Below are 126,888 nucleotides of genomic sequence, written 5' to 3' on the forward strand. Positions count from 1 at the left end.
GCAACTGGCATTAGAAATTGTGGCCAATTTTGGAAGGTGGGATTTACAAGTGATGTTTCTTTACTTCTTCATGCTGTTTTCTAGGTGAATTAATATGAATTCGGTTATCAGAAAGGAAAACACTAAAGGGAACAAAGATAACAGCAGCAGAGGCTTGGGAGACACAAGCCCCCAGGGCCCACCTCTTGTTCTCTCAGTGCTGCTGCAGGACTGACGCTCCTCACACGAACACAATAAACCACAGGACACTGGGTGCCCAGGAAAAGACACCAGAGACCCCCCCAATCCTGCCTTCCCGGGTGAGGGATGCCACCCGGCAGGACCCTGGGTAGGGGCAGCCTGGGTTATGTCCCTAGATTCACCGAGGCCAGTTCTGATCTGCCTGCAATGCCTCTCACCCTCCTTCCCCTATCCTCCCGCCCCCGTTCTCAGGCTCTTTGCTGGTTCTGGAGCCCCCAGCTGAAGCTGCTGGACCCCTGAGAACATCTCAGTACCCAGTTCCCTGGAGCCCGCTGAACCGAGGGGAAGAAGGCCATATCCAAAGCCCCTAAATGTGCCTGTTCACAAAAACAGAGCCTGAAGGAGTTGTAAACTCAGAGGCTGTTTGATGGAGAAGCAGGACAGGTGTAGTCATTTGGAAAGCAACCAACATACCTTCCATCCACACCCCCAGCCCAGCCCTCCCAGATCCAGGGAAACGGCTCTTTACACGGGCTTGGGGACTCAGGGAGAAATGTAACTTGAAAACCTGTTATGTTAGGAGATGATCTTGGAAAGGAGGACAAATCCCCAGCGACCCAGAGGATTTTCAGGGGCTGCTCTGGAGCGGAAGGAGGTTTCACTTCTCCGGGGCCTGAATTCCTTGACCCCCCGCAGGGGTGCGGGCTACAGCTTTCAACGGCGCCCTGTCCCAGCTCTCCAGGAGAGGACCAAAACCAGAGACAGTGTCCTCCCCTCCTGCGAGAAGGAGAAATGTGTGTGTGTGTGTGTATATACACACACACACACACATAATTTTTTTTTTTTTTTTTTTTTTTAAGACAGAGTCTCGTTCTGTCGCCCAGGCTAGAGTGCAGAGACGTGACTTCGGCTCACTGCAACCTCTGCCTCCCGGCTTCCAGCGATTCTCCTGCCTCAGCATCCCAAGTAGCTGGGACTATAGGCATGCACCACCACACTCTGCTCATTTGTGCATTTTTTAGTAGAGATGGGGCTTCATCATATTGGCTAGGCTGGTCTCAAACTCCTGACCTCATGATCCGCCCGCCTTGGCCTCCCAAAATGCTAGGATTACAGGCGTGAACCACTGTGCCCAGCCTAGAAATATTAGTAATAAATATGAAATTTCACCAGTGTGTACTTACAAAAACCTAGATGGTACATATATTCCTATTTGTGTATATATTTTTTCATATGGAAAACCAAATGTCCCAGCACCATTACTGAATGTCAACCCTACTTGATCTGCAATGCCAGTATCAACTGCAATATATCAGGTTTCTAGATTTGCTCCTTTATGGCCTTAAGGGCACCACCATCCTATATGCTATCCCTTGTTCACTGAATTGTGTGCCACATGACTGTGACAAAATATACAATATTCTTTATTACAAATTCCATATAGCTGATTCTCACAGAATGCTTTCAGTTTTTGCTGAACTCTTGTATTCACAGCCAACCTATGGTTCCAATTGACAAGTTTAGTTTGGACACTAATGCTGGTTATTTGCTTTTAACAAGTAAAAGTGAAACAACAAAGACTTACATAGGAACTGCACTTGTCTGGCAGTGACCCGAGGGACTTCTTTGTTGAACTGGGTAAGTTTCTGAACATTGGAAGAATTTTCCTCCATTTGCTTTGTGCTCATCACAATGGAATGGCTGTGGACATGGTTGTGACTTTTTTTTTTTTTTTTGAGACAGAGTCTCGCTCTGTCACCAGGGTGGAGTGCAGTGGCGTGATCTTGGCTCACTGCACCCTCTGCCTCCTGGGTTCAAGCAATTCTCCTGCCTCAGCCTCCTGAGTAGCTAGGATTACAGGTGCCCGCCACTATGCCCGGCTAATTTTTTGGTATTTTTAGTAGAGACAGGCTTTCACCATGATGGCCAGGCTGGTCTCAAACTCGTGACCTCAGGTGATCTACCTGCCTCGGCCTCCCAAAGTGCTGGGATTACAGGTGTGAGCTACCGTGCCCAGCCAGATGTGACATTTACTTCATGTTTACCAAGCAGTCCTTCCACTCACTTTCACGCTATCACCCTCTTAAAATTAGATAAACAACAAAACAACAAGTCAAGCCCTGACTTGCAGCATCTGTCGATTTCCATGGTGTAAACACTCTCACCTTGGGCAATGTGATTTCACCCGACTTGGAGTCATAAGAGATGCACAATTGCACACACACAAAATAATTAAGTTTTCGGTATTCCTTACCTTTGTATTTTAATGTAATGGCTTGTAACATTCCTGAACGTCTAACTCTCACTGTACAGCCAGTCCCAGCCCACAAGTGCCCCTTGCGTCCTGTTCCTGGTGCCTAGGCCCTTGCCATGCCAGCCAGTAGCAGAAGGCTTTGGGAATTGGAGAGGAGAGTGGGTAAGCATGGCCTGGAGGCCACCCCGCAGCCGTGGATGTGCCCCATTGGTTGCATCCTGCCAGGCTCATCTTGGAGGTTACAGGGACCTTAACTCAGCCCAACTCACCCCAGAGGCCACTCTGCTCTTTATATAAATCACAGCCTTTTTCATTTCACTGCTAGGGAGTCCAAGTATTTTACCACCACAAATGGATGTTTTGGCAGGTGTAAAAATAGGGAAAATATAGAAATAAATGGGTGTGCAGTTTTACAGGCAATGGGAGAGAGCCCTTGTGGAGGAATAAAGGCCTGGCTCACAAGTTCACAAGCCTCGCCCATGTGACTATGCTCTGAACTGGGGCTAAAAACAACCACAGCTCAAGAGGCGTCTGAGAAGAGAACTTCCCTGCACAGCATCGCGGGCTGCAAGATCCAGGTCGACGTGCTGACGGAAGGTTTTGATTTTGCAACTATCGAACGAGTTTAATGCTTAAAATCCATGGTTTAAGAGATTTTATTTGAAAGTTCTATTTTTAAAAGCATCATGGTGTTTGTATTGAAACTGTCCCAAAGACGCTTTTCTTTAGAGCCATAATCCCTGGAAATGGAAAACCCACCAGAAGAACAGGAGCTTGCTCCTCTCCCTGGGCGCACGCTGGGCTGGAGAGTAGAATGAGGTCAGCTTTGCGGTGGGTCCAAGCCACACGGGGGATGGCTGCGAGTCCAAGCAACCAGCCAAGGCTCAGGGCTGCATTATGACTTTCAGGAGCCCTTCCTCCATAAAAAATATTAAAAATTCTATTTTATGATGGCATTGATATAAAGATGAATATATTAATATTGTATATTAAAATATTTATTTTGACCTAAAAGTTCATTTTTCTCTTCTGATTATGAAAGAAATGAAAACACTTCCGAGGGCTGTGAAAGCGCCGTGGGGGCTGGCGCCACGCCTGCTGAGCTTAATGGGTCTGGCCACGCGATGTGGCGGACACTCCCACACTGAGCGGCTGCAGGCTCAGGGCAGGATGGGCCAAGTAGCAAGGTCTTGGTTCAGGTGCATGGTTTGGGGTGAGCGGAGGCCATGCAGCCCAGTGGAATTGTTTAGGGCAGGAACGCCTGTCTGATTCTGCCCTCTCAAGTGTCCTCACTCATCCACAGCCCTTGCTGTGACACCCGTCAAAAAAGTGGTCACGCTGATCTCAAGTCACCAACCTGCCCTTTCTCAGCTGTGTGCTCATGCAGATGACAGAACACTCAAGCAGAAAAACCTCAGGGACAGGCAGCTGTCGCCCAGGCTGGAGTGCAGTGGCCGGATCTCAGCTCACTGCAAGCTCCGCCTCCCGGGTTTACGTCATTCTCCTGCCTCAGCCTCCCGAGTAGCTGGGACTACAGGCGCCCATCACCTCGCCCGGCTAGTTTTTGTATTTTTTAGTAGAGACGGGGTTTCACCATGTTAGCCAAGATGGTCTCGATCTCCTGACCTCGTGATCCGCCCATCTCGGCCTCCCAAAGTGCTGGGATTACAGGCTTGAACCACCGCGCCCGGCCCTCCATGAGGCTTTTCTTTCTTCCCTGTGGCTCCAACAAAACAGCAGAGGGACTTCCCCGACAGAGCAAATGTCAAGTCCTGACCCAGGTGCCAAGCCCTGGAACACTGCAGGCAGCTGCGGCCAACACAGGCGGCCAGTGTCAGGCACATGGTCACAGAGGGCAACTTTGCCCAGGGTTTGAAAAACATTTTTGGAAGACCCCCAATTCTGAAGGGGTCTTAAATAGGTTCCTTGAAAGTGAAGTAGGAAAACTGGCAAATGCAATCTATTCTTAAAGAGGCGCAGGCCACTGAAGGCTGCCTGCAAGGTGGTCCCATGTCCTCGCACCATGGGGAACCTCCCCAAAAGGTGGCTTCTATTCAAAAAGGAATGATGATATTCATTCCCCAGCTTGAAGAAGGACAAGTTAGGGGCCGGACAGGACTCCCCGGGCTAACGCTGAGCAGTGAGGCGGAGGACTGGAGACTTCAGAGGCCTTCCAGGGGTTGGGGAATAGGAGCAGGCAGGAACTGCAGCCCAGGCTCCCTCTGCCTGGGGGCTCCTAAAGGTCATGTCTGCCAAGGTCTGAAGCCTACCTGGGGGCTGACATGTTGATGCAGTTGGTAGAAAGTGCAATGGGGGCGTGGAGATCTGGCCAGCTTGCATGCCTCCTGTGACGAGGAGCTCACCATCTACCAGATGAGGGGCTGTCCTGTCATCTTTGAACCCTGTTGGAATGGAGACTCCCTCCTTACACAGAGCCAAAGTCAGTCTCCCTTTGTCTCCCACCCATGGGTTCCAGCGCCACAAAGAACAGCCTCAACCCTCCCTCCACCCCAGATCTGTTATTTCAAGACAGGGGGCCATGTCCCTGCTCCAGCTTTTTCTTGTGCCAGCAAAATATTTCTAAATTTGAGAAGTACTTCCAAAACGCCCTCCAGAAGTCTCGCACAGTTTACACCCCCACATCTTCAACCACTCCAAATACTATCAATTTTTAAATTTTTGGCAATCGAAAGATGTGTGCCACTGTGATAGTAACCTACACTACATAGATCACAAATCAGAGCCAGGGTCCACCTGGAGCGCACTGCGTGCTGTGTGCTGAGGGCTGCCCTTCACGCTTTCCACCTGGTGCTGCGCATATGCTCTGATAACAAGGTGAGGCCAGCACTCTTGGATCCAACCAAGCAGGTGGGAGAGGGAGGCCAGAGTCAGGCTACCTGCCTGAGCCAACAGCCAAGGCCAAGGGCGTGGCAGTGCCTGTCCTGCTGGGAAGCGCAGGTAACTCCTCTTCCAGTCTGGATTCCCACATCTCTGCCACCTTCTCTCTTGACAGCAAAGTGAAACATTGGTTTCTCATGCTTTGTGATTATTTGATTGCCTATTTATTCTTTTCCTCTATCGTTCAATTAGACTGTTTTTCTTATTTAAAAGTCTGTCTTTAAACAGAGTTTAAAATATATTGCAAGTTTATCCCAATGTGTTGTTTGTTTTTTACTTTTGCTTGGAATACAGAAAGTTTCACTTTTTAATGGAGCAAAGTGTCCATTTTTGGTTTTTTTTTTTTTTTTGCATTTATGGATTCTGGAAATTGTGTCTTTTTAAGGAAGTATTTAGCCCAGAAAGTATTTAGCACTAGCATCCTAGGCTGGGCTGCAGGATGGCGGGGTCCCTCTCACCCCAGGTCCCCTGGTCAGGGAGACAGAAGGGTCTGGGAGTTTCATGACTGCACGTCCACACCACAGGGTCCCCACATCAGAATTGGACACAGACACTGCCCAGTCCTCTCGGGAGTCTAGTCCTGTTGAGGGTCCCTCACTGCCTCACCTGAAGCCTCTCCCGCCTCCTCCTCCTTGGGCTAGCCCTCTGCCCACGGTGCAGGGGAAGTTGGCCCTAGGCACCCTCTCCCCACAGCCATCGGCCCCGCCTGTCCTCACCGGTTGGTCTGGCAGACGGTGGGCGGCTTGGGGAAGCATCTGCAGCAGCACCGCCAATTTCTTGCTGCTCAAGTCAGAAGGATTTTATGCACATTATGAAAATAAAACAAATGCTTCCCAGAACTGTCAGGGCCCATTAGCTCTAAAGAGTCACATGCCCAGCTTTGAAACCACAAATTTCTAGCAGGCGCCTCTCTCATCCCAATGCCACTACCTAGGAGGCCCAAACCCCTCCCAAGAGGCCAAGCCCCCGACCCACAGGCCTGAGCCCCCCACCCCACCAGAGGCTGAGGCCGAGACAAACTTGCCCATCCCTGAGGTTCGTCAGTCCTCAGGGGTGGGGCCTGGGCTCTGCTTTCCTCATGTGACCTCAGCTTAGACTGCTGTTTCCGTCCCTCACAGGAACATGCTAATAGCAAGCTATTCAAACGTGGCAGAGGCGTTTCTGAACATCACTGTGTCTTTATGGCACATTTCAGCCATTGGCTTCTCTGCCTAGGAGATGAGATGTGAGACGATCCACCAAGAGGGGGCCACGGGCAACTGGTCCTGAAGGGTCAGAGCTGAGCAGGAGAACCGAGGCCCTGCCAGCCAACCGCTGAGACGAGGGACAGTACACGCCGCCAGCACACCACACACCAACACTCACGAGGCACCCATGAGCCACATGTGCTCCCCGTGGCTAAGATGACCCATCAGCGGACAACAACCAAGGCTCAAAGGAGACATAAAAAGGAGCACCCCAAATCACACATCCACACCTGACAGGAAGGGGGTCCTGATCCCACACTCCGTGTTCTTCCACACCACCTCAAGAAGGGGCAAAATTTACCCTGCAGAGGTGTGGTTTGGCAGGGGAGAGGAATGAAGTCCAAAAGGTGAAAGAAGGCCTGAAGCTATGCCCACCACCCACAAAACTGGGCAGGGGAGGAGGGGTCTAGCCATAACCCCCAGAAGGCCGGTGGTGGGACGGGCGGCCTGACGGTCAGGGCCTGTGCTGTGGGCTCCACGGGGCACTCACTGTGGTTCTTGCCTCAGGTACTTCCTGTTCAAGCTTGAACCCCACGTAGATCTGCCACTTACCGTTGATAGTAAACCTCCTTTGTGCTTCAGAAACAATGCACATGACCCATGAACGAGACACAGAGGCCGGGGTGAAGGTGAGGCGCCGCTTCGGGCCAGGCTTTCCCAGTCAGTCTGTGTGAAGCGCCTCTCAACCCAGTTTGGGTTAAGACCTAGGAAACACCTTCAGAAGTAGTAAGCAGAGGCTTCAGAATTTCCACTCTGGATTTTCTTTTATCTTTTTTTTTTTTTTTTTTGAGACAGTGTCATGATCTCGGCTCACTGTAACCTCCGCCTCCTGGGTTCAAGCGATTCTCCTTCCTCAGCCTCCCAAGTAGCTGGGATTACAGGCGCGTGCCAAACACACCTGGCTAATTTTTGTATTTTTACTAGAGACGGGGTTACACCATGTTGGTCAGGCTGGTCTTGAACTCCTGATCTCAGGTGATCCGCCCACCTCAGCCTCCCAAAGTGCTGGCATTAGAGGTGTGAGCCACCGTGCCTGGCTAGAATTTCTTCAGATGAAAAACAGCTGGACAAACCTAAGGACAGATAGCCAGGGGCCAGAGGAGGGTGGGGAGTGCAGGCCAGCCTGGGGAGCAGAGCTGAGTGGGGTGGCTGCAGGACACGTATGCTCCAGGAGAGGGAATGCAAAGCCCCTGGGGCCTCAACAGGGGTCAGCTGCCTCCCCACGGCTGTTTCCACAAAACCTCTCAGGAAAGACTGGAGAAAGTTTGAAGTGTCCCTTGCCGTGCGTGCGCACCTGAGAAAGACCCCTCTTCCCTATGGGCTCTGTCTCCTACTCCCTTCCCAGCTCCAGCGGATGTCACCATGCCCTAAGGCTGACAGGCTTCTCACCTGCCCCTGAAAGGTGTCTTCTGTCCCATAGGGGAGAAGGTTCCAACAGGAGTCATTGCTGGAGGACACAGAACTCCTGCTGGAATCTTCTCCCCTATGGGACAGAAGACACGGTGCAGGGGCAGGTGAGAAGCCTGTCAGCCTTAGGGCACCGGGGGAACCCTGTAGCTGGGAAGGAATAGGAGACCCCGACTCCTGGGGAGGGGCAGGAATGCAAGCTGGTTCCAGAGCTACAGCGAAGACCCAGGGACATGGTCTTCCCCACCTAAGACTGGGGTTAATCAAGCAACAGAGTATGCCCCCAACCCCCTCACCGGCTGACAAGCACTGGGCAGCAAGAAACACTGGACTCACGCATGTGCGGCAGAACTACTCAGCACGACGGAGGAACAGCCTGCCTGAGCACACAGGACTTCATCTATGAACGCAGGATATTTTCATGTTGTGTAATCAAGGATAGCACATTACTAAGCCAAAGGAGAGAAAATGCGATCACCTTAATAGACAAGAACAATTCAACATCCATTCCTGCTAGAGGTTCTCTGTAACCAGGATCAGAAGAGTCTGTTTTCAACATGAGAAAAGAGCTGTCGCCATCATTCCTGGCAGCATCGGGCCAATTGTAAAATCACAAGGACTGTCCGTATTTGTCCAGCATCGCACTGGGGGAAGGAAGCTATAGCACAGTCAAAAGGCAAACTGGGAATAATATGAACTCAAAACACGAAGTGCTTCTAGAAATCCAGGAGGGAAAACCAAGAGTCCAACAGAGTAAAGGGCAAATGAGCTGCTGACCAGTCAGCTCACAGAACAGAAAAGCAAACAAGCAAATGGTCCTTAAACATATCAAGAGAGGCTACAACTCAGTCAAAATGCGAAAGCGCAAATGAAAACCACGCCGAGATCCTCATTCTCGCCTGAGTAGCGGAAATCTCTACGTGTGACCGTCTGCTGCTGGAAGGCTGCGGGGAAAAGGCCCTTCCACATATTTTCTGGTGCAGGAACATGGAACCATCCCACAAACAGCATCTGGCAACACCCACCAATATGGTGACACACTGTGCTTTGACCCCGCAGTCTCACTTCTGGGTATCTCTCCACACATAAGAAATGATGGGGGAACAAAGCTATTCACGGCGGCATTGCTTTTAATGGCGGAAGATTAGAAACCATGCAACCGAGCACCAGGGAGCCAGCGGCAGAAGCCAGGCAGTCACAGGGGGAGATCCACGCAGCCTGGAGAGAAGTGAGGACGGTGTCTAGGGTGGACACTCTGAGGTCCCCACAGACTGCATAAACCCGAAAAGCCAACGTTCAGAACAAGGTTCAGAACGATGACCTTTTGTGAAACTGTATGTTGGGGGGTTATAAAAGTAAATATTCACATCTGCTTGTACAAGAGTCTAATGCAAATGGCTGCCTACAGGGCAAGGAGAAGCAAAGGCAGACAGGGGCCGCAGGAGAGGCTTCTAAGTGAGGAGCCTTCAGCTAACCGTGATTGTGGGTCCAAGCTACTATATCACCTTTTCCATTAAAAGCCCTTTACATAAGAAGAAATGAATACGTTAGGAATATGAATTAGTTATGCCAACATGAATACCAGGCACAACTAAGGGTGATATTGATACATGATTGACAGTAAGGATAATTTTCTTTAAAAACTTACGCATAGCACTATCCGCAGGGTGTCATGCCTGGCTGCTGGAGAACATAAATCAGACCCTAGCATCTGTGTGCACAGTGGGGCAGGGCCAGCCCACCCTCCTTCCACAAGCATCTCCTAGAATCACATGGCTCTGGGTGCCCGGCTTCATCAGAAGACACCCAGAGGTTTCCATGGTGCTTTGGCCAACACCACATGCCCACCAATCTGGACACACACATTTGACTACAGTCATTGACATGGATGTGATCCTGCCCTGGCTGACCAGAACACAACCTTCTTGTAACATGTGTACTTTAACTTTCTTTTGACTCCATTTTCTTACCAGAAAGACCAATTTGCTTGGTTTAAGAAACTGATAACCGATTTGGAACTCAGCTCTATGTATGGATTTAAAAACAAGTTTTATGTATTACTATTAATATTTTAGAGTGGATTTTGCTCTGTCACCCAGCCTGGCATGCAGTGGCATGACTGTGACTCACCGCAGCCTCAACCTGCTGGGCTCAAGTGATCCTCCCACCTCAGCCTCCTGAGTAACCGGGACTACAGGCGCGGACCACCACACCCGGCTTTTTTGTTTTGATGGGGCCTCACTCACTATGTTGCCAGGGCTGGTCACGAACTCCTGGGCTCAAGTGAGTCTCACGTCTCGGCCTCCGAAAATACTGGGATTGCAGGTATGAGCCACCACGGCTGGCCAAAAGAAGTTTTATAGTTTTTTGTTTGTTTGTTTTAGACAGAGTCTCACTCTTTCACACAGGCTGGAGTACAGTGGCACAATCTCGGCTCACTGCAACCTCCGCCTCCCTGGTTCAAGCAATTCTTCTGCCTCAGCCTCCCAAGTAGCTAGGATTACAGGCACCCACCACCATGCCCGGCTAATTTTTTTTTTTTAATTTTTAGTAGAGACAGGGTTTCACTATGTTGGCCAGGCTGGTCTTGAACTCCTGACCTGAGGTGATCTGCCCACCTTGGCCTCCCAAAGTGCTGGGATTACAGGTGTGAGCCACCATGCCCGGCCAAGTTCTATAGCTTTAAAAGCCATTTAAATTTCTCTTGCTGAATTTAAAAGAAACCAAAGTCCCTCCCAATCTCCCTTTCTGAAAATACACATAATAATCAAAAAGGGGTTCCGACTAGGGGGCTTTACTAATGCCCCAATGTAAAGCTTGCATAAACCATACTTATTGAAACACCTTTTAGAAAAATATAAAATGTTTTTATCAATAAAGTGTATCCTAGGATAGAGTTAAACTCAGAGCCCAAATGTAGCAAGTAGTTACATCTGAGAATCGCTGAGAATAGCTATTCCTTCCCCTCTGACTTAGGCTGGCTCATGCTTGACTTAGAATTTTTCTTACTTCTACTTTGCTATGTTAGTCTTTGCTGGAGAGCCCCTCAGAGGAACCCACAGTGGTAGAGGTGCCATGAACAAGGTTATTTACTGTCTGCACTTTTGGGTGTGGAAAGAAGAGTCCAGAAGGGGGAGCCAAGTCCAGGTCTGGGTGTTCAGTGTCTACCCTGATGCTGACATGCTGAGCCTTGATCCTGCTTGGGCGTTGGCCTCCTTCTGAAGCAGGTTCCTGCAGAAGCTCAAACAGGCTGCTCATCCTGCTTGCTGCTGCCTCACACTGGCTACTGATCCAAAAGCTGCTCAAACGCCCTGGCCATCTTTTCTCTTATTCGTGTGCCATGACACTATACACATCGACCAATAGAAGATAAACCCTATGAGTCCAGGGCAGCTCAGAAGAGCAGCACCGGAATAGTTCAGGGGCACTCGCCAATACACTGACTAGAATTCCATATCACCCAAATCCTAAGTAGCACTTCATATCACCAAATGACATCATTTTTCTTCATTGACTTCAGTTTTTAAAAGTTGATTATTAAAAAGAAAGATAAGGATGAAATATCAAAGTAGAAAGCTGCATTTTAGTCTTGAACTATTTCTTCCAAAGGTTTATTATGCATTTCCTTTGAATATCAATTATCATCAGCTCAACTTTTAAATTCAAATTCTGGAAGTATGACTCCGGTACTCCCTGAAAACTTATACACCAAAGTATAGAAAAATACTTAATAATCCCATTTGTGTATTTTCTCAAAATAAGAGAAAATTAAATTTCTCAAATAAGATCAGGATCTGGTGTCTAGGATAAGATACAGTAACAATCACATGTAGAGGCCTTCTAAAACTTCACAAATGATCTTACAAATTCTAGTAAATGCTTACCTATCTTATAAAACTTCATTTTATACTGAAAAGAGGTACGTGTCATAATATGAATGAAAAGATATATTTCCCTGAACTTTCCTCATGAGAAAAACAAAATGCACACATTTGAAAATAAAAAATCTAAATGCTTATGATTTTTCCATGTGTAAATTGAACTGCACAATCCATACACTTATGGAAAAAAATATGTGATTATTTTTAATGATTTACGTATAAAAGAAAAATAAACTTTATGATACAATTTGACAGACTACATAAAAAATTTTACTTACATACAATGTATGCAATTTTTTGCAATCCCCAAGTTCTATTCATATATACAAATTCATAAAAGGCAGACATCTTAACTTGAAGTGAAACAAGGTCCATTCAGGGTCACGTCTAAGTCATTTGATTCAGTAGAAAAGAGATGATAAATACACAAAGGACTACTTAACTAATGTCCCTCCACTCCCCCAAAATGTATTCGGTATAATCTGATCAAACAGAATTTTATGGTGCACTATAGGAAGGAGAAAAAGACCAACGTTTCAGAATGGCAGATCTTAACAATCTGCTCCTGAACTTATTCAGCTCAGAAAGTCATATAACAACCTTAGTACAGAATTTATTTTGGAAATTGTATGAAGAAAAACCCAACAGTGCCATTTGTGCTAATCCTTAAAGAAACAAAACCTGGCAGGGTGCTGTGGCTCATGCCTGGAATCCCAGCACTTTGGGAGGCTGAGGCGGGCGGATCACGAGGTCAGGAGATCAAGACCATCCTGGCCAACATGGTGAAACCCCATCTCTACTAAAAATACAAAAATTAGCCGGGCGTGGTGGCGTGCGCCTGTGGTCCTGGTTACTCAGGAGGTTGAGGCAAGAGAATCACTTGAACTTGGGAGGCTGAGATTGCAGTGAGCCGAGATCGCGCCACTGCACTCCAGCCTGGGTGACAGAGTAAGACTCCATCTCAAAAAAAAAAAAGAAACAAAACCTTTTCAGGCAATCCTCACATTTTAAATGGCACTCCTTAGTTTACATAATAAACACACTATTTAAAAATAAAAGTATTAGGACCCAGACCTTAAGACCCATAAGTATGTCTTCAAACACAATGAAATGTTGTATACAATAACTTAAGACTCTGCTACGTATTTACAATAGTATATGTAAGTGAAAAATTATAAACTATGTTTTTTAAAAAACTTTTGCTTTAAAAAACAATTTCCAAAAAAATGGCTAACATCAAAAAACATCGTAAATCAGTGCAGCCTTGTAAGTCTTCCTTATGTCATTTTTCCTAAGCTACCTGTCTCTCAGGTGTGCACACCCATGCAAAGGAAAAGGCACGATGCCAGTGCCTCGCAGAGCAAGACCCTCTTAAGGAGAACAAGGACTCAAGGGTAGCTGTGCTAGCCTCTGCCTGAGGAAAACCAGGGCAAAATGCTGAAGAAAGTGAGGATGTAGCCCAAGACAATTTCATATCCAATGTCCGTGAAGGCCATCCTGAAATCTCCTTTTTAAATTTATGAACTTTAAGGACTAGAAACACAAGCAAAAGATAGTAGAGATCAAGAAGAAAATTACAGGCCGGGCGCGGTGGCTCAAGCCTGTAATCCCAGCACTTTGGGAGGCCGAGACGGGCGGATCACGAGGTCAGAAGATCGAGACCATCCTGGCTAATACGGTGAAACCCCGTCTCTACTTAAAAATACAAAAAAAACTAGCCGGGCGACGAGGTGGGCGCCTGTGGTCCCAGCTACTCGGGAGGCTGAGGCAGGAGAATGGCGTAAACCCGGGAGGCGGAGCTTGCAGTGAGCTGAGATCCAGCCACTTCACTCCAGCCTGGGTGGCAGAGCGAGACTCCGTCTCAAAAAAAAAAAAAGAAGAAAATTACATAGCGAAGTACATGCAATTACAAAGAGGTCAAAAAACAAAAACGAAAACAATCCAGTAGATCAGTACCTTATATGGAGACAGGCTGAGATTAGCCCTTTCAAATGGAAATTAACTAAAAATATAATGTATTCATTTTCAGGCCTCATTCTACTTATCAAGTGCCTATCAAAACATATACAGTCATCCTTCATTCTGCATTGACCTCTGAAAGTCTTTCCACTAAACCAAAATAAAGGACTACTGTTCCCTTGGTATGCCCACACCACTTACCTGCTAGAGAGTTCTGGTACAGAACTAAACAGGTTACAGCAGAAACACAAAGAACAGGCTTTCAAAAAAACTTTTCACAGAGGTGTTTGGAAGCGCTATTTATAACTAGCCAGTATTCCATCTGGAAGGAGGTAAGAAAACATGGTTTTTTTAATACACTTAACATGCTTACAGTTTTAAAGCTCTGAAAATTAGCTGGATAGTAACATTGTAAACTGTTCATTTTCTTAGCAAACTGGAACTTAAAAGAGTAATGATTTTCTATCTTCCTTTATGCTTTTAAACTGAGGTGACTTTTCATCTCTGAAACTTTTGAGTGTTCACCTTCTCGAAGTCAAATTGATACTATACACCATTTTCTGGATTTTTTCTTCATTCTTGAGGATGTTGGCCTTCACAGCGCAGATCTTGTCTTGCTGGTCTTTGATCAGCTGCTCCAGCTCCGCAAGCTCAGCCTTTAAGGGCTCCACAGCAGAATCTGTGATACTGAGGGAGAATAAAACCAGCAGCTCATCACTCTCTCATCTCATTGTGTGTTGGCTTCTTAATTAAGACATTGAAAGACAACAGAAGTAAATTATTCATTTCATCCAAAGAAAAGGATAAAATTTATTTCTTATTTTCACAACCCCTGCCACAACCAAAAGTGAAGTCAAACATGAGATTTATAAAAGCAGCAGTTAATATTTCTTCAATGATAAGTTTGAAGCCCTTAAATTATATACAGAACAGCCTCTGGGACAAGGAGGTATGCTGCAAAGTCCCCACTGACTTTGGGGACCTCCCCTCTACTACCCCCTACCTGTGTTCCTGCTGCAGGGCCCCCTCCCCATTACTCCCCCCTCCGCTACCCCCCACCTCTGCTCCTGCTGCAGGGCCTCCCCATTACTACCCACCTGCTACCCCCCAACCTGTTCCTGCTGCAGGACCCCCTCCCCATTACTCCCCCGACTCTGCTACCCCCTACCTGTGCTCCTGCTGCAGCGCCCCCTCCCCATTACCCTCCTCCTACCCCTCAACCTGCTCCTGCTGCAGGGCCCCCTCCCCATTACTCCCTGACTCTGCTACTCCCCACCCCTGCTCCTGCTGCAGGGCCCCCTCCCCATTACTCCCTGACTCTGCTACTCCCCACCCCCGCTCCTGCTGCAGGGCCCCCTCCCCAGTACCCTCCTCCTACCCCTCAACCTGCTCCTGCTGCAGGGCTCCCTCCCCATTACTCCCTGACTCTGCTACTCCCCACCCCTGCTCCTGCTGCAGGGCCCCCTCCCCATTACCCTCCTGCTCCCCCCCACCCCCGCTCCTGCTGCAGGCCCCCTCCCCATTACCCTCCTCCTACCCTCCAACCTGTTCCTGCTGCAGGGCCCCCTCCCCATTACTCCCTGTCTCTGCTACCCCCTACCCCTGCTCCTGCTGCAGGGCCCCCTCCTCATTACCCTCCTGCTCCCCACCACCCCTGCTCCTGCTGCAGGGCCCCCTCCCCATTACCCTCCTGCTCCCCCCCACCCCTGCTCCTGCTGCAGGCCCCCCTCCCCATTACCCTCCTGCTATCCCCCAACCTCTGCTCCTGCTGCAGGGCCCCCCCCATTACTCCCCCGACTCTGCTACTCCCTACCTGAGCTCCTGCTACAGTGCCCCCTCCCCATTACTCCCTGCCTCTGCTAACCCCACCCCTGCTCCTGCTGCAAGGCCCCCTCCCCATTACCCTCTCGCTACCCCCAACCCATGCTCCTGCTGCAGGGCACTCCCTCATACTACCCCCCACCTCCGCTCCTGCTGCAAGGCCCCCTCCCCATTACCCTCCTGCTGCCCCCCACCTCTGCTCCTGTTGCAGGGCACCCTTCCCATTACTACCCCCCACCTCTCCTCCTGCTGCAGGACACCCCCCCCATTACTACCCCCCTGCTACCCCCCACCTCTGCTCCTGCTGCAGGGCCTCGGCGTGCTGCCTGTTCTCGCTGTGCCACAGCTGCAGCTCATTGTGCATGGCATCCACGTCTTCCTGGATGTAGTCCATGATCTTCCCCAGGGGAAGCGCACTCTTGCACAGGGTCTGGATGGACGCACGGAGCTTCTCTATCTCCTTGGAAACGATGTCCTTCTCCTTCTTCCATGCCGACTCAAAGAGAGATCGCTCCTACAGACAGGGAGACATGGAAGAGGAACACGCCTCCTCAGTCCGAAGGCAGAACAGGGCTGGAGCACTCAGCACATGGCCATGGGGCTGGGAGGAAAGGTGCAGGCAGGGACAGTGCTGGCTGTGGGACACTCACTCCCGTGCAAAGGGAGGCCATGCCACCTGACAGAGTAACCCTGAAGTGCTGCGTGCCATCAGAGGACACAGCACTGCCAGGGAGGGACCGCTCCTTCCCTGCTCAATGGGGACGGGGATCTGTCTTTACCTGGAAATCCATCTGAGGGCAAATCTCTATACAGGCAGATTTCAGTTCCCAACTAACAAGCAACTTTTGTAGCTATTGTTACAAGAGCTTAGTGACATGGAGGATTTTTCCCAAATGGACTGGCAGAGAGGGGGCCTGACCCTACAGCTCCTCAAATGGCCCACCTTCCATCCCAAATGACTCCAAAACCCAGCTTGCCAGGAGGAAGGGGGAAAGAAACCCAAAGGAGAGGCAGAAACTGGTGCCATGGAAAGGAAGGCATGGAGAATGTGCAGGGGGGCCAGCGCCAGCAGCACCCAGCAGCATCCAGCAGGCAGACGGTCAGGTCGACTTAGGCGTGACTGTGCTGGCCGCTTGGGGAGGCCACAGAGTCCAGGGCTCAGGGGCCGGATGGAAGGGTCCAGGTTGAGACAGCAGCAGGTGAAGGAGGTGAGGAGGACACAGAGACGAGAGGAGAGCTGCATTCGATTTGGGCCAGGAGTTCTTGGGTTCTTTGGCAAGCAACATTTAGAATTCTCTTCATATAAGCTTTGATCACAGACATCTCTGAATGTCAAAAATTGAAGTGAGTTAAGAATCAATAAGCTTGGGAAAATTAACATGGGTTCTTTCTCCTTCTTTCTTTTCTTTCTTCTCTCTCTCTTTCTTTCTTTACAGCCAGGGTCTCACTATGTTGCCCAGGCTGCTCTCAAACTCCTGGGCTCAAGTGATCCTCCTGCCTTTGCCTCCCAAAGTGCTGGGATTACAGGCGTGAGCCAGCGTGCCCTGCAACACTGTTTCTTTAGGAAGTCCTCTCTGGGCACCCCCACCCCACTCCAGACCAGCTAAGGTGCCCTTCCTGGCCTCACCCACTTACAGAATGAGCTAGTAAATGCATTCAGTTGTAATAAATCTACTTATTTAGTTTGAACATATCATAGCTACATCATCACTTGCATTACTTCTACCAGTTTCAGACTGTGGGCTCAGGAGGGCAGGATCTTGGTCTAGATTCATTGTGGTTCAAATAAGTTCTGCTTAAGAATTTGTGAAATGAACTAATGAAGTGGATAAATGATTTATGTATCAATATCCTAATTCCACCACTTACTGGCTTGGACAAATATAAGACAGCTTTAGCATAATGCCTGGCACACAGAAAGTGTTAAATAATTGGAACTTTAAATAAAACGTAAAACTCATACAACTAATAAGTGAGTTCAGCAAGGTTGTAGTACACAAGATGAGCATATGAAAATCAACTATATTTCTATATATGAACAATGAACACATGGACACTGAAATTAAAAATACAATGCCATTGACAATTGTTCAACAGAAGACAATGTTTAGTTGTAAATCTAACAAAACATGTATAGGACTTGGAAACGGAAAACGAAATGCAGATGAAAGAAATCAAAGGAATTTAAATAAATGAGAAGACACACATCTGTCTCTGTCCACAGATTGGAAGACTCAACACAGTAAAGACATCAATCTTCCCCAAATCGATATGCATATTTAACACAAATCCTACCAAATGTCCAGTCAATTTTTTGTATAGACAAGATCATCCTAAAATTTATGTGGAAAGGCAAAGGAACTACAACAGCTAAAACATTTTCGGAAAAAACAATCAAGACAGAACTAACCAGTCTACCCAATGTCAAGGCGTTTTTTTTGAAATGAAGTCTCACTCTGTCACCCAGGCTGGAGTGCAGTGGCGTGATCTTGGCTCACTGCAACTTCTGCCTCCCGGATTAAAGCCACTCTCCTGCCTCAGCCTTCCAAGTAGCTGGGGTCACAGGCGCACACCAGTACGCCCGGCTAATTTTTGTATTTTTAGTAGAGACGGGATTTCACCATGTTGGCCGAGCTAGTGTCGAAGTCCTGACCTCAGGTGATCCTCCCATCTCGGCCTCCCAAAGTGGTAGGATGACAGGCATGAGCCACTGCGCAGGCTTCAAGTCTTTTTAAACAATTACAGTAATCAAGACAGTGCAGTGTTGACAGAGGGACATAGATCAAATGAACAGAACAGAGAATCCAAAAGTACATCTATACAAATATGTCCACATGCCCAAGCAATCTTTGACAGAAGTACAAAAACAATTTAGTGGCAGAGAGAGTTTTGCACCATTTGGCACTGGGGTAAGTGGACCTCCATAAGCCGAACAAACAAACACCACCTTGCCCTAATCTCATAACTTAAACAAAAATTAACTCAAAATGAACTATGGATTTAAATATAATCTATGAAACTTTAAGATAAAAAAACACAAGAGGAAAAAGTCTTTGGGATCTAGGACTAGGCAAAGAGTTCGAAGACTTGACACCAAAAGCATGATTTCAAACGTTTGCTCCGCAAAAGACCCTGTGAAGAAGCTGCAAAGATAAGTCACAGAATGAGCGAAACAACTGCAAATGACACATCCAATAAAGACAGACAGCTAGAACAGGCAAAGAACTCCTAAAACACAACAGCAAGAAAGCAAATAATTCAATTAGAAAACGGGCAAAAGACAGACATTTCACTGAAGAGGATATAAGGATGGCCAACAAACAGATGAAAATACGTTTGAAATCATTAAGTATTAGGGAAATGCGAATTCAAACCACAATAAGCCATCACCACACAACAGTCAGAATGGCTGAAATAAAAAACAGTGACAACACCAAATGCTGCTTGGGGAAACTGGATCACATACTGCTGATGGGAACGTAGAAAGATAAGGCCACTCTGGAAAACAGTGTGGCCGTTTCCTATAAAACTAAACATGCGGCCGGGCACGGTGGCTCACACTTGTAATCCCAGCACTTGGGGAGGCTGAGGTGGATGGATCACAAGGTCAGGAGATCGAGACCATCTTGGCTAACACAGTGAAACCCCATCTCTACTAAAAATACAAAAAATTAGCCGGGCGAGGTGGCGGGCGCCTGTAGTCCCAGCTACTAGGGAGGCTGAGGCAGGAGAATGGTGTGAACCCGGGAGGCAGAGCTTGCAGTGAGCTGAGATGGTACCACTGCACTCCAGTCTGGGCAACAGTGCAAGACTCCATCTCAAAAAAAAAAAAAAAAAATGCTCATCATGACTGGCCATCAGAGAAATGCAAATCAAAACCACAATGAGATACTATCTCACACCAGTTAGAATGGTGATCATTAAAAAGCCAGGAAACAACAGGTGCTGGAGAGAATGTGGAGACATAAGAACGCTTTTACACTGTTGGTGAGACTGTGAACTAGTTCAACAATTGTGGAAGACAGTGTGGTGACTTCTCAAGGATCTAGAACTAGAAATACCATTTGACCCAGCCATCCCATTACTGGGTATATACCCAAAGGATTATAAATCATGCTGCTATAAAGACACATGCACACGTATGTTTACTGCGGTACTATTCAAAGACTTGGAACCAACCCAAATGTCAATGATAGACTGGATTAAGAAAATGTGGCACATATATACCATGGAATACTATGCAGCCATAAAAAACAATGAGCTCGTGTCCTTTGTAGGGACATGGATGAAGCTGGAAACCATCATTCTCAGCAAACTATCGCAAGGACAGAAAACCAAACACTGCATGTTCTCACTCATAGGTGGGAATTGAACGATGAGAACACCTGGACACAGGGCGGAGAACATCACACATGGGGGCCTGTTGTGGGGTGGGGGGAAGTGGGGAGGGACAGCATTAGGAGATATAACTAATGTAAATGATGAGTTAATGGGTGCAGCACACCAACATGGCACATGTATACATATGTAACAAACCTGCATGTTGTGCACATGTACCCTAAAACTTAAAAGTATAATAATAATAAAAAAATACTAAACATGCAACTACAGCATCACCCAGCAACTGTACTCCTGGGCACTTATCCAAACAAATGAAAATTCATGTTCATAGAAAAACCTGTATACAAATATATATAGAAAAGTAGCCACAAACTGGAAACAACTCCCGTGTCCTTCAACAGGTAATTGGTTAACTAAACTGTGGTGCATCCATACCAGGGAAAACTATCTACCAATAAAAAGGAACAGACTGGCCAGGCACGGTGGCTCATGCTTGTAACCCCAGCACTTTGGGAGGCTGAGGTAGGCAGATCACCTGAGGTCAGGAGTTCGAGACCAGCTTGACCAACGTGGAGAAACCCCATCTCTACTAAAAATACAAAATTAGCCGGGCATGGTGGCGCATGCCTGTAATCCCAGCTATTTGGGAGGCTGAGGCAGGAGAATCCCTTGAACCCGGGGTGGGGGGCGGAGGGGTTGCAGTGAGCTGAGATCACGCCATTGCACTCCAGCCTGGGCAACAAGAGCAAAACTCCGTCTCAAAAACAAAAAAAAAGGAACAGACTGCTAATGCATGGGACAACCTGGATGGCCCTCAGAGGATGATGAATGAGAAAAGTGAATCCCAAGAGGTTACATGCTGTAGGATTCCTTTACACGAGATTCTTGAAAGACAAACTTATAGAAATGGAGAGCTGAGGGTGGTAGCCGGCGGTGAAGGAAGAGTTCGAGGAGGTGGGGAACGAGGGCGTGGCTACAAAAAGGCAGCAAGAGGGATCTGTGAGGTGATAAAAATGTTCTGGGTCCTGTTTCATTGTCAATATCCTGGTTGACAATGTACTATAGTTCTGCAAGATGTTATCACTGGGGGAAAATGGGCAAAAGGCATACAGTATATCTTTATTATTTCTTTTTCTACTATTTTTTCTTTACAGGGTTTCATTGTGTTGCTCAGGCTGAACGCAAACTCCTGGGCTCAAGCGATTCTCCTGCCTCAGCCTCCCAAAGTAGCTGGGGCTACAGGCATGTGCCACCACACCTGGGCGTCTATTATTTCTAATAATTGCATATAAATCTATGGTTATATCAAAAGGTTTAATTTTTTTTAAAAGGCTATATAAAAATGCCTTTAAATTAAGATGCTAAAAGACTGAAATGAATTCAATAAAATAATAAACTACTTCCCAAGAGAAAAATGTATTTCTTTATTATACACAAATAAGCAAATGTCTCATTGACTTAGTTAACAATTTAAACTTCTATTAAAACCCACTCATAATGACTATCAAGTAATTCCTGTGCATTTGGCATCGTGTTAACTCTAATATAAAAATGTTTAGGGTATAGAACTTAGGGTAGGAGACTAATACAAACAAATATCTTACAAAATTGGAGAGTTACAATGTAGAAAAAGACACTAAGAGGTAATCTGGCCAAACTCCTCATATTTCTATTGCACAGGATCAGGCAGAGTTTGGAACACTCATCTTAAAGCTTATAATTTTATTTTTAAGAGATTAAGACTTTAAAATAAATACACTTGGACTTTAATTGTGATAGTCAGGACAAACTTCTACTATTATCATAAAGGCACTGGAATACATTGCTGCAAAACACCAAAATTCTGGCAATTTTCAAGCTTTCATTTAACACAGCAGGGGCAAGGTGAATGCATCAAGCAGTGATTATGTGCTTTAAAAAGCACACCTCTCTGATGATAGACCTCGAGTTATATGCTGCTCATGTAGATATATCAACAATTTTCCAGATGAAAGCAATCTTATTTTTAAAGACTTTTAATCCAGTAGTAGTTTGAGGATCTACTACCCCCACACAGGAATTAGTCATATACAATATGCTTAATTTTTGGAAACAGAAAGAAAAAAATATTGAAAATCTGTCATGGCTGGGCGTGTTGGCTCATGACAGTAATCCCAGCACTTTGGGAGGCTGAGGGGGGCAGATCATTTGAGGCCAGAAATTTGAGACCAGCCTGGCCAACATGGTGAAACCCTGCCTCTACAAAAAATGCAAAAATTGGCCGGGCGCGGTGGCTCAAGCCTGTAATCCCAGCACTTTGGGAGGCCGAGACGGGCGGATCACGAGGTCAGGAGATCGAGACCATCCTGGCTAACACGGTGAAACCCCGTCTCTACTAAAAATACAAAAAACTAGCCGGGCGAGGTGGCGGGCGCCTGTAGTCCCAGCTACTCCGGAGGCTGAGGCGGGAGAATGGCGTAAAACCCGGGAGGCGGAGCTTGCAGTGAGCTGAGATCCGGCCACTGCACTCCAGCCCGGGCGAAAGAGCAAGACTCCGTCTCAAAAAAAAAAACAACAACAAAAAAAAAAAAAATGCAAAAATTACCCAGGCATGGTGGCGCATACCTGTAGTCCCAGCTACTCAGGACGCTAAGCAGGGAGGATTGCCTGAGCCCAGGAGGAGGAGGTTGCAGTAAGCCAAGACTGTGCCACTGTATTCCAGCCTAGGCAACAAAGTGAAACCCTTTTCTCTCAAAAAAGAAAAGAAAAAAAAAAAATCTGTCATTACACAAAATATGACCTAAAACCACCTAGACCATAGGAGGACTCAGGGGCAACAGGACCCGCAGTCAGTGCCTTGTGGTTCCAGGGCCTAGTGCCAACCCAGCCTCACCACCTCCTAACTTTAGGACCTTGGAATGACCTCTCTGTACCTCAGCTTCCTCACAATAAAATGGAAATAATAATATTTATCCTTCAGGTAAGATTAAATGGGATAATATAAAGTAAGCAGTTCAGTGCCTCACACATAGTAAACCCTCAAATAGATGTTAACCGTTATCGTAAATTTATTCCGCAGAAAGAAGCAAGTCACAAGTCCCCCGGGACGAAGCATGGGTGCTTTTTCCTGTGCACTGATATAGTTATTTTAGCTCCTGTCAACTTGTAGGTTATGAAAGATTCTTAGCCAGGCATGTTTGGAATACTTTAGTGCACAATGGAAAAAGTATTTATAGATATTATCAGCACCACCTAACAAGCTGTCATGTCCAGGCAAGTTCTTTCATTGAAACGTAATTTACCTTCCTCATTGACACACTTCCTTCTCCATCTCCATTTTAAGGATATAGATAACCCACAGCTATGAAATTCATCTCAAAGCTCTTTTCTCTGCTGAAAGACTGATGATCTTGAGCGCAGAGAAGTCTGCCGTGAACACTGCAGAACCACCCACAGCACCTTTTTGTGGCACCCTTGCCGTGGATCCAGTGTCTAAAGGTAGTTTCTCCAGGTTAGGCAAACAGAGAGGTGGCAGCCCATGTGTGTTTCAAGGGGACACGAAGTCACCCCTCTTGTCCCCTCCTGCCTCCTACCTGGCTGGCCTCCCTTTTCCTGCAGGCTGGAGACTGTTTTCTCAGCTGCCTTCTGGCAGGAAGGCCTCTGGCAAAGGCATCTCAGCCTTGGGCCACTTCAGGTGCTCACACAGGCACACACTTTTCAGAAAATGCTTCCAAGATTTCTCAGGGGAACGTTACTTCTGGGACTTTCTATTTTATTTACATTTTACCACACACACACTTGTACCCAGAAACACGGGCATTTGCACTTCTGGTAATTTTTAAATTTATAGTTATTGATTATAAGGCATACAAATACAAATTATTGACCTTAGCGATTTATTTGAATTTCAACTGCAATCCTCCAATTATTATTATTATTATTATTACTATTATTATTTGAGACAGAGTCTCACTCTGTCACACAGGCTGGAGTGTAGGGGCACAATCTCAGCTCATTATAACCTCCACCTCCCAGGTTCAAGAGATTCTTCTGCCTCAGCCTCCCAAGTAGCTGAGATTACAGGTGTGCACCACCACATCCAGCTAATTTCTGTATTTTTAGTAGAGATGGGGTTTCACCATGTTGGTCATGCTGGTCTCAAACTCCTGACCTCAAGTGATCCACCCACCTTGGCCCCCCAGAGTGCTGGGATTACAGGTGTGAGTCATCACGCCCGGCCAAAAGTATTATTTTTAAAATATCTTAAAATTTTTAAAAAATGAGATGGAGGCCGGGCGCGGTGGCTCAAGCCTGTAATCCCAGCACTTTGGGAGGCCGAGACGGGCGGATCACGAGGTCAGGAGATCGAGACCATCCTGGCTAATACGGCGAAACCCCGTCTCTACTAAAAAAAATACAAAAAACTAGCCGGGCGACGAGGCGGGCGCCTGTAGTCCCAGCTACTCGGGAGGCTGAGACAGGAGAATGGCGTGAACCCGGAGGCGGAGCTTGCAGTGAGCTGAGAGCTGGCCACTGCACTCCAGCCTGGGCGGCAGAGCAAGACTCCGTCTCAAAAAAAAAAAAAAAAAAAAAAAAATGAGATGGAAATAATAGACACTGAATACTCCCAAATGGGGGAGGGTTGGGAGGGAGAGGGCTGAAAAATTACCCACTGGGTGCAGTATTCACCACTGCATGATGGGTACACCACAAGCCAAATCCCTACCCATTAACAAGCATGCCCATGGACCCCCAAATCTAAAATAAAATAAAATGTAAAAAAAAAAGAATGTCTTAAAAGTGTGGTCTTTAGATGCTGCCAGAAGTCCCTCTCGGAAGCAGGATCCAGGGCACGTGGGGGTGGAGGCCTCCAACCCCTGCCCTGCCCCGCTGCTGGATGTGACTGGTCAGCCACACTCCTGAGCAGCGCTCTAGCTGACATTAAGCAAACCCAATAAACAAAAGCCTGATTAATTGTAGGGTAGTGGGTGGGCAATAAATCAAAAGAGTATGTATTTGCTTCAAATAACATAATCTCTCATGACCTCAGGAATTGACTTATATGCAACCTGTCAAAAGTTTGTTGTCTAGCTCGGGCGCAGTGGCTCACGCTGTAATGCCAGCACTTTGGGAAGCCAAGGCAGGCAGATGACTTGAGCCCAGGAGTTTGAAACCAGCCTGGGCAACATGGTGAAACTCTGTCTCTACAAAAAATGAGCCAGGCATAGTGGTGCATGTTCATGGTCCCAGCTACCTAGGAGGCTAAGGTGGGAAGATTGCTTGAGCCCGGGACGCCAAGGTTACAGTGAGCCAAGAGCCCTTGAGCCCAGGAGGTCGAGGATGTCGTGAGCTGAGATCATGCCACTGCACTTCAGCCTGGGCAACAGAGCAGGACTCTGTCTCAAAAAAAAAAAAAAAAAAAGGTTGTGTTCTTCATAAATGGAGGAATACCTGCATTCAATTTACAAAAGAAAAGCACAGAATGACAGAATAATTATTCTTTTTTTTTTTTTTTTTTTTTTTGACGGAGTCTGGCTGTGTCGCCCAGGCTGGAGTGCAGTGGCACAATCTCGGCTCACTGCAAGCTCCGCCTCCCGGGTTCATGCCATTCTCCCGCCTCAGCCTCCAAGTAGCTGGGACTGCAGGCGCCCTCCACCACGCCCGGCTAATTTTTTGTATTTTTAGTAGAGACGGGGTTTCACATGTTAGCCAAGATGGTCTCGATCTCCTGACCTCGTGATCCGCCCGCCTCGGCCTCCCAAAGTGCTGTGATTACAGGCTTGAGCCACCGCGCCCGGCGACAGAATAATTATTCTAAGTGTCCTGTTCTTCCAGAAATATTCCATCACCAAACTTCTTCATAAACCATATGCTCATCTCGAATGCAGGTCAAGTTGGATCCCTTGAACACACAAGCAAAACAACCTGCAAACACATTTTTTTTTTTTTTTCAGATGGAGTCTCCCTCTGTCCCTCAGGCTGGAGTGCCAAGGGTGGAGTGGAGTGGTGCAATCTCAGCTCACTGCAACCTCCACCTCCCCAGTTCAAGTGATTCTCCTGCCTCAGCCTCTCGAGTAGCTGGCATAACAGGCATGTGTCATCACGCCAGCCTAATTTTGTATTTTTTGTAGAGACGTGGTTTCACCATGTTGGCCAGGCTAGTCTTGAACTCCTGACCTCAAGTGATCCACCCACCTCATCCCCCAAAGTGCTGGGATTACAAGCATGAGCCACCGGACCCGACCAATTTTTTGAGACAGAGTCTTGTTCTGTCACCCAGGCTGGAGTGCAGTGGTACAATCACAGCTCACTGCAGCCTTGAACTTCTAAGCTTAATAATCCTTCCATCTCAGCCTCCCAAGTAGCTGGGATACAGGTGTGCACCACCATGCCTGGCTAATTTTTTTTAATTTTTTACTTTTGCAGAGACAAGGTTTTGCTATGTTGCCCAGGCTGGTCTTGAACTCCCGGCCTCAAGTGATCCTCCTCTTTAGATCTCAAAGCATTGGGATTACAGGCATGAGCCATCATGCCCAGCCTCAAAATTATGTTTAAGAATCAACCATGTTACATGTATTTTGTTCATTTGTGTTTCTGAATAGCGTTTTATTATATGAATGAAATACCACTATTCATCCATTTTGCCGCTGATGGACAACATTTGGGTTATTATTTATTTATTTATTTCGTCTAGGGCTATTACAAAAAAATACAACTCTGAATAATCTTATATATGTCCCAATAGAGATGAGCACACGACTGTCTCTGGTATGCAACAAGAAGCGCATTACTGGGTCAAAGGGAGTGTGTGTTCTCAACTTTATGATATAATGCCAAACCATTTTCATATAGTTTTAGAAATTTACATCAACTATTTTTCATTAATCAATATCTTATTTCTAGGCATATAAAGGAAGCTTTAGCTCTACTCCTATGCCATTTCTACGATCTGACAACTGAAGGTAATAACTACTGAACTGTTGTTACCTGGCAGCAGCTAGAAGACTGCTACTCCACGTCAGGAACAGGCTGTTAAAAGGAGCCTTCCAAATGACAGACAGTTGCTCATTAGATGAACTGCTTACAACTACTTACACATGGGTGGCAAGCTTTTAGCATGGATGTATGAGAAGCTGGACAGCATGAGGGCTAACTGGCCAGACTAGGCCCAACAGATCTGGGGTACCTCCTACCTCTAGGACTTACTGTCTATATCATCTTGGACAAGGTAACTTTTGTGCCTCATTTTTCTAACCTAGGAAATGGGTATAACGCCTATGTCATCTGTAGATGACTGTATTAAATACAATATGCAATTCCTTAGTCATGGTAAGTGCTCTATAAATGTTAGCTGTTAGAATCATTACATTGTCTACAATGAATAATGATTAATGGTAAATGTCTATAGGAGAAAAAAATGTATACAGAGCAAAATATCATTAAATATTAGCTACTTTTACAGATAAACATGAATGTCCTTGGAAGATGAATGAGAAACCCTCTTAGAATTATGTGTTAAGCCAGGGTGAGTGAGCCTGGCATGAGCCCCAATGGGTCACTGTGGTCAAGCCAAAAGATCAGAGCACAAAACAGAGAAATCTTCAGACTGGCCTTTCTGACGGACCTTAAAATGGTCTGAAAGTTGATTTTATGAGTTGGGTTATTCTTGTAATACCCAACTAAACCAGAGATAGGGTTGAGGGGAAAAAGCACTCAGGGCACCTGCTTCAAGAGTTAAATTTTGGCTGGGCTCAGTGGCTCACGCCTGTAATCCCAGCACTTTAGGAGGCCAAGGTGGGCAGATCACCTGAGGTCAGGAGTTCGAGACCAGCCTGGCCAACATGGTGAAACCCCATCTCTACTAAAAATACAAAAATTAGCCAGGCGTGGTGACACACACCTGTAGTCCCAGCTACTTGGGAGGCTGAGGCAGGAGAATCTCTTGAACCTGGGAGGTGGAGGTTGCAGTGAGCCAAGATCGCACCACTGCACACTAGCCTGGGTGACAGAGTGAGACTCTGTTTCACAAAAAAAAAAAAAAATTAAAAAGAGTTAAAATTTTCAGAAGCCCAGCTGCTGAAACAGCTGCTGTAACCCTAAAACAAGTTTTACCTAGGAGCCACTGAATCAACCCTCTTGACGCTAAGGCCAGTTTTACCCACCACTGTCACGCACCAATCCCAGCTTGCCAGCTCCCCAAAGCTTCTCTAGTGCCAATGAGCTTTCTTCCAAGACAATATGAAACCGTTCTCTTTCTGGTAAAACTCCCAACCTACTCTGTTCTGCAGACATACTGAAGACCACCTGGTCTGTGTGTATACCCCAAACTGCAATTCTTGCTTCCTGAATAAAACGTTTTAAATTTCAAGATGTGTCAGTATATTTTATTTGACTTTGACAATGGAAATATTTATTAAAATCTCCTGTTCACTGACGGGTGGCAGACTATCCCACCCAAAAATATGCTACTTTGGCAGGAGGATTATTTTGAGCTAAAGGCACTTAAAAAACAATGGTGCAAGAAGGTCAGTCTGACTTCCCCCTTTCTTCTTAAAAGCAGGCGATGAAACTCCCATGTAGCAGATGCTCTCCTTGCACCAAAAGGAAAAACATTCTCACCACCAGAGGTGGGTTCGAGGCCAAAAGAATTCTGTACAAACAGACCTAGCAGTCCATGGAAAAACTGGCTTTCATGAAACCAGTCCCCGGTAGCAAAAAGGTTGGGGACCACTGTTGTAGAATATCTGAACAGGGTCATGGTACTCACCCTTGTTTCTGACTGTAGTGGATGTATCTCCAGCCACTCACTATTACATACGATGTTGACTGTTTGACACAGGTGTTTTCTCTCATGAAAAAGAAGCATTTTCTATTCCTAGTTCACTACAGGTTTTTAGTCATAATGGACATTGGATTTTACATGAGTCATTTATTTTTAAGAGAAAGTACACTGACTAGTGATTTTATCTGGTTCAGGAATAATTTCTTGGTTAAATGTAAGGTAAGTAGTCCACACTTAAAAGATGCTACAGGCCAGGCGCAGTGGCTCACGCCTGTAATCTCAGCACTTTGGGAGGCCAAGGCAGGCAGATCACGAGGTCAGGAGCTCGAGACCATCCTGGCTAACACGGTGAAACCCCATCTCTACTAAAAATACAAAAAATTAGCCGGGCATGGTGACAGGCACCTGTAGTCCCAGCTACTTGGGAGGCTGAGGCAGGAGAATGGCATGACCCGGGAGGCGGAGCTTGCAGCGAGCTGAGATCGCACCACTGCACTCCAGCCTGGGCGACAGAGCGAAACTCCATCTCAAAAAAAAAAAAAAGGCTACAACAACTGACTTGAATTTCTCAAACTGAAATGACTGACTCTTCCCTGGACATGGCTACACGAAGAAGGAAAAAATACTGAAGAAACTACTAAAGGGACTAGACACAAATATATTTATCTAATAGGAAACAGAGTTTCGATCCTAGAATATATTCTATCTCACTTTTGATTATATAATAAAATACATGCTTTAGGAAAAAATTACTAGTAATTCTTAACTTTAACTTTTGTTCAAATTTCTTCATCTTTGCTGAAATGAAATCTCTAAAGTCCATTCTAGCCATAAAGTTTTAGGATTCTGTAATCCTTTTTAAAGGATATCAGGCCAGGCATCGTGGCTCACGCCTGTAATCCCAGCACTTTGGGAGGCTAAGGCAGGCAGATCACAAGGTCAGGAGTTCTAGATCAGCCTGGCCAACAAGGTAAAAATTTTTTTTCTTTTAAATAAAATTAAAAAAATTAGCCGGGTAGGGTGGCATGCGTCTGTAATCCCAGCTACTCCAGAGGCTGAGGCAGGAGAATTGCTTAAACCCAGGAGGCGGAGGTCGCAGTAAGCCAAGATCATGCCACTGCACCCTAGCCTGGGAAACAGAGCAAGAATACATATATAGATCTATATATGTACACATATATATCTATGTGTACATATATATATACACACACACACACACATGTATCAGGTTGATTCTGGACAGATTAGAAAAGGGGAGACCAGACTAGCAAACAAGTGTAAAACAGAACGAAAGATCAGAGGCAACTGTTGTCAGCAGTAGGTGGAGGCAGCATACAAGTGAGAGCCTTGAAACAAGGGACACCCAGGAGGCCAGCCCACCAGTGCCCCAGCTCTTGTGTGGGGATGACAGCCTGATCAGGGCACAGAGCTGAGTCTACATGGAGCATGAGGGTGCCACTGAGCCAAGGAGGATGCATCCAGATAGGAGGCCCTGCAAGACTACAGCTGAATCAGAGAACAAGCCAGTGGACAAAATGTAGTAGAAAACTAACAAATAGTCAACGCCAAAGATGGCAGGAAATGAGCAAAAGAGGAACAAAAATCATAAGGGGAGATAAACAAAGAGCAAGATGACAGACTTAAGCCTACCTATATCAACAACTGCACTAAATGTAAACGAACTAAATTAGAACACCATGCAAAGAACAACAACAGGAATTCACAAAAAGAGAGATGCAACTAGCACAAACAAAAAGTTATTCACCTTAATTTGCAGCATGAAAAGTAATAAAACGGTTTTTGCTCCTAGCAAGGAATCTAAAAACAAGATGTCCAGTGTTTGCTAGAATATGAGGAAATGAACACATTCAGGTATGAGACAGAAAGATGTTGACAATCTAGACGACCCAAGATTCTACTTCTGAGATTTACCCTTAGGAGATGTTCGAGAGGTGCCCAAAAATACGTAGGCAAGATTTTTCATCTCAGCATTTCTAATTATAGCAAAAGCCTGTACCCACACCAGCAGCGCAGTCAGCAGGGACCCAGGGAAATGCCATGGTGTATCCGTGCAGTGGGACAGTGAGCATTCACCTGTTGGATGGTGACTGACAGACTCAATGCAGATTGTTCATTCATAGGTAGCTTCCAAAGGCCTATGCTGGACAGCACCACTATGTGCAGCCGCACACTCACAGGCACGTACTGGGCACCACTATGTGCAGCCGCACACTCACAGGCATGTACTGAGCACCATCGCCCTGGGGCTCTCACAGTCTAGTCAGAAGAGAGAACAGCAAGTTTGATTCCAGTTGCCAACGAGACACCAAGGAGGTGGGGGAATGGAAGAGAAGCCCCACACAGCCTGGGTGGCAGGAGACTGCCTGGAGGGCAGGTGGGCCTATAGTGGGTGAGTATTCCAGAGAAAGGGCAGAGCTGGCTGCAGACTTCCTCAGAGGTGAAAACCACCAGGAGGTTCCAGAAGCCAAGAGGCTGGAGGCAGTGTGCAGAGACAGGCAGGGAGGAGGCTGGAGCCTGAGAGTGGTGAGGATTTCAGACTTGACCCCATGGGCAATAAAAAGTCAGCAAAGGGATTTCAGCAGCACAGAAACCTAATGAGATCAGAGTTTTAATAAAAACACTTGCTTCCAACTTGGGAGAGAGAGAGAGGAGGCAAGGAGGCTCTTGTGACCAACTGTCCAGGGAACCGAGGGAGGCAGGAGAAGGAGGCAGCAGGATTGGAGAGAAGCATGCAGGCTTCTTGCTTTATGAGACGTAGAGGGGCAGGGAAAGAGGGCTGGGACTCTCTTGAGCAACTTGGGGGACAGTGATGCCCTATGCTGAGCCAGCAAAGGAGGTCTCTCTGGGAGGAAGCTGGTGACACTGGACTGTAAGCTGCTGAGCCTCAGACATCCATGCGGTGTCAAGGGAAGATGTGAGGCTCCCAGGAAAAGGCCTGCCTGGAGGCAGACATGCACATGTCCTCCACCCCCACTCATCCTCCCCGACCTGCTGATCTGAACACACCATGTCACCACCTCTAGATGCAAATGACAACTTGAGCAGGTATATAAAGTTCCTGTGTTGCAATGTTTCCTTTACAACCATGAATTTTTTCTGGATTCTTTCAACATTTAATGTTGCAAAAGTTTGTGGTCAATCTGATTTTTGTCCTTTTATCAGCTTTTTTGGCTGGGTCCTTTGTAGCACTCTTTTCTTATCCTTGACAGCCAACGATTCCACCAGGATGTGTCTCAGTATCATGATGGTACTTTTTAGCTGACACTCAGGGAGTGCCTTCCTGTCTGCATACTTAGGTCTTCCATGCAGGAGAACCGCCATGGCATCTGTTTCGCCTGTTCTCGTATCCTCCTTATGAATGCCATCCGTCACACCCAGGCGCTCTGTCCCCTTTCTGTCATCTCCTCTCTCACATGTCCCCACGGCTTTGGGGCTTCCTCCTGCACATCTTGGGGGGCTTCTCAGGCTCGCCCCAAACATCCCTGGTTGCTTATTCTGTTGTGTCGATTCTGCTTCTCTATGGCTTCAGGTAAATACTTTGTTCCTATGATCACATCCGTGTGCCTCTGTGACAATCCCGCCTTGACTCAGCGTGCTCCTCTTGCCCATCTGTGGCTTCCTACCTGCCAGCCCCTTTCCTTCTCAGCCTGTCTTCATGTCATTTTTTTGTTTTTTGCTTAATCATTGGCGTTTTTTAAATTTGTAGAGCATGACGCACATATTTACAGAAGTATGACACCCCATGCCCACAGGGAGCTTTCCTCAAAGGTCCCCGTCAGTCCTGCTTATAGACGGCAGGAGGGGCACCCACACGTGGGGTCCTCAAAGGTCCCCGTCAGTCCTGCTTATAGACGGCAGGAGGCACCCACACATGAAGTCCTCAAAGGTCCCCGTCAGTCCTGCTTATAGACGGCAGGAGGGCACCCACACACGAGGTCCTCAAAGGTCCCCGTCAGTCCTGCTTATAGATGGCAGGAGGGCACCCACACGTGGGGTGCTCAAAGGTCCCTGTCAGTCCTGCTTAGAGACGGCAGGAGGGCACCCACACGTGGGGTGCTCAAAGGTCCCCGTCAGTCCTGCTTAGAGACGGCAGGAGGGCACCCACACGTGAGTGCTTCATGAATCCCCTCTCTGCTCACAACCTGGAACAGGGGTGCAGATGAACGCTTATACCCATATTTGAGGATCCCATTAGGGACAAGTGCAGGGTGGTGGCTCATTAGGGTGGTGTCTACGAGGGAACTTCCGTCCATCTCTCTTCAGTGACTGGAGGAGCCCCTGGCCAGCATCCTTCCACACAGTGCTGCTCGCAGGCACAGGAATGGCCCCCACCTTCCCGGCTTCCAGCGTGGTACCCAGCCTGCCTGAACCTGGGAGCTCCTCAGGGCCCACTTTCAAATGCCACTGAGCGACAGCAGGGAAAAAGAATGAAAGAGCACCCCACCCCTACCCATGCCTATGGCCTTCCAAGGGTGTCAGTGGGATTCAGGGGGCCCTACAGGCCTTCTCCATCCAGCCCCATCTGCAAGTCCCAAAGAAACTTTTTAAAGTTTCTGGAATGTGGGTGCAGCCCTCGCTGGTTTTGCCCCATTTTTATGTCCCATTCATTTCACTGGGATTCTGAGGGGGGAAGATAAACTTGGGTTCAAGCTACCCTAGCTGACCCAGGAGTTCCATGGAAACAGAATTCTGAAAAAACAAACAAACAAACAAACAAACAAACAAAAAAACCCCAAGCATCCTACCCAAGTCCCATCACTGTGGCAAGAAAAATAGTTGCTATTCTGTAAACAGCACAGATGAAGCCTTTGGAGAGTATCCTCAGGAAACCAAAACAAATGAGTCAGACTCAACAGAGATCTGGAAAAACTGGTTTCAAGCACTCAAAAGAACTTCAGTCTCTATGGAAGACATTCCCAGGAAGGATCCTTGCTCTCCTTGTTTTGTGGCTACAGCACTCACATTTAAACATCGACTCACGCACCTTCATGGAAATGAAGGTTATTGACATGCTTTTACCTCATTTTCTTGCATTCTTCTAACCTCTTTACAACAGTGTTTCTGTTATTTTGATTTTTCAGGAGTTCAAAGACTAAAAGGAGTGATGCAGGCATTTCCTTTAAAATATTGTTGGGATCATCTCACCTTGGGGCTGGGGGTGAATCATGGGTAACTGAGGCTGCTCAGGGTGAGGCTGGGCTCAGGAAGAACAGGATCTGCTTCTTCCACAACAGCCTGGAAACAAGCCCCCAAGTCCATCCACATGCTCGAGAAAAAGATGCTGTGAGTGGCCAGGCCAGGCCACTGGGCCAGGCAGCAGTGCGTGTTTCCTATCGGTTAGGGGGATACTGCAAGATTTGCTTCAGTTGCAGAGCTTCCTGTTCAAATTAGCCAAATCCAAGAAGACACTCCCACCATTCCCTTCTTGTGCATGAAGACACCATATTTTCTGGATCAGCCGTTGTGCATAGGAACCAAAGGGCCCACCCAGGTAAGCAGCTTCTCCACCTGGTTCCTGCAGGGCTCGGAGAGGCCCTCTGAGAAGCTGGAAGGCACCATAGGGATCCAGCTGCACACAAAGTAACCTGGGGAGCAATTTTACCCAGTGCCAGCACCTGCCCAGAGACAGACTCTAATTGAGAGGGGAGGGGCCTGGGCACCAGCATTTCAGAAACACTCTCTGGATGGTTCTAATATACATCTCTGAGCAGATGAACCTCTAAGCAAATTTCAAAGGACATAAGGTTGTAAAGTTCACTTTCTCTACATTTTAGAATCCTTTTCCATGTCATAGGCAACAGCAGCAAAAGAATCTAAGTTCAAAAATAGACTTTAGGCCGGGCGCGGTGGCTCAAGCCTGTAATCCCAGCACTTGGGAGGCCGAGGCGGGCGGATCACGAGTCAGGAGATCGAGACCATCCTGGCTAACATGGTGAAACCTCGTCTCTACTAAAAATACAAAAACTAGCCGGGCGCGTTGGCAGGCGCCTGTAGTCCCAGCTACTTGGGAGGCTGAGGCAGGAGAATGGCGTGAACCCGGGAGGCAGAGCTTGCAGTGAGCTGAGATCCGCCACTGCACTCCAGCCTGGGTGACAGAGCGAGACTCCGTCTCAAAAAAAAAAAAAAAAAAAAATAGACTTTAAAATTGTCTTTCACCATCAATGCTGGAAATGGCCAGTGAGGGGATTATTCAATTACTTTGTTTTTTATTTCCATCTCTGTGCTAACTAATTGGATTTGCTATTTTAAATGTCTTACTAAAATATTAATCATTTTCTACTGAGCCTATTGCTACAGTATTTCCCTATCATTCTGGCTCCAGTGTTATTATTATATATTTTGCCTTCTAAATTATTAACATATTTAATCACTCCAAAAATACCAACTATAAAAGGCAGTTACTGGGCAACATGAGACCCACTGAACTGAATGGCTGGCATGTGAGTTGGGAAGGAAACCATCGTCTAAACCTGCAGCAGGAAGTGGCCACGAAGTCAGAGGTCCTCAGCAGAAAACAAGTGTCACAGAATTAATTATGAATAGAGGAAGTGAGTCTAAGGACTGCATGACCAAAAGAAAATTCACATACAGGAAGCTCAGGTTCCAAATACCCAAGCAATGGCACCACGCTGCCACGTTCACTCGAGCAGGTGTCTGTGGCTGCCAAGTAGACAGAATGAGGAGTTCTGCTGAAGCTGGCACTCCTCACTCTTCCCTCCACCAGCATCCTGACAGCCAGTCGCACAGTCTCAGTCAGTCGCACGGTCTCAGTCAGTGACCAATGCCCTGAGGATAGCAGAGCAGGGGTCAGAGATGGTGAGGGTGCAGCTGAGGCCCCACGCAGCTGGGTGGACAGGAAAGGCCTCTCTGAAGAGGAGACTCACAGGCAGGGACTTGAATGTGGTGGGGGCTGCTGGGCCCGAGAGACCGGCAACCTCCAGGTAACTCTGGACTGCGAGAAAACAGGCCCCCAGTGATGCACGGACGACCAAAGAGTAAGTGGACAGGAAACAAGGAGAACAAGCCTGGGGTTCTGCTGAGCACCTGCCACAGGGCAGCTGCATCAGCATCGATGCCAGGCTGCCTGAGGTGGGGACCGAAGGCTGAGTCACACGGACAGCACCAAAGAAGGACCAGACCCTCCAGGGCCTTTCTCCTCCTGACCTACCTCCCCCGAAGGCAAGAGCAGAAGCAATCTGGTACTAGTCAGCGATGACCAACTACAAAATTGCTTGAGTGCCTCACGGTACTGGGTTTGCAAGTGTCTGGTGAGTAAGGAGCTTCCGACCCAGCAGCCTGGGGTCTGTGGGGGTCCCAGCTTCAGACCAGACTGGGGAGAAAGTGCCCATCCTCAAGGTTTCCCTGACCCAGATCACCCATCAGACCTAAACCGTTCTAGGGTCCAGGAAAAAACACAGGGTCCCTAATTAATTTTATAAAATGGACATAACCTTGATTCTAAAACCTAAACACACACACACACACACACGCTCGCTCTCTCTCTCTCTCTCTCTCTCTAACTCCAGGCCAATTCCACTTTAATATACAGATGAAGTTCTATTTTTTAATGTCAGCAAATTAGATATAGTTTTATATTGGGTAAATAATAGATGATGGCCAGGCAAAGGTTACTTGAGGAGTGTAAGAACTGTTCAACATTAGGAATTCTATTAATATAGGAACATCTCAACAGCTGCCAAAAAGACAGTGGTCAACCTTGTCACTCGTTTCTGACTGAATGCCGAGAACAGTGCTAGTGCCAGATGGCTGCTGGATGAACGAATGCTAACTTCTAAAACACGGTAATTTATAGTCATAAAACAAGTTTCTATTAGATTCTTAAAAGGCTAAATAAAAACTAGCAACTTAGGTGTCCAACTTAATAAATTTAAAAAGAAAAATAGTAGAGAAGGAAGAAAATTAAATAAAACTGGAGATATCAATGAAAAGAAAAAGATTAAAAAAAGAACAACAAAGCCAAAAGCCAGTGGTTTAGACAAACAGACAAACTTCTGGAAAAAAAAAATTTTTTTTTAAATGCGTAAGTAATATTGGTTAAAAAAAAAAACACTAAACTATATCCAGAGCAAATATTAATGAGTTCTAGCAAGAGCTTTTTTCCAATAAGCTTGAAAATTTGCAAAAAACTGATAGTCAAAATGGACTCAAAAACACATTTTTAAAATCCTGAATACTCCCATAATTAATACAAAAATGAAAACAATGGTTTATGTATTTCCCACAAAGAAACACCAAGCTCAGGTGGTTTTACATGTGAAACTGTCAAACTGTCAAGAAATATATTCCAATCACATACAATCTCTTCCAGAACAGATAAAAGCAAAAAACATTCTCAATTCATTCTTGACCTTGGTACTAAAAAAAATAAGGCTCATACAAGAAAAACAAAATTATGGGTCCATTTCATTCATGAATATAAATGGAAAAATACTAGTTAGCAACAGTGGATTAAAAATAATAATCATATGCCATAACAATGCTGAATTTATCCCAGGAATGGAAGGACTGCTTCATATTAGAAAAGCTACAAATGTTGTACAGTGAATTAAGGAATATGATAGAATCATCTCAATCGACCCAGAAAAAGCATTTAGTAAAATTTAACACTCATTAATAACCAAGCCCCACAGTGGAGGGAAAATCCACAAAAACTTAGCCAGGCACAGTGGTACTCGCCTGCAGTCCCAGCTACTTGGGAGGTAGAAGGATCACCTGAGCCTAGGAAGGCAAGGCAGCAGTGAGCCGTGATTGCACCACTGTACTCTAGCCTGGGTGACAGGGAGACCCTGTCTCAAAAAAAAAAATCAGGAAGGAAGGAAACAAGGTTACCCACAATGACCATTACTATTCCTATTCTAGCAGAGAGACTAGCCACAGAAATGCAACAGTAAGAGGGAATAAATGCCTAAGACTGGAAAGAAGGAAATGAAGCCATCAGGACTTTCAGATGACACAGACAATGGTGTGGAGCTCGGGCTAAAGGCATGGACTCTGGGTGCAACTGCCTGGGCTAGAATCCCGCCTCTGCCACTCACCACTCATATGGCCCGACACGTTCCTTAACCTCCGGATGTTCGTTTCAAAACGGGTAACAACAGTGCCCTAATCTCACTATGACCTATCTTATTAGCTACCTTAGAACACAGCCCGCACACCAGGCGCTATTAGGTGTCTGCTGCTATTACAGCAAAGAAAACACAAAAGACCCAACAGACATATGGTTAAAGCAAACAGTTTTAAATGAAGCTGGTTATAAGTCAACAGCACTACTATCTACCAGCAACCAACAACTAGAAAACAATTTTAAATAAATATTCAGTACTTATAACAGCAGATAAACTATAAATACCCACATATAAATCTAACAAAAGATATGAAAAACCTTAACAAATAAAATTATAAACATTCACTAAAAGACTTTAAAGCAAGTCTAACTAAATGGAGAGAGAGTTTTGTTCATAAATACTCCAAATGAAATCCCAGGAGGGTTTTTCACGGCACTCAATAAGCAGGTTACAATACGTAGATGGAAGTGGACAGGATCAATAATTGCCAAAACATAGCTGAAGAGGAATAAGAAGGCAGGGGCTTTGTTACCAGACACGAGGCCTTGTTACGGAGCTACAGTCGTTACAGCAGGGTGGTATCAGCGCAGGCCAGCGGAACAGTATAAACTAGAGCCTGTGGGCCGGCCCACCACCTGGATTTCTGTACAGCCCATGAGCTAAGAATGATTTTTATATTTGTAAATAGTGGAAAAACCCTGTTAAAGGATAATATTTTGTGGCACATGAAAGTTAAACAAAACTCACGTTTCAGTGTCCATAAACAAATAAAGCCCTACTGGAAACCAGCCACATTCATTCATTTAGATATTGTCTGTGGTTGCTTTTACACTACAATAACAAAGTTGAGTAGTGGCAACAGAGATTACATGGTTCTCACGGCTGAAAATATTTACTGCCTGACCTTTTACAGAAAAAGTTTGCTAACCTCTGAGGCAGAGAACACAGACAGAATCCCACGCATATGGAACTTCCATATTCAGTAGAGAGAGCATTGCAGATCAGTGTGGAAAGGAGGAAAAAATGGTTATTCATATGAGGAAAGAAAAAAGAAACTACATTTCTGTCCCACAGAATACAGGAAAATCAGCTCCAGGTGGATTAAGCATGTACATGTCAAAAGAAAGCTTTACTTTTTCAAAAAGAATAAATATCTTTCTGACCTTGGAATAGAGAAGGATTTCTTAATCGACTCGTAAAAAGCATTAACCATAAGAGAAAAGATTGAGAAATTTGATTAAAATTAAAAATGCCTTTAAAATGTCATTGAAAGACACCATAAAGAAAGTGAAGATGAACTCAGCTCTGAACCAAGCGGACCTAACAGACATCTACAGAATTCTACACCCCAAATCAACAGAATATACATTCTTCTCAGTACCACATCCTATTTATTCTAAAATTGACCACATAATTGGTAGTAAAACACTCCTCAGCAAATGTAAAAGAACAGAAATCACAACAAGCTGTCTCTCAAACCACAGTGCAATCAAATTAGAACTCAGGATTAAGAAACTCCCTAAAAACCGCACAACTACATGGAAACCGAACAACCTGCTCCTGAATGACTGGTGGGTAAATAACGAAATGAAAGCAGAAATAAAGATGTTCTTTGAAACCAACGAGAACAAAGACACAACGTACCAGAATCTCTGGGACACATTTAAAGCAGTGTGTAGAGCGAAATTTATGGCACTAAGTGCCCACAAAAGAAAGCAGGAAAGATCTAAAATCAACACCCTAACATCACAATTAAAAGAACGAGAGAAGCAAGAGCAAACAAATTCAAAAGCTAGAAGAAGGCAAGAAATAATCAAGACCAGAGCAGAACTGAAGGAGATAGAGACACAAAAAAACTTTCAAAAAAATCAACGAATCCAGGAGCTGGTTTTTTGAAAAGATCAACAAAATTGATAGATGGCTAGCAAGACTAATAAAGAAAAAAAGAGAGAAGAATCAAATAGACGCAATAAAAAATGATAAAGGAGGTATCACCACCAATCCCACAGAAATACAAACTACCATCAGAGAATACTATAAACACCTCTGTGCAAATAAACTAGAAAATCTAGAAGAAATAGATAAATTCCTGGACACATACACCCTCCCAAGACTAAACCAGGAAGAAGTTGAATCCCTGAATAGACCAATAACAGGCTCTGAAATTGAGGCAATAATTAATAGCCTACCAATCAAAAGAAGTCCAGGACCAGACAGATTCACAGCCAAATTCTACCAGAGGTACAAAGAGGAGCTGGTACCATTCCTTCTGAAACTATTCCAATCAGCAGAAAAAGGCAGAATCCTCCCTAACTCATTTTATGAGGCCAACATCATCCTGATACCAAAGCCTGGTAGAGATACAACAAAAAAAGAGACCTTTAGACCAATATCACTGATGAACATCGATGCAAAAATCCTCAATAAAATACTGGCAAACCGAATCCAGCAGCACATCAAAAAGCTTATCCACCACGATCAAGTGGGCTTCATCCCTGGGATGCAAGGCTGCTTCAACATATGCAAATCAATAAACGTAATCCAGCAGATAAACAGAGCCAAAGACAAAAACCACATGATTATCTCAATAGATGCAGAAAAGACCTTCGACAAAATTCAACAGCCCTTCATGCTAAAAACTCTCAGTAAACTAGGTATTGATGGAACGTATTTCAAAATAATAAGAGCTATTTATGACAAACCCACAGCCAATATCTGAATGGGCAAAAACTGGAAGCATTCCCTTTGAAAACCAGCACAAGACAAGGATGCCTTCTCTCACCATTCCTATTCAACATAGTGTTGGAAGTTCTGGCTAGGGCAATCAGGCAAGAGAAAGAAATAAAGGGTATTCAATTAGGAAATGAGGAAGTCAAATTGTCCCTGTTTGCAGATGACATGATGGTATATTTAGAAAACCCCATCGTCTCAGCCCAAAATCTCCTTAAGCTGATAAGCAAGTTCAGCAAAGTGTCAGGATACAAAATCAATGTGAAAAAATCAGAAGAATTCCTATACACCATTAACAGACAAACAGCCAAATCATGAGTGAATTTCCACTCACAATTGCTACAAAGAGAATAAAATACCTAGGAATCCAACTTACAAGGGATGTGAAGGACCTCTTCAAGGAGAACTACAAACCACTGCTCAACTAAATAAAAGAAGACACAAACAAATGGAAGAATATTCCACGCTCATGGGTAGGAATAATCAACTTCATGAAAATGGCCATACTGCCAAAAGTAATTTATAGATTCAATGCCATCCCCATCAAGCTACCAATGAGTTTCTTCACAGAATTGGAAAAACTAAAGTTCATATGGAACCAAAAAAGAGCCTACACTGCCAAGACAATCCTAAGCAAGAAGAACAAAGCTGGAGGCATCACGCTACCTGACTTCAAACTATACTACAAGGCTACAGTAACCAAAACAGCATGGTACTCGTACCAAAACAGACATGTAGACCAATGGAACAGAACAGAGACCTCAGAAATAACACCACACATCTACAACCATCTGATCTTTGACAAACTTGACAAAGACAAGAAATGGGGAAAGGATTCCCTATTTAGTAAATGGTGCTGGGAAAACTGGCTAGCCATATGTAGAAAGCTGAAACTGGATCCCTTCCTTATACCATATACAAAAATTAATTCAAGATGGATTAAAGACTTAAATGTTAGACCTAAAACCCTAAAACCCTAGAAGAAAACCTAGGCAATACCATTCAGGACATAGGCATGGGCAAAGACTTCATGACTAAAACACCAAAAGCAATGGCAACAAAAGCCAAAATAGACAAATGGGATCTAATTAAACTAACGAGCTTCTGCACAGCAAAAGAAACTACCATCAGAGTGAACAGGCAACCTACAGAATGGGAGAAAATTTTTGCAATCTACATATCAGACAAAGGGCTAATACTCAGAATCTACAAAGAACTCAAACAAATTCACAAGAAAAAAACAAACAACCCCATCAAAAGTGGGCAAAGGATATGAACAGACACTTCTCAAAAGAAGACATCAATGCAGCCAACAGACACGTGAAAAAATGCTCATCATCACTGGTCATCAGAGAAATGCAAACCAAAACCACAATGAGATACCATCTCATGTCAGTTAGAATGGCAATCATTAAAAAGTCAGGAAACAACAGATGCTGGAGAGGATGTGGAGAAATAGTAACGCTTTTACACTGTTGGTGGGAATGTAAATTAGTTCAACCATTGTGGAAGACAGTGTGGCAATTCCTCAAGGATCTAGAACTAGAATTACCATTTGACCCAGCAATCTCATTACTGGGTATATACCCAAAGGATTGTAAATCATTCTACGGTAAAGACACATGCACACGTATGTTTACTGTGGCACTATTCACAATAGCAAAGGCTTGGAACCAACCCAAATATCCATCAATGATAGACTGGATTAAGAAAATGTGGAATATATACACCATGGAATACTATGCAGCCATAAAAAAGGATGAGTTTGTGTCCTTTGTAGGGACATAGACGAAGCTGGAAACCATCATTCTAAGCAAACTATCACAAGGACACAAAACCAAACACCACACGTTCTCACTTATAAGTGGGAGTTGAACAATGGGAACACATGGACACAGGATGGGGAACATCACACACCAGGGCCTGTCAGGGGGTAGGAGGGAGGGGGAGGGATGGCATTAGGAGAAATACCTAATGTAAATGACGAGTTGATGGGTGCAGCAAACCAATATGGCACATGTATACATATGTAACAAACCTGCATGTTGTGCACATGTACCCTAGAACTTAAAATATAATAAAAAAGAAAAATGGAGAAAAAAACTTTTAAATGAATGTGATTTTAATGTGATTTTACTTCCCTTGACTCCCTCAACCCTACCATCTATTATTATTATATTATTCTTCCACAAAACTATTTTTTCAAGAACTAGTTTAGGGATTTTGCATTCAATTCTGTAGTTATACTCAATTCTATATGCTTAATCAGTTTCAATAATCAATTTTAATTCATTTCACCTATACCAATGCTGCCCAATAGAAATATACAAGTCATATATGTAATTTAACATTTTCTACTAGTTTTACTTTAAAAGTAAAAAGAAACAGGTGAAATTAGTTTCAATAAATTTTATTTAATGTGATATATACAAAATCGTTTCAACATGCAATCAATATAAAAATTTCTAAAGCGATAGTTTGTATTCTTCTTTTCCAACATCATATTTGAAATCTGGTGTGTGTGTGTGTGGTTTTTTTTTTTTTTTTTTTTTTTTTTTGAGACAGAGTCTCCCTGTGTCGCCCAGGCTGGAGTGCAGTGGCGCAATCTCGGCTCACTGCAAGCTCCGCCTCCCGGGTTCATGCCATTCTCCCGCCTCAGCCTCCGAGTGGCTGGGACTACAGGCGCCCGCCACCTCGCCCGGCTAGTTTTTTGTATTTTTAGTAGAGACGGGGTTTCACCATGTTAGCCAGGATGGTCTCGATCTCCTGACCTCGTGACCCACCCGCCTCGGCCTCCCAAAGTGCTAGGATTACAGGCTTGAGCCACCGCACCCAGCCAGTGTGTGTTTTATACTTGGAATACATTTCAGTTGGGATTTATCAGTTTTCCAGTACCCCCACCACATGGGCGAGTGGTCACTGTGCTGGTCACCCCAGACCCACACTCGGCCTTTCCTTAGGCTTGGGTTTGGGGCTTCATTTTGATGTTTGCTTGTCGATTTCTTAGTTATCTAGATATCTCTATTTTCTAAGCAATTTTTCCCCAAGAAGAATACAAGAACAATCTTTTTTTGAGCTCTTGCATTATCTGGATGTGTCTTCCACTGTTTTTCCGTATGAAATGACAGTCTAGCTAAATAGTAAGAATCTTGGGTCAGTTTCTTTCTCTCCAAATGTTGAAGTAACTGTTCCTTTTTCTTCTGGCATTTAGGGCCACAGAGAAGTCTACAGCAAATCTGACTATGGTTCTTTTCAAAAGAACCTATTTTTTCTTGATGTACAACATACTTGTAGGATTGTTTTTGGTTGTTGCCAAAGGAAAAAAAAAAACCACCTGATCTCAAGCATACTGCTAATATTGTGAGTTCCCTTTTTATTTGGCACATGAAAGCCCTTTTCCAGTGCAGACTTATAGAAGGTCAAGCTTCATGCTCCTTACGAAAAGTACCAAAGCACCTCTAAAAAACATACTTTCAAAGTTGCATTAACTGAGATCAGAAAGCTAGTTAACTTCATTCTTATCACACTTTACTTAGAAATCTATATTACTGTCCAAATGACAAATGTCCCAATTGTGGCAGAAAACCACATGACAAGGGAACCATGCCCGCTCCCTAGCTCGAGCCTCATGACGGGCTTAAAGCACCCCCTGGTGTTAGCATGGGGCTTACCGGAGGTTACAGCAGGAAAAATGTCCATAATTCCCCTAAATGCAAATAGCTTCGTTTTTCACCTCTGGCAAGTGCTTCCCCACATTTTATCATTCATTCCCTTCCACTTCCTCCTTTCTCTTCTAACTTCTGTTCAACAGGCAATGAAACTCATCTCTTCAACAGCTGATGACATGCACTTACGTCCACTGCTTTGCTAGCCACGAGAGGGAGGTGACAGGCACTGATCTTCACCTTATGAGATGCCCATTCCAGGGGGAAGTCAGTAACTGATCTTCCCTCCTGAGCCATTTGGTCCTGAAGCCACGAAATGGGCAATGCCAGGGAAGCATGTACACTAGGCTGGGGGTGGGAGGGCCCGGGGTAGGGAGAATGGAGGCAGCAGCCCAGCGCAGGAGGAAGAGGGCACCCACAGGGCCAAGGAGGCCAGGTCGGGAGGCACAGACATGTGCACATACACATGTGTACACACATACATAGACATGCACAGACACATATATCACAGACACAGGCATGCACATACGCACATGCACACATGCATGCACACATATACATGTATACACTCAGACACGCACACATACGCATACACACAGACATGCACAATACAGACATATACATACATGCACACACACACATAGACATTCACATACATAGACACATGCACACATACACATGTATACACATGCACACTTACACACATACACATTCACGTATATACACACAGACAGACACGCACACACGCATATATACACAAAGATAGACATGTACATTCTTCCCCTCTAGCTCTGCTGAGACAACCTGAGAGCTGAACCTCCAAAAGCGCAAACACTCCATTCTCCTGGGGAAATGACTGATTCTGGGGCTGGAGCAGGGAAAGAACAGGATGAGCCCTAAAGCAAGGAACAGCTCAAAGAATGCTGGGCACAGGCTGAAAGGACACAAAGCCAGCTTGAAGGAGCTCTCCAGAGCCAAATCTGAGGCCACCTGCACACGAAAATCATGACAGTAAGAGATTACCGCCCACAGAGTCCAAATGGAAGGCACGAGCCCATAATGATACAAACGAATGATTAAATTTAGTGAAGCACAGGGTACTTAGATTGTACAAAGTACTTCCTCCAAGATGCTAGTAATTACAAAGAGATAAGGAGCAGCTTGACAGCAGAGAAGCTGGCAGACCGCATCCTCATTGAGAAGCCACAGAGAGTGTCTGCAGTCAGGAACAATCTGAAACCCCGAACCACTCAGCAGAACAGAGGAAGGGCAGCTCAGCCTCGTTTCTGGAAGGTTTCGGCCCAGAATGCAAAGTCTGACTCTGATCACAAGGAAACATCACACAAATCCAAACAGAGGGCCAGTCGGGAAAATAGCTGTATGTTCAAAACTATCAAGGCCAAACCAAGGGAAGAGCACAGACTGTTTGAGACTGAAAGAAACTTACAAAACACCTAACTCATTCTGGACTGGATGCTTCTGCAACAAAAAGAAGCAAAGCCAAAAAGCTCCCGCATGGAAGACAGTGGAACACACTCCACTTGTAATATCACTATAATTAATCTCTGAAGGATCTGAAGTTCCCAAAAGTGTCTTTCACAACTGAATGTTTTGCCTGCTTCTAAACCCGGTTTTCTTAGAAAGCTGATTTTAAAATTGTTACAAAATATATTTAATTGCTTGGTTTGGTTATTACTATTAAAATAACACCATTATTTTCTATCATTTTTTACTGTAAATGAACTTTACTTGTAGTACAATAAAAGCTTTGTTAAGCTACCTAGAAACCTAGTCAGAACCAAAATTACTAATAAACAGAAATTACTCCCAAGTTTTAAAAACTAACATGGTGTGTCATATAAGAGTATAGATACAGTGTATTTTATTTACAAAGTATTTATTAATGGCCAGGCACAGTGGCTCACACTTATAATTCCAGCACTCTGAGAGGCCGAGGCAGGTGGATCACCTGAGGTCAGGAGCTTGAGACCAGCCTGGCCAACATGGTGAAACTCTGTCTCTACTAAAAATACAAAAAAAAAAAAAAATTAGCTGGACATGGTGGCAGGCGCCTGTAATCTCAGCTACTGGGGAGGTTGAGGCAGGAGAATCACTTGAACCTGGGAGGCAGAGGTTGCAGTGAGCCGAGATCACACCATTGCACTCCAGCCTGGGTAACAAGAGTGAAACTCTGTCTCAAAAAAAAAAAAAAAAAATATATATATATATATATATATATATATGTCTAAAACACATGTATTTCTACTTTATTTTCATTTTTTTCTTTGAGGATTTAAGAATATTCCTGAAAATATAAAACTTAACATAGAGCAAAGCCTGATATAACACAAGTCCTTCACTAAGTGAGTGCCAGTCCTGCTCTGTGACAAGTATTATAAGTATTATCAAGAGGCTTTATTAGTCTAAAAGGGGTCACATCTGGGGATGGAGGAAGTCTACTGGCCAGAAGAAACCGTATGGAGATTTCAATCAGAAAAACCTGAATAATACTCCAATATGAAAAATTATATATGCATCACTGCTATAAATAGGAAATCGAAGCATTTTAATGCCAAGAATTTTAGTTTTTCTTTATTCTAAAATATCCCCTATAATCCATGCCCTGGAGAAAAGTAATAAAGTTGTGCCATTGTTTCGTCCATTTCAACCCTCCTGAGCCTGCTTTACCCATATTAAATTAAAAACTCAATAAAACCTAATTCATTCAGCCAAGTCCTGTTCCTCTAGTGATAGCTCTTCACTAGAAGCTGCTTTTCAGGTCAGAAACAGACAGCAAGGAATAATAGATGGGAACTAGAAAAATACACGTGTTTCTCACAACAGTTAGCACAAGTGAATATGTTTTGGAAAAGACAAAAATAGTAACTAAGACTTTTTAAAAACATAAATTTCTTTTTTTTTCCAAAGGGAAGCTGAAGAAATATGGAATTTAAGGATTAAAATAATCCTAGAAATAAGTCGCTCCAAATAAAGCCAAAAGAAGCTCAACCCACCCACCCCGCACTCAGACAGAGAGGCACACACTCCAGGCCTGGGGCGTGCTGGAGCCACGCGTGCTGCTCCCTCCTGTGGTCAGAACTTGTGCTTTGGGGCTGGATAAGAGTTGGATCCAGGCTCTGGAGTGCAAGGCCTTGGGCAAGGGACTCAGACTCTCCTAAGCCTCAATTTCCTCAGCAGTGAGTTGTGGTGCGGGTGCAGGAGGCCATGCGTGGGAAGCCCTGCACAGAGAGGGCTCGGTAGTGCAGGCTGTCGGTCCCACTGCGGTCTCTCCCGTGTCCCACGGTCTGAGAAAGCTCAGTCCCACGAGAAGCAAGAGCTGTCACAGCCACCGCCACATGCTAAGGGGACCCCAGCCCATGCCAACGCACACCAAAGGCCCAGGCCCACTCGCTCAGCTAGGTCGTTTCTAAACCATTTCTTTCAAGGCCTAATGGCTAACAGATTTTAATAATTTCATGATGTCTCACTGGGCACCTTCTAAAGTCTTCACACCTCTTCAAACTAGTAAGATCCGCATCCTCAGTCTTCTGTTGCAGGGCGCTGAGGCTTCCCGAACTTGTGCCGCAGCCCCTTTGATTTCTCTACTTACTGCTCTCCAGATACCTCCTACACTTCTCTCTGCTGAGCTGGGGCATTGTTTAGTATTTAATTCTAATCCTTACCCACTAATTTTCTTTTTTCTTTTTTCTTTTTTTTTTTTTTTTTGAGACAGAGTCTTGCTTTGTCGCCCAGGCTGGAGTGCAGTGGTGACATCTTGGCTCACTGCAACCTCTGCCTCCCAGGTTCAAGAGATTCTCCTGCCTCAGCCTCCTGAGTAGCTGGGACTACAGACACGTGCCACCACGCCCGGCTAATTTTTTTGTATATTTAGTAGAGACGGGGTTTCACCTTGTTAGCCAGGATGATGGTCTCGATCTCCTAACCTCGTCATCTGCCCACCTCGGCCTCCCAAAGCGCTGGGATTACAGGCGTGAGCCACCGCGCCCGGTCTCCACTAATTTTCATCCTGGGGCTAACATAACATCATTCCCTTATATATCCATCAACGTGTCACAGTGAATGTATTTAAACACCAGGGTCTATACTCCTTAGAAACTGAATTGACATCCAAAGCAGGCTGTCAAAACCAATCAAACTAAAGATTTTTTTAATGCAAAGCACAGAAAAGGGTACTGGTGAAATTAAGACCAGAAATAACCTATCGAGCCACAACTGACGAAAATCTAAAAAACCGAGGACATAATATGAATTTCAGTGACATTTTGAGTAAAAATAAAATCTTTATTGATTATATTATTCGCTGAATAATCATGAACCAGAAGATAATGGGCATATCAATTTGGAAATGTTTGTGACAATACAGCTAAACACATTTTTATAATATAATTTTCTTAGGTCATTTATATGTGTATCTGTTTTTTTTTTTTTTTTCAGGAAAAGAACTCATATTGTATTCTTCTCATGAACTTTGTCTATAAAGGCCTATCTCCTCCTAATCATCTTTATAAAGTTCATATACATATAATATTTTAATGGCTCCCAAACCATTTTTGTGGTCTATAATACATCCATGGCATATGTTTATAAATATTTTAAGTGAGATAGTTGGTGTCTATGATTTTTTTTTTTTTTTTTGAGACGGAGTCTTGCTCTGTTGCCCAGGCTGGAGTGCAGTGGCACGATCTCTGCTCACTGCAAGTTTCACCTCCCAGCTTCACGCCATTCTCCTGCCTCAGCCTCCCGAGTAGCTGGGACTACAGGCGCCCGCCACCACTTTGTATTTTCAGTAGAGACGGGATTTCACCATATTAGCCAGGATGGTCTCGATCTCCTGACCTCGTGATCCACCCACCTCGGCCTCCCAAAGTACTAGGATTACAGGTGTGAGCCACCGCGCCCAGCCAATGCCTGATTTTTTATAAGATAATGGGGTGGTAACAAATTTTATATCCAAAACTTTAAATCCCCAGCCTGCATATTGGAAGATACTGCATTCAGAGATTTCATTTGGGATCATAAAACTATCACCTTATTTCTTTAAAAACAAAAACAAAACCCCTAAGACACGAACAAAAAAACCCACCATAACCCTTCATGATTAGAATCAATTTCAGTAGTTCCCAATTTAACTATTAAAGTCTTACCAACAGAGTATGTCCCTTTTTATTTTTATTTATTTATTTATTTTTCTTTTATTTTTTTGAGACAGGTCTCACACTATCACCCAGGCGGGAGGGCTGTGGCGTGAGCTTGGCTCACTGTAGCCTCAAACTTGTGGGCTCAAGCCATCCTTCTGCCTCAGCCTCCCAAGAGGCTGGAAACACAGGTATGCGCCACCATGTCTGATTGTTTTTAATTTTTGTAGAGATGGTGTCTCACTATGTTGCCCAGGCTGGTCTCTAACTCCTAAACTCAAGTGATCTGCTTGACTTGGCCTCCCAAGTGCTAAGATTACAGACGTGAGCCACTGCGCCTGGCCCATTTTTATTTCTTTAACAACAATTTCAATGGAAACAATATTCCTAGCAAAGGAAAAATCCAATAATACTAGGACCACAGATATCCAAACTAAAAATACTGTTGTCGGGTGTAGAATTTCAGGTAAGAAGAGATTCTGAATAGCATTTTTCTGAAAGAGTTATAGTACTTGTGATGAAATTGCACCATCTACCTACCAAAAAAAGAAATATGAAGATCTATTCCCATCACGAGAGTAAAATAATTTAAGACTTAAATCCCTGACTTTCATCAACAATTTTGCTAAATACGATTTGTTATATGCTACTGATTTTAATTAAAACATAACTTATTCCTGATAAGGTCACTGTAAGTATCAAGAGGCATTTCAAGATACAAGAAGTTCTTATATGCCCAAATAAATGCCTCTTTAAGACACTCATCCATAATTTCCAGCAATACTTGCTTGCTTATTACAACTTTCTTTCAGAATGGCAACAAAAAACATATATGCGGGTCAATTCAATGCATGCCCACATGCTCACCAGGACAAGATGATGGGCGTGACCTCTAGCAGTCCCAGAACAAGACACAGTTTACACGATCAAGAAAGTAGAGGAGACAGCAGTCACAAAACCTTAAAATGAAGAGAGAAGGAAATCTACAAAAAGAAGTACTCCAATAGCTATTTCAAAATAAAAAATTTAAATGAAAAGAAAAAGCATCTAAAAATCATATTTATTAATAATTAGATATAAAATGAAAAAGAGAAACAAAGGGAAGATCATGTAAAAGGATACTGAAAAATTAGGAGTGAGAAATATTTAAATACTTTAAAGTGAGTGAACAGTCTTTGAAACTGTTGGCCATTAGCCTAAAGCATCTTCATATATAAACCTTTAGAAAGCGTAAGAAACACTGTAATAAAATGGTTCTTTTGATGCTTTTTCAAAAACTTCTTCATAAACCTGAAGAAAGAAAAAAAATGCTGGCAGGAGCTAATATCTTACTATTAACAAAGTTTATATTTCCTCTTGAAAAGACAGCAAAAAAGTCAGGATAATAAAGAAAACGCTTAAAGCAATCTGATTCACATATTTATTCTATAATGTATTATTCAAGTCCATTAGTACAATAAGAAATGGCTTTTCTTCCAACGCAACTTCAAAGACAGGCTGGAGAGAGGCCCAGATTACAAATATGCATTTCTTTACTATTGAAAAAATCCTCCAAAAAAATAAAAAATATCAAAACTAAGGAAGGGCACACCACAACTTATGTGAAAAGCAGAGAAAACACCTGCTTTGTATGTTTTAATGAGACAGAGAGAAAATAAGCATTACTATGATAATATGTATAAATCAATGAAGATAGATTCAGCATACATGCTTTGAGGATTTTTTTTTTTTTTTTTTTTTTTTTTTGAGACACAGTCTTGCTCTGTTGCCCAGATTGGAATGCAGTGGTGTGGTCTCGGCTGACTGCAACTTCCACCTCCTGGGTTCAAGCAACTCTCTTGCCTTAGCCTCCTGAGTAGCTGAAACTACAGGCACATGCCACCAAGTCCAGCTACTTTCTGTATTTTTAGTAGAGACGGGGTTTTACTATGCTGGCCAGGCTGGTCTTGAACTCCTGACCTCATGATCTGCCCACCTCGGCCTCCCAAAGTGCTGGGATTACAGGTGTGAGCCACTACACCTGGCCTGAGGATATATGCTTACATTTGCCTCTCTGTGAAATCAACGAGGGTATGCGGAAGCCTGGACCTGAAGTATATCTAGAAGTAAGCAGCTTTGCAAGCACTTTGAAACACTTACAAAACTGACCACCAAATAGGCCACAATAAAAGTCTCATCAATTCCAAATAATCAATTTCATTACATTACATATTATCATTGAAAAGACTTTTAAAAATCTTTATGTGTAAAAAACTAAAAAAAGAACCCCAACTGCCCATGTTAAAATCATAACAAAGTACTTCACATTAAAATTCAAGGAATTTTTAAGATTCAATATCAAATTTAATATTCAAGGAATTTAGAAGTCAAGGATAAACCATGCTTAAAAGGAGATGTACAATCTTAAATACATGTAGGTTTAAAATGACAAAGATAAAGGATAAAGCAGCTATGTGTTTTATTCAAGAGACTAGGAAAAGCCAATGTCCAAAGAAATTAAAAGGAAAAACAAAGAGTAGAAATTAATCAAATAAAACAAAAGTGAATATCTATAAAACTGAAAGTTGATTCCTTGCTAGAGAGTGTCTATTTTAATAGTTTTTTCAAAGTCTTACCAAGAAGTAAAAAGACACAAAATTTTGGGAACAAAAGAAAAACTAAGTATAGATAAGATATTTTAAAATCATAAAGGCTACTTCAAACACCTTTATGCCATGACTGTAAGACATGAATGAAATACACAATTTCCTAGAGAAACATTGTGGAAGAGACAGCTGGTCGACCCTGTTTCTGATCTCCGCTTTGGCCAAGCTTCCCGCCACTGTGTGCGGCCCACATGTGAAACGTGTGCTGGGTCCAGGAACCCTCGGCCTCTAGCCAGGGAGGCAGCCTCTTCCACTTACCCATGTGCCTTGCAAGCGTTACCATTTTCTGAGCATGGCAGGCACTGGGAAAATCTGACACGTTCTAGTTTGTGATAATGGAATTTCTGATTTCTGGCTATGCAAATGGATGCCTAAAATATAGATTTCACTTCATGGTCTCCTTTGTGACTAAGTTCCAGCCAACATAATCTAAGTGGAAGTGGTGCATAGCTTTCAGTAAATATCCTGGAGGAGGAGGGCAGGCCTTCTCCTTCCTCCCTCTTCTCCCTCCTGCTGGCTGGAAGCTGAAGCTATGCTGGCCCATGAGGCACCCTGAGGAAGGAAGGTCACATCATGCTGTGGAGGAATGAAGGCGTTGGGGTCACTGCCACCTGGACGGCCACCTCCAGACGGACCCATGAGCTAAAACACTTTATACCTCATTTAAGCCACTAATGTTTTAGCTTTCTTTTGCTTGCAGGTAAATCTAAACCTAACAGATTCAAACATTAGTTACCAAAATAAGCAAGAAAAAGCAGAAAAGTGGAATACAACCACTAAGGAAGCTTAGTTAAAAAAAAAAAAAAAACATAGTTTCAAAGGACAGCTAATAATATTAAGATGGTGATACTAAGAAAAGAGTGAAAAGAGGAGGAACTAGTGAAGGACAGAGAGAAGGGGGACTGGCCTGGCAGGAGGGGTGCCAGAGGAGAGTGCTGTCCTGGAGGCCACGCCAAGGGGGCAGGGAGTGGCCAACAGCATCAAATGCTGTCACAGGACACAGACATAACCAGCAGCTATAACAACTGAGAGGTCAGGTGACCCTGCCGTGGGCAACTTGGACAACTCAGACGAAGGTGTAGAGCCAGCGGCCTCCCTGGAATGGGGTTAGGAGAGAGTGGGAAGAGGTAGATTGTAGACAGCAAAAGATAAGCGATTATTTTAAGGCGTTTTGCTACAAAGACAGTCAAGGCAATGGAGTGGAAGTTACTGGTAAAAGTCAAGTCAAGAGAAGATCAATACAATTCCAGTCAAAATCACAACAGGGTTTTTCATGGAACCACACAAACTGATCCCACAATTACATAAAGCCGTAAAGACTCACAATCAAGACAACCTGGAGAGTGGGGGAGGAGTGGAGGAACATTTTGAAAGGCTTTCCCAGAGATAAAACCATAGTGCTGAAACAAGGAGAGCCCAGAAACACGGGACACCCGGGCTCCCTAGAGAGGCGGGGGCACAAAGGCAGGGGTGAGGAAGCCTAGGCTGGCAACCACACAGCAGAAAATCACACTTCCAGACCACGCAGAGATCTAGACATGAAAAAGAAAACTAAACTAAAGACTACCTTTACAACCAGGATAGGACAGCTTTTTCAGACAAAATCAAAAATAAAGTATAACTTCACCTTAAACTCTTGGCCAAAACAAAAAGAAAAAATAAATAAATAATGTATAAAGAAAAAGGCTGTTTAAATTTTACATCAAAATAGAAACGTTTGGCCAGGTGCAGTGGCTCACTTTGGGAGGCCAAGGCAGAAGGATCGCTTGAGCCTGGGAGAACAAGACCAGCCTGGGTAACATGGAAAAACCCCCCTACAAAAAATACAAAAATTAGCCAGGTGTGGTAGCGTATGCCTGTAGTCCCAGCTACTTGGGAGACTGAGGTGGGAGGATCACTTAAGTCTGGGAGGCAAAGGTTGCAGTGAGCTGAGATTCAGACCACTGCACTCCAGCCTGGGCAACAGAGCCAGACTCTGTCTCAAAAAAAAAAAAAACAAACAATTTTTTAAATGAAAAGGCAAAGTCAGACAAGTGATAGACTGGAAAAATATTTACAACATATGAGACACAAGGGCTTATATATTATATACATACAACCATAGGATAGATATTCAACATCATTAGCCATTAAGGAAATGCAAATTACAACTATGAAAAAAAAATTTTGCTTGAGACAGTATCTCACTCTGTCACACAGGCTGGAGTGCAGTGATGCGATCTCAGCTCACTGTAACCTCTGCTTCCCAGGTTCAAGCGATTCTCCTGCCTCAGCCTCCTGAGTAGCTGGGACTACAGCCGTGTGCCACCATGCCCAGCTAATTTTTTGTATTTTTAGTAGAGACAAAGTTTCACCATGCTAGCCAGAATGGGGTCAATCTCCTGACCTCGTGATCTGCCCAACTCAGCCTCCCAAAGTGCTGGGATTACAGGTGTGAGCCACCATGCCCAGCTGAAAAATTTTACAGTTTGACCATACCTAGTGCTGACGAGGATGTGAAGGAACTGAAACTCTTACACACTGCGGGTAGGAATGCGAAATGATACAACCACTTTGCAACACAGTTGGGCAATCTTTGTTTTTGTTTTTTTGTAGAGATAGGGTCTCCCTGTGTTGCACAAGCTGGTCTTAAAATCCTGGCTTCAAGTGATCCTCACACTCCGGCCTCCCAGGGGGCTGGGATTACAGGTGTGAGCCATAGCACCCAGCCCTATAGTCTGGCAGTTTCTTAAAAAGTTAAGCACACATTTACCATATGCCTCAGCAGTACCACTCCTAGGTAGAACAGTCCTATCCCCATCCATAGTTTCACTTTCTGCAGTTTCAGTTACCTGCAGTCTGAAAATATTAAATGGAAAATTCCAGAAATAAACAATTCATTCATAAGTTTTCAATTTCATGCCATTCTGAGTAGTGTGATCAAATCTTGCACAGTTCCGCCAAGGACATAAGTCATCCCTCTGTCCAATATATATACATACTGTATACACCATCCACCTGTTAGTCACTTAGTAGCCCTCTCAGCTATCAGACAGTCTAGACGGTGGCAGTATCCTAGTGCTTGTGTTAAAGTAACCCTTATCTTATTTAACAATGGCCCCAAAGTACAATGGAGTGATGCTGACACACTGTTAAAATTGTTCTGTTTAATATCAGTTATTGTCCATCTCTTACTGAACCTAATTCATAAAGTAAACTTTATCATCAGAACGTATCATGAAAAAACATGGTATATACAGGGTTCGGTACTATCCACAGTCTCAGGCATCTGCTAGGGGTCATGGAACATATACCCTGCAAATAAGAGGGGTTCTACTGTATTGACACAGCATAATGAAAGCATCTGTCAACACAAAGACGTGAACATGAATGTTCACAGCAGCTTTATTTATAATAGTCCCAACTAGAAGCAACTCAACTGTTCATCAACTGATACATGGATGAGCACACTGTGGTATATTCATACAATGGAATACTACTCAGCAATTAAAACAAATAAATTATGGATACATGCTGCAACAACATGGATAAATCTCAGATTATGCTGAGTAAAAATGGCCAGACCGAAAAAAAACCTCAAAAGAGTGCACATCACATGATTCCATTTAAACACAATTCTAGGAAATGCAAACTAAAGCACAGTGAACCAGAGCAGAGTGGCTGCTGGGGGTAGGGTGTGGGGAAAGGTGAACACAGAGATGGGCTGGAGCATGGGCTCACCAAGGGCACATGACACTGTGGAGGGTGATGAGTGTGTTCACTATCTTGACTGTCGTTGGCACGGATGTTTGGAAACAGATGTTCATTCTACTGGGAGGATAAATTGGTACAGCCACTTTGAGGAGGAAAGTGGCCTATCTGGTGAAACTAAAGATCTGTGTACTTCCTGGCACAGCACTTCTAAGCCTGGGCATAGCCCCCAAAGCTGAAATCAGTAAACTATAGCCCACAGCCTGGACCTTGTTTTTGTAAAGTACGTTTTATTGAATACAGCCACACATGTTCATTTACATGGTCTAATGCTGTGGCTGCATTCCTGTGACACTGGCAGAATTCAATAGTTGCAAGAGACCATCTGGCTCAAAAAGCCTGAAGTATTTTTATCCAGCCCTTTACAGAAAGTGGCCTGCTTCTTGCTGGAAGAGACACTGGCTCTTGAAAGCTAGGAGGCATGGAAAGGAGCCATGGAAGCATTGTTTATGAAAGGAAATGGCTGAAAAACCTAAATGTCCATCAACAGAGTAATTAATAAGCAAATAATGGACTATAAGGCTTCAATTAAAATGAATAAACTACATCTACAAGTATCAAAACATGAGAAAGAGAAACATGCTGCATGAAGAAAGCGACCTGCATAATGGATCAACACTAAGGTGACATTAGAAACTAACTAAACAACACGAGGCACATGCAAAATATAGATACACACCAAGTTCATCCTGGGGACTGCCCTCAGGGAAGGGACTGGGGCAGGGGGAAAAAGGACTTTGGCTCTTCCTACATGTTTTTTTTTGAGACAGTCTTGCTGTGTTATCCAGGCTGGAGTGCAACAGTGCAATCACAGCTCACTGCAACCTCTGCTTCCTGGGCTCAAGTGATTCTCGTGCTTCAGCCTCCTGAGTAGCTGGGACTACAAGTGTGCACCACCACGCCCAGCTAATTTTTGTATTCTTAGTAGAAAGGGGATTGGCCATGTTGGCCAGGCTGATCTCAAACCCATGGCCTCAAGCAATCCACCCACCTTGGCTTCCTAAAGTGATGGGATTACAGGTGTAAGCCACCGTGCCTGGCTGCATTTTATTTATTTAAAAAAAAAAAAAAATGTAGCAGAAGAATGGTGTGAACCCAGGAGGCAGAGTTTGCAGTGAGCCGAGATTGAGCTACTGCACTCTAGCCTGGGCGACACAGTGAAATTCCGTCTCAAAAAAAAAGTAACAAAAATGTTTTAAGAAGACCAACAAGTTAAATTTAAGTCTGATGTTTATCAATATCCTAAAGAAAATCATACAGACACTTGCTGATTTTCCCCTCACTGTAACATACACCACCCCTGACTTTGAAGTTCTCACTACCTACTCTTTTTCAAAACAGTAGATGTTCACCAAAAAAGGACACTTTTCCTTTTATCTTCTGAATCCAAAAGATTTACCAATCTGAAATAATTTACTCTCCCGGGGATACTTTGAAACACAATCCTAATACACTTTGCGTAAAAATCATAGCTACAAAATTTAAACCAATGGATGCTTCAAAGGTGACCTCCACTAGAAGCATGGAGGGACACATTCAGGGTTTTCGACTGGGTCTCAGAAATACCACCAGTGACACCAGGCCAACCCCTCATGCATACAGAAAGAACTATAATGTATTAACATTCCATCAATGAGAAAACAAACTGCAGAAGGCATTTCTCCTTTTAGCAAGGCAAATAGTGGTGCTGTCAGCAAAGCCTCTGCCAACATTCTTGTTATTATTGTTAAAAGGGCTCCCTCTACTGTTAGTCTCAATTGTACAGTTCTCATTGGCTATTTCAGGCCCTAGCTTCATGACAAACTAGGACATGTTAAGCAGAATTATCTAAAACAACCATTAATTCAGCTGGGGAAAAATACGTATATGTGTGCATGTGTGTGTACATGTGTGTGCACACACACCTATATATAAAACTTTTTTAAATTGTTGAGTTATTAGGCTAACTATCCAAGAAACTTGTTTAAAAGAAAAAAAAATTCTCCTTCCTCTTTAAAGTGACTATAAGAGAAACCTGGCTGTGGCATTTGAGACACACCTTGTTGGCCCACAGGTGCCCGCCCCAGTGGTCATGTGCCCAAGGAAAGGGTAGTGGCTGGCAACAAGTCATAGGTCCCAACAAAAGCACATCACACATGTGTGAGGGGGACTGCAGGGAGCCAGGTACAATAGAACGCATATTTCAAAAAAAGACTTAAAAACATTCCCAATCTCTTTGTAATCAGCCAGGGCCAGGCAGCCAGGCTCCCAGTCTGCAAACAGGACCTGGGAGAAGGGATGGGCAAGGCCAGAAGGGGAGGGTCAGGGAGTTAGAGCCCAAAAGGCCTTTGGTCTTGGCTCCTGAGCTCCCTGAGCAAGCCGCTGCCCCCTCCCAAGACGGGGCTGGATACCAGGCCAGGGAAGCAGCCCCACACAGAGAGTCCCACACTTTATATCCTCCCAACTGGGAGGAGGGAGGAATGGCATTTTTTTTTTCTTTCTGAGGCAGGGTCTCACTCTGTCACCCAGGTTGGAGTGCCATGGCACAATCGATCCACTACAACCTCCACCTCCTGGGTTCAAGCGATTCTCCTGCCTCAGCCCCCCAAGTAGCTGGGACTACAAACATGTGCCATTACACCTGGCTAATTTTTGTATTTTTTGTAAAGACAGGGTTTCGCCATGTTGCCCAGGCTGGTCTCGAACTCCTGGGCTCAGGTAATCTGTCTGCGCTGGACTCCCAAAGTGCTGGGATTGCAGGTGTCACTATGCCTGGCCAGGAATGACATTTAAATATGCAAACAGACATCACTGATAATGGTAATATTTGAAAGATGTTCTAATTTGTAAGTCTGTAAATGTATGAAACAGACTGCTAAAATGCCAGTGTTTACGGAAATCATTCCATTACCTTCTCCCCAGGTTTGGGTGACTGCTGCAATTTCTCATAATGTTTCTTCGTCTCCAAAATTTTTTTCACAAGTCCACCTGTTGAAAAATCAGTGATTTTATGTTAAAAGTTTATTCTCTACCCCAAAAACCTATTCTAAATGGGTGGGATGGTGGGGAAAACACTAAGTTTTTATACTATCTCTTTTTATGCTGAAACAGTTTCAAATAATCTTTATTTGGCCGGGCGCGGTGGCTCACGCCTGTAATCCCAGCACTTTGGGAGGCCGAGACGGGCGGATCACGAGGTCAGGAGATCGAGACCATCCTGGCTAACACGGTGAAATCCCGTCTCTACTAAAAAATACAAAAAAGGCCCGGCGCGGTGGCTCAAGCCTGTAATCCCAGCACTTTGGGAGGCCGAGACGGGCGGATCACGAGGTCAGGAGATCGAGACCATCCTGGCTAATACGGTGAAACCCCGTCTCTACTAAAAATACAAAAACTAGCCGGGCGAGGTGGCGGGCGCCTGTAGTCCCAGCTACTCGGAGGCTGAGACAGGAGAATGGCGTAAACCCGGGAGGCGGAGCTTGCAGTGAGCTGAGATCCGGCCACTGCACTCCAGTCCGGGCGACAGAGCGAGACTCCGCCTCAAAAAAAAAAAAAAAAAAAAAAAAAATACAAAAAACTAGCTGGGCGAGGTGACGGGCGCCTGTAGTCCCAGCTACTCGGGAGGCTGAGGCAGGAGAATGGCGGAAACCCGGGAGGCGGAGCTTGCAGTGAGCTGAGATCTGGCCACTGCACTCCAGTCCGGGCGACAGAGCGAGACTCCGCCTCAAAAAAAAAAAAAAAAAAAAAAATATTCTTTGTTAAGAGTGACACGACAGCTGGTAGTGGAAATTATCAAATTTCAAAGTGTTTCAGGGAAATCAGCTCCTTGAAAAGTAAAAAGCTTTAGAAATAAAACAGATTTTCTATTTTCAAAGATTAAGAAGGAATGTAGCTGACATCCAAAAATATAGCCATCTATTACAAACAGAAATAACAATTAATAAATGCTTCTAAGTACTGATACTTCTTTTACATTGGGGCAAGAATTTTCCATTTCTTTCAGAATTTACTCATGGGATAAATATCATATGAAGTTTTTTGGAATAGTGTTTTACCCAAGCATGCATCAGCCCGAGGCTGACTGAATCAATGAGGGTGTGTCCACACGGTGGAGGCTGTGAAGAGAAATGAGGATGGTTTCTCTGCATTGCTGCAGAATGAATGCCTGCATCTACTGTCAAATTAAAAAGAAGAGCAAGATGGAAATAAGTGTAGACATCAGTAAATACACATGCACATGCATATGTATTTATTTATTTTTTTCAACTGTAAGTATAAACCCTATTTTTTACTGTTACCTACAGGGAGAGGGAGAGTAGAAGGTAGAGGAGACAGGGAGAGTAGAGGGTAGAGGAGACAGGGGTCAAAGCCCCACATTTCTGATTATACCTGGTTTTGCACATCTGACCTTAAAATCATGTGAATTATATTACATTAAAAAGGTAAACACTAATGCCTGAAGGTTGAATGCAAAATGAAATAAACTTAGTGATATCCAATTGGCAAGCATGTGCCACTAGAGAAGAATTGTTTTACAACTTTAAAACAGGTGAACTGATTGTACATCCCTAAAAGGATATACCCAACAAAGAGGCAGACACACCTACCAAAAAAAAAATCCTTGGGCTGGTAGAGGTCAGGAGTTCAAGACCAACCTGGCCAACATGGTGAAACCCCGTCTCCACTAAAAATACAAAAAAAAAAAAAAACTGGGTGTGGTGGTGGGCGCCTATAATCCCAGTTACTTGGGAGGCTGAGGCAGGAGAATCATTTAAACCCTGGAGGTGGTGGTTGCAGTGAGCCAACATCACACCACTGCACTCCAGCCTGGACGACAGGGCGAGATTCCATCTCAAAAATAAATAAATAAATAAAAATAAAAAATAAAAATAAAATAAAATCCTTCAGCGTTTCCAGTAATCCTACTGTTGTTAAAAACCGGTAGTGGTGTTCCAAAATTGCTGTGTGTGCATATGAAGGATCATAAAGCATGGGGACAGCCGCTGTAGCTGGGAGCCAGGCTTTTTGGCATCAGATGGAGGAGATGCACATATAAAACCAAAGAATGCAGGCAAAACCCTACAATCCTAGATCGGAACTGAAAGTATCATCATGAAGTCAGAATAAACTTTCTTATTTTAAAAAAGTATATCCCTGCTTTTGCAGTGAAAATGCCTGGAAACAAGAAGCAACCCAGAGCAGAAAGCGGCCGGGTGCCTGGGAGAAATGAGGCAGTTACGGGGCACGAAGTACACAAAATAAGCCAGAAACGCCTTGTTGTATCAGAAAACAAGGAAACTAAAGAGTGCACTGGGCTGTGTCTAAAGGCCCCCAGTAAATAACTCCAATAGGCTCCCCTGGTCAAATACTTGGCAATCTGAACATTAATAAGAAAAATTGCGATGCGCTGAAATGAAACACATCCCCTATGTTAAAAATCCGTGACTAGGCCGGGCACAGCGTCCCATGCCTGTAATACCAGCACTTTGGGAGGCCAAGGCGGGTGGATAACTTGAGGTTAGGAATTGGAGACCAGCCTGGCCAACGAAGCGAAATCCTGTCTCTACTAAAAATACAAAAATTGGTCATAGTGGTGCACGCTTGTAGTCCCAGCTACTTGTGAGGCTGAGGCACGAGAATCGCTTGAACCCAGGAGGCAGAGGTTGCAGTAAGCTGAGATTGCACCACTGAACTCCAGCCTGGGTGACGAGCGAGACTCCGCCCCCCCAAAAAAAATTGTGACTTCATATAATACCAAAAAAAACCCTCAAAACCAACAAGTCCTCATTAGTCACCTGTGATGGGTGCCAGGAAACAAAGTCATCTTATGAGAACACATCCATAAAGGAAAGTACTCAGCCTGCCTCTTCTGCAGAAACTGTGTTCCAGGACACTCAAACCCTGGTGTGGGGAGCAGGGTTTGCACTACTGAGTTGTCCAGCTAGAAAACCAACAATAATATTCCAGAACTAGACTTGCTAAGGGCCTCAGGGATCATCTACTTCCACAGTCTAATCGAACGGATGAGACAAGACATCATCTGTAGGACAGCTGCCAGTGAGTTTCCAGCTTCCAACAGTGACCCCTCTCCTCTAAGGATTGGGAGTAGCAGCCATTGCCTTAGAGGAATCCATGCCCGCAGGGTCCTACGTACCGCCAGTGTGACCCCGCCAGTGTGACCCAGACCAGAACCTGGCACACAACAGTCCCTTGCACTGGATCCTTTCCAGGAACACGTGGAGAAGGTGCGTGAGCGCACACACATGGACACGCATGCACACTCGTGCCCAGGACTCACCATGCTTCTCCTCTTCTTCTAGTTCCACTGCTGCTACCTGAGCAGGAAAGGAAGGGGAAAAAAGAAGATTCAGGCTTGCTGAATTCTAAAAATCATGCTTCTGTGGATCTCGAAAAAGGAACAACAAAATTAACAAAGGTAAAAAACTAACAGAAAAATCACAGGACATTTTTGTCTACATAAATCTAAAAGCTAGAATATTAATCTCAATGTAGGTAAAACATTGTTATTAAAAAACACCACATTTCAGTTAACTAACCATTTCAATTTCTGACATTTCAGAGAGCTGAGGTGCAGCTTCCACCACAAACTGATCATCCTCTTCATTGTCAGAATTGTGCGACTCTACAATCACATTTGAGACGGTTTTACCACTCCCTGATCTAAATAAAAAGAAATTAAATTAGAAATGCTCTATCAATCACACGTTTTCATCAATCCCAGGCATCTGAAACTGTGTCACAGGTCAGCAGAGAGGAATCTAATCACCAACCATCTCTAGAACAGCATCTCAAGCCACCCGCTGAAGCTAAGACGGACTGTCTGCAGTGTCCTCTGCAAGCCCTCCAGGCCTGAGTCCCTGTGAGCCTCGCCCTCACTCCCCACCCAGTTTCCCCACATCCCTGTGCTGCCCCCCCAAGGCCTGAGTCCCTGTGAGCCTCGTCCTCCACCCCCACCCAGCTTCCCCACGTCCCTGTACTGCCCAGGCCTCCTGGTCCACACCTGGCCTCCCACCCCCCACAGCCTCACCATGCCCTCTACTGGACAAAGACCCTCAGGGCCCCTGCCTCTCCCCTGAACGCGCTCTCAGTGACACCAGCCCTTCATCTGCTGCTTTCTACCTGGAGGCACTTATTGCCCCGGGTCACAAACCTCAGGGCAGGGGCCACACTGGGGTCCCACTGACCAGGGGTGACCCCAGACCTCTCTTCACACACCCAGCTGGAGGCCCCTCATTCAACTCCTAGTCACAGTGGCTGCCCCATGTCCCACCCAGCACCACGTACACACTGCTCTCTCCACCCAGGTCCCATCATCATTCTGGACAAGTCCAACAGCCTGGCCCTCCAGCCCCACACCTTGTCCTCCTTGGTGACATCCTTCACCCAAGGGCTCTCTCATGCTCTCCAGGGCCACCCACTAGAACTGCCCCACCTATAGCTGCCTCACTCCTCCTCACTCAGGCCACTGTCAGCTCACTCTGTACAAATGTGAGCCCCAGATCCAAACACTCTATAGGCTCCTCGATGGCCCCTCCTGCCTTTGTTTCTTCCCTACACCCTCGTGCTTTAAGCAATCACCTAACTCCCCTGCCCCGTTATCACAGTGCCGCATGTGTGCACATGCATACACACACACACACACACACACACCCCCCAAAACCCTCCCTTGCTTCAGTGCCATGCACAAGGTCCAGAGGGAATCTAGACACTTGGGAACGAGTTCTTAAAATAACACCCATTGCCTCAAGTATGCTCAGCTTCCTCAACTGGGTCCTCGAGACGCTCAACAACCATCTGTGTGGCTCCGCCAGGACCAACCTCACTTCGCACCCCCTGCTCTGTCAGTACCGCAAGAAGCCTGGGCTCCCGTTCCTCATCTCTTGCGCTCCCAGCACACCCTCACTGTGGCCCACGTGGCACCCCCCAACACCTGCGCCCCCGTGCCTGCCCTGATTGGCAGCTGCTCTCTGTCCCGCCTTGCTCTCCAGGACACGGCTTCTCCACAGCCCTCAGCCGCAGCTGCCGCTCCTCCCACGGGCCTCTTGTCACAGGCCCAGAGGGAAGGTCAGTAATTTCCTTTTGTTTGCTGTGGCTTCCAGATCATTCTCTCTAAAAACCGCCAACTTTAAATCTTGTCACCCTCGACCCCATCATTGCTGCCATCAGCTGCCAACCCCTGGTCCCACCCGGTCCTCCCGGACCTGCCACTCTCGCCAACGCTGCTCCTGTCTTGTGATTTCAAGTATTGAGAAACGATCCTTCCCAGATCCTGGCCTTGGGTCCCTCAACCCTCCTGGGATGATCCCACCTCCCACACTCGACACCCACGCCCAGGGTCACCCCGTCAGTACCACTAACAGCAAGCCCCAATCTCCAATCCAGTGCCCCACACCTTTACCACCACCCATCTTCCTAGCTCATGGCCCTAGGACCTGACTCCAACAATCCTTCCACCCATCCAGCACCTTCAGCCTCTCAATCCTACTGCCTCCTCCTGACCTTCACCCCGAGAGCTCTTCCCTCATTCACTGGCATAAATCCCACACTGGTCATGACCGAAGCGCTTCCACATACTCCAACTCCTTCCCTGAGCCCTGTTTAATCCAGCCTGTGCACCCACGCCTGCAGGTGTAGCCAGCTGCGGCTGCAGAACAGGCTCCACCACACCATCTCCTGTCTCTTTACGCCCAAGTCCTCCAGATGCTGCCCCGAAGTCAGTTGTCAGCCACGGCCTCCGCCCAGGCACCATGGACAGGCAGCCCATCCTTCTTTGCGGTGGAGACTGTCCTGTGCATTGCAGGAGGTTCAGCAACAGCCCTGCCCTAACCCCTCCCCCTCATCAGAACACCAGAAAATGTCTCCAAATCATGGACCAATGTCCCCAAAGGGGACAACCTAGAGGAAAACCTCTGCTCCAGTCTCTTCACTAGCCCACTCTCGTGCACAGCGACTTCACCCAGCCCCTCTTTCCTCTAACACTCTTCTTCCCCCGGACCCTCTTACGGCTCATGAGAAAAATAAGTACCAGAAAATGACCTTAAGAATCTGCACCACACCATGTGCCGACTCCACCTCCGCACCGGTTCCCACACCCACGCCGGGGCTCTGCTCCACCAAATCCCTGTCTCACGTCGCCTACGTCATCCATTTCCCCTCTCCACTGGATCATTCCCATCATCAGAAAAATCGTAACTCCCCTTGACACCACCTTTCCCACTTTCTAGTCTTTTTTTTTTTTTTTTTTTTGAGACGGAGTCTCGCTCTGTCACCCAGGCTGGAGTGCAGTGGCCGGATCTCAGCTCACTGCAAGCTCCGCCTCCCGGGTTCACGCCATTCTCCTGCCTCAGCCTCCCGAGTAGCTGGGACTACAGGCGCCCGCCACCTCGCCCGGCTAGTTTTTTATAGTTTTTAGTAGAGACGGGGTTTCACCGTGTTAGCCAGGATGGTCTCGATCTCCTGACCTCGTGATCCGCCCGTCTCGGCCTCCCAAAGTGCTGGGATTACAGGCTTGAGCCACCGCACCCGGCCCCCACTTTCTAGTCTTATTCCTTCGCTTCTCTTTGTGGCAAAACTCCTAGAAAAACACATCTACTCCTCCTGCCTCCAATTCCTGCCTCTTATTTGATCTGAAACCCACTCTGATCCATCCTGTCTGTCGTTTGTCTTTATATTGCTTATGACTTTTTTTTTTTTGAGATAGTCTCGCTCTGTCACCCAGGTTGGAGTACAGCAGTGCAATCTCAGCTCATTGTAACCTCTACCTCCCAGGTTCAAGCAATTCTCCTGCCTCAGCCTCCTGAGTAGCTGGCACTACAGGCACACCCCACAAGGCCCAGCTAACTTTTGAATTTTTAGTAGAGACGGGGGTTTCACCACATTGGCCAGGCTGGTCTCAAACTCCTGACCTCAAGCGATCCGCCCACCTTGGATTCCCAAAATGTTGGGATTACAGGTGTGAGCCACCAGGCCCAGCCTGCTTATAACATTTTCATCACCTTCTATTTTTAATTTTTGTGCAATTAAGCCCCTAATTTTTTCCCCATTTTTTTCCTAATTCCTCTACTGTTTTCATGCTTAGAAAGTCTTCAATCTAGGGGTCAGAGAAATGCAGTCCAACATTTTCCCACAGATGTGAAGATTTAATTGCACATGTATGCATGGTTTTTCTCTTTCATCCATCTGACATGTCTGTTGGCCCATGGTGTGAGGCGAGGGCCTACCCTCACTTTTGTTCCTCAATAGCATGTTTCCAGCACCATGTGCTGCATCCCTCCCCCATCTCTCATTGGAGGCACCGTGCCCAAGGGAGAACTGCCCTGCTGAGCCAGTCTTACCTATCTGTTGGTAACGCCTCTGCGCTGTCTTGCCGTTTGACCCGGGGAGGGGCTGGTCTTGCACTCCCAGGCCGAGGAATTCTTCTAAACCCAAATATTGGAAAACCAAAAAAGGAGTATGAAAGGCTTATACATTTCCAAATGGAAAAAGAAAGCCCGGGTGAATGTTAACACTCATCTCCAGGCCATAATCAATGTGCTAGTTAGGACGCACCACTCTGCAGAAGAGGAGGAACGTCCCGGGAATCCAACCAACCAGAAAGTGTCCATCTTTCAACTTGTATTTTCAGTAATTTCAGAATACCAACAACTATCATTAATCAAAACATCACATAATTCAGCTATAATTTTGAATTCCCCTAAATCTCCAAAATATTCTGCATATAGTGATGTGACTCCGGTACAGAAAACTGATACACTTCTTGTATTTTTTGTACAAGTAATTCCTCATAAGTTAGCTCAAGCACTAAATAAACAGCAACAAGCAGAAAGAGAAGCACAGCGGCGTCCTAGGTGTGATCACTCTGCTGAGGGAAAGGGATTCAAAGCACACAGACCTGATGTGGGATGAAAGCTCATTAGGAATTTCTGGAGTCTCTGGCATGTCAGACTTATCTTGGCCAGCAGGTCCAACGTCTCCTTCTAAACAAATGACAATCAATTAGCAATTCACGAAGGAAAAAACACACCGATAACTATTTGAAAATACTATTTACATTTGTATTTGCAGTTATTTGCAATCAAATACATTTGTAATTGCAAATACAAATGAGCAATTTTTCCATCAATCATGTTGATGAAGAGAAAACCAATGTCTGATATCTAAACTTGGTGAAGATTTGGGAAAACGGGCACACTCCAACCCAGGGAATACAAACTGGTTCAACTACTTCAGAAATAAAATTCAAAAGGCAGGCCGATCAACTCAGCGCTTATAGGAAATACAGCCCAAGAGGAGAAATGGACACATGTCAAGATGCTCACCCATCACCACTGATGATACTGACAGTCAGTCACAAAGTAAATTATGGTACAGTCACATGCTAGCCCCCTTTTGTGTAACAATCCAGTACAGTAATACATCTAACAATTATATGCATATGCATATATATACAGGGTTCTAGAAGAATATTCATTTATGTTATAAGCAGTAGAATTAATTACCAGTGCTTTTAATTTTTATTCTTTTTTTGGCATTTTTAAATTTTTCTACATTGGTATGTACCATATTATGTTTATAATCTGAACAAAGTTTTCTTCATTTTGATGAAAAGAATTAATCAGTAAATAACAAGGCCCAAACTATTAAGACAAGTTTACTCCACTATTTAAAGTAAAAGGAATTAACACTTCAGAAAATAGTCAGAATTTGAATATTAGAAATATACTTTATATTCTGGAAAAAAAAATCTGAAATGTATTCTTTTCAAATTTAAAAGATATAAATTAAATCTCAAATTAAATTAGGGTAGTTTGCCGGGCATGGTGGCTCACGCCTGTAATCCCAGCACTTTGGGAGGCCGAGGTGGGTGGATCACCTGAGGTTGGGAGTTCCAGACCAATCTGACCAAGATGGAGAAACCCCATCTCTACTAAAAATACACAATTAGCCAGGCATGGTGGTCCATGCCTGTAATCCCAGCTACTTGGGAGGCTGAGTCAGGAGAATCGCTTGAACCCGGGAGGCGGAGGTTGCAGTGAGCCAAGACTGCACCATTGCATCCCAGCCTAGGCAACGAGAGTGAAACTCCATCTCAATAAATAAATAAATAAATAAATAAATAAATAAAGGTAGTTAAGATCTTTTTCCATAAAATAAGTTACTTTCACTAATGCACTTTATAAAGCACGAATCTGAGAGTCCACATTTACATTCACATACATGCATGCAATTGATATGACACGCAGGTATCTAAGGCCATTCCTCACCTGCATCACTGGTGGAGTCACCTAAAAAAAAAGCACATCAGAAAATCAGTTTTTGTGTAAGTCAACCTCAATATAGTAAATGATGAGAACAGAATTAGAGAAAAAACACATTGTACATAATTTTGAATGTCTGTTAAGAAAAAAAGATCATTTCCTCATAGCTGCTTTTCTAATGTCCCTATTGCCATTTTGTTTTATTTTCAAAAATAGAAAAACAAAGAGCAAACAAACTGTGCATCATAAAATGGTACTAGATAGAAACAGGACACAGGGATGTGGAGAAAGCACACCGGAGAGAGGAAGTAAACAAGTTCATGAGACAAGAATCAACAAAGCCAGAGCCACAGAAAAAGCACATCCCAATGTGAGGGAGCCACGCAACAGCCTGAACCCAGCCACCAGATCCCAGGCCGCTCCACAGACTGGGAGACAGCCAGCAACAGCCCATCGTATAGACATGACTGCTAAGTATTTTTCCATCAGCTCCTGAAAGCAGAAGAAACTCTTCCAGCTCAACACAGGTCCCCCTCTGCACCTTCACCCAGGATCCTTTTTCTTCAAGTGCTGTGTCTTGGGCACAAATGTGACCTAAACAGTCAAAGTAAATGAGCAGTGGCACCACAGGAGTGGGGTGGATTCAAAACCACAGGTGGGAAATCTGTTTCACACTCTTAAGATGCACAAACGCATTTGCAGAGGAGTGGAAAGCACATGGATTCACATGACAACCCAGGACACTCTACGGGCACAGAGGAGGCAGCAGGGCCTGATGCAGCCTCTTGTTTAGCATGGCCCCACCCCAGACAGGAACAGTTCATGCAGCCTCGAGACATCAGCCTGGGTTATTCTGAGGGTCCACACGGCGCAGAGTAAGGAGCACTGCACAGACACCTCCAGCTCATTTATTCACAGGAGGACTTTCCATGAGCGTTAACAGTCACGAGCTCATAAATGCTGCCCTAAGAGGGGGCCAAGCTTGTGGATCAAGGGGAACCAGGAGATTCTAGAGGACCCTATTAATATGGGCCTGGGAGCCTCCAGAGGTCACACCCCACAAAGTGCCACAGCACAGGGGGCAGCCTGGCACCCGCCAGGGCCTAGGGGACTGCAGGGCACAGTGGTTAGCAGGGTCCTGGAGAATGTGGTTCAGACAGTGCCACTAGACGCAGTTTCAGAGACCCCAGCACTTTGAGCCAATGCAGGTGGAGGACTCAGCTCAACCCTGGGATGGGACTGCTGGGGACCAAGAGCAGGTGACAGAAGATCTTCTCCTCATGGCTGTGCAGCCTGGAGCATGTGCTTAGCAGAAACCAGCACTGAGAGTCCTCGTGCAACCTGGGGGTAGGCAGCAGACATAGTTTCAAACCCCCGGCTCTTTCTTCAAAACACCAGGGTGTTCAGGACAGGCCCTGGGTTAACACAGCACTCAGAAAGGTTCCTGAGAGGTGCGGTTATTCAACCACAAGGCTGATACCCAGAAGGAAAGTCAGCACAGTGAACTCTCTACCTTTCAATGGATACTTCCAGTCCCCGTCACCCAGAACCCAAGGTACCTGCCACATGGCCCACACCATCCTCCCCAAGGCCTGTGCTTCTACAGCGCCAGCACTCTGCCAGCTCCTGCCCTCACAATCTCGTCCCAGGTGACCTCCCCACCCAGGCTCCCGCCATCACCCGGCGCCAGCAACTCTCACAGCTCCTCTCTAACCTGGGCCTTCCCCCTACACTCCAGGCCGGCTCCCCCATCACATGCCAGCAGCCCTGGAATCCCACCACTTCTCCCTTCCCAGGGTTCCTCCACAGTCCAGGCCTCTCTCTCTTCTCTGGACAATCTTTAACCCTCCCTAATTAACATGGCCACTCTTTAAAATCTAAATATCATTACACTGTTCCTCCTAAAGACATAATTAGCCTCCCGCTGCTCTTCCAATAAAGGTTAAACTCCATAAGCTGGCACAGGGACCTGGCTCTGGCACTTCCTCTGGGCTGAGCCAGCCCTGCTGCAGTCGCATCCCAGCTGGGATCTTGGTTTATGCAGTCCCTTCTGCCCTGCAGGCTCTCTGGGCCACCCTCATGAACCAAGGTGCCCCCGTCCCAGAATGCCACTTCATTAAATGGTTTTGGTTGATCTTCGAGCCTCATCTGCACCAGGAAGGCAGAAGGCCAGCCTGACTTCACTGGCTCATGCACTCCCAGCCCCAGGGCTGACATGTAGTAGGCCTTCAACAGATAATTTTCTGTTTGACGAATCAACAAATATCAGCCCTTATCTGGCCACACCCCACCCTGCTGCTGCCCCCTGCACAAGCCTTGGTTACCTGGGCACTGACACTCTTGCAGGCCTGTTAGGAACTCCAAGGCCTCAAAACACAAACACTGAATGGCTATTTTACCAAAGTTTTTTTTAAGGCTGAGAAAATTTATGGTGAAAGTAAAGTCTCACTGAGGTATAATTCAACACTCAAAGAAAGTGATGGAAAAATCATGGTGGCCACAGCACTGTGACCATGAAGTCTGGGGGGGTACACCTCTTGGCCGGTGGGGCTCTCCAAGTAGTGACCCCGAAACTTTCCAGGGACCACTCATGACACCCCCCAAGTGATGAACCATGCCACCTCCTCTCACTAACATTGGGGGAGCACACAAGTGGGTCCAATGCTATCAAGAAACCACCATGTTCGATTCTAGTTTATGCAAAAAGGCAGAAGTGAATCACTTGCCACGTTCAGACCCAAGGGGAAAACTCTGGGCTCTGGGCTGCAGCCCTTTGGGAAGAAGGTTCTGGAGGGCTCACTCTGCTCTCACCAGAAAAGGGCGAAACGGGACCGTTCTTACCTTTCTGCTTCTCTGCGGGGTCGGGCTCAGTATTCTCACACCGCAGACTAGCTGAATTATCATCTGAAATACTAGTTGACTTAATATTAGCTTCTTTTGTTCCTGACATAAAACAGTTTAAAATTAATCATTAAAACTGTACACCGAAGGGCCGGTGATCAGCAGCTTCGTTAACATAGAGCACACTCACTTATCTATGTTTTCCCACACTGCAGGTTTACAAAGGACTGACCAAAGGCAGCTTTTAGAAAACATGCATCTAGAATGTTCCTCCCCCATGGGCGGCTCTGGGGTGAAAGGGAAAGGGCACCCCAGACTGTGAGTGGATCCTGGGTCTATTCAGGCCAGGAGGAGCAGACTGCCCTCGCCCCCCATTTCTGGAACTACCTGACACTGCCAGTTTCCACTCACCTCCCCACTACAGCCAGACCCAGCAGGTGAGAGGCTGCAAGTAGGCGGCTGTTTCAGAAACGCAGGAAGAAAAGAAAAATATTTTGGACACAGTGCACAGTCCTGGCCATACTGAAAACTTCCACATACTTGTCTACTAATGACTGACTGATGTTCCAAAGTTTATGAAGATAGAAAAAATACCAAATACCTGAGAAAATATTTTTGCTGTGAAAAACAAAAGCAAGCTGGGCACAGTGGCTTACACCTATAATCCTCGCAATCTGGGGGGCCTAGGTGGGAGGATCACTTGAGCCCGGGAGTAAAGACAACCTAGGTAACGCAGGGAGACCTCGTCTCCACAAAAAATATAAAACTTAAAAAACTACCCAGGCATGGTTACATACACCTGTAGTTAGCTACTCAGGAGGCTGAGATGGGAGGATCACTTGAGTCCAGGAATTCGAGGCTGCAGTAAGCTACGATCACATCACTGTACTCCAGTCCAGGGAAAAGAGTAAGACCCTATCTTGAAAAAAAAAAAAAAAAAGAGGCCAAGCACAGTGGCTTATGCCTGTAGTCCCAACACTTTGGGAGGCCAAGGCAGGCACGAGCCTAGGCAACCTGACAAAACTTCATCTCTACAAAAATTAGCTAGGCATGGTGGCAGGTGCCTGTAGTCCCAGCTACCCAGGAGGCTGAGGCAGGAGAATCGCGTGAGCCGAGGAGGTCGAGGCGGCAGTGAGCCATGATTGTGCCACTGCTCTCCAGCCTGCGTGTAAGAGTGAGATCCTGTCTGGAAAAAAAAAAAAAAAAGGTAGGAGGCAGGTATGGTGGCTCACACCTGTAATCCCAGCACTTTGGGAGGCTGAGGCGGGAGGATCACAAGGTCAAGAGAGCGAGACCATCCTGGCCAACATGGTGAAACCGCATCTCTACTAAAAATACAAAAATTAGCTGGGTGTGGTGGCATGCCCCTGTAGTTCCAGCTACTTGGGAGGCTGAGGCAGGAGAATCTCTTGGACCTGGGAAGCAGGGGTTGCAGTGAGCTGAGATCGCACCACTGCACTCCAGCCCGATGACAGAGCCAGACTCTGTCTCAAAAAAAAAAAAGATAGGGGGCCCAGATGAGGGGCTAGAAGAATAGGTTCTACATTACAGCAGGACCCAGAGCTGGAAAACTAGCCCACAGTCAAAGGACCTACCACTCCAAAAAGAAACTGGGAGACAAAAATAAAATTGGAAAAATGTTCCCTTTCCTGAAACCCAATCTAATAATTCTTAAAACTATTCAAAACAGCTTACATCAGAATCAACCTGACATTAACTACCATATAACTGTTTTATTTATAATGTAAAAGAACTACATAAAATAGATGACATATAATTTTGCAAAGACATTTTTATTAATCTGTGAAAATGATGCTGACTTAAATAGTCTGGTTCAAATAGTTATTTATATTTTATAAAGGCTAACCAGAGAATAAACATGAAATATTAAGTTCTTAACAAAAAAAAATCTAAAAATAAACATAAGCTTGGCAGTTGTAGATGATCAACTTCAGAAGAAAACACTCTAATAATTTTAAGTTGTGTACTTGATTTCAAAGTGTCAAATATTTTCCATATTCTACCATACCCACCATCACAATAAGCAAATTATAAATGCATTATCTTCATTCTGTAATTCAGAGACCAATGACACTTTCACAATTTTACCTTTTCAAAGTTCTAGTGGTATTCTTATGTAAGCTTTACTAAACCCCAAGTTCACACCGAGAGAAAGAACATGAAAACAGACTATACGCTCATTAATGATACCACACTGTAGAATGAATTCTTAATCACAGAGAAGAGACTAGCCAATTTGTCAAATAATAGTTTTAAACAAATAAATAATGCACTTATAAAATGAAAATGATGGCCGGGAGCAGTGGCTCACACCTGTAATCCCAGCACTTTGGGAGGCCCAGAGAGGTGGATCATCTGAGGTCAGGAGTTCAAGTCCAGCCTGGCCAACATGGTGAAATCCCATCTCTACTGAAAACACAAAAATTAGCTGTACCTAGTGGCACACACCTGCAATCCCAGCTTCTCAGGAGACTGAGACATGAGAATCCCTTGAACCCGGGAGGCAGAGGTTGCAGTGAGCCAAGATTGCGCCACCGCATTCCAACCTTGCAACAGAGTGAGACTCCATCTCAAAAAAGAAATAAAATAAAAATGACTATGAATTGGCAAAATAAAAATTTAAAAAAGAGTCACAGCATAAACACAATCTGTTCTCTGGAGCTACCTGGTAACCAGTGAACGTTGCAGGTGAGAATGTGAGCCCTGGCTCAAGAAAAAGAGTCACAGCATAAACACAATCTGTTGTCTGGAGCTACCTGGTAACCAGTGAACCTTGCAGGTGAGAATGTGAGCCCTGGCTCAAGATGCCCTAGGGTGGAACACTGACGCTTCCTCTCTCCACGGGCTATGCTTTGGTCAGGTCTCTCAGCCTTCCTGAGCCGCAGTTTGCCCCACCTCATGCAGCCACCCTGAGTCAAATGAGATCTTGTGCATAAAGCCAGGAGCACTGTGCTGGGCTGGGAGGGGCCAGTCCCTATCAGTCACTATTAACTGAAACTAAGCAGATGTATGGCCCACACATACAATTGAAAGAGGTCCATCATTCTGCCAGTGTTCTGCGCAAAATTTAGCTACACTAAGTTAAATGTGATCAAATAGCCAGTGTTAAAAAAAAAAAAAGAAAAGAAAAAAATAGAAAAACATTTCTGGGACAATCAGAATAGGGCTTGGGTTTTAGGTGCCATTAGGAAGCAATAACTCAGCTCAGTTAGACAATACTTTTCTGGCTATACAGGAAAATGTACTTTTTATATAAAGCTGCATGTTGAAGTATGTAGAGATAAAGTGCTAGGATGTTTTTTAACATACTTTGAAACAGTTCATTAAAATATGTAACTAGATGCTGGGTATGGTGGCTTATGCCTGTAATCCCAGTACTTCGGGAGTTTGAGGTGAAAGTGATCCTTTGAGGATCACTTGAGCCCAGGAGTTCAAACCAGCCTAGGCAACAAAGTGAGATGCCCTCTCTACAAAAAAAAAAAAAAAAATTTAGTTTGGCATGGTGACACATGCCTGTAGTCCCAACCAGTCAAGAGGCTGAGACGGGAGGATCACTTGAGCCCAGGAGTTCAAGACTGCAGTGAGCTATAATCATACCACTGCACTCCAGGCTGAGTGACAGAGCAAAGCCTTGTTTCAAAAATACACACAAGAAGCCGGGTATGGTGGCACACATCTGTAGTCCCAGCTACTCAGGAGGCTGAAGCAGAAGAATCACTTGAACTCAGGAAGTGGAGGTTGCAGTGAGCTAAGATCACGCCACTGTACCCCAGCCTGGGCAACAGAGTGAGACTGTGTCTCAAAAAAAAAAAAAAAAAAAAAAAAAAAAAATATATATATATATATATATATATACACACACACACACATATAACTGTACATTAAGCAAAATGGCAAAAATGTTAGAACTAGTGAACCTGAGTGAGAGGTATACGGGCATTAGTTGCACTATTCTTTCTATTTTTCCATATTTTTCACAATAAAAACAGATAAGTAAGCAAAAATGAAATGAGGGAAACTAAGCAAAATAAAGACATGGCTTAATGTTCTAGAAAAACTTGGAACTGTCACACAATTGTAAAGCGAACAAAGCATGCCTTACAGTTTGCCTAACAACTGGAGTAGAGGAAGAAATTTGTTCATGTTTTGAAAAAGAAATGGATAAATTCCTTGTTGAACTCTTTAATCCACCCAAAAAACCAAAATAACAATAAAACACACAAATTCTCTGATGATGACCCAAGCTACGGGCACAGGGTTCACAAGGGCCGGGTCAGTCAGTGCAACAAAGGCCAGCTTTGACAACATGAACTTTTCCTTGAAGCACTAAGAAGGAAAGGTACTGTGAGGACCGGCTCATTAATCAGACCCAATGGCAGTGCACCAGGGTTCACCCCCAATGAAGAAATTAAGGAACTGTAACAACTGCCAGCAAACTCTGAATTCCAAATGTTAAATCACGGCCACTGCAAGATAACACCTGCAACTACGAGGACAGAGACCCCCAGGCCTCCGCTGTGGCAGGACCCCAGGGGAGCAGGGCCAGGGTCAGGGGAGGAGAAAGAGGGACCGGGGGTCTCTCCAGAGCCCAGGCTCTGCTCCTGGCCGCTGTTCCCAATCCCCCGCACCGCCACCCACCCCCACACCACCACCCAAGGACAGCGGGAGACTCTGCTCCCCAGCAGGTGGCATCAGGTTCCATCCCAATCTCTGCAAAAAGCTCAACCCAGAAACCACGTTTGCAGTTTGTGCTTCTTACTGCCTAGGCTTGTGTTATCGTCACACTTGTCGATATTACCTATAAAGTCCTCACTACCTGTCTGGAAAATGCTTTCAATTTATTCTAAATTCATTGCCCGTCTCAGGATGAGCGCTGTCTTGCCCTGATCCGGGGCTGGCAGTTCAGCTGAGGTGATCTGTGATAAAGCAGGTTAGACCGCGGCATGCCTGGGACGAGCCACCACTTTATGGACACCTCATTCACCTTCAAGGCAGGTATCTTTACCCCCATTTACGACGAGGAAACTGTGGCTCAGAGAACCCACTCATGTGGCTGGCTCGAGGCCATGAGGTGGGTAAGCAGGAGGTGGGGAGTCGCCCCTGTGGCCTCAGAGATGGGGTCCTAGCTAGCCGAGTAGGGGCTACCAGGAGTCCACCCCTCAGCCTTTTGCCACTGCCTACTGCCCTCTCCTGCAGTGCAGGATTGCAGTGTGCCTGGGTGTTTCCCCACAGACTCCTAGGGATAAGGAAAGCTCCCACAAAAAGAAAACATACATCACCAAGATGTGGTTGAACGGTAACATGCATGCCCGTGTGGCAGGGGCTCTCTTCAGTGGAAACACCCTGCTCCAGCTCAGTCACCATTTATTCCACCATCCCATGCTACTGAAGACCCAGACAACTCCCATATAGTCACCCTACTTGGAATAAAATAACCATAGATCATCTTTCACACTGCAGCTGCTGTACCAAGCACATCTACTCCTGGAAATGCCAGCTCGGAGGGGAACGCACACATAGAAAGAAGGATGTGCTCATCGGTATTCCAGCTACGCTTCAGAATTTGTAAAAGTCAGAAGATATAAGGCAAGTTGGGCCAGCAAAAATTTCCTCTTCCCCTGAAGTCTGATTTTACACTATTTTTTCCTAAAGTGCCACTGGAGAATTCTAATATTTCTGAAGAATTCCGTCTGAAGTCACAGATGACGGTAGTTACTGATACTGAACCAAGGACCATCCCCTCTGAGGCAGCAGGATGAGGGCTGGGCGCGCCCGCCACACACTGGCCTGAATGGGATTGGCTGTGACAGGCCAGCTTCCCAATGTGCCTAACAAGCACTTTGAACACCTCTACTATGAGCATTTTCTGAGTAGAATAAAGGAGAGCAGGATGAAGACATAAAAACCATTTCTCTGTATCATCACCCACACCACTGTGAGATCCCAACAGCAAGATTAAGAAAGCATTTTGACTGAAGTGTAAAAATAAGCTATGTATAAAAAGCCATATAATTAACTTAAAGCTGAGTTAATAAAGTTATCATATAACTTAGCATATTAAAGCAAATAAAACCTCAAGTTATGTCCAATCTTCAGTACATCAGGAAAAAGTCTCATGAACATTAAAGTAGTTAGAATAATTTTTTAACAGTGTATAACTACATTGAGATAAAACCATTCACAATAAAGTGATGAGGAATTTAAACTAAAGAATATATTTTTCTTACCTATTTCTGAAGTTGTCGTTTCCTGATTTGGCTCATTATTTATTCCAGACACTACGGAGTCTAAAATTTTAGCTGAAATATTATCCTCCTTCCTTCCTGACATAAAATAGTTAGCAACAGATCAAAATATTATAAAAGATTTTATGTTTGGTTGTTTTAGTTGGGATTTATAAGGGTTACACCAAGGTCACCAGCAAACTGTCTTGTCAACTAAATGGTCAGTTCTCAGCCTCCACATGACTCCCCTCATTAGAGCTTGACAAGAAACCCCCTCTCCTTCCCTAACACTTTCTTCCTCTCCAAGTTTTCCTCCAACTTGTTGGCCTTCTGTTTCCTTTGCAAGGATGATCATCCCTCCTCCTCCTCCTCCTCTTCCTCCTCCTCTTCCTCCTCCTCCTCCTCTTCCTGCTCCTCCTCCTCCTCCTCTTCTGAGCTGAGGGACCACAGCAGGCTCCAGAGTTCACCACACCCCTCCTACCTACACACGCCCCTGGACCCATTACTGCACAAAGGTCCATGTCTGTAAACACCACTTGTATGCTAGAACTCTCCATTTTTTGTTTTTCCCTTCCGTTTCTCCAGCTCTCTCCTGATCTCCAAGTCAATACCTCCAGCTGTCTACTAGATGTTTCTACTTGGTTGGTCCACAACCATCTCAAATTTGTTGTCCAACACAGAATTCCTAACACTGCCACCCATTCCACCAACCAGCGTCTCCCAGAACCTTCCATGTCAATAAAGGCCAGGCCACCCCCTAGGAGCCCAGACCCCCCCAGAATGAATCTCATCTTTGATTTCTTTCCATTCAAACAAGTGGTACCCCACCCATCAGCACAGTAAACCCAACCCGCTCTCAGCACTGGCACTCTGGTCCCAACCCTCACCTCCTCTCATCCAGATGCCACGGCCCCTCCTCACTGCTCTGCAGCCTTTACTCCTGCCATGCCACAGTTTTAAAAGGAGGAGTTCTAAAACCTAAGTCAAATCTTGCCTCTGCGCTGCTTAAAACTCTTCAAGGACTTCTGTGTGCACTCACTGTAAACCACACAGCTGCTACGGACAGGGACCAGCAGCTCTGGGACTGGCAGCTCCAGGCCCTGCTTGCTGGCCCAGTCCTTTACCCTATCACTATTCCTCTCTCCACCAGCCTCACCACTCACACACCTGCATGTCCTCCTTCACCCAAGTCAGCTCTCTGTCCAGGTGTCCTCCCTTGGAGAGGCCTTCCCTGCTCCCACCCCTCATCCCTGCTCCTCTTGGCTTCATTTTCCTTGAAGATTCACCACAAACTAACATGCACATATGTACCCCTGTGTTCTCTTTATTATCATAAATGTCTGCAGAATCATTGAAAGAAAACTCAAATGGACAATTTAAGCCTGTGATTGGATTCAGGGTAGGAAATCCTCACCTGGCCAGGGGCAGCGCTGCATGGGGCCAACATGCCCCTCTGCCCCCTCTCCACTCTGGCCAGAAGGCAGTGTTCTAGAACTCAGGCCCCAGGTCAAGAAGGGCCACACCTATGCCAACCACCCCCACAGACTTCCACATGCTCAATGACCAAGTAGAAGCAAAGAACCAGGCAGTAAAGGTTTCAGCTTTCAACATTCACTCACAGCCTCCACTATGGTTCACTGAGCTTACCGAGCTGTTTCATGCTATGTTCCTTCTTAGCTTTACAGTAGGAAGAGTTATGTTCTTTTTCAGGGGAAAGACTATTTTCACTGGTTTTAGGGTCCCTTCTTCCTGACATAAAACAGCACAATGAAAATATATATTAAACGTAATCTATAATGTAATGTAAAACAGTTAACAAACAAATGAAATTAAAATGTACTCAAAAGGCAAAGTGATCAGCTCTGTATGCACTACTTATAAATAAGCAAACATTACAATATTCTTGGGCAGAATGCTTTCTGGATTCTGCAGGGATTCCAGAATAACTTTAAGAGTCTAAGTATGTTTACCAATGTGATACCCTCACATCCTGTAGTAAAGGCTCATTCATCCCCTTGAGCAGAACACAGAGCTCCAGTGTCTCACACACCTATGGGTACTGGGCATTTGCCCAAATGTGAACCTACTTAAGCAAGGCAGAATGTTCAGGCAGAGTGCCAGCTTTGCTGGGGGACCCATAGGGAGGTCAGTGCCCAGCTAGCAAGAGAGGAAGACAAGAGTCTACTGAGCTGTTGACAGCTCAGGGAATCTCAGTGTCAAAAAGCCCATAAATGTCTGGTAAGAAAATCTCTTAAGATCATACAAAAGACCCCTAGAGCACAAGCTCACCAGTAAACACAGATGCACATATCACAGCGATTAGTAAAGAAGGGCGGATGATCCAACTGCCTGCTTAGGAAAGCCAAAAGAATCAACAAAAGAACTACTGGATTAAGAGGCAACAACAGGCCAGGCGCGGTGGCTTAGGGCTGTAATCCCAGCACTTTAGGAGGCTGAGGTGGGCGGATCACTTCAGGTCAGGAGTTCAAGACCAGCCTGGCCAACATGGTGAAACCCTGTCTCTATGAAAAATACATAAAATTAGCTGGGCGTGGTGGCATACACCTGTAATCCCAGCTACTCGGGAGGCTGAGGCAGAAGAATCGATTGAACCAGGAGGCAGAGGCTGCAGTGAGCCAAGATTGTGCCATTGTACTCCAGCCTGGCGACAGAGTGAGACTCCGTCTCAAAATAAATAAATAAAATAAAATAAACCAGTGAGCAACCACTGTGACCAACAGACATACCCAAGCACATGCAACGTGTTCTCGGAAGAGGGGAACACCCTCACGAAGCTGAAGTTAGAGGTGTCTAATCTTCCTAAACTAATGAATGCATATATTTAACACAAATCCAATTAAATTCTGAGACGTTTATTTTGCAAGAGTGGAATTCTTGAGTCATGAAGTGCTTTTAAAATTCATCCGGAAGAATAAGCAAATAAGATGGCTTAAAACTTTTCTGAAAAGAACAATGATAGGAAACTAATAGTAAAAATAAAACAGTAGAAGTAAAAAACACCACACACAAAAAAGCCCATAACCCAGACTACAAAAGGCATCACAGAGCAGGAGAGAAGCATTCAATTAAGAAGTGATCCTGGAATTACTGATGAATTATTCTGACAAAATAGATTCAGAGCCTCACCTTATACCATGAAGTAAAGTAAGACAGAACATAAGAAATTAAGTAAAAAAATGTATGATGAAATGCAAACCTTCACCTCTCAAATCTCTGGACAGATTACCAAAAAAAAAGATTAGAGGCCTCAGGCACATAACAATTTAACACCCAGGCAAATCAGAAACCAAACCAAATATAATTAGTAGAAACAAACTGGAAAAGAAACACTTATGCAAAAATTGGCAAACTGGCAGATGTCCTTAACATACAGCATGCGCATGCAAATCAGTAAGAACGCAGACTCCGGAAGCAAGAAGAACCCAGGGAAACCAAAGAACAGGCAGGTCAGAGAAGCCCAAAACATTCACACACGACAACAATCACCATTTCACTAGTAATCAACTTTTTGTTTCTCGTCCATCAAAATCAGCATGCCTTTACAACACTGGAGAAGGTATGGGGTGAAGGGCCATTGAGGGCGCGCAGCAGCCATAATGCCATACCCTTTGTGCCAGCCACTGCGCTTCTGGAAACCCACCCCACAGCGTTCAATCAAAAGACAACAAAGGCTTCTAGCACAAAGCTGGTCACAAACGCATTGCTAATTATTGTGCACAAGTGGAACCTACCATTTAAGCCTCCTTTCTAAGGGAAAAATTCCCACTACTACATCTTGCCACCCTTCTTTAACTTACACAATTTAGGAAAAGGATGATTTTTCAGAAACTAGCACTGCTCATTCAAAGTAACTTCATACTTCAATGAAAAATAAGCCTCCAACGCCAGTGGCCTCCAACAGGGCTTCCCTGCATTTGCCTGACACTGGTGTGTTAGACAGGATTGTGAGGTACTATCCTTCAGCGAACCGTAGGCCAGGCCTGCACGTTCAACTTTTAGCATGACTTCCAATCATAATTTCTGTGGTTTTTAAACACATAAACATTATCTGCCTACATGCTCTACGTCCAACCTGCACGAGGATTAAATGTAGGCTGCCAACGCCAAGGACAGAACTACTGAAAAGAAGATGGCTAAGTATTTCTGGAAAATGAAAATTTGGTCACAGATCTCCAGCAAAGAGGGGCTACTCTACCCTGATGTCATCAGCTCGCACACTTGTGCACACAGGCATGTGTGTGTAACAGCCACGAATCTTCATTATTTCCACACGCTATTCATTCCCAGATACAGCAAGTCTGTTTTCCAGCCACAGGAGTTCTTTCCTACTAGACACTGGGATTAAGACAAAAAAAAAAAAAAACTAATATCCATATTTTCAGCTACATATATAAGTTTTGCAGTACCTTCCACTGAATTTTTGGATCGCCGTTTTGTTGTTTTTGTTGTCAATGACTTGGATGCTCTAGTGGAAATCACAGTCTTAAAGAAAAAAGAATGAAAAGAAATTAATTGATGCATTACACAGCAATATCATAAGCAGGTTTACTTTTTAAGCTCTGCTTGAGGAAGAACAAGTATGAAATCCAGCAATAGTGCCCATATGCTTTAAAAACTCAGTATCACTAAGGACTCAAGACCTGAGAGTGCGAATTAACACGTAGGCCAAAAGCCTTTTCGCAATATATTTAGAATTCCATCATTTTGTGCAGCCCTAAAGAGGTCAACAATCTGCTCACTACACTTTGAGAAACACCATCTTATCAGTTGTGCTTATGAGGACTCCACTTCTGTTGCTATATACTTAATTACTTAAATGCACTTGTAAGCAACTCTGAAGGTAACAATTTATACGTATTTAAACAGAACACTAACCAAAGGAAACAGCACATCCTATTCCTCCCTCCACTGGCACAGTTCCAGTCTTACCACCTCTCTCCTCTAACTGGCCCCCCAGCCTCTACTCGATGCCTAACCCAGCTCCCCTGCAGCCTCATGAATACTTCCTGAAATGTGAATTGGACTACAAAAGTTGGCTTCAACCTCTCAGTGGCCCCTACTGCTTGGGATGAGTGTAACCTCCACAAGATGGCCCATGTGGAGACCGTGGCGAGCCCCAGGAAATGCATCGTGGAGTCCTGAACAGGCCAACCAGAGGTTGGAGGGGTTCCTCCCACTGGCCCCATCTGCCTGGTGACTTACGCCTCTTCCAGACTCATTGTGAGTGCCACCTCCCCCTTCTCTCCAAAATGACAACCCTATCACACCACACATCACACTAGTCATATAAAGGCATAAGTAAACCCAGGAGTGCCCCACAGAAAATCAGAGAATACATACCCCCATCTATTTTACCAGGAGGTAAAGCATTTAACTCATTACTTTTACAACCAAGTAAAATGGACCTATTACAGATAGGCCATGACCATGTGCTCCCTCCATGACTCAGTGGACCAGGGGAGCACACAGCATTCACTGTTTCAACACAGCTACAAGTTGACATCTCTTAAAGTTATTTTTTAAAGTTTACCTCTGTTTCAGCCTTGGAGTCTTTAAAAGTTCCATCTGTCAACTTTTTAGACATCTCCCCTGAGCTTGCTGACTATTAAAAAAAAAAAAAATTCAAACTTTAGAATTATTCCAATCCGTAATATCTAAAAATATGCCAAGATATTTTCTATAACACTGACCAACAGTGAAATCATTCTTCCCATGAGAACACCACATCGCCAGTCCAGCTCTGATTGCCATGATTGTTACTGCTGCCTGCATTCCCCAAGAGTCTTCCAAGCCAAAGGCAGGGAGATCTCTTCTCATAAGGACAAAGTAGGTGGGCAAGGACTTCAAACATTCCTGCCTCTCAGGAAGCTATAAGAACACGAATCCCTATGCCACACTGAACTTCCTGGAAACATATCGCAGGGAAACCCGGGGATCTGGAAGTGAGGGAGGGAATGAACAATACAAACCTCCAACACCCACAGAGAAACTGCTCCTAGCCGCCTCTGCTGATCACAGGCTAACTTCATTAACAGAATGGGGCAATTCTTTTTAAGCAAAGGCTTCAGACTGTAAGTGAGGAAAGCACTCTCATAACATAAACTACATGAAAACCGTAAACACCATCTCATCTCACGCCTTAAATCACTTCTCTAGAAGACATATCTCAGAGTAGAAGGAGAAGAACACATTATCTTCATTGAGATTTTCCTCCAGGAAGACTGAAAAGCAAAGAAAGCCTGTTCAATATTTCAACAATTCAATGTCCTCATAAGTTAATTATGAAGATATCAGATTTTATCAGCAGTAATTACCCATGACTGCAGGCTGGGCACTGCGCACGTGCTACCCATAAAAGGGGCAGTTAAGAGAGGGGCCTGGGACCCCCACGTGGCCAGTCTAACCTAGCACCTGTCCGCTCCACTGCACTCTTAATTTTCTGAGTGTTTTCATATCTACTATTTCACCTCTTCTTCGCAAAAGCCCATGAGGTAGCCTAGGATCTCATCAGCCTCTCAACTAGACAGAAATAAAATGGGGAAGAGGATAAAGAATGACTGCGGCAGAACCGGGGTTAGAACTTGAGTCTCTTGCCTCCCCAGCATAGATGTGACTAAGGTCCCTGGGAACTGGGGTTCCTTGGGAGGCGCCTCACAGCAGCTCACACCTGCCTGGCGCTTTTTACCAGAGGAAAGGATGCAGCTGCCTCCCAGACCCATGCGGCTCAATGAAGCCCCCAGATTGTCCACAGAAGAGCCTGGCAAGCAAAACCACCACGCGAGATCCACGCAAATCTCACGGCAACCAAGTAAGCACCAGCTTTGCGCAGGAAAAAATCACTTCGCCATGGTCTCAGATGCTTTTAAACAAAACCATCATTACACTTGGCTCTGATATGTTCCCAAATATTAGCCTCTAAGAATTTCTTTTTGTTGTTGTTGTTGTTTGAGACAGAGTCTCGCTCTGTCACCCAGGCTGGAGTGCAGTGGCATGATGTCCGCTCACTGCAACCTCCGCCTCCTGAGTTCAAACAATTCTCCTGCCTCAGCCTCCTGAGTAGCTGGGACTACAGGCGCACACCAACACACCCAGCTAATTTTTGTAATTTTTTTTTTCAGTAGAGACAGGATTTCATCACCATGTTGGCCAGGAAGGTCTCGATCTCTTGACCTCGTGATCCACTCGCCTAGGCCTCCCAAAGTGCTGGGATTACAGGCATGAGCCATCATGCCTGGCTGAGCCTCTAGGAATTTCTTTGGAATGGTTTCTCTCTACTTCAAGTCATCTCATTAGCAGTTTTTAGGGAACAGAGCGTGGGGACCCCCAATCCAAAGGCCTTGAGAGCTGAGGAACATTGGCCCCTTCCTAGGCAGCCTCATGCACAGCAAAATACAGCAGAATATACTGGTGCCTCAGAAAAATCAGGTCCATGAAACATACTTTTTCTTACACCTCTAAAAAGGAGCAAAAGATGGGGAATGTCTTTGTAATTTCTAACACTCATAAGGAAAGCCAGGTTATGACACATATCATACAGTACATTACTCCAGGATGTGCAGTGGAGGGGGAATGAGTGAAATTTTAAATAGTAAAACTCCAAAATGCCCCGTAGAACACTACGTTCAATTACGAACAAAACCACAATCTTGCCCGATAGGCACCCCCTATCCCATTGTGACCCACAGATCTCAAAACGGGCTTGTACTGACCCCCACAGGAAAGCCTGGTTTACAGGATTCCCCTCAGGGTCAGTCCTGTGGCGCCCACCCCCCTCCCCTGGGCAGGCACACCATGAGACACAGTGCCACAAGACAAGATGGCTGTCCCAGGAGGAAGAGGCCATGGCACCAACTCAGGCCCTGCCCCTCACTGCCCGGCCAGATCAACTGGGCAGATCTGGATCCCTTCCCGACCTCAGTGTCCTCCTTCCTAGCAGCTAGAGACAAGATGATTTCCAACATCTTCGCAGGATGCTTTACAACTTTACATCCCCCAGAGCATGGGTGTCTGGAAAAACATCCCCAACACACATGGTGGGTCCAGAAGGAATTCACACATTTAGAAAACAGTTTGAAACCAATAGGATTTTCTGGCAAACCCTAAATTTACCTGAAAATTTAATTAAACGAGAATTACAGTAAACTCCGGTCTTATTGTGCTTATCTACTAATGCCTAAAAGCCCCTGAAAGCAGCCCTAATCTTTAATAACTGAGCAATGTCCATGCTCCTAAAGACATCACATGCACAACTCAGACTGCACATAAACACTGCTTGCAATGCTAAGGTGGAGGCTGCTCCAAAGCCTTCAGAGCAATACTGAGAGTGACACAAACGACATAAACGACACGCACGGGAGAAGCCACACATCTTAAAACACCTGCGAGACAAGGACAAGAGCAACATGGCAAATCAGCTCAAACTCTGAAAAACGTTGATTTCTCCATAGGCCTGGTGGGGAATCATTAAACTCTAAAAAGATCAAGCATTTAATAATATTTTCCTGACTTCCCCCTTCAAATTATCTTCTACCACTCCTACATCAAAATTTCATAAAGGGAGACCTCAGAAACCACTATCAATTGATCAATTTCATCCAATGTTTCATGATCTGAAAAGCCCATCATCCCTTGCCTGGATGCTCAATCCATTCCACCACCAAGTATTTACTGCCAAGCTGCTATGTGTCAGACACTCTACCAGACTGGGTATCCAACAGTGAATATGAGTGACATCTCTGGCTTATGCTCTTAGGGAGCTTATAATCCAGCAGACTTCTCCCTGGACATGAAGTAGGAAATGGTTAAAAACTCACTGAATAATGTCTTAATAAATGATTGGCTGAACAATACACTTCTATTAAGGGATGAACAAAAAAGCCAAAACACAACTGACAAGAAATAAGCATCTCTTTGGGTTTCTACTGAGAATCCAAGATTGTCATAATTTTAAATAGGCATAAAAGAAAACCAGTTTCCTAGTCACATTGTAAGAAAGATAAAAATCATGATTGACACCCTCACAAACTCTTGCTAAGCAAACAGCGAGGTTTTCAGGAAGACTTTACCTTTTTCTCGGGTTTGTCATGCTCTCTGTTCTTCTCCCTGTCCAGGGCCCGGGAGTGCTCCCCGTTTTTCACTCTCCGTCTGTCCCTGTCCTTCCCTTTGTCTCGGTCGCGCTCTCGGTCCCTGTCTCTCAGTCTCTCCTTCTCTTTTCCCCTCTCACTCTTTCTCTCTGTCTCCTTCTCACGCTCGGAGTCTCTGTCCCGCTCCCTGTCGCCTCTGTCTTTCCGCCGCTCACTGTCTGGCCTAGCCCGGGCTTTGGCTCTCTCCCTCTCCCTTCTCTGTGTCTGCTCCCGCCGTTCTCCTTGGCCTTCCCCTTGCCCTTGTCCTTTTCTCTTGGCTTGCTGTCTTCTTTCAGTTCTTCGTTCTGTTTTCCATCTCTGCTTCCACTTCTCTCTTTTATTTCAGAGTCTCCTCTATCCTATGAAATAAAAATAAAATCATTTATGAAAGTCTTTACCTAAGCTACAAAAAGACTCACTATTTCATTTTCAAAGATGTGCGACTTGCAATTCACCTCTGTATTTTTGTGAACTCTGGACTCTTCTTCTCGCACATTCTTATTATCCAGTTCCTGAGATCTTGAGGTCAGTGAGGCCCGGCCTTTCACTTCTCCCTTCTCTCCAGCTAAAACCCTCCGTACCGCATCGTCACTGGAGAGCTTGTCGTCCAAATGGAAGGAAATGAGGTGTTAGGTGAAATGAGATCCGCACACGTAACAAATAGAACATCGCCATTCAAAGATAGCTCATGAGACAGATTCTCTGTCTACAGTGAAATTCAAAGGATAAAATATTTTTTGAACATGTTATTATCACATACAAAGCACAGCATATCTTGGTAACTATTACTTTCAGCACTTTGGTCATTAACAGTAGCATCCACCCAAGCTAAATGAATCCTGATTCAAGTCTACTCAAGCTGTCAAATGTGAATGTGTATGTTCAAGGTCAATAAAGCTGACCCATGCCTTAAACTTCTAATGGGATCATAGAATCCCAGCCATAAGTGCCTTAAGATTTTATCTAACCACCTCACACCCATCAGGATGGCTGCTCCGAAAAAAAAACACAAAACAACAAGCATTGGCAAGGATAAGGAGAAATTAAAACTCTCATGCACTGTTGATGGAAATGTAAAATGATACAGCCATTATGGAAAAGAGTATAACAGTTCCTCAAAAAATTAGGCACAGATTTACCATATGACCCAATAATTCCCCTTCTGGGTATTTATCCAAAAAAACGGAAAACAGGGTCTTGAAGAGATATTTTTATACCCATGTTCATAGCAGCATTATTCATAATAGCTAAAACATGGGAGCAAACTGTACCATTGACAGTTGAGTGGATAAACAAAATATGGTATATCCATCACAATGGAATATTATTCAGCCCTAAAAAGGGATGAAATTCTGATACATGCCACAACATCGATAAATCTTGAGAATGTTACATTAAGTGAAATAAGCCAGTCAAAAAAAGGACACTCTATGACTCCACTTATCCGTGGTCCCTAGAGTAGTCAGATTCATAGAGACAGAAAGTAGAATGAAGGATGCCAGGGGCCGGGGGATGGGAGAAGAGGAAGTCAGTGTTTCATGAGGACAGAGTCTGTTTTGCAAGAAGAGTCCTGGAGATGGAAGGTGGTGATGGCTGCACATGACTGAATTTACCAGCGCTGAAGTGTACACTTCAACATGGTTAAGATGGCAAATTTTATGATAGGGATTTTAACACAATAATAAAATTATGGGGGAAAAAAACTAATCTAATTCAAGCCTCGTCAAATGCAAAAATTCCTTCTCCAGCATCCCTGACAGCCATCCAGAGTGTGGACACCTCCAGTCAGGAGTCCTACTCACTCAACGCACTCATTCCACAAGCACACGCTGAGTGACTGCCGCATGCCAGGCTCCATTTAGGCCGAAGATACACCATGTACTGGGGACACAGACAAACACAACAATTAAACAACAGGCTATAGGAAGCCTACAGGGGCACCTAAGTCGGCCTGGGAGGGAGGAGAGGCCCAGGCTCAAGGAAGTGCTCACAGACGCCACACTGCTGCTGGGTGAGGCTGGAGGAGGAAGGCAGCTCAGGCACCAAGAAGCCAACAGGCACCAGGGCAAGAGGCTGACGGGAGACAGCGGGCCAGGGCTGAATGAGGGGGTGCATGGTGACTGGAGTGGAGGGCTCAAGTGTGGGAAACGAGAGAAGGATCTGAAGGGAAAGAAGTAGCAGCAGGTCTCTAGGGGGCTCACAAGCTGTGCCATGGAGCTGGCTCGGCCCCAAGGCTACTGGAAGCCGGAGAAGATTCAGCAGAGGAGATAGGAGCCAGATGTGCTTTTTAGAAAGATGAGCAACATCAAGGACCCGGGTAGGGGAGCTGGGGAGTCTAGGCACAGAGGCCAATGAACTGGCAAAATCTGCTTCCAAGTCTCTAAGTGTGCATGCTGGACCTGCACCAGGAGGGCCTCCTAGGAGTCGGCCTGACACCACTATGCACCTCCACGACCCACTGCTGTGGAGGGGGCTGAAATCTACCTGTTCCCGTTTGGGTCTCATTTAAGGTTAGCCCCCAGCCAACCACCCACTAGGTATGTGAAAAACTGTATTAATCATACTCTCAATACAAGTCCAACCTGCTCCTCCATGGGGGACCACTCAGCCTTCAAAAGAAGGAAGACCCTGGGGAAAGACCTTCTCCAACGTTTGGGCAAACATGGCCCAGACTGGACCTAACCAGAGAAGCCTGAGGCCTGACACCCAAGTTTCTAGCCCAGGGTGAAAAGCTCAGGAAGAAAAAAATCTACTCCCTGTACAACTGAAACAGCAACTGAGAGAGAGAAAGGGTGGAAGAGAGAGAGAGGAAGGGCGACAGACAAGCAGATACCAGAGGCTGCAGATGCAGGAAGAAAACAGAGACTCCCATAAGGCCCAGGGAAGAAGAAAAGCATTCCTGCAGCCACTGCAGCCCTGGCTGGAACCAGCCACCTGTCCTCAAAGGAGCCCCAGAGAGGAGAAAGCCAGAGGGCATGGAAGCCTGGGCCTCCAGCCACCAGCCGGGCACAGAGTGCCTGTGGGGGTCCCGATTTTATATTGAAAGCTTGCAGAACTTGCGTATAACATACCCTTATTTGTCTTATCATTCACTTTTCAATTACTCCTCCTGTATCTCTGGGGCTCCAGAAGGGGTGGGATCAGATTCAAAGCACAGTGTTTGACAGACACCACTGAAACTCCTTCCCTAAACCGCCCGCACATATGAGTTCCTCACCCCCGACTACCTTTTACTCAAGTACTAAGGAAGTTCAAAATGCCAGGACAGCAGCAGTACCTTGTGGAGACAGCATTTCCCAATTATCTGGAGCAGCTCATTTGTTCTTTCAGGCTCATGCCCAGCCACAATTCGGGCTGGTTTGGCCGACAGTGGCTCTCCCGACACCATTACAACCACGTCTATGGCCTTTTGTAGGAAGCTAATTTTTGCATCTTTATCCTGAAACATTTCCATTGAAAATATAAATATTACAATACTTTGAAGAGTATGCATTATCTCCAGTATGTTCTACAGGCATAGGATAGTTTCTGTTTACATACAAAACTATTTTTAGATATATAACAAATCTAGAAATACTGACCTTTTACTGACAAAACAAAAACAATTCATTAAAGCCTTTAATTTAGTTGACAGGCTAGCATTAACCTTTGAAATACGAATCCCATATTTCAGTGAATAAAACTAGCATGATATCCAGTTACCCCAATGAGAAAATGAAATGAGAAAGGGTATATATCAATTCATGAATTCACTGACCTTGTATTCCAACCACATGCAGCACAGAAATGACACATGCCACACTACCTGGCCTACAAAAAATCCCATCCGTTAAGGCGAGGGGTCAACAGGAGAAGCCCGACTCAAACCCACCTTCACATTATCAGACTTCATCTCGGCGTCTGTGTAGAGGCCTTTCATGAAACCAGTCATTCTAATCACCTTCAAGAGAGAAAGAAAGGCCACCATGTCACCGCACGGACAGCCGCCTCATCAGCCTCATCCACTCAACTCCACACTTGGGAGATGTCAGAATTGACTAGCAGCCCAGACTTGAATCATCCACTTACTCAAGAAATGTCTGATGTCTACTACACGTGTTGTGCAGGGCAGAAGCCAGCCAGATCCTCTCAGAACTGAGGCTGGCTGTGTGGACAGATGGGTAAAGATGACACCATGCAGGTACTAAGGAAGCACTCAGGCTTGGTAGGTCATCCACAAGCTGGGAGGGGCAGGGGTGGCAGGGAACCCTTCCTGGAGGAATCACACCTAGATGGGGACCAGGCTTACAGAAGAGTTGGGCAAGGGGGCATTTCAGATGCACATGCCAGGCATAAGGAAGTCCACACGGCTGGGCGCAGTGGCTCATGCCTGTAATCCCAGCACTTTAGGAGGCCGAGGCGGACAGATCGTGAGATCAGGAGATTGAGACCATCCTGGCCAACATGGTGAAACACCGTCTCCACTAAAAATACAAAAATTAGTTGGGTGTGGTGGCACATGCCTATAGTCACAACTACATGGGAGGCTGAGGCAGGAGAATCACTTAAAGCCGGGAAGCAGAGATTGCATTGAGCCGCTGTACTCCAGCCTTTCTTGAGACAGCCAGACTCTGTCTCCAAAAAAAGAAAAAAAAAAAAGAAAGAAAGTCCACACAAGGTCCAGGACCCACAGAGTTCTGTGCAAGGGAAATGTAGGACAGCAGGAGCCCCAGGACAGAGAGACACTCGGGGCCTGGTACAGAGGCCCTGAGAAGCCACTCAGGGACGTGAACTGAGCCAAAGGACCACAAGGAGGACCTGGAACAGCATTTTACAAGAGTCCTTCAGGTGCAATGGAGGAAATAGATTCCAAAAAGAAAAGGAACTTTGGTTGGGCACAGTGGCTTATACCTGTAATCCCAGCACTTTGGAAGGCCGAGGCGGGCGGATCACTTGAGGTCAGGAGTTCGAGACCAGCCTGGCCAACATGGTGAAACCCCCGTCTCTACTAAAAATACAAAAATTAGGCAGACATGGTGGCGGATGCCTGTAATCCCAGCTACTCAGGAGACTGAGGCAACAGAATTGCTTGAACCTGGGAGGCGGAGGTTGGAGGAAGCCGGAATCGCGCCACAGGACTCCAGCCTGAGCGACTGAGTGAGACTCTTTCTCAAAAAAAAAAAAAAGAAAAGGAATTTCTCAGCCTAGTTTTCTAAGACTAGAAGTTCTACAAGGGTCTTTCCCCTCACCACGTGTCACAAGTCACTTCTTAGGATGGTGGCAGGCTCCACACCCCATTGCTTTGGTTCCCTCCCCAATCACCCCTTCCCTCAGGTAACCTGTACCTCCTAATTAGCCCTAAAACCAGCTTTTAAGACAATGATTTTTTCTGTTCCTCTCAACCCCCCCACCCAGCCAGGGTCCTGGGTTCTCTCAAATTGAAATTTTTTGAAATGTAGTAGGTTACTGTAAAATCAATACAATTTGTAGCAACAAGCATTTTGAACAGCCGGGACCCTTACCAGCAGCCTGCATGGTATGTGGTAAGGACAGGTATGCCCACAGCAGTGTGTCGTAGGTCAGCTAATAAAGCATATTTATTACGGAGAGTTGTGTTTTACAAACAAGGCAGTCCCATCCTAACGTCAGCCTCCTCTGGAATCAAGCCACAACTCCTTAATTTGCATCAAGTTAGGTATTAATTAATCTAAGAGTTTTCATTCCACACCATGCTATGTAAGAGCTGTCTTACTATTTTTCTCGAGATGACAGGTAGAATATTAAGAGCATCCTGCATTTTACATTCCTGGAATATTTTCATTTTGTCCCTGTTGAGGTTTTCCCAGGATGCTGGCAGTTAAAATTGTGAGTAGTAGGCTGGGTGCGGTAGCTCATACCTGTAATCCCAGCACTTTGGGAGGCTGAGACAGGCGGATCACCTGAGGTCAGGAGTTCGAGATCAGCCTGGCCAACGTGGCGAAACCCCATCTCTACTAAAAATACAAAAATTAACTGGGCACGGTGGCATGTGCCTGTAGTCCCATCTACTCAGGAGGCTAAAACAAGAGAATTGCTTGAACCTGGGAGGCGTAAGTTGCAGTGTGTGGAGAATGTGCAACTGCACTCCAGTCTGGGCGACACAGCAAGACTCCCTCTAAAAAAAAAAAAAGTGAGCAATAACTGTAAGTGACAAGAGACATTAACGTCACAGGATCCACACTTAGCTTAATGAAATGGGGTGGTTAGTTTAGCTATAGCTAAAATACTAATATAGTAATTTGTGTATAATATTCAGGACAGCAAGGCATTTTCATAAGAGGCTCTCCACCTATTATCTGAAAATCCTTTCCAATGTGTCAGTCATTCTAACATCTTTATCAAGTAGGTGATAATTTATTTATCTTTACACAGGGAGAGAAATCAACTTTGGCATTAGATGAGGAAGTCTATGGGAGAAGAGCAGACCAGTCGTTCCTAATTGGGAACAAGCAACTCGTTCCACGCACCCTATCTACCTGGCCAGGAAGGCAATCCCTTTTTTTTTTTTGAGACAGGGTCTTACTCTGTCACCCAGGCTGGAGTGCAGTGGTACAATCACGGCTCACTGCAGCCTCAACCTCCCAGGCTCAAGCAATCTTCCCTACTCAGCCTCCTGAGTAGCTGGGATTACAGGTGCACCACCACACTCAGCTAATTTTTATATTCTCAGTAGAGATGGAGTTTTGCCATGTTGGCCAGGCTGGTCTTGAACACCTGGGCTCAAGTAATCGGCCCACCTTGGCCTCCCAGAGTGCTGGGATTACAGGCGTGAGCCACAGCATCCAGCCCATATTCCTCCTCCTCTCCCATTAGGATGCCTCTGACCAACCATGCGGTAGTGACTGGACAGCCACCATGAGCTGAGGGCCACCACTGCCCCACAAGGATAAGGCACACTCCCTGAGCCTCCCTCTGCATTTCAGGGCTCTGCATCTCAGTGGGGCAGACAGGACTGGGAGAATAAAGGTTTTGGCAGCCACAGCTATAGCTGGCTGGGCTCACATTGGCTCTTGTTCCCTCTGGGTCAGAGCCCGGGTACCTGCCTATTTTACGGGACGATGGTGATGCAGCACACTGTCCTGCTCCCACCGGGCTATCCACACAGCAGGTCCCCTCCCCACACACTGTCCAGGACAGGCTGTAAGTGCTGCACCAGCTGGGAGGACGTGACCAGGGCTGGCAGTGCCTTGGGATGTGGGTGAATTCGAGAGCATTTTTAGGCACTGTTTTAACACAGAGGCACACGCTCCAGCCCACACGTTATAAGCTAAGGTAGGAGGGCAGACCCAGTAAAGCAAAGTCTGTGCAAGAATAAGGCACCCAACCTGTTGAAAAGAATGAGAAACAGAGCTTGAGGACCATCACCAGGTGAGGTCATGAGGCCCTGGAAGTCTGCAAGTCCAACCTGAATCCTAAATCCCAAAACATACCTCTGAGTTCCCGCGTGCCCCTGGGTCCGCCATGGAAATGGGTGCTGCACCCCCTGCAGTGACGCTCCTAAGAGTTACCAGGGAGTTACCACGAGCCTTGACAGGTCCCCCTCAACAGGGGATGTTTGTTGTGCAATTTCTATGTACCTTACCCAGTGCAGATCACCAGAGCCATACTAATAAGCAAGCCAGGGTCTCCGTCACTGAGGAGCACATCATCCGCAAATGGGGAAAAGCTACAGAGACCACCAATCTCAATCTAGGGCACGGTGTGCCGCTCTGTTACAGTTTTTCCTGCCAAGTCTCCCTACCACCACCTCCACTAAATTCACCCACAGGCATTTATTAAGCACCCAAAATGTGGTATGGAGGGAAACTTTGGGGCAGAAAGCTGTATAAAAAATATTATTTCCATTCTCCCAGGATTTAGCCTTCCACGTGCTAAATGCTTCAGGGCAAGCGAGAAGTGTTCTGCAGGGTTAGATGAGACGGGAGTCACAGAAGCAGCTCTGCCAGGCAGAATGGAAGATGCACTCTAAGGAGACACACGGGCAGGCAGGGAAGAAGTAATGCTCCCCGAGGGCCCGGAGCCGGGGGAGGGGGAGGACCTCCGCGCGGAGAGCGCCGTGGAATTGCACCTACAGGCCGGGCTCCCGGGCAGGGGCCGCACAGAGGTCTCGCCCCGACCCCGGAACTCACCCCGGCCCCCTACCCGCACCCTGCGCCCGGCCCATACCTGGTCCACACTCGGCCCTGAACCAGTCCCCGACCTGCACCCCGAGCCCGGCCCACACCCGGTCCTAACCCGGCCCCCGACCTGCACCCCGAGCCCGGCCCACACTCGGTTCACACTCGGCGCTGACCCGGTCCCCGACCTGCACCTCGAGCTCGGCCCACACCCGGCCCGGGCCCCGACTCAGGCCCAGCCCCGGCCCCAGACCCGCAACTGAGCCCGAGCCGGCTCGCACCCGGCGCCAACCGGCCCGGGCTGTGACCTCGGCACCCACCGGAACCCCGACCCGCACCTGGCCGGGCCCGGGCCCCGGCGCCCACCTCCGTGATGATGTCGTGCAGGTAGCGGAACGGGGGCTTGCTCAGCAGCTTCTCTGTCAGCGGCGGCCTCCGTATCACCTTCCCCAGCGCCTCCTGCGTCCGCCTCACCACCGCCGCGTTCATGACGGCGCCCGCCGCCCGCTGGCCGCCTGCGTCCTCAGCCGGCACGGCCGAGCCTAAGCCCGGGTTCCTGGCCGCCGCCGGCCCCGCCGCTGCCGCCCCGTCCCGCCAGGACGCCCCGCTCCGGTTTCCATCCCACAGTGCACCGGAGCCCACCACAGCGCCTGCGCGGCCGCCGCAGGGCGTTCGGTCGCTAGGGTTGCGCGGCCTTAGCAACGGACGCGCCGCGGTGCCCCGCCCCCTGCCCGCTGTCCGGCGCGCGCGCAGGGAGTACTGGGGGTTCCGCGGGAGGGGTTTGGGGGCGGACGGCCGTGCCCGCGCAGGCGTGGCGCGGCGGGGCGGGGAAAGGGGATCTGGGATCCGGCGCCCCGCCCCTCCTCTGCCGAGTGACGGCATCGGGAAGCGCGTGTTCGCTCGCGTTAGAGGCGACTGCTTGAAGTCTGATTAAGAACAAGGTAAACTCTAAGATCTGTGCCTCCTGTTTCCCAAATCTCAAAGGCTTTTGCAGGCACTGGTTCATCGGAGGGGACGGTACTAAGTTATCCCAAAACACACGGAATAGAAAATACACTGTCCTGGCTGGTACTTAATAAGGCTTCTTGGGCAAGTCACTTGTTTTCTCTGAGACTCTACTTCTGTTCCTGCAAAGCAGGGCTAGTGTGCCCCCTGCCTAACCTACCTCCCAGGAAGGTAAATGGTGACTAAATGCTGTGTCGGTGCTCTGAAACGGGGACAAAGCCATGCCCCGTTGTCCTACTAGGTGTCTGTGATTCTTTCCCACCTGTCCTCTGTCCATCATGCACAGGCCTACCGCAGAAGTCCTTCTAGCGATTTGAGAGCTCTGGGGTCTGTAGTTCTTCTAATGAACACCGTTATAACTTTTTTTTTTTTTTTGAGATGGAGTCTCGCTCTGTTGCCCAGGCTTGAGTGCAGTGGCAGGATCTCGGCTCACTGCAAGCTCCGCCTCCCGGGTTCACGCCATTCTCCTGCCTCAGCCTCTGGAGTAGCTGGGACTACAGGCGCCTGCCACCTCGCCCAGCTAATTCTTTTTTTTTTTTTTTTAGTAGAGACAGGTTTCGCCGTTGTTAGTCAGGATGGTCTCGATCTCCTGACCTCGTGATCCGCCCGCCTCAGCCTCCCAAAGTGCTAGGATTACAGGCGTGAGCCATCGCGCCCAGCCTTTTTTGTTTGTTTGTTTGTTTGTTTTGAGATGGAGTCTGACTGTCACCCAGGCTGGAGTGCGATCTTGGCTCACTGCAACTTCCACCTCCCAGGTTCAAGTGATTCTCCTGCCTCAGCCTCCTGAGTAGCTGGAATTACAAGTGCCCACCACCATGCCTGGCTAATTTTTTGTATTTTTAGTAGAGACGGGGTTTCATCATGTTGGCCAAGTTGGTCTCAAACTCATGACCTCAGGTGATCTGGTGATCTGCCCACCTCAGATCCAAAGTGCTGGGATTATAGGTGTGAGCCACCGCGCCCAACCAGTGTGAACCCTTATCCATCCTAAATGAATGTAAGAGGCTTCTGCTTCTCCTCTTAAGTAGGGATGGAAATGAATGTATTGGCTTCCTACCATGGACTTGAGACTGTGTTGACCTGCTCTAGCAAAGATACCATGATTGGGGCTCCTATTTGTATTTTTAGCAGAGACAGGGTTTCACCATGTTGGCCAGGCTGGTCTGGAACTCCTGACCTCAGGCAATCTGCCCGCATCGGCCTCCCAAAGTGCTGGTATTACAGTCGTGCGCGACCGCCCCCATTATAACTTTTTAATTGACCTTCATTTTTACCATTTTCAGGGCTCCTCATTTTTTGTGGAGATCTAAATCTCCATCTGGTGTCATATCCCTCCTGTCTGAAGAACTTCCTTTAATATTTCTTCTAGCACAGTTCAGCTGGTAATGGAAAAGTTATACAGACAACCAATTTCAATGCCAGCCAGGCTGTGTGGTTTATCGACAAATACTAAATTGCATTTTTGTAGTTTTCCTTCCATATCCACCTATAACCACCTCCAATAAATTCAGCCACAAATATTTATTAAGCATAGAAGTACAGAATTCTAGGGTTGGGAGGCCGAGGCAGGTGGATCACCTGAGGTCAGGAGTTCGAGACCAGCCTAACCAACATGGTAAAACCCCATCTCTACTAAAAATACAAAATATTAGCTGGGTGTGGAGGCAGGCAACTGTAATCCCAGCTACTAGGGAGGCTGAGGCAGGAGAATCTCTTGAACCCAGGAGACAGAGGTTGCAGTGAGCCAAGATCACACCTCTGCACTCCAGCCTGGGTGACAGAGTGAGACTCCATCTCAAAAAAAAGAATTCTAGGGGTACAGTGGCTCATGCCTATAACCCCAGCACTTTGGGAGGCTGAAGCAGGCAGATCACTTAAGGTCAGGAGTTTGAGACCAGCCTGGCCAACATGGTGAAACCCTGTCTCTACTAAAAGTATAAAAATTAGCTGGGCATGGTGGTGTGTGCCTGTAACCCCAGCTACTTGGAAGGCAGAAGCACAAGAATTGCTTGAACCCAGGGGGTGGAGGTTGCAGTGAGCCAAGATCGCATCACTGCACTCCAGCCTGGGCAACAGAGCAAGACTCTGTCTTTAAAAAACAAAACAAACAAACAAAAAGTATAGCATTCTAGATTGACTGTTTTTGTTTTTGTTTTTCAGTACTTTGAGGATGTTACTCCATTGACTTCTGGCTTGCATAGTTTCTGAATAAAAGTCCTCTGTAATTCTTTGTTCTTCTGTCTATTGTTTCTGGCTGCCTTCAAGATTTTATTTTTATTATTGGTTTGCCAGAAGTTTGCACATGGTATATCTAGATGAGGGGGTCTCTTTAACCTAAAATTTATATTTTATTATTTTCATACAATAAAATTCATAGCTGTTAAGTGTGCAGGTTGATACATTTTGGTAATTATGTACAATTATGTTACCACCACTACAATCAAAATATAGAACAGTCCCTGCACCCTACAACATTTCTTGCTGCTTATTTGCAGCCCATCTCCTTCCCCAACCCGGCCCCAGGCAGTCACTAATCTGGTTTCTGTCATTATAATTTTGCCTCCTCTTCTAGAATTTCTTTTTTTTTTTTTTTTTTTTTTTTTTTTTTGAGATGGAGTCTCCCTCTGTCACCCAGGCTGGAGTGCAGTGGCGCAATCTCGGCTCACTGCAAGCTCCATCTCCTGGGTTCACGCCATTCTCCTGCCTCAGTCTCACGAGTAGCTGGGACTACAGGCGCCCACCACCACACCCAGCTAATTTTTTGTATTTTTAGTAGAGACAGGGTTTCACCGTGTTAGCCAGGATGGTCTCAATCTCCTGACATCATGATCCACCCGCCTCGGCCTCCCAAAGTGCTGGGATTACAGGCGTGAGCCACCACACCCGGCTAGAATTTCATATAAAGGGGGCCGGGCGTGGTGGCTCAAGCCTGTAATCCCAGCACTTTGGGAAGCCAAGGTGGGCAGATCACAAGGTCAGGAGATCGAGACCATCCTGGCTAACACGGTGAAACCCCGTCTCTACTAAAAAATACAAAAAAAAACTAGCCAGGCGAGGTGGCGGGCGCCTGTAGTCCCAGCTACTTGGGAGGCTGAGGCAGGAGAATGGCGTGAACCCGGGAGGCAGAGCTTGCAGTGAGCTGAGATCTGGCCAGTGCACTCCAGCTTGGGTGACAGAGTGAGACTCTGTCTCAAAAAAAAAAAAAAAAGAATTTCATATAAAGGGAATCATACAGTACATAGTCTTTTGTATTTCATTATTTTTCTTATAATATTTTTGAGATTCATTCATATTGTTACACGTATATTAATATCCCATTCTTTCTGTGGGCTGAATGGTATTCCACAGTATAATTTGTTTGTTCATCAGTTAATGGACATTTGAGTTGCTTTCAGTTTTTTATTTTTTATGAATAATGCTGCTGGCCAGGCACAGTGGCTCACACCTGTAAGCCCAGCACTTCCGGAAGCCAAGGTGGGCAGATCACTTGAGGTCAGGGATTCAGGACCAGCCTGGCCAATGTGGTGAAACCCCATCTCTACTAAAAATACAAAAATTAGCCAGTCGTGATGGTGTGCACCTGTAATTCCAGCTACTCAGGAGACTGAGACACGAGAAATGTTTGAATCCAGGAGGCAGAGTTTGCAGTGAGCTGAGACCATGTCATTGAACTCCAGCTTGGGTCACAAAGTGAGACTCTTGTCTCAAAAAAAAAAAAAAAAAATTGCTGCTATGACCATTCACTTACAGGTCTTTGTGAAAGTTTTCATTTCTCTTGTATTAGAATTGTTGGGTTGTATGGTAAGAATATGTTTAACTCTACAAATACTATCATACTGTTTTTAAAGTGGCTGCATCATCATTCATTCCCACCAGCAATATATTGAATCCCAAATTGCTCCATATCCCTGCCAACATTTGGTATTGTCAGTCTTTTTGTTTTCTTCTTCTTCTCCTTCTCCTTCTCCTCCTTCTTCTCCTTCTTTTTTTGAGATGGAGTGTTGCTCTGTTGCCTAGGCTAGAGTGCAGTTGCATGATCTCGGCTTACTGCAACCTCCATCTCCCGGGTTCAAGTGATTCTCCTGCTTCAGCCTCCTGAGTAACTGGGATTACAGGCACCTGCCATCATGCCCATTTTTTGTATTTTCAGTAGAAACGGGGTTTCACCATGTTGGCCAGGCTGGTCTCAAACTCCTGACCTCAGGTGATCTGCCTGCCTTGGCCTCCCAAAGTGCTGGGATTACAGGCGTGAGCCACTGCGCCTAGGCTGTCAGTCTTTCCCCCGTACCCTCGTACCCTGATACAGAGTCTTGCTCTGTCGCCCAGGCTGGAGTGCAGTGGCGCCATCTCGGCTCACTGCAAGCTCCGCCTCCCAGGTTCATGCCATTCTCCTGCCTCAGCCTCCCAAGTAGCTGGGACTACAGGGGCCTGCCACCACGCCCAGATAATTTTTTGTATTTTTTAGTAGAGACAATGTTTCACCATGTTGGCGAGGATAGTCTCAATCTCCTGACCTCGTGATCCGCCCGCCTCGGCTTCCCAAAGTGCTGGGATTACAGGCGTGAGCCACCGCGCCTGGCCCTGTCAGTCTTTTTTAACGTCCATCTTTCTATGGGTGTGGAATGGTGTCTTGTCATGGAACCTATTTAGATTTCTGTAGTGATTAGTGATTTTGAGCGTATTTCACTGCCGTTGCTAAATATTCATATATCTCTAGTGAAGATATCCCATCAAGTATCATTCAAACATTTACTGAATCACTGCTATGTATGGATTACTGTCTGGGTGCTGGGGATTTAATGGGGAATTAAGACCTTCTAGGAGGCAACGTCCATGCTGTCCACTGGTCCTAGGAACATCACATGCTGCTAACTATATCCAGGACCAAGTGAGCTTTGGTCACCTAGACAGAGGCCAGATGAAAGGCGCCAGGGCTCATCCCCTTCTAACTGTCGGCCTCCCTTCCTCCCGTACTGCACCTTGCAGGTGGGCTGGCTGTGTGAGACTCGGCCGAGAGGCTGGGAGATAACCTCAGAGAGAGACAGCCCATGATGGAGGGAATTTAACGACACTCATCATGTAGACCCATCCCATGCTCCGTGGGGAAAACAAGCTCCCAAGGGGTTTCACCCTCAGAGGGATTCCATCTTGGCTCCTCTCTGTTTATAACCCTGCTCCTTGGCCAGAGCACCACCGGCCTCTGACCCCTGCCTCATGAAACCTTCCTGACTCTGGAAACTCTACTCCCAACCCACAGAAGCTTTTGTGGTTTTCCATCCATCCCCTTTCTCTCAGCACTACACTTCCCAGAGTATGTGGTCTCCAGTCCAGACTCACACCATCCCAAGGACCTCAGCAGGACAGTCCACTGTGACGTTTGGCACTGCAGTGCCTTAGAATAGTCTAGGATGATAGTGGACACTGAATCACTGAATCACACTCCTTCGAGGGCTCCCAAATTCCCGTTCTTCTCCTGATTGTCCACACGCGTCCTTATCACACACATACCTCCTTCCCAAGAACAAGCATTAATTAAACAGTTCATCAAACCCCATAAAGAAAAACAAAACAGTTTCCATACTGCCCTGTCATTTGCAAACATCCCCCACCCAGTGAAACTAACACTTCCCATGAACATGGAGAATGGTGTTAGCTCCCTTCATTCCTTCATTCCACCTTTCCTGCCCACCATCCAACCCCTCCTTAGGCCTCCCCGAAAGTTTTTATAGGGGAGGAGCATGGTGAGACTGTGTACTTCTTCATGACCGGGCCCTCATTTCTCAGAGGCTGACCTAAAGCTCTGAAATGATGAAGCCCCTAGACAAGGCTGCAGCAGCCTCCTGCTCCCAGGTGTTACAGAGAGGGCGATCACCTTCACAGGACAACAGGGAGACCCTCAGGGGTGCTGCACCAAATGCAGGTGATGCTGTGGTGGCTGAAAGCAGGAGTGTCCTCCCAAACTGGAGGAAGCCTGGCTGGGCCGCCTTCCCTGATCTGCCCACCATGGCCAAGCTGGGAGCCAAGAGGCTCCTGCAAGGGCCCATCCCTCTCTGAGCTTTGAGCTGGCTGTGGTCAGCCTGAGTAGTGGTGGAAGGAGCACCCAGGCCCCAAGCACCCTGCCTTCCAAACACTGTTCCCAAGGGCAGAGCTCCCCAGCCCCCACCCCAGAAAGTCCCATTGGGCAGTATCCTCTGGGCCTGATGGCCAGAAACCTGCTTGTGTGACAGTGGCCTGCTTGTGTGGTGGGAGAGGTAGGTGTGGCCTGGAGAACCCTCGGGCCCCTGAGGTTCTGCCAAGGACCCTGAGCCAATGCTGCCCAAAGGGGAAGCTGGTTCCTATCTCTCCCCCAGCCTATGGAGAGCAGGAACCATGTGGGCCAAGGCTTTGTGGGGGCCTTGAGGGCACAGGGCCTGGCTGTTTGGAACTGTGAGCCATCGGAGACTCTCCTGCCCACCTGGGCATCAGGAGCTCTGAGAAGACCTGGGACAAGGGGCAGAGTCACTCAGTCCCACCAAGATCCTTATGGAGGGGAGAGGTGGCCAGGGAGTGGATACGCGTGGGGTGGGGAGGTGGCCAGGGAGCGGACAGGCATGGAGGGGGCAGTGGCCAGGGAGTGGACGTGCACAGAGCGGAGAGGTGGCCAGGGAGTAGACACGCGCAGGGTGGGGAGGTGGCCAGGGAGTGGACAGGTGCGGAGCGGGGAGGTGGCCAAGGAGTGGACATGCACAGAGGGGGGAGGTGGCCAGGGAATGGACATGCGTGGGGGGTGGGGGGAAGGTGGCCAGGGAGTGGACATGCGCGGGGTGGGAGGTGGCCAGGGAGTGGACACGCACGGGGTTGGCCAGGGAGTGGACACGCACGGAAACGGGCAGTGGCCAGGGAGTGGACACGGGTCCCTCAACAGTGCAGTGTTTGGGGAGCATGGGCTCTCTTCCATGCCACCCACTGTGTCTCCTGAGGCCCCAACACTGCCTCAAGGTGACTCCTCAATCTCCGCACAGAGGGAGGATAGGTGGGTATCTGGGGTGCTTGGAAAGCAGGCCTAAGAAGAGGCAGCTAAGGATTCCTGACTCCAAAAAAAAGAACTGCAACCAGGGCCTCTCAGGGCAGGAGGGTGCAGAGGGCAGTCTGAAGCCTCCAGTTCTGAAGGCTCCAGACCAGGTACCAGGTAGGAGGGACAATGTACCTTAAATTACCCCTAAGCTTCTCAGAGTCCTAAAAGCATCAGAGGGAAAGGCAGAGAACATAAAAAAAGAGTCATTCATAAAAAAAAAAAAAATAGATAATTGATTAAACAACTATAGAAAATCACAACAAAGAAAGTGTTGGAAACATAAAAGGCTGGCAGGAGATGCTTTTGAAATAAACAGTTTCTGAATGAGTGATAACCATGGCCCTGACTCTCCCCAGGAGACAGAAGCCACAAAGCTTCCAATGTGTCTTCCAGGCCCTGCCTCACCTCGCCAGGAGGCAGACATTCCCAGAGACAAAGGCCTGGGGAGGCTGACTTAGCCCCACCCTGAACTCCATTTCTACCAAGAGCCCAAGATGTGGGTCAGGCTTTGGGAAGGGCTGGGGAGCAGATACCAGGTCAGAGGAGAAGTGCAGAGCTGCGGATGGGCTCACCAGCCCTGGATCCACAAGGAGTGGGGTGGGGGGGTTGCTATGGAGCAAATGCATGTCCACTGGGCAGAGAGAGGGGAACTAGGCCCAAGAGGCCCAGGAGAAACAGAGTTCCATCACAAGGAGGAAGTCTTTCCTGTAACTGCCACATCTGCTTCCCCAGCTTGGGATACAAAAGAAGGTCCCCACCTTTCTGAAATCCAGCTCAGATATTCTCACCCCCCTCAGATATTCTCACCCCCCTCAGATATTCTCACCCCCTCAGATATTCTCACCCCCCTCAGATATTCTCACCCCCCTCAGATATTCTCACCCCCCTCAGATATTCTCACCCCCCTCAGATATTCTCACCCCCCTCAGATATTCTCACCCCCCTCAGATATTCTCACCCCCCTGTACTGAATCTTTTTGTTTTTTTTGAGACAGAGTCTCGCTCTGTCGCCCAGGCTGGAGTGCAGTGGCCGGATCTCAGCTCACTGCAAGCTCCGCCTCCCAGGTTTACGCCATTCTCCTGCCTCAGCCTCCCGAGTAGCTGGGACCACGGGTGCCCACCACCTCGCCCGACTAGCTTTTTGTATTTTGTAGTAGAGACGGGGTTTCACCATGTTAGCCAGGATGGTCTTGATCTCCTGACCTCGTGATCCGCCCGTCTCGGCCTCCCAAAGTGCTGGGATTACAGGCTTGAGCCACCGCGCCCAGCCTGATACTGAATCTTTATGTCTGCCTTGTGCAAGCTGGACGGCCCTCTGGGTCCCACAGTATGGAGGTGCAATACATAGCAAGCAGACCGTAATACTTGGAACTCTCCACCGTGGACAGTCCAAGGGAAAGATTCACCTACCCTCCCTCTCGCAGGCCCTCAGGCCCTTCCAGTAGGGTCCCATGACTTTGAAGGGGCAGGGGCCTGGATCCCATCATCCACCAAAAGCCTGTGAGCTACCCATGCCGATTTCCCAACAATCTGAAGCTCTGCGGGTAAGTAGCCACTCTTGGGTGAGGGGTGGAATGTTCCGCCTCCCCGGGCAGCCCAAGACACCCTTGTTTTGCCCCAGGCAACGCGAAGATGACACCAGGAGGGTGGAGCTGCGGGATCCTGCACACCAGAGGCCCCAACCACATCTGAGAAGAGAGGCCACCATGGGTAGCAGGTTTTCGGGTGTCTCAAGGGAGCCCCTAATTATACTCCTGGTAGATACTCTCCACTCTGATTAAGTTACACAGAGCACATTTTTACTTTTGTACTTTAGTTTTATATTTTTGCCATGTTATTTATTTTTTCTTCCCCTTCCCTGCAGTTTTACAAAGGTATAATTGGCAAATAAAAAAATAAAAATTGTATATATTTACAGTGTACAAAAGGATGTTTTCATTTACGTATATATTGTGAAATAATTAAAATAAGCAAATTAATATATCCATTTCCTCTCCTGCTTATCTTTTTTTGCAGTGAGACCATGTAAGATCTCTCTCAGCAATTTTCAAGTATATAATTAATACACTATTACTAACTACAGTTACCATGCTATACATTAATCTCCAGGATTTACTCAGCCTGCCCAACTAAAACGTTGTACCCTTTAACCAACATATGCACATCTCATACACACAAACAGTCCCCAGTCCCTGGCAACCACCATTCTACTCTCTGCTTCTGTGAGTTCAACTTCGGATTCCACATATGAGTTGAGATCATGCAAATGCAATATTTGTCTTTTGTGCCTGGCTTATTTCCTTCTTTCTTTTTTTTTTTGGACACGGAGTCTTGCTCTGTCACCCAGGCTGGAGTGCAGTGGTATCTTCTCAGCTCACTGCGACTTCTGCCTCCTGGGTTTAAGCGATTCTCCTGCCTCAGCCTCCCAAGTAGCTTGGATTACAGGTGCCCGCCACCACGCCTGGCTAATTTTTGTATTTTTAGTAGAGACGGGGTTTCACCATGTTGGCCAGGCTGGTCTTGAACTCCTGACCTCAAGTCATCCGCCCGCCTCAGCCTCCCAAAGTGCTGGGATTACAGGCGTGAGCCACTGCGCCTGGCCGGCTTATTTCATTTAACATAATGTCCTCTATGTTCATCCATCCAAGAAAATGACAGAATTTTCCTCTTTAAGGCTGACTCATATTCCATGGTGCGTAAATCCCACATTTTCTGTATTCCATTTATGTGCTAATGGACACTTAGGTTCATACCATGTCTTGGCCATTGTGAATAATGCTGGGATGACCGTGGGAGTTCAATTACCTCTTTGACATACTGATTTCAGATCCTACAGGCATCTACCCAGAAGTGGGACTGCTGGATCATAAGGTAGTTCTATTTTTTGGCCAGGCGCAGTGGCTCATGCCTATATCCCAGCACTTTGGGAGGCCGAGGCGGGTGGATTACTTGAGGTCCAGAGTTTGAGACCAACCTGGCCAATGTAGTGAAACCCCGTCTCTACCAAAAATATAAAAATTAGCCAGCCATGGTGGCATGCGCCTGTAGTCCCAGCTACTCGAGAGGCTGAGGCAGGAGAATCACTCGAAATCAGGAGGTGGAGGTTGCAGTGAGCTGAGATCACGCCACTGCATTCCAGCCCGGGCAAAAAAAAATTGGTCTCAAAAATAGATAAATACATAAATAAAATAAGGTAGTTCTATCTGTAGTTCTTTGAGGAATCTTTATATTGTTTTCAATAATGGCTGCACTAATTCCTATCCCCAACAACAGTGTATGGGGTTCCCTTTCCCCATATCCTCACCAACATTGTAATCCTTTGTCTCTTTGATCATAACTTTCTGTGAGATGACAATGCCTTGTGGTTTTTATGTGCCTTTTTCTGATGATGGGTAATACTGAACCTCCTTTCATATGCCTGTTGGCCATTGATTTGTGTACCTTCTTTTGAGAAATGCCTATTCGGGTCCTTTGCCCATTTTTGAATTGGGTTATTTGCTCTCCTTGCCATGGACTTGTTTGAGTTCTTTATATACTTTGGATTTAACCATTTATCAGATGTATGGTTTGCAAATATTTTCTCCCATTCTGCTCATTGTCTCTTCACTCTGCTGATTGTTTCCTTTGCTGTGCAGATATTATCTTTTTAGTTTGGTATTATCCCATTTGTCTATTTCTGCTTTCACTGCCTGTACTTTTGGGGTCATAGTCAAAAATCATTGCCCAGACCACTGTCAAGAAGGTTTTTCCCTGTTTTCTTCTAGGGTTATATAGTTTGAGGCCTGACATTTAAGTCTTTAATCATTTTGAGTTGGTTTTTGTGTATGGTGCAAGATGAGGGTCTCGTTTCATTCTTTTGCATATGGATCTAGTTCTCCCAACACCATTTATTGAAGAAATCATCATTTCCCCATTGTGTGTTCTTGGCATTTTTTTTCTTTTTTTTTTTTTTTTTTTTTTTTTTTTTTTTTTTTTGTTGAGACGGAGCCTCGCTGTGTCGCCCAGGCTGGAGTGCAGTGGCCGGATCTCAGCTCACTGCAAGCTCCGCCTCCCGGTTTTACGCCATTCTCTCGCCTCAGCCTCCCGAGTAGCTGGGACTACAGGCGCCCGCCATCTCGCCCGGCTAATTTTTTTGTATTTTTTTAGTAGAGACGGGGTTTCACCGTGTTAGCCAGGATGGTCTCGATCTCCTGACCTCGTGATCCGCCCGTCTCGGCCTCCAAAGTGCTGGGATTACAGGCTTGAGCCACCGCGCCCGGCCAGCATTTTTTTTTCTTTTTTTTTTTTTTTTTTTCCTGAGGCAGAGTGTCACTTGCCCTGCGTCCAAGGCTGGAGTGCAATGACATGATCATAGCTCACTGTAACCCCAAGTTCCTGGGCTCGAGCAATCCTCGTACCACAGCCTCTGGAGTAGCTGGAATTACAGGTGTGTGCCACCATGCTCAGCTAATTTTTTGTCTGTTTGTTTTTGGGACGAAATCTTGCTCTGTTGCTCAGGCTAGAGTGCAGTAGTGCGATCTCGGCTCACTGCAACCTCCGTTTCCCAGGTTTAAGCGATTCTCCTGCCTCAGTCTCCCGAGTAGCTGGGACTACAGGCATGCTCCACCACGCCTGGCTAATTTTTTTGTATTTTTCGTAGAGACGGGGTTTTGCCAAGTTGGCCAGGCTGGTCTCAAACTCCTGATCTCAAATGATTCACCTGCCTCAGCCTCCCAAAATGCTAGGATCACAAGCGTGTGGCACTGCGCCTGGCCATCAGCTAATTTCTAATTTTTTTGTAGAGATGGGATGTTGCTATATTGTCTAAGCTACTCTCGAACTCCTGGGGTCAAGCTATCCTCCCACCTCAGCCTCCTAAAGTACCAAAATTACAGGTGTGAGCCACCACGTCTGGCGTCTTGGCACTTTTGTTGAAGGTTAATTGACTGAGCCCTGCAACCTGAAATATCCCAGCTGCCAGTCCCTGAAAGCCTGCAGATGACTCCCACTGACCCCAGGTGTCCTCCTCCAAGCTCCAGCAGTGCTGTCCAGCTCCCCCTGGCCCATGCTTAAACAAGGGCATGACTCTCCCCAGCTAGTGTTCAAGGTCCCAGAAGGCTGGGACACGGTCCATATGTCTCCTCGGGGCACCCCATGAATACTGGCTGCATGAAGGTTTGGGTGCCTGAAGGAGGAAGTCTTTTAAAAAGGGTGGCGCGGCCGGGCGCCAGAAACAAAACCTGGCTGGGCGCAGTGGCTCACGCCTGTAATCCCAGCACTCTGGGGGGGCGAGGCGGGCAGATCACAAGGTCAGGAGATCAAGACCATCCTGGCTAACATGGTGAAACCGTGTCTCTACTAGAAATACAAAAAATTAGCCGGGCGTGGTGGCGGGCGCCTGTAGTCCCAGGTACTCGGAGGCTGAGGCAGAAAAATGGCGTGAACCTGGGAGGCGGAGCTTGCAGTGAGCCCAGATCGTGCCACTGCACTCCAGCCTAGGAGACAGAGCAAGACTCCATCTCAAAAAAAAAAAAAAAAAAACAGAGTGACCCTTTCAGCTATGGGGGCCTTGGCCCCTGTGGCAGGTGCTGTGCCACTCAGGGCTGAGGCCCATGCTGCCCCAGCTGCCAGGAGCAGTGCTCCCTGTGGGTTCACAGCCAGGTTCCCTTCTGGGGAGACTTAGCCAAAGGGGCCTGCTGTGCCCCCCCCTCCCTACGGGCACCCCCATTCAAGCACTGATGGAGTTGGGGGTGCAAACCCAGTTTCCCAGAGATCACTACCCAAAAGAGTTGCTCTCAGAAGCGGTCTGAGGAAATGGACCCTAAATTGAGATTTCAGAGCTGAATCACCACTGACCAGCGGAACCGAAGCCCGCAGGGTGGGTGTGAGAAACCACTGTCTCAAAAACAAACAAACAAAAGAACTAGAAGCCCCAGATTCTCCCGAATCATCTGCACCCACAGAGGTGGCCCACTGCTCCTGCTAAAGGCTAGCACCCCCTTTCTTGAAGTGTTTTATAGAGAGAGAATGTGTGTGTTACAGTTGGGGGGCAGTGGGGAGAGAAAGAGATGTCTGCCTTGCAAGACAACACATGCGTTTTTCAGGATCTACGCCACTATCCTCCTCCTGACACCAGACCAATCATGAGGGTCAAATAACAACATAACCTAGCTAGGACATGCTGGCCTGCTAAGGGAGGAAGGGACTCTGTTCTGAAGGAGCTACGGGATCTGCCTAGCATGCACCAGCAAAATCCAGGAGAGCACATCCAGGACTGCATCCCAAGAGTGCTGGACCCAGCAGGGGACAGAATATAAAGACGGATAAGAGAAGAGTTGATGAATGTGGGAGGACCTTCTGTGCTAGAAGCTTGTGACCCTGGGTGGGCCCCAGGGAGACAGTGCTAATGTGCTGTTAGAATGGCTCTTGGACGCCTGCAAAAAGCTATGGCCTTAAGTGAAGGAAAACTGCCAGCCCCACCATGGAAGATGGTGGGGAAATGAGCCTACTAGAGTACATACATGATGTTGGGCCAGCAAACCTACCAGCCCACTGTGTCCCGTGAGAGGGCTCAGAGGTCACTTCATTTACCAAAGCAACAATATTTGGCAGGCAATATTGGTTTTTATGGCCAAGAGTGTCAAGGTCAGAGTGGTAACCAGGAAGACCTGACATGCAGAGAGCTATGAAGCTGGATAATAGAACAAGATGTTCCTAGGGACCAGGCAGTCAGCAAGGGCGTGACTGAGCTTACGAAACTAAAAGAAATCAAACACGGACGAGCAGGAGGTTGAGAGTGGCTGCCCCAATCCGCCGCTACAATCCCTTGCCTGGTTTCAGACCTAGAACTCATCGAAAGGCCAGGTTCCCAACATCCCTGCCGGCGCAGGGAGCCAAAATCTCCCCGCACAGTCCTTCCCCAAAGAAACTTAAGGCCACTCATTCAATAACTGTACACAGGGAGGGGGAATCCAGAAACATTTCAAGGACTATTGCATGCAGAATCCTGGGGACATGGAGCATCATCTTGACTCCTGTTAAAGGAGGGCATATGGGTCAGGTGATAGAGTCCTGGCCCAGCTTTGGGTTTTGGTAGGTCCACAGGGTCCACGGAGCCACCTGGTGGTCATTTCCCAAGCCCTCAAATGCATGATTGAAGTGGACACACTTGGCATACGGGGTAACCCCCATGTTGGCCAGATACTTGGCACTGTGGAATAAGAGCTATAGACGTAGGAAGCTGAGTGGGAATTCCTGACACGGCCCCTCCCCCAGTCAAGACAGTAAATAAAAACCAATATTGCGTGCTGAAGAGAGTTACAGCAACTATAAGGGACGAATATATTCACTGTTAAAACCTGAAGGATGCAGGTATACTTTCTCCGCATTATAGAGTCATTTCGTTAGTCAAACCCGTGCAAAAACCAGATGGATCCTGGAGATGGACAGTGGAATACTGCAAACCCAAACAAACAGGAGCCCCAATCATGGTATCTTTGCTAGAGCAGGTCAACACAGTCTCAAGTCCATGGTAGGAAGCCAATACATTCATTTCCATCCCTACTTAAGAGGAGAAGCAGAAGCCTCTTACATTCATTTAGGATGGGTAAGGGTTCACACTGGCCCGGCGCAGTGGCTCACACCTATAATCCCAGCACTTTGGATCTGAGGTGGGCAGATCACCAGATCACCTGAGGTCATGAGTTTGAGACCAACCTGGCCAACACGATGAAACCCCGTCTCTACTAAAAATACAAAAAATTAGCCAGGCATGGTGGTGGGCACTTGTAATCCCAGCTACTCAGGAGGCTGAGGCAGGAGAATCACTTGAACCTGGGAGGCAGAGGTTGTAGTGAGCCAAGATCGCACCACTGCACTCCAGCCTGGGCAACAGATTGAGACTCTGTCTGAAAAAAAAAAAAAAAAAAGAAGAATACACACTGATTGTCTCACCCCAGGGCCATATTAACTCTTTTCCGTCTTTCCTAATACAATCTGGATGGACCAGACACTGCACACTGCTGCATTGGTTCAGTATACTGATATCATATTAATTAAACTGGATGACCAGATTGACAAGGAGAAACCTCAGAGGCCTTAATAAGGTGCGTGTGCTGCAGAGAGTGGGAGAGAAACCCTGTGGAGATCCAGGGGTCTGCTGCATCGCTGAAGTTTTTAGGGGCCCAGCGGTTGGAGCATAACAGGCATCTCCCCAGTGAAGGAAGGACTACATTGTGTACTTCCCACCACTAAGAAGGACCACGATGACTAGTTGCCTCTGTGTGTTCTGGAGGCAGCACGTGCCACCCTTGGGAATACTGTGTGGTCACATTTACCAGGTGGTGTGAAAGGCTGCCTGATCTGAGTGAGGCCCAGTGCAGGGAAGAACTCTGCAGCAGGCTGTGGTGTTAGCAGCCCAGCAAATTAGGCCAAATGATCTGGAAGATTCTATGGTTTTAGAGGTACCTGTGGTGGAAAAATGCCATGTTGCTTTAAACCTCTGAGTTTGTGATAACTTCATGGCAACGCCCCAGTGGGAGAATCACAACCTGGATCCTGGGGTTCTGGAGCAAGGCCACGCTATCTGCAGCAAAGGAAGAGAGATGCTGGTATGCCTCTGCACCCTAGCAGAGCAGGAGACATCCAGCAGTGATCGCACCACTAGACCTGCCCGCCTTGAGCCAGGCTCTGCCAGGGCCTCCAGGGCATAGGTCAGACATACTCAACAGAAATCTGTGATAAGATGAAAAGGCACATTCAGCACTGGGCCTGTGCAGGGCCAGAGCCACAGAGAAACTGCACAAGACCCTCCTATCATCTGCCTCTGTTGCACCACTGGAGGTCCCTCACCTCCATCACTGCTGTGTTGGGTGGTAGTGTCACTTACGACCACCTAATGAAGGAAGAAATGGGCCGAGCTTGGTTCATACATGGGTTGGCTCAGTGTGGGATGCAAAAAGTGCCTAAAAATAGATAGCTGCTGCACCGCAGCCTCACTCAGGGGCCTCCCTGAAAGCCAGTGCTGAGAGACTGCGTCTCCCAATCTCCCTGTGGACAGAAACTTGGTGTATTAGTTCGCTGTGGCTGCTGTAACCAATTTCCAAAAACGCAGGCGTTTAAAACAACACAAATGGAATCTCTTACAATTCTGGAGGTCAGAGCTGAAACTTGGTCTTACTGGGCTGAAGTCAAGGCGTTGTCAGGGGTCTATTCCTTCTGGAGGCTCTAGGGAAGAATCCATTTCATTTCCTTTTTTGGCTTCTGGAAGCTACCTGCATTCCCGGGCTCATGCACCCTTTCCAGAAACCACATCATGCTAACGTCTGTTTCTATGGCCATGCCTCCTTCTCGGACTTTGGCCCTCCTGGCTCCCTCTTTCACTTTTTTTTTTTTTTTTTTGAGATGGAATCTCCCTCTGTTGCCCACGCTGAAGTGCAATTGTGCAATCTCGGCTCACTGCAACCTCCGCCTCCTGGGTTCAAGTGATTCTCCTACCTCAGCCTCCCAAGCAGCTGGGATTACAGGTGCCCACCACCATGCCCGGCTAATTTTTTTTTGTATTTTTAGTTGAGATGGAAGTTCACCATGTTGGTCAGGCTGGTCTCGAACTCCTGACCTCAGGTGATCCACCTGCCTCGGTCTCTGAAAGTGCTGGGATTATAGGTGTGAGCCACCACAATCGGCCTCCATCTTTCACTCATAAGGACATTTATGATTACATTGGGCCAGGATAATCTTCCCATCTCAAGATCCTCAATGTAATGACATCTGCAAAGTCCCTTTTGCCCTGTACCAAAACAGATGTACAGGTTCCAGACATGGGCATGTTTGGGGGCCCACTGTTCTGCCCACCATGCTTAGGCAGTGCACGCAGCTCTCCATTTTGTGTAGAAAGATAAGTGGCTTGGCTTAAGAATATGTTCAGACCTATGGACAGTGGCAAAAGACTTGGCTGTTGCTGCTCTGGGCCTGGAAAATTCAAAGGTTGGGAACCAGGAGTTTCGTGGAAGGGTCATGCATACAGCTAGGATCATGGGAGTGGACATGTGTGTGAAGGCCTCTGTGTCCCATGCTAACAGCCACCCGAGAGCACCACCACAGAAAAGGCACCCAGCAGCCATGTAGGAAGATGCTTTGACCATTTGGAGTCAGCCTGCCTGTGTCATTGGCCATTCAGTGAGTAGCAGTGGTGGCCGGGAGGCAGGATGTTGTGGGCCCAACAGTGTGGCCTCCAACTCACCAAGGCTGATTGAGTTCCAGCAACTGCTGAACATCCAGCTTAACAGCAAGACACCAATGCTGAGCTCCCAGCAGAGTGCCACTGGGAGGAACTCAACAGGCCGCTAGGTGGAAGGTTGATTACACTGGACTTAAACTCAATTATACTGCCCTAAAGGTGAGGCAGGGATTCATTTTGAGTGACCCAAGACATACCCCAAGTGTGGATTTGTCTTTCCTGCCCTTATGAACACTATCTGGAGGTTTACAGAAAGTTTGATCAATGGATGTAGAATATCACATAACATTGCTTTGGACCAAAAAGACTCACTTTACAGCAAAGGAGCTATGGTGTTAGATACATGACCATGGGCTCCACTGGGCCCATTCCTTACCATGCCATTCAGATGCCGCCAATCTGTGTGAGTGATGGAGTGGTCCTCTTCTTGGCTCTGCTGAGGAGAAAATACCCTTTGAGGATGGGATTCCATCTTTTAAAACACAAAATATACCCTAAATCAGTGACCATCATAAATTGCTGTCTCCACCTGATAAAATGCATGGGTCTGGGAACCCAGGAGCAGAAGCAGGAACAGCCCCCTAACCATGACCTCCAGGGATCCAGTTGGCGAATTTGAACTTCTCGTCCCCTCCATGTTGTGCTTTGCAGTTCTAGAGACCTGTCCCTCAGAGGGGGAACGCTGCCACCAGGAGACCCAGTGGACAATAAGCTATGACTATCACTGGTCACGTCAGGCTCTGTGCCAAAAGAGCAGCAAGATGCCGGGCGCGGTGGCTCAAGCCTGTAATCCCAGCACTTTGGGAGGCCGAGACGGGCGGATCACGAGGTCAGGAGATCAAGACCATCCTGGCTAACACGGTGAAACCTCGTCTCTACTAAAAATACAAAAAACTAGCCGGGCGAGGTGGCGGGCGCCTGTAGTCCCAGCTACTCGGGAGGCTGAGGCAGGAGAATGGTGTGAACCCGGGAGGCAGAGCTTGCAGTGAGCTGAGATCCGGCCACTGCACTCCAGTCCAGGCCACAGAGCGAGACTCCATCTCAAAAAAAAAAAAAAAAAAAAAAGAGCAGCAAGCAAGGACAGGAGTTGGTGTCCCAGCAGGGGTGACTGGCTCTGATCCTCAAGAACAGGAGGGGCTGCTGGAACTGGGGTGAAGGAGGATAACCTTGGCACGCAGTTGGCTTCTGGGGCATCACTTGGTACGCTCCTACCCGGTTTTGATGGGAAATGGACAAGCACAGCAATTGCAGCCTAAAGAGGGTGTAGCAGCTGGGATGAGGGTCTGTGTCCTCCTGCCAGGTGGGTGACCAAGCCCAGCAGAGGTGCTAGCAGAGGGAGTGGGGAATCCAGACTGAGCGGTAGATGACAAAAATCTGTTATGGGCATCCCACTAGCCTTCCTCCTACCTAACCCAGCAAAGAGACAGACCAGAGTCAGTCCTGGGAGGGGACGCTTCAGATGGGGTCCTGGAAATTTTCCAGGAAGAAAGGAGGAGGGAGTTCACTGGCGAGCCATGGCCGAGCTTCCTTCCCACCTGCTAAGACTTCACCACTTCTCTAAAACACAAACCCAGCTCAACTGGTCGCCTATACAAACCCAACAAAGCCTTCGTCGGCTGCAAAAAGATTGTTGCTGAAAATGGGTCAGTCTTTTGATGCCAGTGAAAGATGCTAGTCCCTGCTAATAGCACACACACACACACCACACACACACACACACCCCTACACTGGGCCATGCAGCTATCGGCACAGAGCTGCCAGGGCTAGACACGGCTTTTCTGGGTGTCACAGGCCTTGGCCTCCCCTCCAATGCCCTGGAGGGGCAATTCCCAGTAGGAGAAGCTCCACCCACAGATCGACAGGGAGCCCTTCCGAGAAGAGGCAGCAGATACCGCAGCACTCCGTTGGCCAACATAGGATGTCCTAAAGGAAAGTCATCTCTGGAGTTAGATAAATATGGCCTGAAAACTTTATATCCTGAATATTGAGGAGAGGGAGGAGAAGTAGGGAGAAAAGAGTAAAAACAACCATAACAAACCTCGGACAGGATCAGGTGAAGTGCATCCTTGGGAGAAGGGGGAAATTATTCTTACTTTAAGTAAGTTCCGAACTGCCTTGGGGAGAAGCCCTAAACCTTTAGCCCAAGATGACAAGAACTTAATTCCTAGAAATAAAAAAGCCTCCACTATCCCTGTCATGGGATGCCATCAAAAGTTGCCTGGGAGGGACACTTGTGTGATGAGTTTTGAGTTTTCGAGAACTGAGGAGTCCTGAGCAGGCGCATGGAGAGGACGAGGAAGAATGGGAGTTGGAAAACCGGAGTGGGAGGCACCATGAGACCCAAGTCACTGGTCTCAGGCGCTTGTAGGAAGTGAAAGCAGGGGACGCAGGAAGTGAACACTGGGGACAGGGAAAGTCGCTTCTCATCCCATGAAGGCCAGGACTCTAGTGAGTCCAGCACAGACGGACATCCTGGTGGCAGGACTCAGTGTCGGCACCAGATGACACATAGGGCCCGACCTCATCTTCATGGATGGAAACCATGAGCTCTGGTAGGGCAGCCCCACCTTCAAACCTGGGTGCCTCTGGGCATCAGAGCAGGAAGGGCCCAAATCACCTGAAGGAGCGCTTACCCCAGAGGGCACAATGACCTGGCTGGGGGCGACATCCAGAGTCCCGAGCAGGAGGAGGGCCCCCTCCACACTGCCCCAACGGTTCCGAGAAGAGCCTCACCCGCACGTCTCCACCTCAGAGATACATGGCCTTTAAGGAGACACTCCTAGAAAGTTGTTGTGGCTAGGTGCAGTGGCTCACGCCTGTAATCCCAGCACGCTGGGAGGCCGAGGTGGGTGGATCACGAGGTCAAGAGATCGAGACCATCCTGGCCAACACAGTGAAACCCAGTCTCTACTAAAACTGCAAAAATCAGCTGGACATGGTGGCGCATGCCTGTAGTCCCAGCTATTCAAGAGGCTGAGGCAGGAGAATCGCTTGAACCCGGGAGGCAGAGGTTGCAGTGAGCCGAGATCATGCCACTGCACTCCAGCCTGGCAGCAGAGCGAGAGTCCGTCTCAAAAAAAAAAAGAAAGTTGTTGTTGTTATTGTTTTTAATCCAAGTGAGAAACAGCACGGGAGTCCACCTGAGCAAAGCAGGAAGACCATGTGGAGAGCTGAGAAAACAAGCAAGGAAGACACACTCCTCCTTCCACCCCAACGGAAATGGACACTTTTACATTTCCCCTTCTGGGGCTTTCCATTGGCACATTCTTTTCTATGGCTGTCAGAACAGGATATCGGCCGAGAAAAGCACACGTTTTGCTTTGTCTTTTAGCAATATTGCCACCTCTGCCTTCTTTTGCTTCACAGATATACCAATGCCCATTATTTTATGTTTTACCTTTTCTGTAGCATTTTTGTGCTGATTTGACTGAAAAGCCCTCAAATATTGAATGTCTTCAATCCCATCTGAGTGTTCATGGCTCCTATGTTAGCTATTTGTTTCCCTCACAGTCATGCCTGGTCTGTATCTGTTGAGTTGCTTTCTGTGGTTTATTTGTTTTCATCATCTGAATTTTCCTCTGTAGACTACTTTATTTGTTTACAATCTCTACAAAGGTTTGGATGATAAACATAAGCTTGGTAAACCTCCAGCAACAGTTGTTCAAAATAGCATGAAACTCATATCTAATTACTGAAGACAAAGACTGGAAATGAGCAGAAGTCAAATAAAAATAACTTCACAATACAAAAAATTTAATGCTTTTGCTTTTTACTGCACAGGTTCTCCATCTCTATTAACAAAGCAAGCCATTTTAAGCAGATATGAAATATCCTGCTCAAAATAAGTTTCTTATTTTATATTTAATAGTCTACAGCATTTCCGTATTTATGTTTTCTAATTATAAAATGTGTTTAATATATAAAAGTATATTACATATAATTTATACTTTATGTAAATTATTATAAATGCTTATTATAGAACATATGAAAGATACTGAAAAATATAAAGAGGAAAACTAATGTCACCCATATTCCACCACCCAGAGGAAAGCACTGTAGAAGTTTGAGCATTCCCTCAGGTTTTTCTTCCAAGTATACACTGACATGAAGGCACACCCCTAAAAACCTATCTGTTAACTCATACACCTCCTCTATAAGGTAAGTTCATTTTTTTTTTTTTTTGAGACAGAGTTTTGTTGTTATTGCCCAAGCTGCAGTGCAATAGCACGACCTTGGCTCACTGCAACCTCTGCCTCCCAAGTTCAAGTGATTCTACTGCCTCAGCCTCCCAAGTAGCTGCAATTACAGGTGCATGCCACCACGTGCGGCTAATTTTTTGTATTTTTAGTAGACATGGGGTTTCACCATGTTAGCTAGGCTGGTCTTGAACTCCTGACCCCAGGTGATCCGCCCACCTTAGCCTCTCAAAGTGTTGGATTACAGGCGTGAGCCACTGTGCCCGGCCGGTGCGTTCGTATTTTTCAAACCAAATAGCAAATCTTGGTTTCTCAGGCCAACATGAGGCACGAAGATCAGCAGGGTCTCACGCCTAGTAAGTCCATGGCTGACAACGCTCACCCTTCCTGCATCCGGGAACCAATCGGGAGCAGTGCAAACCCTTCCCAGATTTCCTGGGACCTCCTCTTGGCCTTTGACCCCAAGAGTTGGAATAAGTTGGGGACTGAAATGCTGAGGTCAGCCCGGACTTGTGGCTCTCCTCACTCAGACAGAACCTGTATCTTCCACTGGAACCCTAATGATTTACATCAATATGTGGGAGAGCTACGCTGGCCTACCCAGGCCCTCACTCAGCAGACAACTGCCTCCTTTGTATTGATGGTAGATTTTTAAGGCCACAAAGAGGAGGAGTGGCTTAACACAGAAAGGCCGGTCCCTACCACACACAATGTCTCAATAGCAATGATTACAAATCCAAAATTATCATTTTTGTGGCTGGCTTCCAACGTGAGCTGACTTACAGCAAAAGGAGTTTATAAGAAGCCATAGGTCTTAATAACCTTGAGAAATATCTTGCAATGGACACTTTATCGGGATTTGGTAAGAATAGCCCCTTTTAAAATCTTTTAACAAAGAGTTTAGAAAAATAGTCTTCTAGATGTTGAACGTTGGGAGGTCCATTTCTCCTTGTAACTGAGCAGATCCAAACTCTGTTTTCTAAGGAATCGCTTAGGTTGGCCATGTTGGCCTGAACCCAGGGCAAGCAGGGTGGGCTTCTTTCCATGCATGTGGCCTTAGATGGCATCACCACTTTCACAGGAGGTCACGGTGGTAGCTTGAAATTGGTCATGCAGGAATATCTTCATCACAGAAATGGATAAATGCTACATATTTTCTCTTTCTTTTTTTTATTTTTTTATTTTTCCAGAGAGCCAATTGTTAAACATTAACTAGTACACCACTGGAGTCAGCCCAACAAATGATTGGAATCAGTTCCTAATGTCCTTGCCAAAGCATCAAGTTCCAAATCACAGATGACTGTCCCTGTGCCAACGAATTATTCTCCAGCCACCGACCTAGCGTTATGCTCCTCCCCCACCACACTGGGAAGAACCAGCGTCACCTGTGTTCCTTAAGATCCTGCTGGCGCACGTTAGCTCTGCAATTCCTTTGGAGAATAGGACGGTTCTAACCAGAGCTGAGCATATGCCTCTCTGCTCTAGCTATGGTGAAGCCTGACCCTGGATGTCGGCCTGGCATCAAGGAGCAGTGGTGAGGGCAGGTCTTGAGAACAAACACCTTGCAAGACCCCTGCCACAGGTAAGGTATTCTGTAAGAACAACCTGTTCTCGGCTGGGCGCGGTGGCTCACGCCTGTAATCCCAGCACTTTGGGAGGCCGAGGTGGGCGGATCACGAGGTCAAGAGATCGAGACCATCCTAGCTAACAAGGTGAAACCCCATCTCTACTAAAAATACAAAAAATTAGCCTGGCATGGTGGCGGGCGCCTGTAGTTCCAGCTGCTTGGGAGGCTGAGGCAGGAGAATGGTATGAACCTGGGAGGTGGACCTTGCAGTGAGCCAAGATTGTGCCACTACACTCCAGCCTGGGCAACAGAGCGAGACTCTGTCTCAAAAAAAAAAAAAAAAAAAAAAAAAGAACAACCTGTTCTCTGGCAAGGAGGAAGTAATTAATTACTTCTGTTGGCTTGGAGGCTTCTGAGAATTTGGGGGTTTGAGATTCTCAGCTTATCTACTCAATTGTCCATAGCCATGGTCTCAGGACCATTTGCTATCTGGCTCCTGACTGATGTAGCAGGCCTGTCAAGGCTATGACTTTAGTCTCCTTTGTAGCTTTCAATCCTTATCGAATTTGAGACCTTTCTTTTTTTTTTCTTTTTTTTCTTTTTTTTTTTTTTTTTGAGACAGAGTCTTGCTTTGTTGCCCAGGCTGGAGTGCAGTGGCGTGATCTCGACTCACTGCAACCTCCGCCTGCTGGATTCAAGTAATTCTCCTGCCTCAGCATCCCGAGTAGCTGGGATTACAAGCACGCACCGCCATGCCTAGCTCACTTTTTTATTTTTGGTGGAGACGGGGATTTTGCCATGTTGGCCAGGCTGGTCTCGAACTCCTGACCTCAAGTGATCTGCCCCCATCAGCCTCCCAAAGTGCTGGGATTACAGATATGAGCCACTGCACCCAGCCTCAAGATCTGATTTTCATTTTTCTTTTTAGCTTACTGCAAACTCTGCCTCCCACGTTCAAGCAATTCTCCTGCCTCAGCCTCCCAAGTAGCTGGGATTACAGGCGCATGCCGCCATGCCTGCTAATTTTTGTATTTTTAGTAGAGATGGCTAATTTTTAATTTTCACTATGTTGGCCAGGCTGGTCTCGAACTCCTGATCTTAGGTAATCCCCCTGCCATGGCCTCCCAAAGTGCTGGGATTACAGGTGTGAGTCATGCGCCTGGCCGATTTTCAACAGTGATTTCTCCTACCCAGTGGCTGTAGGAGATGTAAATCTCCTGAGCTGCCAGTGAGGCCCTTAGGCTTTCAAAAGTTGTCTTAGATTGGCAATGAACTCTCCCAAGCCCACCGTTTCCTTTCTTCCGGGTGTTCAGCTCCAACATAAGAAGGTATCACCCTTCTGCATAATTACTATCATTGTCATTGTCTCCCACTCAGGAAGCACCACCCAGTGCCTTGCTCTCCGGCTGCACCCATCATAACTGACCACAGGTGAAAACTGCAATAATCATAATGCCCCTGTATGATGAGCAGTCACCAGCGGTCAGCAAACTTTTTCTGTAAAAGAACAGATAGTAAGTAATACAGGCTTTGTGGGCCTTGTGTGATATCTGCAGCACATTCTCTGACATTTCCCTCTCCCTCTCCCTTTAGTCCACAAGCCATGGAAGAACAGGCCATAGTTTGCTGACCCCTGGTCATTATAATCCCACTTACCAGAGGTATGGAGACCCTGTGACTCTGAGACAGGTGGGAAGATCGATTCCAACATGAAGCCTTGAGTGAGGGTCTGCTTTATCAAACCATTTTCAGTATCCAGTGTCTTAGTTTAGGTTCCCTAGAAAACAGAGCCAGGGAACAGGCTTAAGAACAAAAGCTTTGGCTGGGCACGGTGGCTCATGCCTGTAATCCTAGCACTTTGGGAGGACAAGGCAGACGGATCATGAGGTCAGGAGATCAAGGCCATCCTGGCTAACATGGTGAAACCCCGTCTCTACTAAAAATACAAAAAATTAGCTGGGCGTGGTGGCGGGTGCCTGTAGTCCCAGCTACTCGGGAGGCTGAGGCAGGAGAATGGCGTGAACCTGGGAGGCAGAGCTTACAGTGAGCTGAGATCGCGCCACTGCACTCCAAAGCCTGGGCGACAGAGCGAGGAGACGCCGTATCAAAAGAAAAAACAAAAAAGAAAGCTTTATCGGGAGGTGCGATCCCAGGACAGGACAGGGAGAGTAGAGAAAAAAGGAAGAAAAGGCAAGGTGAGGCATCCCCATGCTGGCCACTGCTTCCTGATGAGCCTCACGAGGCAAGCTAGACACTCAGCATGTCCACATGCTGCTTATGAATGCCAATGCCCTGGCCCAGTGGAAAATCATGCCTTGGATTTTGGCCCAACAGATAGCAAAGGGTAAGGGTATTATCCACTGGCTCTCTCCTGTCTACCACTGAAAAGTTTTGGGAAGAGCCCTGGCAGCCCCTATAGCAATGGCCTTTCTTGGGCCAGCAGTGACAGTCACCCAGGCTACCCTGTCTAGCAAGCCTGAGACTATCTGGGCCCCCTTCTGTTTCTAGCGTGTGTGGTCCAGAGCACACAGTCTGCCACCACCTTGCAGGGAGCTCGGGGAACAGGGTCCCATTCCTCATCTTCCTGTGGTTTGAAAGACTCAGTGTGTAGGGAAGCCCAGATCAAGGCGAACCTAGCGTTACAAGAGTGCTCTTTAGGAATCCCATTTGAATCGTGTCTTCAGAGGATTCAGAGGCCCTGCAAGGTGGACCAGGAGGTGACAATGCAAGGCTGTGGTCTCCAAGCTCCCTGCCTGGGGGAGTCCTGGCTCTGTGCTCCTGCCTGTGCTCCTCCTCTTGATAGCTTCTCCAGTTTTCACACTATTCTTCTAGCACCTTCACGCAATGCCTTTTCTCCCGAGAGCCTCTTTCCTTTGTCATTTCTCCTGGTCCTCTCACCTTCCTTGGTTTAGGTGTGGCCAGCTTCAGAGCCAGCGGGGTGGATGTGCAGGATGGATGTGCTGGGAGGTCTGCATGGGCCGTGCAGCCTCAGGTCCTCCCTGTTCTTTGCTCCTCGTTTCTGTCTCAAGGAGAGATCTGAACCACTTTTGGGGGTTCTTTGTTTCTGACTCTTCCTTAGAGACCAGGCACACACCAGCCTGGAAAAACTGCTCCAGACCGGCAGTGCCTGGAGGAACCAAGCTGAAGATGCCGCCCATGAGGAGGGCCCTGCCTGCCATGAACCATTCAGCACTTTCTGAGTCCAGAGTGTGGCAGGGATTCTCTGCATTCTCATCAACCACATGAGCCCAGAAAGCTTTTCCAGAGTGGCTGCAGCCTCGGTGGGGATGCCTGGTTTTATGCTCAAGGTCTCAGGGAACACCCCTGGGGCCGCCACACTGTGGTCATCAAGCACCCACTGCGAGAAGTGCCCGGAATGTCTGCCCATGTCCATGGTCACAGGGCACATGACTGACTCTGCAGCAGGGGTGCTGTGTGGATCCCCCAACTCATCATTTGCTTCATTCATCAGCACATGTCACCTCTCATCGTGCAAATCAACCATCCGCGCTTTCGAAGAGTTCCCCGGGTGTGGGTGGCAGCAGGGCCAGAGGAAGCCCATTTTTCCTTTGTGCACCCGCACAGTCCACCTACACATGGCTTCCTCCCTGTAACAAAGCTCCCCAGCTTCAGTGGTGACCTGGGGAGTGGGTAGGGTGTCTCCCAATTTCCCTTCCTCCTCCTCGCAGGACTCCATCTGTTGAGGAGGATTGAGAAGATGGGTACACGGGCAGCCTTCGCTCCCAGCTGCCCTTCACCATGGAACCACCACAGGTCAGGCCTCACGATCACTGCCGTCACAGCTCTAAGTCACCTGGGCTCCTGCCTCTGCCCGAAACCAGGAAATCCATCACGCCCTCCTCGAGAGGATGCTCCACCCTCAGGGTAACCCAGTCAGACCCCTTTGCCTGCCTCATGCCTGTAACCCCAGGGCTTTGGGAGACTGACGCAGGGGGACCGTTTGAGGCCAGGGATTTGAGGGTTCACTGAGCTCTGATCACACCAACGCACTCCAGCAAGACCTTATCTCTAAAAGAAAGAGAAAGAGGAGGAGAAGAAGGAGAAGGAGGAGAAGGAGAAGAAAGAGAAGGAAAGGAAGGAGGAGGAGGAGAGAAGAAAGAAGAAGGAGAAAGAAGAAGAAAGAAGAAGAAGAAAAGAAAGAAGGAGAAGAAGAAGAGAGAAACAACAGCAACTTTGCTGCTTCCGACCAGCAAGATTCGGTTTAGGGACAAGAGATGTTTTTTCCATGTTGGGCACCAGGGAGAAGACAGCAGGAGAGAACAAACACCCAGAAACCAAAGGGAACACTCTGTAAGCCCCAGAAGCAGGCAGAGGGTGAGGCAGGTGCACAGGCCTGAGCCTTCACCCTCCCAAGGAGGGCACTGTGAACTGGCATCACTGGTGGGCTGGTGATCCCCAAGACGGACCTGCACCCCAGCCATCCCCACCTATGAGCCCTTATGGACTGAGGGGAGTTACATGAATAGAATGCATGGAGCACCTGCATTCGCCAAGTCACAGAGGAGCTTTTGGGTGGGGAGAATGTTTGACATTTGGAGAATGAGAGGCACGTTGGAGCGTGGACTTTGGTGGCTCCTGACTTTGCGGCCTTCCCTGATGAGTCAGCTGGTTCTCGGACTCCATAGGGACAGGGTGGTGAGGGTGGCCATGAGATCTTTCTGCAGACAAAGGTAGTTTCTCCTTGATGACATAAAACACAGACACACAGGATTCCTTTGGTGTCGCGGTGTCGAGAATGTCTTTTGCAAAGGATCAATGGAACGCAGGAGCATGTCCTATAGAGTGGTGAGGATTAAAGAAGAGAATGTGTGCCAAGCGCCAAGCGTGATGTCTCAACACAGCAAGCACGTGCTCCCTCACAGCTTCTTCACAGGTCACGGGGGGGCCCGAGGGCCGTACTCACGTATGAATGCAAAGCCCCAAACTCAGGCTCCTGCATTCTTCTTAGTGTCACCCAGGATCAGGAACCCTAATGGCACCAGGCCTTGTTGGTCCCCAGAGCATGCAAGGCCCCCGTTCCTGACTCCAAGATGTCCACGGTTGGAGGTGCCAACTGGCCTACCCCTCAGTGACACCCCAGGAATGCTGGCAGAACCACACTGAGGCAACAGCCCTGCAGGACACACACTAGACAGAGAGGGAGAGAGCCAGGGAGCCTGATGCGGGGGCCTGCCTGGGCAAGGTCCATGGCCCAGAAGGCCAGCAGGATGACACCCTGACCGATAAGAGACCCTCCACCTGGGAAGGAAGAGGCGCCTCGGACGTGGGGGATCACCTTGAACACGGGTATCACCTCAGACAGGGGGCATCACCTTGGGTGTGGGGGCTCAGCTCAGACAGGGCAGGCGTTTTTGGCAAGTTGCCTCTCCTTGGGCTCCTTCAGGACAGTGAGGGGTATTGGCTGCCCTGAAGCCCTGGAAAGAAACTCAAGCTGCCTGAGACCAGAAAACCTGATCCACAAATTAGTCCACAAGTTCCTGAGGCAGAGACTTGACCTGCAACTCAACCCAGGAGTGCTATACAGCATCACCTACCCACTGCTACCCTCTCCCCACCAAAGGGCACAGCTTTCGTCTCAGTTAAATCCTTGGTTTTACTTTTTTATTTTTTCTTTTTCTTTTTTTTTCTTTTTTTCTTTTTCTTTTTCTTTTTTTTTTTTGAGACAGAGTCTTGCCGTGTCACTCAGGCGGAAGTGCAGTGGCATGATCTTGGCTCACGCAGCCTCTGCCTCCTGGGCTCCAGCAATTCTCCTGCCTCAGCCTCCCGAGTAGCTAGGATTACAGATGTGTGCCACCACACTCAGCTAATTTTTGTATTTTTAGTAGAGATGGACTTTCACCATGTTGGCCAGACTGGTCTCGAACTCCTGACCTCAGGTAATCTGCCTGCCTCAGCCTCCCAAATCCTTGGTTTTTCTTAATGGCCTTAATGACCAGAAAGTTTGAAGTTTTAATCCTTTTTCAAGTGACATGATAGCAAATTGTTTCTTGGCTTTGGTTAAAAGCATGCCTTTTATTTGCAAAACTGGTAATAAGAGAAGTCAGTTGGGTACACATTTAATCACTGAATTCTTGTAGCAATAAAGAGGACATGTATAACATTAAAAAGACAGAATCTTCAGGTACAAATTATTTTATTCATTTATATTTTTTGTCTTAGGATACAATAATGAAGTAAACACATCTATACAGAGTATTGTATAGCAGAGACAAAGCTATGGCAATTTAAATTATTTGCAGATCTGCAGAAAAAAAAGAGATTAGATGTATTTGGGAGAGGTATTTTGAAGTAATAACTATTGCCATGGATTAAAAGCACAGTGGCTCGCACCTGTAATCCCAGCACTTTGGGATGCCGAGGCGGGTGGATCATGAGGTCAGGAGTTCGAGACCAGCCTGACCAACATGGTGAAACCCTGTCTCTGCTAAAAACACAAAAATTAGCTGGGCGTGGTGACGCGCGCCTGTAATCCAAGCTACTCAGGAGGCTGATGCAGGAGAATAGCTTGAACCCAGGAAGCAGAGGTTGCAGTGAGCTGAGATCATGCCACTGTACTCCAGTCTGGGTGAAAGAGTGAGACTCCATCTTAAAAAAAAAAAAAAAAAAAGGAAAAAGAAAAACAAATAAAAATCTTAGCAAATTAGAATATATGGCAATGGACATCCATAAAAAAATCAATAAAAAAAAAAAAGAAAGAAAAACAAATAAAAGTCTTAGCGAAATAGAACATATGGCAATGGACATCCATAAAAAAACAAACATCCAAGGCTCATGATACCTGGTGGTGAAATACTGAACACTTCCTCCCCCAGGGTGGAACAGGGCAAGGATGCCCACTCTCACCATTCTATTCCACATCAAATGCAGGTCCTAGCTTGTGCCACCAGCCCTGTGATCTCTAGGGCATCCTTTGTAAAGGAGTCATTGGGACAAGGATGCTTACATTCCAGGCTCCAAGCAAGCTCCTTTCCCCAGGCTCTTCTCCAGGGCAAGGCGAAGAAAGATGGGGACTACACACCCATCGTGGATGGCTCAATCTTGTGACTTCCTTGGGGAAGATATATGAGCACACCACACCCACATGTCTCCCCCAAAGAACAGCCTCCCTGGATCTATATTTAGTTTAAAAATCAAAAAGTCTTCTCAGTAGGTAGCTAGCATAATAAAGATGCCTTCTTCTTTTTTTTAAAAAAGACAGGGTCTCAGTCTTGCTCTGTTGCCCAGGCTGGAGTGCAGTGACACAATCACGGTTCACTGCAACCTCAAACTCCTGGGCTCAAGGGATCCTCCTGCCTCAGCCTCCCAAGTGGCTGGGACCACAGGAGCATGCCATCATGCCTGGCTTTCTTATTTTTTGTAGAGACAGGGTCTCACTATGTTGCCCAGGCTGTTCTCAAACTCCTGGGTTCAAGAAATCCTCCCACCTCGGCCTCCCAAAGAGCTGGAAGATACTTCTTTATATTGGTCCACAAACCACCTCATGTCCAGGGACAGGCACCTGTTCTTGGGTCACTAGAGGCAAGTAGTCCTTGTCTCACCCTGAGACCCTGGACACAGGTGCCCACGCCCTTGAGGTCACCTCTGTGAGCCGGGTCTCCCTGCCAGGAGCTGCCATCATGCTAAGCTGGGGTCAGCTGTAGGTCACTGCTGGGTTCAAGGGAGGCTGGAGAGTAAGGGTTGGGCATTACCATCTCCAATGTCCCTAAACCCAAGAAAGGCGCTCCAGCACTAGAAGGCCAGAAAGCTTGACAGTGTCCCCTCCATCTCTTTAGAGAGGACTTTGCTGGCCACCACCTCCTCCATTTACAGAGGGAGTTCTCTTCCTAGCTGCCTGTTCTTTGCCCCTCCAGCTAGCCAACCCACAAACCATGCCACCCACAATGAGAGGAAGCAGTGACCAGCACAGTGCCTGGTACACAGTAGTTGCTCAGTAAACAATTGGCTGGGTGCTTGAGTGAATGAGAGGGCCAGTGAGTGGACTGGCAAGGGCATGGAGGCCTGGGTGCAGAGAAGCCCTACAGGCAGGCCCAGACGTAGATGGGCAGGGCCAACTTGGGCCAGGCTTACTGGTGGAAACAGGCTAGTGGGAGTGGGTGGAGCAGGGGCCAAGCAGCCTTTAGCTGGGAGGCCAACTCCTCCCACTGGCAGCATTCCCAAGGTAGCTGCAGACCCTGGCTTACCACCTCACCTCCACCCCCAACTAAAGGACTAGCTTTCTCCCAGCCAGCCTGCCTCCCACAGTGCCAACAGCAATTCTCCTATCCAAGAGCTCTGAGCTCTGTGGTGGAGGTGACAACTGGCCAGTGTGGGCTGGCTAGGAAAGGGTTCATCCCCCTTCCTTCTCCAATCTGACTGCCCCAATTTGCACGCTCTCTCTCTCTCCCTCCCTCTCTGTCACCATCTTGG

At 46.6% G+C, this 126,888-nt stretch overlaps 1 protein-coding gene and 2 long non-coding RNA genes across 3 annotated transcripts; 2 read left to right on the top strand and 1 right to left on the bottom strand.

The window, feature by feature from the left end:
• Nucleotides 1–14,112: 14,112 nt before the first annotated feature.
• Nucleotides 14,113–95,070, bottom strand: TRAF3IP1 (TRAF3 interacting protein 1). Its single transcript, XM_033229673.1, is given in 19 exon segments — nucleotides 14,113–14,513; nucleotides 15,941–16,161; nucleotides 58,693–58,769; nucleotides 62,080–62,116; nucleotides 62,339–62,462; nucleotides 66,137–66,220; nucleotides 66,694–66,778; nucleotides 68,066–68,086; nucleotides 70,901–71,002; nucleotides 77,149–77,244; nucleotides 78,793–78,894; nucleotides 81,573–81,648; nucleotides 82,697–82,768; nucleotides 86,232–86,500; nucleotides 86,503–86,647; nucleotides 86,744–86,887; nucleotides 89,566–89,727; nucleotides 90,160–90,228; nucleotides 94,790–95,070. Coding segments are annotated over 19 exon segments (2,175 nt in total). The 5' UTR covers nucleotides 94,913–95,070; the 3' UTR covers nucleotides 14,113–14,347.
• A 191-nt stretch (nucleotides 95,071–95,261) lies between these two features.
• LOC117095289 lies at nucleotides 95,262–104,459 on the top strand. The gene is made up of 3 exons (XR_004441899.1): nucleotides 95,262–95,364; nucleotides 103,907–104,026; nucleotides 104,104–104,459. It is a non-coding gene; the product is annotated as an uncharacterized LOC117095289 (long non-coding RNA).
• A 13,474-nt stretch (nucleotides 104,460–117,933) lies between these two features.
• On the top strand, nucleotides 117,934–124,034 carry LOC117094319. Its single transcript, XR_004441505.1, has 3 exons — nucleotides 117,934–118,476; nucleotides 119,839–119,975; nucleotides 121,541–124,034. It is a non-coding gene; the product is annotated as an uncharacterized LOC117094319 (long non-coding RNA).
• The last annotated feature ends 2,854 nt before the right edge of the window (nucleotides 124,035–126,888 follow it).

The sequence above is a fragment of the Trachypithecus francoisi genome, unplaced genomic scaffold, assembly GCF_009764315.1.
Source record: "Trachypithecus francoisi isolate TF-2019V2 unplaced genomic scaffold, Tfra_2.0 Lachesis_group13, whole genome shotgun sequence".
Lineage (NCBI taxonomy): Eukaryota > Metazoa > Chordata > Mammalia > Primates > Cercopithecidae > Trachypithecus > Trachypithecus francoisi.